The following is a 121,896-nucleotide window of genomic DNA, read 5'->3' on the forward strand; positions in this document are numbered from 1 at the left end:
TATCAGAGATTTAGAAAATAATTAAAGACATAATCTCTCTTTTATGTCAGAATCTCCTTTTCCCCAGACCTTCCTCTCTTCATCCCCCATTCTGCAAATTGGTTGGTTGCTATAGGAGTCTTGTTCTTTAAAAAAAGCTTGTCAAATTATGAACAGGAGGATAGACCTAATAATTATGGTGTAAGTTTGATGCATTAGTGGTCATTCCAGTCCCTCCTCCGTGAGGGAACCACTGCAGAAAATCTTCATTTCCTGGGGAGAAGAGTGGTACAGATCAAACTGACTGTGCCCTGAGACTGCAGGCTGCAGCAGCCCCTGGCTGCAAGGGCTCTCCAGAGAGGGCTTTGAAGAGGATTCCTGCAGTCAGTCATCAAACAAAGTTATTCTGCATGAAAGGAACATTACTCTATGTTGGGTGACAATTTTATTCAAATGTGTGATTTTTCAGAGGAAGACACGGGGACGTCCTGATGATCTTAGTCTCTCCTACCTCCTAATACTCTGGTAAAAGAAAGCCTTATGGCTCGGCTATCCAGTATCAACAAAGAATAATTCAAGTACATGTCCATCCAGTCCTTTGCCTCTTTGCCTGGAAGAGTGCCGCTTTTACTGAGATAGCTAGTGTTTGCAATGTGAATATGTTTTTCTGAGGTCTCAGTGAGACATGCCATTTTATGAGGCTTTGGTCACATGCAACTTGGAACTAGGACATAAGCCCATTTTGGGTTTCCTGGGTAGTGATGATCCGTGTACTGGATGGCACTACTGCACACTTGGTGCAAGTCATATGATAGATTCAGAGGAGCTACAGCAGTGTTAAGTGGCATCTGGCATCCTGATAGACCTTTGGTGCTTTGTTTTTGTATTATGTTACTGCACTACACTACTCGAAGTTAACCTTCTCAAGCAATAGGTTAACGGCATGTATATACTAGCCAGTAGTACACCTAAACTGGAAATTAGGAGAATGCTTCAAATCATTAAGACATTAAGTTCTTAAACAATCTATCCACCTGGAGAAATGGAGGTGGGAAAGGGTGGGAAATTCTGGGGTTTCCCAGAGGTGAAAAAGCCCAAATGATTTAACCACTAAGAAAACCAAGAGTGTATTTAATCCAGTAGGTGACCTGCAGGCTCAGGTCAGAAACATATCCAAGTGAAATCCACATTAGAAAAAGTGTTCTGCAGTAGAATGAAGGCCTAAGCAAAATTTCAAATGTGCTGAATCATGAAATCCTGACTATTTGACTGTCCAAGAGTTCATGTGGGATATTCGGTTTCCAAATCTTAGTTATTATTCTCTTGCCCTTCATATTAGTTTACTTATGGCTATGCCAGATTGAATGCACCCAGTCTGGTCTCATCATAACAACTAAATAGTTTTGTGCTTCCCTGAGAGTCTAGGTGGGAATCCCTTTCTGTAGGAATTAGACAAGGAGTCATGGCCAAATATTAAACCACAGAAATCAAATGAGTAGGAATATGTTTGGCTATATCATCTCTACTAAGATGATAGATGTGAACAGAACAAAAAACAAAACCAAAAATGTGTTTGGCTTGCCAGAAAACATTCTGAAAATTATTCTCTGTCACTGTCTGCACTAGTTTTGAGTATTATCATCTGTACTTGCACAGCGATGGAAGCAGAGCATGGAAGATCAATTTACCTAAGCTGAACAATAATTAGTATCAGATGGTGATCTCATTTTGGATACACACAGAGATTAGTTTTAGAAAGCCACGCATGTAAGTGATATGTCTGTCCTGGATTCAGCTGTAACAGTTATTTGTGTCCTTCTTAGTAGCTAATGCAGTGGCTTAAACCACAACAATGTCACAAAGGTAGGCTATATGGACAATAACAACAAATGCAATTAGGTGCCTGACAGCTAGTAGTATCACTGGCTTTTGGTTTGTGTATCATTTAGGAGTTGGGTAACTTCTTAACATCCATGAGTTTTCTCATGGCATTTGTAGGGAGACTGCAGAGAATATCAATTTGAGAAGCTATTTATTTCTGTAGAGAAAACAAAAAGAAAAAAATCAATCTTTAAAATATAAACCTAAAGTTCTGATTCCACCACACCCATGAATATATGTGTAACCTTAGGCTCAACATTCTTGCTATTGACATTTAGTTTAAGGATATTGCTTAAATCGGTCTTTTAATTACTTATTTTTTCCCCACAACTCTCATGTATCCTTACAGAAGTCTGATATGCCATAAACCAGATTTCCACTAAGTCAGTCAGTTATCTGCATAAAGACACTAATGAGCTATTGTGGTTTTGTGGTTTATTTGTTGTTGGGTTTTTTTGTTTGTTTGTTTGGGTTTTTTTCCAGAGGTTTTGCCCATATTCTTTCTCAAAATTAAGATCTAGCCAAGAAATTTCTAGATGTACATTTGAAGAAGAAAAGGGGGGTGGAAGGGCTTGCTAGTCATTCATCAGAGACAGACATATTTTCCTGAAAGCATTGAATTAGGTTTCTCCATTAAAAGTCCTTGATGACAGTTAAAGGAGAAGAAATACTTGTTGTTGTTGATAGCAATCCTAAATACTTTCTTTACAAGATTGTCTAACATTAAAAGGAGATGATTACTCATTTACATATAGGTGTGCACATTTACTTGAACGAGTTAATTCACCTTCAGTACAGGTGATTTTCAGTCTGGTTTGTGAGGACATTCCAAGTGAACGAGGGTTGAAAACACTGTTCATTTGATGAGCAATGCTGATTATTATAGGTAGTGGAAATTATTTTCATTTTAGTGTATGCACAGTGTGCTAGACTAAAATGTATGCAACTGTCATTTCTAAATTATAACTCCTCAGATAGGCTCAATGAAGTAAATTATTGGTCAGTACAGTCTCCACAGGCAAAGAAAGGGATGTAGAACAATAGAAAAATCCTGCTTTCTCAGATCAGATACTAGTCAGAATTTTGTAATTATAACTTACAGTTGTGATAACGTGCTTATAGCCTAGAGACAAACAAATTTGGGAAACAGAGATTTTTATCCGATTTACAGTCACTTAAACCAACTAAATACTGCAGATTGATCCCTCTACTTCAAGAACAGCAATATTGTTAGGAAATCAACCTGAGGCTTTCTGTTTAAAAGGAATGGGCGGCCTGGGGGCTGTTTGGTTGTTTGTTTTTGTGAATGATAACGTTTTCTTACCTTGAAATTGCTCCTTTTTTGGAAAGGAAACTGTTAAATCCTGAGTATATTCATTAGAAGCTCCTGGAGAACAAAATGCAGAGCTAAATGAAGCATGAATACCATCCAGAAATTGCTCCAAGGGTGTACTGTGAGCCATAGATTTTAAACAGGCTTTGCTGGTTTGGGTGAAACCCTTGTTTGGGGGTTTGTCTGGGTTTTGTTTTTTCAAGTGGAATTACATGAAGGCATGTAGTGGAGTAATGAAGCAAGGCATTTTAATGAATAGCTCACTGTATGGCTATTGATCATTATGACGATCAAAATTTTTATATAGACAATGATTTTGGGATGCAGAAATCACCAAAACTGCATGACCTGTCACTGTAAAGAGAAGAGAGTGTTTTCTGAGTTCATTCATACGGTCATGAACTCTGAAGGAATAATAATAATATTTAACATGTCAGGGTCATTCCATTACCAAAGTGCAGGCTGTAAATTATGGCTCTAAGGGACTTGGTCAGCTAAAAAGTAATGGTCAGGTGCTCCTGAGGAACTCATAAGGGTGATGTGCCTAAAGGCATCACTGAGGACAGAACCACAAACCTGTAACTGAGATATTTTGCAAGCTGCATCACGTACTGCCCCTGACTATTCTGTGTTCTCTCATTATTGTATCCAGTGCACAAAGGAAGGCAGTCTCTAGCAAGGCCCTGGCCTTGGCTCAGTGCTGCTCAGAGACTGTAGTCTTACTGCAACTGAAGGGAAGAGGAAGTGTAGACATCTTGAAAAGGTACAGCGAAAACTAGGAAAAGCCTTGATTTTTCTTCTCCTTAGGACCTGGAGAATGACTTCAAATGTTTTCAAAATTTTTAAATATATACCAGTTGTTTGTTTGTTTTTAATTTGAAATGAAGAGCAAGTTTAGGAGAAATCTGGTTTGGATCATTTATAATGTTTGACTTTTCCTAAATAAAAATGGTTTGTTGCGATTATAATCAACAAACAGTTACATTCCTTCAAATATTTTTATCAGAGAAGAAGATTGATTCTAACTGCAAGAGAAAACTCATATTCTGAAAGCGTCAAACCAGGCCTAAGAGTTAAAGGACAGGTCAGGTACAGAAGCAAAGATGCTGCCTGTGCCCTTACAGTTGAAAAACTATAAGAAAAACTTCTTGCACACTGTAGTAATTTAATCTGGTATTGACTAATGAACTGATTCCTAATTGACACTCTGCAGCTATCAAAAGGTACCTAGGGTCCCATGAACATTTCTAATAATGAAATATTAACTGAAGTGGGACACTTAATCTACTGTAAATGAAATCAGTGCCACTGCTGGTATGGACTCGAAAACTGGGTTTCATCCCTCTTCTGTTGATACAAGAGTGTTCTGTTTCACATGTGAGCTCATCATGGCTCATGTACGGTGTTTGCTCCAATTCATAATAGTTAACCATGGGGTTCTCTGCTCATGATCCTGAAAGCAATTTCCTGTCTTCCCTATTAGATAGATTCTGTGCCTGTGCTTGGGACACCTGAAAGATCAAGCCACATTCTAAGCATACATAAATAAATAAATAAAACCTGCCCTTTTTTTAACTGTCAGTGTAAAAGCACCCAGTACTCAGATTTCTTTGTGCTCAACACAGAGTGTAAAGAGAGATCATGTTTTAAGAAAATGTCTACAAAAAGCTATCTGTTGATGGGAGCCTCAATAAACATTTCTGTAGAACATACTGAGAAGGACATGTATTACTGTCTTCTTCCTAGGACTGAGGCTCTACCTTCTAGGATAGAACCTAGGAAACCTGGCGGCAGTTCTCTTCTGTGTGGGGGAGTTACACTGGGACTCAGCCGCCTAATTCAGTTCTCAAACTATGACTTGATTGTCTGAATGCGGGCACCTACTGACACTTTATGAGTTTGAAAGTATCCTAAAGCCATAGCTCTAGCCAGAACGATGCAGGTCTCCCACAAGTCCTTCATCTCATCTGTGATCCCTGAAGATTCTTGGCATGGCAAGGGCTGTCTCAAAACGCAGTAAGCACCTACACCTTGGCAACTAAATTGCATCCTCCATGCTCGATATATTTTCCCAAACATAGACATATAGATGTTCTCTACCCGATCTTCTGACACTGCTGCTGTTGCTCCAAAAAGATGGAGTTCTCACAAAGGTCCTGCATTGTATCTCCCAGGTCCTGCATCCATATCCTAGAGCATCTCAGTTGCAGTAGGTGTCTTTGGTTGAAATACAGACTGGAACCTTCCCGGTGGGATTCTGCTTATGAGTAGGACACGTAAATCAAGGTAGAGGTCTGCTGGAGGTGTTTAATCTCCCTTTTTAGTTACTGGGGAGCTACTTAATACAACTAGCAGAGTGATTCAATGCACTCCATAGGAGGTAGGTAGTAGCTGGTCATCTAAATTGTTCTTTATGATTCTCTGGCTGTGCTTTCCGTTGACTACAATTGGAGTTTAGACTCTTTCAGCACAAGTAGGCACATCAGTGTAGACAGATATCTTAAAATAAGGGCAAAACCTCTGCTGACAGATGAAAGCTTTAACCTTTAGGCCATAGGCTGCTCTGATTATTAGGGTAAACTAATATTGTGGTAAAAGATTTTAATCCCCCTGTTAGAAGCTGGCACATTTTACATAGAATCATAGAATCATAGAATAGTTAGGCTTGGAAAGGACCTTAAAATCTTCTAGTTCCAACCCCCTGCCATGCGCAGGGACACCTCACACTAAACCATGTCACCCAAGGCTTTGTCCAACTTGGCCTTGAACACTGCCAGGGACGGAGCATTCACAACTTCTTTGGGCAACCCATTCCAGTGCCTCACCCCCCTTAACAGTAAAGAATTTCCTCCTTATATCCAATCTAAACTTCCCTTGTTTAAGTTTTAACCCGTTAACCCTTGTCCTATCACTACAGTCTCTAATGAAGAGTCACTTCTCAGCATCCTTGCAGGCCCCCTTTCGATACTGGAAGGCTGCTATGAGGTCTCCACGCAGCCTTCTCTTCTCCAGGCTGAACAGCCCCAACTTTCTCAGCTTGTCATCATACGGGAGGTGCTCCAGTCCCCTGATCATCCTCGTGGCCCTCCTCTGGACTTGTTCCAATAGCTCCATGTCCTTTTTATATTAAGGACACCAAAATTGTACACAATACTCCAAGACAGGATAAATAAGAAATCATTGTAAATTGAGATATAGATAAGAAACTTGTACTTAAGCTCAAAGAGCAGTTCAGAAGGCTCTTGAGGTAAATAACTATCATATATTTCTACCTAAAAGGAAAAAACATTTTCAGTGTGTTTTTTGAAAGTGTTCCTTACTTTCGGGAAATGTAGATCAGTCTGCCACAGTTAAACAGAATTGCTAAGCAAGAAAACTAGAAGAGAGGTCAGAAACATTAAAATTAGGCAAGCAATGCAAAATACATTAAGTACTCACTTCTACAATCAGTACCTGTTAATTGCCCCTGCTGGTTTTTACATGGTGTTTCTGTCTGAAGAAGTAATTCAATTTTAATTGGACAACTTTGTTGTTGATGGTTTTGCTTGTTTATTTGTTTTAAGTTAGGCTGGAGATCCTTGTCAGCTGCTTTTAGGAGCAAAAGAGAAATGTTGCCTGCTTAACATCTGCTGTCAGATTATGTTGCCGCTGCTATCAGAGATGAATGCAGAAGACCAATTCAAGTTCCTGTCAGCTGTGATGCCTTTTGGACATGTTTCAATCAAGCAGCAGGCTTTTCTTTACACTTAAAGAATCATTAGAACAGCTAAAGTCTTAGGAAAAACACATTTTGATTGCAATTATAAACTAATGTCTAATTCATTTAAATTATCATGTATTAAGTAAATATTTGAACTACTTTGAGATCCATCACACATAATTGTAGCTCTATCTTGAGTTTAAATATTTTTCTCTCCTCTAAATTCTAATCAATAGAATGTAAAACATCTTTTAGAGTTAGTGCTGCAGCAATCTGATATGTCAGTGTATATCCACAGATTCCCACTAATGGTTATCATCTGATACTTTGCAAATTAACTATTGATGTTTCTCACATCTCACAGTGAACTTGGGAGAAGTTCATGATAAACCTGAACATACCTCAGACAATTCACTTCCACCTGATGTGTCAGCTAAGCTCAGATTCTCCTAACCCAATGTCCAGGAAAATCTTTAAGGTCCCCCTGTTTCCCTTATGCATAGCATAGGGAGTTGCAATGGGACTCTGTCTGAATTCTCTTCACATCAATTGTCACAACAACCTGAAATCCTTCACAGTGGTAAGTTAGGGTGACTCAAGCTTGATGATTGAGAAAAGGCTGCATGGGCTCCTGTGTGAATCACCTTTTTCCTATCCAAGAACTCGTCAACAACTACAGTTCTCTCATTTTCCACACAGAAAGAAACAAAATGTTATGACACCTATTCTAGTAATGTAATTACAACATTTGGTGTTCTCCCAAAGCCTCTATTCCTACAGCCAAGTGATTAGCTAAATATCTCAGTTTTCAGTCTCTTTGACAGAGGCTTCCAGGAGAACACTTGGAAATGTTATAGTATGTTACCCCAGCATGCTCATAAACCAAAGGAAAATAAAAGTAGTTAATAATGCTTCCTGATTTCTAAAGCTCACTGTTTAAGCCAGTCATATGTCTTCAGATGGTCTGTCTTGTGATACGGTTTCAGCTATACTGGTTTCAGCTCTAATGTTGATGTTGGTAACCACTTCCCACATCTGCGAAGGGAGTCCTCCTACTGCGGGATTTTTCTGGGATAAAAATCTGTTCTGCTGCCTCATTTGAAATCAATTAATCTTTTAAATTTGAAGTAGTCAACTGAAATTGTTTTCTGGTTCAGCAGTGTCCGCTGATCCCATCACAATGGTGTTGCCATGTTATTTTATTTTCAACTAATATCCAAAGTTTTTCATCAGACCTACTTCAAATGTCACTTACCAGGAAAGAATGAGAGAAAAGGAGATGTAGGGACTGGAACAGAGGGTGAGTAGCAACGGAACAACTGTGTTCAGATACAGAAAAGCAGCTGCAAAGAGGAAAGGAGTATTCTTTTCTCTGTGTCTAGGGGCAGAAAACAAAAATACATAATGAACTTACATGACAGTGCAAAGAAGAAGCAAGAAAGAAACAGTGAGCCTGGTGTAACATTGCCTGAAAATGCCATGAGGCAAGTTTAGGAACAGACTACCCCAATAACTCACAAGACTGACAGGCATTGGTGGTGTAGGACTGGGAGGCTGGAATATACACTCCTGAGACCCTTTCAGCCCTGTTTTTCTGTGGCAAGTGGGACATGTCCCAGGTGTGTTGGACTAAGAGCAAATGATATGGGTTCATGTGAGGGTTGTTCTAATTGACTAGGATCTCACATTTGGGAACCTGCTGTTTGAGAGCCTAGGCTAAAATTTCTGCATATATACAAAAACAAACCAAATTGTTTAAACACTGAACTGATTTTTGATGTTTTGCATTGTTGTATGGAGATCCAGTAAGAACTATTTATGTGTCCTGTGACGCAATGCCCAGGGCCACACTGGCTGAACAGAGGGGTCTGCAACTTCAATGGCTTTAGGTTGACTTTTTATTTGGCTGGGTCATGTTTTTTTGTTTAGGTTCAGCATCTTCATTCAGATCTTAAAATTTATGAACCTAAATCTGCATCACTGCCCCACAGACATTAAGCTCTTAAATCTGTACAACTCATTACAAAGAGCTAATGCTGGCATACATTTTCTTTGTTGATTTTTTTCTTATTCTAACCACTGTCTGTCCTTAAACTGTGATGAGTAAAACAGGGGCTGTTTTTCCTGGATAGTGAGGAAACATCTAGAATATCCCACCGAGAAATAGAGCATTTCTCTGCTGATTTCTTGAAGAAGATGGTTAAAGCAGCAAAATGAACAGGACTTCTTCTGGTGTAGGAGCACTCTCATTTTCTGAGAGCCATAACCCAGCAAACCTTCCACTCACTTCACATTTTGAAAAGACACATTATCTTGTTCTCGGCTCAGATTACTGGCTCTGAGGTCCCGCTGCAGCAGAGTGACTGGGTAGGTTGTAGGAAGAAGCCAAAATAAACTTCTAAGACTAACTCATTTGTAACCTTAACTATGAAAATCACTCTTCAGTAATGTTAAAAACAAAATCAGTGCCAGCGAGTGGAAAAGGAGAGGATAAATACTGTACATGCTGGAGAGCTACGTCTTTCTGCTCTGCTGACTCACAGTTTAAACATCATACAAGTCAGGTGACATTACCGCAGTGATAAACCTGATCTGTATCTACAGGAGAAGACTCCCGAGCCAACCCTTTTGTGAATACTGAGGAAATCATTGCCATATGTGAGTATTTTTTAGTTGTGCCTTCTCACAAAATACGTATTTTCCATTCTTCATTGAACTGCTTATCTAGACTAGAATTATGATAAACTTCTCAAATGGTTCGTTTTCCCAGGATTCATATGGAACAAATTAAAAGTAAGTTTCCATAACAAAAATTGCTTAGCAGTAGAGGTATGAGATCTCCCTCTCCTCTCAGACGAGGTTCACAGCCAGCCAGAGTGAATGGCCCCATTTGTGGCTTCCCGGCACTCAGCTGCACATTCCAGAGAGGCAGCCCCACTCTTCCATGAGCATGCACAAGGCCAGGCGCTGCCATTGACAGGCTTCAAACCACCACTGCAGTGTGGTGAATCCAGTAGGACTGCATATACTCACTTTTTCCATTCCTTTTAAGGTGGTTTACTCCTCAGTGAACAAGGGAATCTGGGTCTGACTGCCACTGAAGGATGGGGAAAGACATTTTCTTTATCTCTACAGGCCTATATCATCTTATAGTACTTGAGTACAAAGACTAGAGATAATATAATTGACTTCTAAGACAATTTTTGGCTAAAGAACATGGGGGTATGTACATAAATAGAAGTCCATTTGTGCTTCAACTTGGTGTCTATCTCATCCCAGCTAAGGCTGCCTGACATTTCTTTTTGTATAACCATGTTTTCATTTGAAGCTCAGAGAAACTTTCACAGATTTCACACTTGTCATCCCTCATGCTATTTTATTCTTTAGAAATTGCTGAGACCTTTTCAAAAACAAAAATCAGAAGAAAACAACCACTAAACAACATTTAAGAAAATGTAGTTGTATAGCTTTGGAACTCTGTGTTTTTCAGGAACCCTGTGTAGAGGAAGAGTGCATCTTTTGATAAGGATAAACCTTATTTATTCATTTTTATTCCTTGAGAAATACATCCACATCCTAAAAATGTACAAGTCTTTGACAAGTAGTAGTTTACACTTACTTCACAAAGACTTGCCAGAGTTTAATAGCTGAAATCTCCAGGCACTTTGTCTTCACTGAGCATGTCCCAGCTCCTTACAAGCTCTGTATGTGGCTGAATCATACCTGCTTCACAGCCACCGAAAAAGAAAGTTTAAAAAAGTATTTTGCAGCATAGGGCTATAGGAATCAAACCAAATTTCCTCTGTAATGGCTGTCTCCACGTATCTTGAGCTGAAGCAGTCCTGGGCACTGGATGTGGCACCAGGGAGCCAGTCTCTCTTGCAATCTCAGTCTAACAGCTGCTAAAATGGCATCAAAGATAATGGCATCAACCTCCTCTTGGACAATGAAAAGAGGTAGATCAAAGGCTGTCAAGAAAAGGAAGCATGGGGAAAATGATGGAAAAAGATGGATTTTGTGGGACTAAACCAGGGGAATCATAGAATCATGGAATTACAGATGGTTTGGGTTGGAAGGGACCTTTAAAGGTCATCTAGTCCAGCCCCCCCTGCAATGAGCAAAGACATCTTCAACTGCATTAGGCTGATCAAAGCCTGTCCAATCTGACCTTGAATGTTTCCAGGGAATGGGCATCTACCATCTCTCTGGGCAACCTGTTCCAGTGTTTCACCACTCTCATTATAAAAAATTTTCTTTCTTATATCAGGTCTGAATCTACCTCTTTTTGTTTTATAAACGTATCCTTTGTCTTATCACAGCAGGCACTACTAAAAAGTCTATCCTCAAGCTAGTCTGAGAAGAACCCAGCGAACTGGGAAACCTGGAAGAGGAATAGGGAGTAGAGCCTGGGAACTGCAAGAAGTGCCATAGGTCCAAGAAGTGGGCATGGTCATGCTGAGGGAAGAGATGGGATTCTGTGTGTGCAAGGAAACTGCACTCAGGAGCGCACAAGGAATGGACAGGGACTGAGTGCTAGTGCAGAGGAATAATGCTGATGAAAAGAAGTTTGAGGACTGACCAAGACTGACTGAAGATTTGGTGAGGGAAAGAAGTTTGGAGAAAGGAAAGAGTGAGAATAGGATAGGAATCCCCAAACGGAGCATACCTGGACTTTCTAAGATTTCTGTGGTGGTTGGTGAAAAGCTAGGCATAGGATTGGGATAGGATTGGAATGGGACTGAAACAAGAGCAGGCAGTCCAAGAGTTCTGCTTAAAGAGCAGAAAACATGAACTCAACCCTCCTCAGAGCTGCAAACTAAGCAAAGAATCTTTCAGCGCAGTCCTTACACTGACTACATGTCCCATGCCTTGCTAGTGTACATGTGAGAAATCTGCGGCACCTCTGTTACATCAAGCACCCAAGCTCTGCCTGATGCAGTACTGCTGATGAGCAATGAGGTATCTGCATGGGGCAGCACAAAGGAATTGCTGGGAAGAGGAGGTCAGCTTTGACCTGTTCAATGTGAACAAAATCCAATATTATTTAGCTCTCAAAACTGTGAAAAACATCACAGGATTGTTTAGCTAAATGGTCATCCATTGGCTGCAGTGCACAATTCTGTACCTTCACCTCTCCCAGGATGCTTCTGCCCTGTCCTGAGTGATTTTCAGGATCCAAGAGGGAGGTGCTACAGATCCTGTAAGGTAATTGCCAAGGTCCTGCAATGGTCGCTACTGGATAAAGTGTCTCAGCTCCCTGATCCCCTCACCAGAGCAAGGGCAGAGCAGGAAGGCCAGAAAGTGTTTGGTTGTAACAGGGAGATCTATGAAGGAACTGAAATCTATATCTGGGCAATAAGGAGACTAAACTGCAATTTCAACTTGATCATGATCGGAAATAACAACCCTGGTTTATATTATTTGCACAGTTCCTCATTAAACTTTGTGGCATAGGAAGGGATGAAATACAGTTCTCTTGAGTGATATTCATCTACCGAAGCCACCAGACAACCCACTTTCTCTCTGCTGTTCCTTGCCTCATTCACTTCATATCTTCCAACTTGTGCAACAAATGAGTCAGGGGACTTAACAGACAACAGATGCCTTCACAGCACAATTGTGACTCATACCCGTGGCAAAGTGGGAAAAATCATATGTGACTATTTAATTCAAGACTGTAACCTAAGAAAGTGAATGAAAAAACAGAAACAACATCAATTTTGGTATTTTGTTAATTTTTTTAATATTCATATCTGCAACCCTAGAAATGTTCTTTAAAGAGCTGTTAGATACTGGGTAGAATTTTTTGTTTAATTTGTATTTTCTATACAACCTAGCTTAGACTGCACCACATAGAATAAACTCTATAATCCTGGGGCAACAAGAGCACAGAAATTCAGTTGGATTTATCTTTTCTGATTCACTACAGTAAAAAAAATCTGGAAATGCTAATTTGTTGTAGTCTATCAGAAAAGATAGGCATATCAGACAGAAAATACTCAAAAGACCTAAATTCATTTGTACTTCAGTATGTACTTGAGCTGCTTGTGTTGGCTCTGTTTATACAATGGCATCTTTTTCTGACATGTGTTTTTACAGGAGTCCTACCCTTGTGGACTTTGGAGATCTGCAGTCTAGCCTGGTGGCAAATGTGATGCATAACCCACGGAACAGTTCTGATACTACAGACATTCAAATAGGGTAATTTTGTTATGCACAGAATACACACACATGTATACACCAGTTAAAATGCCCCAAATAAGTCACAAGTGTTCATTATCCATTCCACTGGGCTGCAAACATTTGCTACAGAAAATAATAATGCAAGAGATTCCCAGCAGAAAAGTTCTCTGCAGAGTGCATCACACCAAAGCTGGCACCCATGCAAGGGTTCATAGAACTGGCACATTCAGATCATATGAGTGCTCATTTTCATACACCTCTAATCCTCTTTTGGTTTTGTGGGTTATTATTTGACAGGGATTCTGCATTCTCATTATTTTCTCTTTCACATTCATGCTACTGTCCAGAGAGATGCAGAAGGTCTGTATAGCAATAGAATGTAATCTCAGCAAACATCTCCTTCTTGACTACAGGAAGGAAAATATACTCACTGGATTAGGTGATCTACAAAGATTTTTAAAGTATGGGTGACAAGGTTATAATTTCTAAGCAAATCCTTAAAATGTCTCTAATTTAGAGACTAACTCCCCATAGTAGCGTTGATTTTTCAAGTACTTTTAGTTACAGAAAATATTCCATAAAATAAGTATGGAACACATCAAAATACCGTGCCCTACATTATTTGGCTAAGCTTCTTGAAGCTTTTTGAACTGCTAGTTGCTGAAGAATTGGAGACAGGGAAAGGACTATACTGACAAAATCAGCCTCAGCATTAGCTGTAGTTTCCATCCTGTCCCTGACCTACTGAGACAGGGGCTGATTTGGATCCAAAGTCCAATCAGCCCCTTCATGAATACAGCCAAGAATATACCACAATAAGCAAGTGAGCCCTCTCAGACTATATGATTTTGTCCACTTTGTTTATGAAGGGGATGGAGGAGTTATTTCTACTGTTATTTATCCTAAATTAACTTGCTGGCTTTATATGTTCCTAGTAATAAACAGGGAGGAAAAGGAATTCATCTAGAAGACCATTCAAAGCAGAAAACTGACTCACATACTCTGAGGTGAGATCTGTATCACCCTTCATAGCAATGCTTGAGACAAAAGCACCTGATGCAATGATATAACCAGCAGGCTCAGACCTTGGAGAAGGCATATGAAATCTCTCGCCTGAGTTTCCCTGCCTGCAGAGCCTGCAAGCTCTCCCCAAACAAGGTGACACAGAGGCATGTACAGATTGGGCTCAATTGTCAGCTCACGCCCTGAGGTGTTTTGACAATACTAAGGGTGGCTTATGAGCATCTGAGTCAGGCTTCACCTCTGAGTCACCTTCTGGAAAGCTTTTCTTACCACTGTGAAGAAATGGAGGTTGAGACATTTCCCAAGTAAATCACACTTGACTTTGTGACTACACCCTCCCTTCCACTCACTCTTATTTACAAGTGCTTTAAGCACAGAAGTCAAGCCAGAGAAATTTAGATACAGATATCCTCGAGGCTGCTAAACAAAGTTTTAAACTTCTCCTCAAGTACCAATTAATGGGTCTTAAAACTCAAACATATTTTTTGGTCTATCATGCAGTGTTTTATTAACTCCAGCAAACTGCTTCATTTGCTATTAGTTGTTTAGTTTTGCTGGAAAGATGCATATATTGCCATAAGTATGATGCAGTTAAAAAAAAGGCCATCTTCTCATACATATTCTCTTCATTACAGAAAATGAAATAACAAGACAACATCAAGTCAAGAGCAGAAAGGGATTAGGATATAATTTCAATCAAATCTTCAGCATGCACTTCACTAACTCTTATATTTTCACTTTGTAGGCACACAGTGTGTAGTACACGACGTGCAAATGTCATCAATCTACAGTTTACATTCTTTCTAACCTGAATGGCTAATAAGTTTAACACATTTATTTTTCCATACAAATTAAGCCTGTCAGAATGACTCACATTTCTATATAAACGAAGTTCTAAACATATTTAAGGGGAAATTTAGCTGTCAAAGTCAGTTAGTTTGTTGAAGTAAGAGGAATCCCATGCTTCTTTGTAACCTTTCAGAAAACAGGGTATTTGGCAGATGCAGACCCATGCAAGATAAGTGATTTTCAAACTTGTTTGTGTATGTATATGTGTGTGAAAGAGAGCAATTACAGACTCTGGAGAGCAATTCTGGAGAAGTTGAAGTCATACTTCTTTGTCCTTTATTACCAGCTAGAGCCTTTCTATAAGTTGACTTAGTGAGGTCTGAGGAAGGTTTTGTATGTCCATTTCCCTCCACAATTATATAACTTGATATGCTGAAAGAAATCACTCTCCCTACAAATCTTGCTTTGCTGGTGTACTCGGTTATAACATTACTGCTTCTTGCACTTCAGGATCATCTTTCATTGTTACTTTCTGAAAAGTCTTATAAAAATATTGGCGCTCAGAATGATTTTTTTTCTGCAAAAAGACCTAGCAAAGCAAAAAATCTTGTAATCTAAACATGTCTGAAAGCCAAACAATTCTAGTTTATAATTTTTCCAGCCAAAAGGGGGAAAAATTAGAGCAATGTGGAAGTTCTCCATCAGTTTCATTGGCCAGCTAGCTAAGAACCTGATTTTCTATTTGAGTATTGTTTTAGTGTAAATATTATGAGCAGCTCCATAATAAGTCCCCTCCTCTTGCTGGTGGTGAAAGGAGTCCTTAGAAAGGTGAGGTGGTGTGCAGAGAATGCAGAGCAAGCTAGTTGTTTTTCCTGACATTAGTATACCCCATATCACATAAAGAGACATGGGGACACTTCCCATGACTCTGAGCTCACTGTTACCCATTCAGTCCCTTGTTTCCCTGTTCAGACCTGGAGGTCAACACACTGGATGAATTGTTGGCCAAAAGTGCACCAGTAAATGCCAGTATGTCTGTCTCTAAAGCAGAAGCCCATGCGAGACTAAAATTCACAGTTTGTACTCCCATTAGAAAGTCAGATTCCATCATTTGTTCATCATTTGAACAATAAATACAGAAGACCTGAAAAAGCCTTGGTGGTAAAAGCACTCAGCTGCAAGGAGGAGGATGTTGGTATAGGAAAGATGACATTACTGGAGAAGGCAGATAAATACTCCTGTATTTGGAGAAAGGGACAAATACCCTTGCTGATTTACAATGGGCAAGAGTATGCTTCATTCTGGAGGGGTTGACAAGGAGGGTCTCAAGCTCCTTCCTCCAAACTCCACTCCCGAACTAAGGTCATTAAAAAAAACTCCACATCTCTGAACTGAGGTCATTAAAAAAAAATTCCTGAGAAAAACAGGCAATCTGAAGTACCTAGCAAGTTTGGTCTGCTTTCTAAAGACAGGCTGCCCTCACGTCCAGGCTATATATATATAAGCTTTTTCCATTTACTGACTTTAGGAAGCTTACACATCCTCCTCAGGCAAGCTGGATCAAACAAAAGCAGTCGGAGCCTTTCCCTAGATGCCTAGAAAACTTAACCAGTGAAGGCACAGTTCTTGCTATGGGCCTTGTGATTTGCATTCTTGGTCTGTAAACACCAATATGCCATCTGAGACCTTCCTCAGCAGCTTGTAATCTTTTGTGGATTTCAGCCTTTTTTTAGCCCTTAATGCAAGATGTCTCAGCATGCAGCTGGAGCTTCTGGAGAATGGTAATCTTTGTCTTTTCCTTCTTGTTAACATCTCTGTCAAAGAACAGAAAGTTTTCGACAAAAAATTCTGTCACTTGAGGATCACTTGAGAAGATCACCTTTTAATCCCATTCAGGATTAAAGTTAGATGCAAGTTAATGGTGAAGCCAATTATCTAAATTGCTAATGATCAAAGGAAGTTTTAAAGTGCCACTGCGCATTTCATCTGTGGGCAGGTAATGCTGAATTCACCTACTACTGGAGTTCTTACATTTTTAATGGCACTCTCCACTTCCATTCAGAAGATGCAAAATTAGATGATGCCCTCAGATGGGCTGGCACAGTGCCCTTTTATAAGGATAATTTTCAGTTAAAATTGGAGGCTGCTTTCAAGCCCACTTTTCTTTAAACTCTATTTCTTCTAAGTGTTAATAAGACAGTACGGCATGAACAAAAGGCCATCAGAGATTGCCGGTACCTAATCAAAAGAAGAATTGCCTTTCCAAAAGATTATATTTTGCTCTTTTTTTAGGGGAAGGGAAAAGAATCAGCATCAATTGAACTGTTTCAGGTCAGGCCAGTCACCATGGCAACAAATTTTTCTGGTATGAGAAAGTATCACCTGGGAAGTGTGGTTAGCATAATAGCATCATGGATCATTTTCATATATTCACTTTAGATTTAGGCTTAAAGGAACTATGTCTTTTTCTTCTGAAAAGGACTGCAATATAATGCACAACATACAGATCATGGGTTCGAAAAAAAAGTGCATATCAAAGAAACAAGGCAAACTCAGCCAAATACAGGCCTTGAACATTTATGGCTGGAAGAAAGCCAAAATTAGCTACCTAATAACCTGTCCTAGATGCTTTTTTTCCCCATTGACTATAATCTAACAGTATTTTTCTGCTTTTCAGCTATAATTAGATGCTGAGATGCAGGATATTTCTGTGTCACAGAATATTAGCTTGAATAGTGACTATATTGAATTGTTTCATCTCTTGTCACATTAGATTGAGCTGTATTTAAAATATGCTGGGTTTGCTTTTAACAGTAAGGATAAATATGTAATTTAACTACACTTGGGGATTTTCAGTCTTTAATTCTCTTCACTTTTTCCCTTTCTGGAGGTAGGCATATAGCTTCTAACAGTGCTTAAAGAGACCTTCTTAATAATATGGTGGATTCTCAAGTCTTTCAGAGAATTTGTTCTGATGACAAGAAGTGCTGGATTCAGTGCAGATATTAAAGATCAAACCTGATGTGTGGCAGAAAGCCAGACACACCTCTAAATTGCAATAATAGTATTGAGGATTCTTCCTTTTCAGCTACACAAGCTAAATTCATGATCAGACCAAATTGGCCAGCTACGTCAACTTCACCAATTCAATCTAAATATTGCATTTCAGATTAAAGCAATTTACTGCAAATACATAAATACATATCTTATACTTTTTTATACACAGAAGTAAAGAAAACTTTTTCCCGGATACCATATTGTGAGAAAGGGTGAGCCAAATTCTGATCTCTCCATAATCCACGCAAGCCCTGAGCTGCCAAGTGAAAATTCTCCATATTTACTAGCTGGCAAAATGAGCTCAGGGTACAACTCAGGATGTTGCATGATGTAACGCTCACCCATACAGCTGTCTGGGGAGTTTCCTTATGGACCAGCGAAGAATCATTTGGTCCATGCAAGAATCATTGGGTGAAGTTCCTCTGTTCTTCATGAGGTCAGACTAGATAATCAGAGTGTGCCTTTTTGGACCTGAAATCTGTGAATCTATTAAATGAAAACAAATATTACAATTAATCAAACTGTTTTTCCTCTATTCTAACTCACAGGGCTGGTCCTAAAAAATAGACCTTTCAAGACATGGCTATTTTGACTGTTGTTTGATGCAGCCACTGCCAAAGTGGCTAAAGGAACAAGAGATGTCAACCTTTCAGCTTCATTTTTGCATTGGTTATGTACTGTAACTGGAATCCTGAAATCCTTAATGAGTCCTAGATTAGTTGAAGCTCAGATCAAGACCTTTGGAAGGTCTGAATAAGTAATTTCAGGGACTAGATGCAGTAAATGTTGTTAGACTGGTACTATGCAGCTGCAGTGGAGACATGTAAGTGTCTGTCAGTTGCAGCCTGCAACAGTAGGAAGCTGAGTAATAACTAAAGGCATACGTCACACATGTGGGCAGAGTTTACCTCCTAAAATGGAAACCCTGTTGCATCATTGTTGTGTAGGTGACTGAATTATTATAACTGTGTAAGTGTAAACAGGATACGTGTTTAAATATATGTATTTAAAAAAATGTAAAAATATATATTTTCACCTGAATCCTGCACTCATTATATATTTGGCATGGCTATAAGCCATGTCCGATGCATGCTGCAAAACCCGAGACTCATCTGAGGAAACACAGAGCACACAAAAATAGAGATGCTTCCATTGCACAGTAAAAATATGACATCTTAACAATCTTACCCAATGATTAAGCTATCCTGAAAATAACTATTCTCAGTCGTATACTAGTTGCTCAGTGTAATAGCTCTGCAAATAAAGAAATAAGAATTGTTAAATCCATCTGAGATACTGCGTAATTTGCCAACAGTTGAAATCACACAAAAATGTACAAGCTGCAAGATATACATATTTTTGTTATAAATTTCAGCTTCATTATCACATAAAGCCTTGGAAAACGGGAGTTTTGCTGTATGTCATGCAGGTTGTTTATTGTGATTGATACAAAGATCTGAGTAAAGATCTTTGCACTGAAGATAACCTTTTCAAAGAAATTTTCAGAGCCTATTTTTCAGGCAAGATATAAAGTGAAAATACATTCTTCCTCCTTTTTTTCCCCTCACACTTATAGATCTACCAGCCTGCACTATTTTGAATCACTATAATAGAGTAAGAGACTAGAAACTTTCAGTTATTCTGAGAAAAAGTAGAAAAAAGCAGTCATAAAGTCAATTGAATATGAAAAATATGCATTATTTCATGTTTAAATGTATTACAGTTAACTTTTGCTGCCATTCTTCAGGCATGTGCATTCCCAAACATGCTGGTAGAATATGACCCGACAACGCACTTGGGCGAGTTTGAAATGGCAACATCTCCTGTGATTGTCAAAACTAGGAATGACTGATATAGTCATTTCCTACCAGATTAAATAAAAACTTCTAATATGACTACCATCTAAATGAACATATTAGAGAAATTTTATATTTGCATTGAAGGGAGTTCATGTATTGCATCATATGATCTGTGAGAAAAGGCAATGTTTTGATGCCAAATGTAGCTATCTTGCTACAGTCTTTAGGATTGTCTGAGATATCCACATTGGGCTGGTGGAGATGACCTGCCTCTTCTGAAGATACAGCTGAAGGCCAGCTGGGTTAGTCTAGAGCATCTGCCACAGCACTAGTCATCAGTTTAGTCAGCTGACTTGAGCCTGAGATATCCAACATCGCACTGTATTAGCAGAGATCTACTCAATATGGTCACCGAAGAAAGCCTGGAGGATGACTCATGTGATTGTAGCTAAGCAGTCAAATGAATTCTGGGTTTCAGCAACTGCATTAATTACATCTCCACTGACTATAACAGGAGTCTAGATACCTAGTTCATGTGTAGATGGGTATACATGGAGTCTTAATCTTAAACAGATTCCCAACTGCAGGGTTCAATACAGCTGCCCAAAACATTTCATGTAGTTTCAGATGCTCAGGGCATCATTTGTGGCATCTGTTTTTTTAATAAAGGCAAAGGTCTATTCTATATTCTGCGTTACATTTGCCGTTGTGGGAATATTTCAGACATATCTAGGCATATCAGCTGGCACTAAGAACATAAATTCAGGCAATTGACATAAGTTCATAATGCCTTCCCTTCCTTCCATAATACCTTCAGCAACTGCTGACGCATTGCATATTGCGAATACAACATGCTTAGTCCTAATAAGGACTAAGTATGCAGAATTGGGCAATTAATTAACCAACCGCTATCCAGGCTGGCTGTTAGGAAAAACTCACTAAAGCCTTTAACAAACGGCAATCACCCTTCTTTTTGTTTCATCATCCATCTCCACACTCATTTAGTGGTATTTTAAATCTTTCTTGTCCATGACTGCATTGAGAAAATAGATTATCAGGGGCAACCAACCTCAGACTGCCCAGAAGAGGGTCAAATTAATAAGTGGGAGGGGGTGCTCCAAAATTGTCAAGGGCAATCAGAATTAATGCTTGAGAGGAAATAAAACCAAGCAGATAAAAACCAAGAAAATGGGACTTCCCTGAGGGATGACAAAAACACTTTGGAATAATGGCACAATTACTTAATTCTGAATTTCAGTGAAAATCATATAAAAGAACATAAAACACCCCTATTAGCACTAAACGAGCTCATCTTGATTAATGTTATTAAAACAATTGTCAAAGGGTTTAGTAATGATTAAGTCTTTTATCTCAGGTGATAAATTGTTAACATTCTAGCTACATTAGGATAAAGCATAAAAATAAAAGTTCATTTTAATTTTAATTTTTCTAATTTATTGTCTTCTTTCTTCATCCCTCAGTCAGACACAGCAACACATGCACATTTCCACCTTAATATTAGTAAGTGTTGCACAGAAAAAACATGCAATAAGGTTCCCACCATTTCAGCTGGGTACTTAGGTGTTTCAACATCTTCTTCCCACTAAATTTGGGCACTATTCAAAGCACCAAATTAGAATATTAATCTCTCTAACAACTCTTTAACAGTTAAAGGTGTGCGATAGGCTCAGCCACAGAGTCTGACCCACTGTCTGACTGTATGCGTCTCTGCACTGATCTATCTTAAACATCTTCGTCAAATGCCTACATTTAGGTGGATGAATCCCAGTCTTCAAATCCTGCATAGGTATGCAATTAGAGTAAGAACCAAAGTGCAGCTGAAGCAATTAAAAAGACCACTGTTGACTTCAGTGCTGACGGTACTGGCAATTGAGAAGCATGTTTGACAGTTTCCACATCCATTGCATGGTCCTGGCTTTTCCCTCTCAGGGTCCTCAGAAGAAGTATGGGTTTTGCCTGTGACACACACATCAAGGAGCCAGGACACAGTAGGCCTACACCACGCAAGAGCAAGCCATCTCAATGTGTGGAGAAGGTTTGTCCTCGCCCACCACCATTCCCACAGAATGCCAAGGACACAGCCATGGTGCTGCCTTCCTCTGCCAGTGCCAGTTATGGGCCATGGCAGAGAAAGGCATGCTTTCTTTCTAAGGTAGCTCTGTTGCCACTGTGGATCATAACAGCCAGGGAAACTTCAACAACGCTGTCTACAGGATATGAGATCTCACTCTCAAGTAGCTATAAATGCTCAGAACCTTTGTATAGAAGTGTTATTTGAGGAGGACAAAATGTGCAGGAAGTTTTTATTTGCATGGGTCAAACCTCAGAGTGAGAAAGAGAAAAATGTCTGAACTTCAGCAAGCGACGAAAGCCAGACAGCACATCACCTTCTTAGAACTTCAGAACTTACAATTTTTTTCCCTCATATGTGTATGTGCATGTGCTAAAACCCTTCCTTCCCTCCATCCCAATAAGTGTGCTTTGGTGTCACTCTCCTGATGATAGGTAAAAAAAGTTTTGCTGTTCTTCAGGTTCAAATGGTGGGGTGTGCATGTCAGAATTCCTTGAGAAGATCCTTACTTACTTTTCTGAAGCTCCTTTGACATGCCAGCAGGCATTTTTCTTCAGTCAAGGTTGAGAGCAAACTGTGACTCATGAGTACTCAAGCTGGGTTGCACTGACAATGATAGGAGGCTGCTTTTGCTTATCTTCTCTGTTGCAGGCTCTTCTGGCTGTATGAGGGCACACTGAGGTTTACCCTTGGACAGACATAAAAGGGAGATTTATGAGGCTTTCTTCTCCTGTGCAGTCAGATTAGCTGTAGTCCTTATCACTGAGATACTATACAAATATCTCTGTGAAAGCCCTTGGAGACAGGTGCAGACGGCACCATTGCCCTTCTTACTGCTCTCTGTGTACGTGGCATCTCCTCCTCAGAGGCACTGGGAGTATGGTGCCTGTGTGGCAAGGAGATCTGAGGATCTCCTATTCTCAGGTAGACACAACAGAGAGAGCTGAAGACAGCCTGTGAAAAGCAGACAAGTGCAGTTATAGCCACCAGCTGCAAACCCAGCATCTCACATGAGCCCATACAAACTCTGGTGAAGCTTACATGGCCACAGCTGGGCTGTTCTAACTGGTTATGGCACATCTCCATGGCCTTCTGTCACACTGAGACCTAGCTTCACACCACGCAGTGCCTCCAGCTCTTCATTCAAGGCCCTGTAGACATTAGTACTTCCTTGTGTTTTTCCCAGGGCAACTCACCATGGATGGATACAGCAATACACAGGATAAGGGTCATGCTAGCAGCTCCCTTTATTGACACTAAGAAATGCTGAAGTGGAGAGAAAAAGGTGGCTTCAGCCCTGTTAGGTCTCTTGGTCAGCCTGCTTCCCCATAGTGTTACCAAGTTCTTAGAGATGCTGATAAAGAGCTTACTTGATCTGAAGTGACCTTTGCTCAAAGGTTTCTGATGCTATCTGTGTACCTGTATATGGAACAGCTCTTGGTCTGTACAAAGGGAAGTGTTGAAGAAGCCTGAGCCTGTAAAAATGCAGACTGGAAAGTAATGCCAAGGGATTTCATGAAATGAAAATAAACCCAAACAAGTTTTAATTACTTTCTGTAACTAGAGTTAAACTTTTTTAAAAACTTACTCATGAGTTGTGCAAAACCTCTGGTTTTTCACTTCCTGACATTTCTCCAACAACTTGAAAGATCTGATGAATTCTCTGGAAATGTCTAAAGCATGGAATAAAGTGTTTTACAGATCTTTTTCTTTCATCCCACATTTTGCAATATGTAGCCATTACTGCAGAGCAGTTTGCAATGTGCTTGTCTTCACCAAAACTTCTGCAAAATGTCCTTATTTGTTAGTGGTGAAAAATCCCTTGATGTTTCAGTAGTTTCTCCATACGTGCCAATGAACTGGCAGCAATGTGTGCTTTCTTGCAGCTTTCTGGAGGATATATCCTACTCTAGTTTACACACTTTGACTCCTAAGGACTCACCTGGCCTCTGAATTTATTTCTGTCTGGCTCTAGCCTCCTACTGAACTCTACTTTCCTCTTTGTCACACAGCATTTACTTTCCATCTTGCGCCTCTCTCCCCATCCAGTTTCTTCTGGATGTTTTTATTCTATCCAGAATAAAGATTCCCAGTCCTGAAGGTGAGCCCTGTACAGCCCACAGGAGTCTGTCCAGCCACATCCGTAACAGCAAGTTAAGTAGAGCCAGGGCAGACGCACAGGCTCCCATCATCCGAACCGGAGAATGGTTGCAGCACTACCAGGAGCATTTCTGACATGGACCAGCCAGCATCCTCCAAAGAGTTCCTGGGCACAGCTAGGGATGTTGCAAAGTGCAGGGGCTGGACTAGACCAGGGACTATTCACCAGGCAGGTTAGATGCAGCCATCCTGTTCTGAAGGCAAAGACATTTTAACAGTACTGATGCTGTCAGACAGATTCAGGGACAGAGAACGAGACCTCAACACCTTTGCCCTCCTGCATGTGTACAAACAAAAGCAGGCATACTGAAGGCCATTTACCTGTCCTGGCTATTGAATGTGTCTTCATCCTTTAGAAGGACATGTGCTCACTTGTGAACATGCCCATAAACACTGTTTGCAAATGTTCAGGTTTTCCTGAACACTATTCATTCCCCATCCAGATACTCCCTATACCAACAAAGTGCCCTTCAGTGAGGATGGCTGGATTGTGCCAGGTCATTACTGGCACTCAGGTATTGGTAAATTCCCACTGAGAAGTAATGCTGAATTTGGATGTAGGTGATTTTCCCCAGTTAAAACAAGAAGGTCTGTGCTTTCTGTACGGGGTTAGGCATCATGAAAAAACAGAAGAGTCTCACCCAGTTGCACAAGCTCCGTGAACAATTAGTAACTCAGAGAGGAAAGAAATCATGAACTAAATCATAGGAAATGGCAAAGGAGCTGGAAAGATGACATCATAGTTTATTGGAATTATTTAAACATCTTAGACATATGGGGAAAGCTCAGTGGAGAACTCCATTGCTACATGCCAGTGAAAAGCAGCTTTTCATTCAGGATCAAGTCACATATCCTTCTGACTTCACACTGAAGTGCTTTACTCATCCTTTTATACATGGCAGCTAAATAAAGCCTGTCACAATTAGCTGCTCTGAAACAACCCTGGGTATCACATGATGATGCATATGCTTTAGCTGATGTGCATCCGGAGAGAAAGCTAACCAGAACCACAGGATATTTCAGACCTCGGGGGGAGGGAAGTGAGCAACTCTGCTGTGGAAAGTAGCTGGACGTTATCCAGCTACTCCAGGCCAGTTAGTCATGAATATCCTGCTTTGGCCACAGTGGGGTTGTGGAGGAAGCAGGCTCACAACAATTGGGAAGGTTTGTAACCACAGGAGTCGAATGAAGCCAAGAGGCTGCCAAGTGATGCAATTCGTGGGGAAGAAAAAAAAATAAAAAGAAGGTGGGGGGGGGAACCCCTCCTCAGCTCCTACACAGGAGCATTCATCATTCCCTGTGACCTTCCAGGAATGTGCTGACAGACACAAAGCGTTTTGTGTGACATTGTGCCAGTGAACTGGAATGACTGCGGCTCGCAGCATTGTTTCCTAACAGCAGGGCACCATCTCCTGGAGGCTGCAAAGTCCGGCCCGACGCTCCTAGAGCAGTGCGGGGCGGCCTGGATGGGGGGAACCAGGCACAAGCCTTTTGAAATCAATTTAGGATCCCCCCAAAAAATAATTCAGTGTTCAGACCTCATATTAAAACCAGCCGCTGCCTCAATTAGGCTCAGGCGCCTGAGAGCCCAAGAGGGGAGTCGAAAGGGAGGGGAAGGTTCTGTGCTGGGATGGGATGGAGCTGGGGAAGACCTCTCAAGGATGTGGTATCTGCAAGGGTGGCCCACAGAGATGATGAGCAGAGTTGTGCTGCTCATCAGCACCACACAGCCACTGCTGGACAGACAGAGAAGGAAATAAAGAGTGTCTGACAAACAGAACAAAGTATATTTCTTACCTTCACGGGGCTTTTCCTACAGGGATGAAGATACATCTGTGCATTTTTTGTCCCAAATGAGGATTGATTTGATCCTCCACCTTCAAGTTTGCTGCCTTTGCTGCTGCTATGGTACTTGCAGTGCTGGCAGCAGTAAACCAGTGTCTCCTGAAGTCACCAGAACCTGATACCAATTACTTCTTCTTACATAATTTCAGAGTGAAATGCACTTTTGGTTTAGGTTCATTTTATGAAGGGAAAGAAAAATGAGGCATATATACTGGACACAGGCATATGCGCTGACTCTTTCTGAAACTTATCAGAGAAATTGTTAGGACACCATTTCCCATTGATGTATCCATTAGGTCCCTTAGGCTGTCTTGGCTATACTATGCTTTATTTCTGCTTCCAGAGCTGTGCAGTGCTGTGTCCCCACCACTGTGGCATCAACAAAGAAAAACCCCAGTCCCCACAAGCCCACAGGAATGTCCCGCTCCCTGCTCATGAACACCTGCCAGGAAAAGGGGAAACCCAGACCTTTGGCATCCCACAGGGCTGCAGGGTGGGAAAGCAAAGGGAGAAGGAGGAGCACCCAATCAGGTCACCAGCTTGGCCAACAGCCACTTCACCAGCTTTTCACATGGGTGGAAAAGACTGCTGAAGGTACAGGGACGGGACAGGTGGGGTGGGGTGACTGAACTTTCCCTGGACTTTTATTGCAGGGAAACCCCTAGAGTGGTCCCAACAGGGCCGTACACCATCAAGACATAAGCAGTGATGTCCACAGCACTGACAGATACAAGCAGTCATGTAGCCAAGTAAATATGAAAACGTCTCCTGTGAGCTTCAGCCTACACCAAGCAGTTGAGCTTTTAGAGCTGTTTGCTAGGAACAGGAAAATTCAGTAATGCTACCAAAATCACTCTGCCAGTGCAGAAGGGGACATAGTTGGGGCAGCAGTCACCTTCCCTTCAGCTGTGCCTCTGATGAGGACTTTGCTGCCTGGGTGCAGCCAGTGGGGCTGTAGCAGCATGGTGTTTGCAGACACTGCTCTGCCATAGGTACCATGAACAGAAGCGTCCAGGCATCAGTGTATGCCTAGGAGTACAAGCTGCTCACCATCAGTTGACGGGTGGCTGGGCAGTCAGGTTTCCTTACCTGTCTATTACCTTTCCTGCAACGCTTCCAGCACATCACACCGTGCAAAGAGAGAGGGAGTAGAAGGAGTAGTGCAGTGCCACATGGCATTAGGCTGCCCTGAGCACCGTGGTGTCTGCCTTGCTGAGGTTTTCGGCTGCCAGCCTGGTAATTCAGAGGATGCAGGACAGCAGCAAAGTCTTGCTGCAGCTACAGGTGGTGCAGCCCTAACTGCTAAAAGGGTATGGCTACTCTCGGCCAGCCATTGTGCCTGAGCAGACCTGGGACTCGGCAGCCACGCAGTCAGGAGGAGAGGAGCCTGCCCAACAGAGGAATAGATGTGGGTAGTGAGGTCCTGGAGATCCTGGCCGCAGCTGGGGCTGCACACTGGGGGATTCCCATGGGTCTTGGTGGATTTCAATATGGCAGAATGGAATAGGCTCATCTGAACAAGAAGAAATAAAATACAGTTACAATAAAATGTACAAGGAGTTGCTATCTACACTATGTCCTTCACAGAGACAGTGGGTCACCTGGCCAAAGCCGCAGAGAGGACGCAGGCAGGGGATAAGAAGACAGAGACATGGAAGGTAGCCAGTACAGAAAGGAGAGCAGGATTTCAGTCCAGGCTCAGAGAGGTAGGATGTGGGGAAACAGTGGGAGGAAATAATAGATGTTACAACCCTCTAATAAAAGAGAGTAGAAGATGCCAAGATAAACTTATTCTTCTGTCCTTGCCTGGAGCTAAATTTTCAGGACCACCTGGGTGATGAAGTGATCAGTTAGAGATGTAGGATTCACAGCACTGTGTAGCACTGTCTCTGTAAAACTGGGTGCTCAGTGATGCCCAGTGTACTTTAAAGAATCTGAGTTTCTCGCTTCAAAACCAAACACACTGCTTCATTTCTTACATTCCAGCTGCAGCCCTCAGTCTCCCACCGCTGTCTCTGGCTGCATCACAAGGCTGTTCCCATGCCCCTCCTAACTTGCTTCTTGGCATACACTTCTGGGAACAGCCATCTGTGTGCCCTATGCATCTGGGAGTATGTGATCCTGGGCAAGCGCCTTATACCCTGTATGGCACGGATCAGACTTACTGGGAACAGTTCCCAGGGACTTCCTCAGTAATTGCCCAGTGGTCTCTTACAGTGTTTATTGGAAAATGGGGAGACAATCAAAGCAAACCTGTAGCGAAGCATAAAAAGATCAGATCTAATCTAAGCTGTGGGTAACAGCCTGGCTAGACAGGCTAAAAGCTTCCAGTTACAATTCATTTAAGAGACTAACTTCCTCCTATTCTGTGCCTGATGCAATAGCTGACTTTTATGAGATAATCAGCCAGAGCTCTCCAGCTATCTAAGGGAAGGCTTCACCTTCCAGCGAGCAATGAAATACTAAGCCCACCTGGTGCCAAATGGCATCATTTAACTGATGTTAGTTTGCACCAGGTGACATCAAAGATATGACTCGGTATCTGCAAACGCAATGTTAGTGAAAGGTAATACTAACATCCACTAAGTAACTGGGGGTTGTGGCAGCACAGCACCAGAAAGTCTATGAAATAAAGAGTACTGCCAGTCTGCTTGGGACGTTCATCCCCAGGTGTCCCAAGCCTTTTGTGCTTGCTACTACCTGTGAATCATTCCTGCCTATATACAGACAACAGAGCTGTGTCTACTGCTGCAAAACACAGACTGAGCTCCCACAGTCATTTCATTGATTTGTGCTGAAGGTCTAGAAAACTGACACAATGCTCTTTAAAAACAAGGTTATGGATGTTACAATTTATCAGACAAGCAGGGCTACCACGCTGTAGTAAAGAAATGAACACAACGTTTTCTTTATCATAAAATCAAAGGATATTGCACTCAATAATTGCCAATTCCTTTTTTCTCATTCCACACATATTAGGACATGGAAAATTGGGTATGGGGAGGCTTTTAAGGAGGAAATTGCATCTTAAATTTTTAAATATATTTCCATAACTTCCAAGCTTTTCAAGAGTTCCTGATGAATTAGAGGATCTTAGTCCTGAGAGCTGAATTTAAACAACCATAAAAGGACTTAAATTTCAGATGATGGGTGCTCAGCCATTCTGAAATTCAGGCATTATTACAATGTTTCCAGTTAGGCACCCAAAGTCATTAGTCACTTCTGAAAACCTTGGCATTGAGTAAAAGAGAAAATCTCCAACTGAGCTAACATCCTTCATGCACAGTCTCGTAAAACAAAGACTAGAAAAAAACGTCCTAAAGCCTCTGAGTGAGTCGACCTCATTCACTGTGACTGTGGTAAGCTGTAAATTATTTTTATTTAATAATAGCTAATACCTGGCTTTTATACAGCTGCTTTTTTTTTTTTTTAATCAGTGGGTTATAAATGTACTATAATCTTTAAATGCAGCATCGTGGAGCCATTAGCACAAGAATTTAGTCAGTGTAGACAGACCATCATAGCAAAAGAATCCAGCTAAACAAACTATACACCAAAGTATTTGCTGCTTAGAAGACAATGGGAAATTTTGAGCGGGCAAGAATTCTAATGCCTTTTTCACATATTATTCTTGAGAATGCATTTCTCAATCAGATCAAAGACAGTTGTGATATTATTTCTTTCTTTGGTTTCTTTTGGATCCTCCTCCACCAAGACAAAGGGAAGGAGGTTGTAATGCAGATCCCAGCATTGTTCTGCAGAGCAAAATGGCAGGGGTGGTGGTTGCAAGGTGTCACCCAGGACCACTTGCAAAGTGGTTTGTATAGGTGTTTACTCAGGGCTGTACCCAAAACAACCTCATGGACCATAAGGCACAGGAAATGATTCAACAACCAAGGGGCCAAAATCATCCTCAGCACCACTGCTCTCAGCCTGAGGCATTCAAATATCCTGGGGTGCTTACTGGGGCACCAGCAGTTTGGCTGCGAGAGCAGACTCACTCAGGGCATGACGCCAGCATTGTGTTCCTGCTGGCCAGGCTTGTTTTACCATGGAGCAACCTGCTGTCAGATGAGCTACCACGTGCCTGCATGGACCTGATCAAGCAGAGGAGCCATTTAGCAGATGGGTCTGGCTTTTCATATTCAACACTTTCAACCTTGCACGGCCAGCATGCACCAGCACTGGGCTGTGATACAGAAAAGCTGAAGCAATGGTGGCTGCCCAAGCAGGACTACATTTCATCCAGCACAGCAGGTCCATGACAGATCCATCACCTTGCAGCTTAGATAAACCCCAAACTGAGCTTAAGCTGTGCTGAGCAATACTTCCCTCACCACAACATTTTTGGTGCCTGGGGCCAAGTTTCCTAAACGCTCTTACATGGAGTTGAAAGCATGTGCAAAGCCAGGCTAGAGCTGCAAATGGAACCAGTCACCTGGCTCCTATATGAGGCCCTTATAAAGGTTACTTTATAAGTATTTCTGCAAGTGATGTTACACAGCTTTTCTGCACAAGCCCATTGCATCATTACTCCTAGCTAAAACAGGTTGCTGGACTGGGTAGGCTGAGGGTTGATTTAGGTAGGGCAGCTCCAGCAGTTTTCAAGGGGTTAATAAATAGAGTCCTTGTGAAACTTTTGCAGACAGCCTTGGTGCCACCAGCTGCTATCATTTTGTTTCTGCCACAACTCTACAGCCTCGCCTCCTGGCAACAGAGAAGCAGATGAGCATATAGGCAGGATCAGGCCTGATGCAACCCCATCTCATAGTCATCTGAAATAGAAACAGACCCTGACACTGACACGTAAAACAGGCAAGTCTTAAGGAAGGTAAGAATAAATCATTTAGGAAAAGAGCACAATTTGAAATGCAAGTGCACGTCTCCAGGAAAGGAGAGAGGAACGGATGCAAAAGAAGACAGAAATATGTAAAAGGCAATAATCCATCCAAAACACCAAAGCAAATGTGCTGGATAGATGCAGTCAATACAGTTTTCTGGATATTTTCTTCCTAACCCAATCTTAGAATTCTGTGGTTATGTGTTAGCTTCATATATTCATTTAGCAGTCAAACTGAGTCTCTGTCTCATTTTTACCTAGTTTTAGAAGATGGAGTTTCATTTGCTTTGCAAATAAGATTTTCTTTTAATGTAAAATGATTCCAGATAAAAAAAAAAGCAAGCCCACACCTGACAAATTGTCACATAAAATCTTTAAAATGCATTTTAAGGAGTTAATGACTACAATACATTTGTATAGCTCACCATTAAAATACTTTTTAATCCCTAAGTGCAAAATATGAAATAGTCATATATGACAAAATATTTCTCAAAAAAAAAGGAACATAAAAATTATTATCCCATTCCTGAAAATAGGCAATGGTTTTATTTGGCTATGTGCTTATACCTCTTGAATTTATTAAGTGTTTGCTTACCACTATGGAAGGTCATGCATGTGGTTATCACTAATACATAGATATCAGTTTCACAAGTAAATCAGCAGGTAGCTAGTTTAAACAGACAGCTGAAATCTTCTTTTTTTAAATTAAGAACTGCAATCAGAACATTATTTTCAGGCATGGTTGATGCTGTTACCTGCAGTATTCCCTGCTGGACACTCTCTCTCAAAAGGCAATGTTTAGAAATTCACATTAGCCAAAACTCCACTTCTGTGTTTGTCACAGGTACATTTTCGAAATGTTATCCCCGAGTCAACACTCATCTTGCTGTATTTTAATGAACGGTGTGAGCCCTTCTGATTGGCATAATAACCCATGTTTTCAAATCCAGCCAGAGCTAACATCATATATATCCCCTTTCACATGAGTACCTGGACAGCAGTGACCTGGACACCACACCACTGCCATTATTCAGTGGCTGTTGTAAGTACCCAGAGTTTCTGAAAGCCAGCCTGCATTTCATAGGTAGCTAAAAATACATAGACACAGGCTTGCTTATGAGCTAGAGCCCTTTAGCGTGCCCACCCTGCCCACATGCCAGTGGCCCCAGATATTTCATTTTCTTCCCTGCAGTAGGGCTTTGGAAGTGCTCTGATACAGAACTGCATCACTGTCACTTAGCAACCTTTGCTGTGTTCCCTAAATTCAGTGTTATATTGGGGAATTCATGTAAGTTCGGCATTTCTAACCAAATCAAAGGCTTTTGCTCTATCATGATATAATTAAAGTGTAATAATTAAAGTTTAAAATAAACCTGAGAGCTGTTTCTCAGTGATAGAAATAGAAACTAGTAAAAACTGAGCTCAGATTCTGCTGCCAGTTACTGAGATTGCATTTGTCTAATTTTTATCCTGCCTGCTTGCTGTGAGAGGACATTGCTAAGCTTGTCTTGCCTTGGAAATTGTCTTTACGAGAGCCTTCATCAAGTCTTAGCTACACTTATAGTTATGGTAAGAACAACTTTAGTGGGAGATGCGATTGTTTCCTGACATTTATATCAGTGTAACTTTTGCATTGGATGAATTTCAGCATTACGGTTCATTTCTCTTTTTAATGCAAATAATAATTATTATTGTCATGTGTACATGAGAAAATTTGAAGCAGCATAACTTGCTTATGAGAGGTTTGCTCAGATTCAACCATACACACATGGGTGATGCGGCAATATTTTTTTGCATACACCAAGCCAGGGGCTATTAAAAAATATGGCCCAGCAGCCCTGAATGGTTGAAAATGGCTGTAAATGCCTGCTCCTCTCCTGAGCAGACTGTGGGTGATGGCCACCCTTCTGCACCTCTTGACTTCCCTCCACCAGCAACCAGCCCACCCTTGGCTGCCTCTCCCTTGGCTGACAGTTTGGGGTGGGGAGGGAAACTGAGGCAAGGCTGCATGTGACTAGAGGCACTTTGTAATGTGCGTCAGGCAGTAGGAGAGCTTCAAGAGGACCATGTATGTGTACAAAGCAGGATGTTGGTGCTCAGGTGCATCAACAAGGGTCAGGATGCAGCTGGGACTAAAAGCCAAGAGCTGGCTAAGCCAGCTCTGTGGGTACAAGTCCTGCTAAACCCACCCCATAGGAGGGGTCCCCATCCCTGGCTGACAGCATCCCCCCGAGCAGCCCCGGGAGGCACAAACAGGAGACACAGGTGTGTCAGGCTCTCTGAGTGGTATTTTTCCCACAAGAGAGCATTAAAAGGGGAAAGGAGAAGCGGGCTCCTTCATGGCTGAGATTTGCTCTGCAAGGCTGCTCCTTGCCTGCCGCCTTCCTCCTATGTTGCAACACAGGAAATTTGCTTCTGCTAACACCTGGTGTTGTTTCAAACAGCCAGATGGTCCTAACCTCAGTCTCCAGTAATTGATGGTCTACTTGTCTAACCCTGTAACTATCTCTCACTTTAGACACAGATGCTGCATCTCTCTAAATACCGTTCCACATTAAAACATCCTACCTTCCTGTTTCACATATCAATCAATGCGGCAACTCTCACAGAAACCAGCTATGGCCTGTGTAAACCAGGAGACAGTGGGTGTAAGCAAGCAGAGATAAAATTATGCAGGCTTAAATTACAAACTGGATGCATGGCTGAAGGATTTAGACTTGCATTGCAAAATTACCTGGGACATAACCAGCAAGCAAACAAACATTATGCAGTGACCCCAAGAGCAGATCCCCTGCTTGGACTTAGCCCACAAAAACCAGGATGCCCTGGTATATACTACTCTCTTACAATAACTAACACCCATTTGGTGCCCCAGTTTCACATCATAGCATCTCATATGTGCTAACGGCTCATCTTCAGGGCATGGCTGGGACAGAGAACTGCCATCATCCCCATTTTGTGCTCAGAGAACTGAGGCACAAAGCACATTGAAGGATTCACCTCAGCCAACACAAGATGTCTGTGGCAGGGCATGGGCTGGATCCTGTTCCTGACTTGGGGCCAGGTTTTTGCTTCCCAATCAGTCCTTCCATCTCAGGCAGATGGTTTTGATCCTGTGATTTCCTTACTTGTAGTACGTCACTGCTCATATTCTCATCTGGATGTGGTTACAGCCATGCTCTCAAGTTCACTGATAGACACCAGGCATGTCACTAAAAGGTCTGCCCACAATTATATGACTAGTACTATAAGAACAAAGAGGTCAGGTATAGGACGGAGAGGACACAATAAAACAGAGGTTGCACATTCATGGGACATGGACAAAAGCATAAGGTCCTGCTTCCTTCAGAGCCCATTTAACTCACTAATGCAGAACAAAACTATCCTGGGAGTATTTGAGGGTTTGGGGTGAAGAATGAGGAGAAGCAAAGGAGAAGACAGGGAGCGTGACCTTGTGCTTTAGGCAGTAACAAACCAGTCGATCAGATCAGTCACCCATGAAACCACATCCTTGGTTTACAAGAATTTACTAGGCCCAAGGAAAATGGAAGTGATCCCATGCCAATGACATGTGCAGAGGAGCAGACCAGAGAGATAGAAGAAATGAGCCTTGCAGGAAGGTGTAACACTTGTGTGGGCTCTCAGGGTGGGCAGGGAGTGCTTTAGAAGGTAACAGGATGTCAATAGCTGAACTGCTCCCTAAGTCACTGTATTTCAATACAATTTGTTACCAACATAAAACAAACAGCTAACCCCTCCCATAAAAACTACTCCACCCCATCATACTTTAAGAAATAAAGACATTCCTCGTGTTCCTTCCATTCACACAGTACATGGATCAGAAATTAAGTCCACAATACAGGGCATTGCATTTTCACATGACATCTGTATCCCTCCAGGAGAGTAAGTATGGCAATATTGGGTGCCCCTCTTTCTTTCATCTCAGTACTTTCCCAGAAAAGCTGCTTCAGTTTCTAAGCCTCACAATTTTCCCTTCCAATTGTTGTCTCTGCCAGCTTAAACTTGACAGTTGAGATGTGTAACTGGAAAGTCACCTTTTTAACATGATCTGTGAATTCCTGCTTTCCCAATGTGTTTATTTTCTCTCAGGTATGATCTTCTGTGCACCCCCATTCCCACTTTGCCTCTGTACTAGCAGAGCTTTTAGATTTTTCCAGCTTTTTTTTTAAGAACTGCAGAGATCATCTCGTCCTCCCTAACATGCTTTAATACTGCACAGAGCTGAAAGCAGTTGAGCATCAGAGAGGGCCTCCTCTTGAGATCGAGGTGAACTACACAAGAACTGAAGCACCTTCTCAAGCCCATGAGATCTCAGCTCATCCCAAAACCTGTGGAAGGAGAGGCACCAATATCTTACCCAGCCAGCTTGGACACATGGTGGGAAAGGAGCTATGGCCTGGACCCACAACCCAGAGCCGGCTCTTCGCAGGTATAGCATGGACATGTCTGCAAATCAGCAGGGTGCAAACCCAGGCTGTGGCACACAACCAGCTATCCAGTATGCTGCCTCCATGGTCCCCAGCGTGGTCCTGGGCCAGGCCAGCCGGTGGCCCCCAGGCAATGCCCAAGCACAGTATGAGGGTCAGCAGAGGCCAGCGATTACCCCAACATGACAGGCAGGCAGCTGGACACTGGCCAAAGCATACCAGTTGGCAAGGGGGCCCTAGAACGGTCAGTTCCTGCCCTTCACTGGGCAGCGATTTATCTGTGCAGACATAGCCACTGAGCCTGAAATATAAATAGCTGTGTCTAGCAATGGGGAATGGAAACTGTCCTGGTCATTGGTTTTGATGTATTTATGGCTGCTTTTAACGTAAATCTCAGTTTTCAGGGCTAACGTTCCAAGCTTACCTTAACCCTCTCCTTCTGCCACGATATTTTTGGAAGTCAGAAACAAATACATTCACGCCTCGAACCTCTTTGCCTCCAGTATCCTAAAGGGATGAGAGGGACCAGGAATTAGATGGAAATCTGTAGCACTCACTACTCACCCTTCAGGTCACAGTTGGAGCTGTGCGTACCTGAGCAGCCAACCAGATGCTAATAGAGCTCTTCCTGCGTCAGTAAGATCAGAGAAAGGCCTCCACAGTTTAATTTTTGGATATTTATTGGCTACAAATCAAAGGGCCAACACATACTGAGATGTCAGGGAAAATGTCTTTTTTTTTTGCCTGTGTTAACAGCAATGTTCTAAGATAAAGCTGTTATTCTAAAACATGACCTATTTTCACTTTGCACTAGTCCTTTTAACTGTCCTGAATAGAAGGATGTTTATACAATTCTGCAAAGAAACGTGAACTGTTCTACTCCATTTACATTTCTTTGTTCCAAAATGTATTCCTCTTGTTGAGATTCCAGAAGACAAGGAAAGCAGACACAGCGGTTACTTTCCAATGTGAAACTTAAAACCACAATCTCCTGCTCAGAAAACACAGAATGAGTCACAGGAAGGGGCCACTTGCTTGCAAAACTCATTAAAAGCAAGGCAAGGCAAAATGGATTTCCTGTATCAATAAATAGATTGCTGGCAGTAGGCAGGACACTTGACAGTGCTGGAGGCTAAAAAACAGTCCAAGGATAACCATTAGAAAAGCCAGATCAATTCTTCAGCTCGGAAACGGTATCTCCTTGGTACACAGTTCCCTTGGCATTAGTTGGTTTATTCCAGCAAAGTGGTTCAGAATATGCATACATTTCAGTACAGGGAGGGGTGATTTAAGCACATATCTAAATAGGCTGATAAATTATGTCTATATTTATTTTCCAAAGCAAGCCTTATTGAAAGGATGGTACTATAGAGGCATATATCCTGCAGCTGAGAGCTTTGTTTCCCAGGTTCATGAAACAATAAAGAAGCCCTAGTCCTTACCTAAGCTTAAAATTTAGCCGTAATTGCAACTTTGTTTTGCTGTTAGCAGTACCTCTAGGACACTTGGGTATAGATTTCCTTTTGGTCAATGTTATCCTTTCACTTTGCAAATGAAACCAAAACGGCTTTCTCACCTCTCCTGTGCAAAGCAGACACATGGGAGACAAGGCAAGACCGCTTAAGAGGGAAAAGGCAGACCTCAGTGCTTGACCTGGTACTACCTAGGTACTGGAAACAAGAAGCTGTGTTTTAGCTCTTTTCTCTGTTTTATTCCCTTTCTCTAGTTCCTCTTAGAAATCCCATTTCTCATTTTGCTTTTATTTTTGTCCCTCACATCACAATGGCTGGAAAGGTCTTGATGAGGATCTCTGCCCCAAAGCATCCAGCAGCCCTAATTCCTCTACATCACTGCTGGGTTTTCTTTACAGCCAGCCTCCCATCTCCCATTTACAATTAGGCCTTTTTTCACGTATCTCCAACATGTTACAGAAATGAGGGGCTGCATTTTAGGACTACCTGAGGTTGTGGCTCTGTGTGTATAACCCCTTCACCACCATACATTGTTGGACTTTCATTAAAAGAAAAAAACAATGCTGAAACCAACCCCAAAACAGCCCCATACCAAGAACTCCCTCCAGGCTTCTCCCTTTCATGCATTCACAGAAGAGTTTAAAGTTGTATTAGTTATATTTTTAAGGCACCAGCTTTAGCACCAGCAGTCTTCTGCCTCTTGCAATGAACTGTCCTGAGGTACTTTATGGCATGTGCAATGTATATTGAATGAAAACTACTTATTTATAAAGAAAAATTTACTGTTGTATTTTGGGAATAATCCCCATGGTATCAAAAAAACCCCAACCCAAAATCTTTATGGTCTTTGCTCCCAAGGCAGCTTGCTCCCTCAGACTTTTCTACTTCTAGTGTTAATGGGCTATTCCAGGAGCAATTAATATGTCTGTATAAAGTTTGGTTTGCTGATGCAAAAACACCATTTCTCTGACTTTTAATTAAAAAGGCACCTTCATTTCAAAGCCTGTGTCTAGAGCTCCCAGTGTAAATGTTTATACAAGCCAGAGACATACAGAAAATAGTGGAGAAGCAGCGACTGCAGGCTGCCCAAATACGGCTGCTCTTATATTTTTAACACAGAACTTGAGCTGCCGCTGCGCCTTATCAACCCCAAACATCTCTGTTTTCATACCAGCTAACACAAGCCTTGCAGTATCACCACGCTGCAGTGTTTGCTCAGCAAACCCTGCAGAGGGAGCAAAAGGCAGCGCTGCGTTCTCAGGGCCAGGAGGGAAGGGTAATGAACCAGCAGAATGGGCAATGCCAAAGAGGAGGAGAAAGAAAAATAGAAAAGAAACACCCCACCAAACTATCGGGTCTCACTGCCATGAATGACAACACTCCCATTCAAAAGAGATGGCTACTTTGTCCTTAGGTCACACTAAGAATTAGACAAAAGGAAGATTCAAAACAGTTCTGGGCTGGGGTAGGATTCCAGACTGATCCAATTTGCTCCAGCTCCTGTCTGGCTGCTCTTGGCTCCGAGGTGCTGTTCCCATACCCCAGAACAGCCACAGCCCAGATCCTGGCCCTGGTTACCTCAATAAACTCTTTCCACTTGAAAAGGCTTTGGGTCAAATGCGGTAGCTGAACAGCAAAAGTTTTGCAAGTGCTGAAAGTAATACAGGCTAGCCCTGAGAAGCGGCAGGCAACTGAGACTGGAGCTAGAAAAGCCATGCTTTACAGAGTTTCAGCAGTTCTGCAAGAGCACTCTGCCATTACCAAAAGCATGCAGAAAAATAGAGAAGTCAGGGAAAAAATTATATTTGCCTTTATTAGAGTACATATTTCTACCCTTGTTGCATTCAGCAGATCAAAATGAGGTGTTAAAATGATTTTCATCATTGCAGTAGTGTATACATATATAAATACTATATATAAATAGGCTTTGAATAATCATGTCTACAAATAAAAAATACCCAATAACCTCTTTCTCCTCCCTCCCTAAATTACAGCAGCAAGATTTTATCTTCAACCTAGCTAATACAACAAGTACGGTATTCTTCCCCTCACATGACACAGCTGGAGCACTATGGTCATCAGCTTCAAGAAAATAAACATTACTCCTAACTGCTGCACATTCTAGTTTATGCGTATTGTATAAATAGAATATACTGTGATTTAATGTGTCTGTGTATTTATGTTAGCCAAATATTCTGTAACAGAAACCAGCATTACACTGCAAGCAAGGCTGAATTTTTTTTCTTTCACAGAAAGAGTAAGAATTTATTAAACCATCCCTTTTTCTTCTACATGAATTAATAAAACAGTTTAAATACCATGCATAAATTTGTTCCACTACCACATCAAAAGGTCTTATATTCTCTGAAAAAGCATGGTGATGTTTATAGCAAGCCAAAACTTTGATTTTCATGTCTTTTCCGTGAGCAGATTTTATAAACATTATAGAAACACGCACTCATTTCACTGTTCAGCTATATTTCAACTTTCAGATACAAAGGGGTGTACAGTATGTCAGAAGTAAAGCATTTAACCTCACAGAATCACAGAAATGTTGGTCAGAAGGGACCCCTGGAGGTCATCCAGTCCAACTTCATGCTTGAAGCAGATGATTGCCAACACTAGATCAAGTCAGCCGTAACTCTGTTTAACCAAGTCTTGAAAAACACCATGACAGAGATTCCACAGCGTCTCAGGGTTACTGTACGAGCACTCCACCGCGCCTGCAAGTCTGACTGAATTAAAATGACCACCCATTTGCACTGCCATGTGGTTTGGAATACTAACGGCAACAAACAACCCTGGATTAGTTATTTAGTAAGTTATAAATAAATACATCACAGGCTTTAATTGTGGAGAACTTTCACGGAGCATCTTTTCTGGTGGAAGCTACTATATAGGTACCTTAGGAAATCAGACGTTATCTGCCATAGAACTGACAGCCTCTCTCCAAAGAGAAGCGTTGGTTTTATTTTGCATAATGAATGGATTGAAATAGGCCTTCACTAAAACTGAATAGAAATATGATGCAGTTAATATATTCATCCACTTATTCAATCACTAATTACAAGTATTAGTGTGGCTATATTTAGAGATGCAACCAGTTTGGCAACCTGCAATCCCTACTGATTGTCTATCAGAATAATCCGTACCACATTTCTTCCATCTTTAAGATATTTGCATTTTCCTTAAACTTTCAAGAGGGCATAATCAAGTATGGGTTGTTAAACATGCATTTCTTCCTCTTCGTGTTTATCTAATCCTGGTAACTCCAAAGTGGTCATGCATCCTGCCTGAAGCAGCAACATTCGTGAGGAAAGGAAGACTTGGAGAGAGCTCACCACTGCACACTGCAGCTGTATACAGGATTGCACTTATATCCATTACTTTTGAAGGCACAGAGAAATCACAGATTGGCCCCTGACATCACAGATAAAGTGCAGCACTGAAAGATAGAAAACCCTTATTACAGAATTTCCATTGTTACCTACGTTGCTATCACTCTTGACATGCAAACCCAGAATTTGTTGAAACAGAACAAATGTGATACAGAGCAGCTGTTGCCAATCTTCTGGGTGCTAACCAACCACAATCACATCTTAAAATCTCTCCTGGACCATTCCGCCTTCCTATTATTAAACTCTTAACTGAAAACACTACAAAGCAGCTGCAAAACATATACCATAGCCTCACAGATGACAAGCTGGCAGAGACCACAGCCTGTGAACCACTGTTTAGCCATACTGAAATGTAACATAAAGTATCCCATGATGCCATTTTCAGTGTTTCAGACTTTTAAATATATTTTAAAAGGAAAAAAAGAAAGTTTTTTTACAGCTACAAGCACATTTGAGAGTCATTTGGCATATGGTCACTTGATGTTTACATTTTAAGTAAAGTACCGCATTGTGTAAAGGCAGACCATTTGGAAAACATTATCAACTGATCTGCAGTATTGCTTTTAGCATGCACAGTTAAAGTCTTAAGGCTGTCAAAAGCAGGTAGCAAAAAGAGTATCTACAGCTTGTGTCTGGTCAAACAAGGGGAAAAAAAAAAACCCACAAAAATATTTCCTTAGCTTAGAAGAGAGTAAATTGCACTGAAAGTATCCATTATTTATGATGTAAAACAAAAAATTCCATACAGTAAAAACCTGAGATGCATCATTCACCAGCATCAAATTTCACATTTTAGCCAAAATAATGTTTCGAATAAAACTATTCCATTTTGACAAAATCGTCAATGCTCTTGGCTCAGTAATGATCTTGAACCTCAGCACATTCTGCAAGATGACTCTACTGAAAATCAATGACTTCAGTAAAATCGACACTATGTACAGCAGCCTGTATCTTCCACTTGCACACTTACCTTAATCCCAATAGCTATTCTTGAAGCATGGTACTTCTCAAATTAAGAAAGACTGCCAGAATCCAGCTAACTTATTTAATTTGCTTTTTCTTTAGACTACACATGATTTATTTCCTCAGAAAAGTGTTACCATGTCAAAACAACAGGCTGGAATAAATCAATCAACACAGCTCAATTGGCTTTGATAGCTACACTGATTTACAACAGCTGAGGACCTAGTAATTAACTCAGACAAACAGCTGTTGGTCAAGTAAGGGGAAAGAGGAAGAATCACTTGCTCCTTCAGAGAAAGGAACTTTGACATATGGATTGTAATCCCAGTCCTTGTCACCAGATGATGTCAGGAATGGTGAACACCTTCAGCTCCCTTACTTGCAGGGGTTCTGATGAGATGGAAGATCACGTCAGTGTTGCACAGAGAAGATACAGAACCATGTTACAAACTTCTGGTATGTTTAACTGCAACTCCAACACCATTTTTATTTGACCTTAAATACTGAAACTGTATGGCACAATTTGAGAAGCTGGATGAAGAGCCAGAAACACAACTCCTGTTCCTAGTAAGACTCCCTCTTGTCATCTGGAAATGTGAAAAAATGCAGTTCTAAATTTGCTCACAGCAAAATAAATACAATGCTCACAACATCACAGATTCCAGCTGAACTGTCAACAGCAAAAGCCAAGTGATGGCCTTCCAATACAAGCTAACTCATTCTTTGAGCTGAGGCCAGCAGTTTGGAGATGCGGTTAAGTGGTTGTTGAAGGTGGATGCTCATCCGGAGTTTCAAAAGGCAGTGGAGGTTCTCTCCAGTAGGTGAACTGGCTGTAGGTATCAGAACAAGGGAAGTCTGAAGAATGGCTTCGTTTTAGCAATGGGAAAATGTGATCTACCACTTCACATAGTCTCACATAACTGGAAAATAAAAAAAAAGAATGCTGAACCATTTAAGATCTTTGAATATTCCCCAACCACTAAGGAATGGCTACTCTTACACGAACAAGTCTCCCTCCTCAAATGAAGAAAACTGAACTCAATTCACTGTCTAGTTTCCAGAGAGGATTCCCAGTTCTGATAAAAAAATCCATTCATTTCTTACCTAGTAAGAAACAGATACCCTTTTCCACCTAGATCACCTGCTAAACTATTCAAGCCCTATATCTTGCTCTATATCTTCCTTCTCCATTTACATCCAGCTTGGCTCAAGCAGCTCCCTGCTGAGTCAGTTATTTCTGGTTTATACATGTATGGCTCCACTTCAATTAAGGACACATTTAACATTACTAAAAACCATTTCTGTGTAGTGTTCCATTTAGTGTTAGGCACTACAGTGGATAAGCATTGTGCTAGAAGCCCTTAGCCCTATCTTTAGATTTTCAGGCCCTTCCAGATAGGAGCTTCACAACAAGGACATTTTGAAAAGACCATAAAAAGGTAGATAGTTTCAGGAAACTAGCTACCTAAAGGGGTCCTACAAGAAATCTGGAGGGGAAAATTTACAAGGACATGTAGTAACTGGACAAGGGGGAATAGCTTTAAGATGAAAGAGGGTAGATTTAGATTAGGTATTAAGAAAAATTCTTCACTAAGAGGGTGGGAAGGCACTGGAACAGGTTGCCCAGAGAAGTTGTGGATGCCCCATCCCTGGACATGTTTAAGGCCACCCTTGCCTATGGCAGGCAAGTTGGAACTAGATGATCTTTAGGGTCCCCTCCAACCCAAACTATTCTGTGATATGATTCTATGATTTTTATGCAGACTAAACTGTACACTGATAATTCCTTTACATGATTAAGGTAGATGGAATATATTAAATTACATTTTTTTTTGTCAGTGTTTCTGACAAAACTTTTTTTCTTTCAGTTAAACTGAAGGAAAGAGGAAAGTCTGTATAAAACTTTAATATTTTGTTTCTATCTAAGGAATCTGTTATTAATAAAATCAAATGCATCTTTGGTCAACTTGAGTCATAAATTAGTTAGCACATTAATTTAGTCAATAAGGTGTTAGGTATAAGAGATTACTTACGATGAGATGTTTGTCTTTGCATGCTCTTGTATAAGTTCTCCTTTGGGGTTAACTGTAAATATCCTGTTTAAAGAAACTCCCACCTGTTTGTATGAATAAACATCCTAAACAGAAAAGAAAAAATAAATCATGACTCTGCCTTTGCACAATAAGGTTTATTCTTGCTGGAATATATTACACAGAAGAACATATTTGCATAGTACTGGTACTAAATTTAGCTAGTTATTGCGTATGTGTAATTCTCCATTACGTTACAAAAGAGGTCAGTATAACAAATGCTCACAGAACAATTTGCAGCTAGGTAAGGAGTTTGCCAGTTCAGTTTAAACTATTGATCAAAACCATGTTCATTTTTTCAGTAACTTCTCTTGACACAGAAATAACATTCAATAAAAAAGTAACGATATTTAGCGTAAAAGCATTTGCACTTTCATTTTGCTTTCAGAGAATATATCATTTCCTGAGTGCATTGTACTGAGTATCTTGCAACAATGTACAGAGGTTAAAACATAACTGACACGTAAAACAGCGATTTGTGACCTTGTCCTTACAAACAAAAGGAAGTCATGACAACCGTGTCTACATTAAAACTCCTGGAAACATCTCTTGGCTCCTGAGTCTGGATTTGTGCCATGTATTGACACCATGTCAGAGCAAAGAGAAAAGAACAGAAATCAAGGAATACATGCCAAAATAGGAGCTGTGAGCCCCAGCAGGTAATGCAGATGCAACTCTGGGAAGTATAGTTAGAAGTAAGAAATGCTTCTAAGAAATTCAAATTGCTAAGGAAAGCAGTGAGTAAGTTGATCTGGTCTGAATAAAAGCTTGACAAAAGCAAATATGAAAATAACACCCAGAAGATCAGAGCAAAACCAAGCTTCCGTTTTCATCATCTAAAGCATGGTTTAAAAAGCTGAGGTGGTGGAAGACTGGAACGTTAATGAAGATACAAAGATTATTTTTATCTCTATAAAAACTGCTCCAGAAAAAAAAATAACTGAACAAAAGTTAACAGCAGTCATTTCAAGAATCCTGGAAGCCCATGCACTCGTTACACCAGTAATGTCCGTGAGTATTGAAATTTCACTCTCCACATGTGTCCCATTTCTCTGCACCAACTAAAGAACAATGTAACCAACTGGAGCCTTCTCTGGCTAATCATACTATGAAATACGAAGGATAAAGAACCATTCTCTCCCGATCTAATGGCATGGCCAGGACAGAGGCATACAGTTAATTGGGTTTAGCTTTCAGAGCAGAGTGGATACACTCAAACAGTATGTCAATGGTCCTTGGCCATAAACACTACAAAGGTGTTACCAGGTTTCTTGTTATTACACCACATATCAGTTTCAACAGGAAATATTACCTGACAATACAGAGCTGAAGTATTAAGTGCTCTGTGGAGCTCCTGGACACAAATAAGGGACCCATCTACCTAATGTAGTTAGCATCTAAACTTAGGTGTCCAATGAAACAGTAAACATCTGAAGAAGCAGATTTTCTATATATCTCCTTCTGAAAGCAGGTTGCTTTCAAAGATTTCCAGTGAATCAAAGCCTTTATCCTTCCTTAGGCACCTATAGTGAAATCTACACTAGTAAACTGAACAGTGAAAGTGCCCACTGTCAGACTTGAAAATCTCTTGACACTTCCACAATATTATGAAGATCTCTGTACAACTCCCTTCAAAAAAACCACCCAAACCCCATAACCAAAAAAACAACTCTCCACAACTCCACATACACACACACCCCAATATGGCTGTATCAAAAATCCACTGTGAAGAATCCGTGCCACAATCTAACACAGCAATCATATCCAGGAATTGCCTGGAAGACTGCTAGCTGCCTGTGTCAAAACAGCCTCTTGGATTATGCTAACAATTTATAAGAAGGGATAATCACATGCCAAGGTTGCTGCCTTTGCCCTAGCCCGTGAGACTTTCTTTTCTGTAGAAATAAAATAATTCTGAGGCTAAAACAGGACTAAGAAAAGCCTATAGCCTAATTATACAGCCTGCAAATGGCCAAAGGAGATCTGTCTTCCCCTCTCCATGCGAAACATTTCACTTTCTATGCAAAGTAAAACCTTTTGATTTCAGTAGAACATGCAAGTTCTTTTGAGCATACTTAAGAGTCTGAAGTGTAAGTCCAACCAACACGCATCTGAAAGATGTTCTGTCTGTCCACATGTATCTGACACTATCAGTATGGATTAAAATGAGATCAGTGTTTTCAGACAAGCTTAACTGCTAACTAAACATAATGTAGTCACTTTACTGCTCTTCCATCTCTGGTTGCATCCTCCATTGCAAGATTTTTAAGGAAGAACCTTGGTATTTTCCTTCATGCAGAGCCTAATAAAATATCTCAACTCCCATTTAAAGCTTCTAGCTTCAACAGAACCATGAAATAACAGCAACCTTTCTGTTCTTTGCAATAGAAATAAATTCAGGTATTACTTACAGCAGGTCTGTTTCCAAAAGCAGCATAAAAGGGTTCTGTGTTAGGATAAAACAAATTTTTGATGTCTGTCAAACACTGAACTTTAAATTTTTCTGGCTTCTTTTCTATAACCTCCCTGAAATGATAGAAAAAGGGAGGCTCAATAAGTACACATGAAATACAGCACAAACCATTTTATTTTCTTTATTAAATGTTTCCACCAAGCTAGATACTCCTGAAGAGTCCCCACCCTTCTCCAATGAATCTTGATTTGGAAATTATAGTGTCTGCAAAGACAAAAGAGCATTTCCAAGCTTATGCAATGGGCACAGTAAATAAATCCTCTGAAACAAGGGAACTTCTATTTAAACCTTTGTTGTAAAGATGACTGCTGAGCAAGGATGGTTGATTACAGAGCTGCTAAATAAAGCCTTATGAAACAAATTGTCATCAAGTAAACTGCTTCCTGAGAACTGCAGAATGATTCATAGATTTTATTAGCCTTCACTGGATTGCCATTACCATATGTGCTAGAAGCTCATCTGCCTGTTAAGACACTTCTGCAGTCAGGGTCCTCCACCACTGCTAATTAACAAGTTATGGAATAACTGAATCTTCTATTTCTCTTCAGTTGCTCCTTACAGAATGTAGAATTCATTAATGAATAGAGGAGTTCTCATCTCTGGGCAAAAGCCCTTCCACAACAGCTTCTCTTGGCAAGGAAACTGAACAGGTGGCAGAGTCTGGAGTTCCCATAACATAGGAAGATGCCAGCATGACACAAAAGCGCTTAAGCAGCTTAGAATCCCACTTCCTAGCACCAACACATATGTCAAGGAAGATGTGAATAGTGCAGAAGCTTCATAGGAGTAGAACAGGCCTTTGGAACAGCAGTTCCATGTATAAATCAAAGTTTGAGAATGTGAGAAAAAGGAACAAGACCATCTTTTCTCAGTCTCACATACAGCTGATCTCAGAGTCTCAAAACCACAATAATTAAATCTATGGATAACAATGAAATCATTTATTGTCCAGACATCACAGCAGCTACAATACTGTATACCAAAAAATGGGTTTTCTTTAGTCTAACCAAGATACCACGACGTGTATCACTTTAATGTATTTCTAGATACAAGGAGCATAACAGTAACTACCCTGCATTTATTATTTAATCAGTCTAAGCAGCATACTGTAATACCTCCAGTCTCTTATATTTAGAACATGACTGGTAAGACAGTCTGTAGCATGTCACTCAATCAGGAGAACACCTGAACAACCTTCCATTAAAAATTCTAATGAAATATATCCTGTCACAGCAGCTTTTAACAGCTGAAAATATTTTCAGTAATCACTTGACATTCTTCACTGAATTAGGAAGAAGGTACGTTATTCATAACCTGTGCTATTATTATTCACTTGTTAAAGTTCCACACCTAGAAAGACAGATATTGTCCACACAGTGCAGTCAGGAGAGTAAAAAGTTCCTTTCATTTTCACATGAATTTCTTCAAAAATTACCAATATTCTTCCACAAAACAATATTTATGCCAACTGGAACACCTTACAAGTCAAGAGTGAATGTTATTAAAACGTTCGCGTTTTCCCCATAGGTAAATATTAACGCACCATGTTAAACACATGAAGTCAACAGGCAGTACCTATTGACAAACAGTGAACACAGATGTATATTAAGACATGTCTTAAGAGATAAACTAAACTGAATTGTGGTCTTTACCAAACAAAATTTCTTCTTTATTACATTTTGCACAAATATGTAAGAAAAAAAAACCCACTATGACTGATTTTAAGCACTATTTAAAAATAAATAAATAAATAAGCAAATAAAAAAGCTGAGAATTCAACCTTTCCTTCTGCACGAAAGCAAAACTGCATTACCTGTGAAGAGCTGAGAATAAGCTGCTTGGGCTCAGCAACACTGGCCCCTGAGGCAGAACAGTTCCTCGTTCATTGACCCAGTGCAAGTAACCTCGGGTCATGCCTGCCATTCCAATAGCACGTGCTGAGCAATACAAAAACTTATATCCATTTCTGTGAACAGAAATAAAAGAAAAAATTACTATAAAAATAAGGCATGTGTTTAGACATTAATTATTTTGTTGGTTTGTTTTTGAATGAATCAAATCATGACTGTTTAATGGACTTACATTTAACCTAGACTTTTTTAAAAGGAATAAAACCATTTATGCCAGAGACTTGGATAATTAAAATCCATCTAGCACTACTGCAGTTAGTGATTTACACCTAAAGAGGGCCCATTTATCTCTGGTCTTCTAACTGCTATGGCTTCTTATGGTTTTCTATTCAGCCCTACACTGTGGAACTATACTCCTTAGAATTAACCGAAATGACATCCACTAAGAGAAAAACACTTGGGATAAAGCAGATATTGTTATCTTAGCCTTTGCTGGATTAACAGGGTATATTCCTGCATCTTGGGCCTCTACTAAAAACAGACTAGCTTATGTGCAGCAGTAATGTATTTCTTCAAGTCAGAACAAACCTGAACTTCAAAACACAGTATAAGAAGAAAACTTCAACTTGACACTGAAAGAAAAGTTTCAGCAGAAGCCACAGGTTACTCTTGGCTCTGTCCATGACAGACCAGAGTCCAGTGATGTTAGTTCAACTTAACAGCAATTTACTCTGCAAGTTGTATAATGAAATTATTGTTCTAAAATAAATACTGCATTTAGTGCACACATGGTCATTACATTTAAGTATTGAACACTTATACAGTGTCCAGCTGTAACATCTAAACACTACATAATTAATTTGGTAATCTGAAAAACATGACTCAAATCTATTTTTTTCCCCTGTGTTTATGATCACCAAAGCCCTATCAAACTATAATGCTGGCAGGCACAGAAATAATAACTGCAATAAAAAATACTAACATTTTCACCAAGTGCAATGCAGAGGTTACACACATAACTAAATACAGCTCAGCATGTGAATTCCCAGATTGTCCTGTCTTTTTTATGACCATGTGTGTCTATATAGAATAAAAGCACAGACAAGTGTCTCTGGTATAATTTAGATTCCATCATGCATAATTTATAATTCATCATCCATGTAAAACAGAAAGCAATAAATGAACCTTAGCATAACCCTAGCACACAGGACAAAACAGATTAACTATGAGGACAGTTCTGATGTGTACTAGAGGCTCTTCAAGCATTTATGGTAATTTGACTATAACAGCTGAATTTAATGTAAGAAAAGAAAACCAACTTTATTTTCTGTGTAAAGCAGAAATATCAACCTGAACAGACAGCAGTCATTAATCCTCCTTGTACAAGCTAAAATCAGATAGTTCATCTGATCCCATTTAGACATCAATTAATTTCTCTCCTCATTTCCTTTTTTCTCTCAATTGCTAATTGAAAAACTCACCATACTATGTCTTCAGTCCTCCAGAATACACAATGGCTTGACTACATTGCAAAATGTATCCAGAGAAACAACAGTACACCTGTACTCTTGCACTAGCCTTGCTCACCTAGAAGCATTCCCACACGTCATCCCAGAGTTGGTACAGTCTTAACAATTTTTCTCCTGTTCATATTCATCCACAAGATTTTTTTTTTAATATGCCATTCCAGGATGCTCTCCTTGTTAATAACATTAATTGACCTAAAGCACAGCTGATCTACTGTTACCCAGTATTTCTTCAATAGCTAATGGAAAAAACAAAAGGTATGTATTACTGTGGACCAAAAGGTACCAGTCAATTACAGGGCTATAACACAGCAGCTCACACTGGTGTTGCCAGGTGAAAGCATGTTCCTCAGGCTCTTCACAGCACATCTTACTGACTTTCAATTCCTTTAAACTGCACTTTAAGCAATGTTTACTAATCACTCTCAAAATTAACCGATGACACTAAGACTGATCCTTTCTAACTTTGCAAATTAACAATGGAATAACAACAAATATTTGTGTACAGAAATTACAAAATAAATTGTATAATCATTATAAGTAAACATCACCATCAATGTCTTTGAAGCTCATCATTATTTATATAACAAATAAAATAAGAATGTAAGCAGTGATTATCCAAAATAGGCCTGTTTCTACTCAAGATAAGGCATTGTGTTGTGCTTCAAGGATGAGATTTATCTTGCTTGACAAGAAGCCTAATGTTTAGACAGCTCAAGCCTAAACTGTTTCACTAAGCTCCCTTTCGATGCACTGGAAAGAAAGGGAACTCCCCCACAAGGATTCATTCCATTTATTTTAGATTCCACCCCTGCATGACTCCAGGTAAGCCAAGTTTGGCAAGAACTCCACCTTCAGTGGTCCTAGGCTAAACAGCCCTTATGCATTTTGCAAATCGCCTCAACAAGGAGAGAAGGGAAGCTGTATGAGCATCTTAAATATTAATGCTTCTGCAACTCACAGTTCACAAAAACGTTGCACTTGATGAAACTGCATTGCAGTCTTTGGAACTAACTGTAGCTATCTGTTTGGGATGGTTGGAAGATCAGTCACTTCTCATTGATAGGGGGATTTTGATATCACAAAGCAAGTTCTGCTCTGGATATCATACAGCAGATGTTTACACTGTGTAAGCATCACTGAAGTGATGAGATACTGATGAAATTGTCACTCTTACAGGTTAAGGGAAACCTACAGAAATTTTCTCTTTTATGTGCAAATGAATAAACACAAGTCACAGATGCATGGATGGATTTACTGAATACTCACTGGCTCACTTTATGATACAACTTCGCAATCCCTTGGTGTGTCCAGTCTTTGCCAAGAGTTGGCAAAATATGACCTAAAGTATCTGACCTGAATAAAGGAAAAACAATATAACTGAACTGAAAAAAAAAAAAAAACACCCAAACAAAGTACTTTTAATAACAACAGTCAAGGTTAATTCAAACCCCACTAACTTATCTGTCTAATGGCAAAGGAAGATACAGTTTTCTGTAAGGTACTGATTGTGATTAGATGATTTTACTGCCCTTACTTTTGAGATAAACTGACATGCCTATCCTTGACCATACTGTTTTAATTATTTTTGTGCCCCAAGATTTGCCATCATGGATGAAACTCGTGACCCACAAGTTAATATGGAAGTTGCAGCATATAGGCTACCAATCACACCTGCGTGGTACCAAGTGCCAGTACCAAGCCTACTTTTTGAGGTTTACATTAAATGTTTTTAAATAAACCAAATCTACACAGGATGGATTTGCAATGGTATTGTAACATGAAGTGATTAAGAAGCCAGTGTACTTCATATGATGCAGCAAAAAATTTTTGATTCTGCATAAAGTCCTCCAATACTAGTGTAAATACTATCATAAAACACCAAAACATCAAAAAATATGTGACAAATAATGGGCACATGACACACATCTTTATTAAATTAAGAATTCAGCTAATGATTCTTGCACTGTTTGAAAGCCAAATCAAGAAAAAACCAAACACACACCCAACACACAAACACAAGAATACAATGATTCTGTGACTCAAAATTCTGTTACTTTTTCAGTTAGTCCAAAGAAAAACTTGTCCTTGTAGATAAAGCCTCTCCCTGTTCATGAACTCACCGTGTGATTGTTCCATCAATGTCAGAAATAACAATTTTATCATCCCAATTCCACAGGTAAATGGTGCCTTCGCAGCGGCAAGTGCCTTGATACTGTGTTGTAACACTAAAGGTCACATCATTGGGACCATTCTTAAGCTTTAAACTTTTCTGCAAGACATTATCAGCAAGATAATCAACAAACAAACTGAGTATGTGAAACTGACACAGTGCAAACACAAAGCCACAAATGATCACTGAATTCTTGGTCACACTGAATCTCACTGCTTTCAGCAGAGCCACTGTCTTAATGACAGCAGAGGTTTCCCCGGTGTAGTGTACATTAGGTACCGATTTACAGAGCAGAACAAAAACAAAAATTCTGTTTCACAGTCAGGGCTATTATTAAAACAAAAAAAAAAAAAAAACAACCAATTAACAAATTACAGATTAGGGACTATCTATGCGGGGTTTCCGTTCTGAGATATGGACGCATATGCAGAGAGAAATGGGTGTAACAAGGAGTTCCATAAACCCTAATTTAGAGTGTTTATATGGGGACTTGTGTCCTACAACATCACATCTCTTTCCTACAGTAACCCATCACTTACACCATATGACTCATCACCCTTCTGACTCCACCAAATACCCTTAACTCTCCCACTTCACTGCCCTTCCCTCCCACTGTCTCCTGTGCCACTTAGTGGCAAGAGACAACTGATTTTATTCTATTTGTGGACCTAAATACTCATTTTCATAAAGCCTGCAGAAGTTTAATACTTCAAATGTCTCTTTTTTTCTTATATTTCACTGCAATTTTTCTATCAGTTAAAAATGAAAAGGAGGTGGAAATGCAGGACAAATGATGAGTAACTGATGAGTCTCAACCACTGTTTCATTAAGAACTAATATAAAACTAATTTTAGCTACAGGTAATTTCTGTGAGGTTTCCAAACCTGAAAATAATCAGTATATTTGTATAACCCTTGTTTTCTGTTTGCTACAGAAAATTACCAACACATCCTATCTGCCTTTTGGGATAAATTCTGCACTTCTTACAAACTATTCAGGCAGTGAGCAATGGGTTGTTTAATACTGTACACCTTGTGTGGGTTTCCTTCAGAAAATTAATTGCCTGTAGACAAGACGACAGAAAATATTTCCCTCAAGTAGCCCATTTTTCCAAATCAAATTGGAATGTGCAGAACACAAAACTGTAAGAGTTTTGTCACCATTAGTCAAAACACCTCTGTCACAGAGGAAGAGAACTGGCTCCAAAGAAATTAATAGCCTGTTCTCATAGTAAATTCACAAGCAGCTCTTTCAGAAGTTACTAACAGAAAAACGTACTTATGTAAAATGTGACTGCCTCCCTGTGAAAGAAGTGAAAGGAAAGGAGAGAAGGAAAAAAGAAAAAAGAGGCCTCTGGGTTAACATAATATATATTATACATAATACAAAAAGGACATAGTTCCAGTACACTTGTTACATGACAAATTTAGACATGCTTTAGAATTTTGACATTTTTCTAAATGTGATCCCATGTCTCCTAATCTGTGAACCACAGGACTTGCTGCAAGGTACAACACTGATGCTTATATTGAAGAAGAGAGGGGAAAATGGTATTTTTTTAAATATAACAAGAGAGAAAATTAAATGCAAGACATATAAGCTAATTAAGCTTTGCAAACCTGAGTAAAAGTATTGTTCATGTTGTATTAGAAATGACATTTCAGGACAAGGATGTAAATTAACTCACAAGCTGGTCAGAAGTGAGTCGAAGCGTTTTTTTGTAACTGATTCCAGACAATGACAGATAACTTGAGCTGGTTTGTAATGATCCGAGATTTTGTTTGGCAGCTCTAGGGTCTTCATCGCTTGAAGAAGATTCATCTTTTATTCTGGAACATTGCACACACAGAAAATGATGTTATGTCAGTAAATGCATCTCCGTATCCATTAAAAATGCATTAACAGTGAGTCACCAAGTCAGCCATTGATTCTCTGCTCCTAAGTACTGTCTCACAGGAGGTCATTCACATCATGGCTTTAAATATATCAATGAAGTGCTGAATTCCCATTCACACATATTCCCCATTATTCATACTTGGACTGTACTAGCCATTCACTTGTCTATAAGCTAGTTTCCATTGTTCAAATTTTAGAGATGTAGGTTAATGTGCCATATTGACTCAAAAATCTCATAGTGGTACAAAAAAAAAAAAATAAACCAAAACATAATACCCATTTGATACTGTAACTGCAAAAAATCCTCAGTTTCAAAAGGAGGAGTTCACTATGCTGGCCTTCTCTCTCCCCCCAGAGAATTTAGCAATTCATTAAAAAAATAAAGGCGATTGAAATTTGGTTACAAATTCCTTCTTTCAATGAGCAACTTTAGATCACTGGATTATTCTTTTCCAGGATTTGCAGGATTATCCCATTCAGGATATGATGATGAAAAGTCACAAAACCTGAGCTCCTTTACACAATTCTGTTTAAATACACATCAATATCATTTATTTTTTTTTCTACTACAACCATTTTTTTCAGAAATTTTTTAAGGACATTTTTCTTCAGAGTGAAAGTTTTCCTACAAAAACAAATCTATCACTTTAGGCAGAAGGTAAAACATCCTTTCAGGTCCTGCAAATCTCATCTTTAAAACAATTAGCGTTTAGCCTCTTTCACACCTGGATGTTGTTAGATGTTACAAAGTCTTGATCCAATATCAAGGTACTGCATGCCATGACAAGCAATACTTAAAAGCCTGTCATATCCTTTGTAACATCAGGTCTCAAAAGCTTTACCTACATATCACATTTTGCTTGCAAGCAATAAATTCTTAATGTCAGATTTCTAAGGCCAGTTAAAGTTTAAACAAAGAACACCAATTACAGAATCTACTGAGCTTGAAGTCTTAATCCTACTTTAAAGTTTATCTTTAAACAACCACGTAAGAAACAGACCTAAAAGACACATGTCATCCTTAAAATGAAAATCAGTCTTTCTGATTTATTCCATGGCACTCTCAAACTCAGAGAGGCAAATGAGATAACAGCTAGCCTGCTACAGAATGAGGAATCCTCCTTCCAGCACATTCACCTGGACTGCAACTGCTGACCTTCAAGAAGAATGACAGCTAATGCTTTTTTGTTCTGTAAAAGTGATACCTGAACTTCATTAGCATAAAGCATATTTGAATATGGCCCTTTTCAGCTCTAAGTGCAGACGGCATCTATATGGCATGTATTTACAGCAAGATCTGCATGCATCGAGAAAGGGCAAGGTAGGAGAGTGGTCCCTGGCAAACTCATCCCTCTGAAGCAAGTTAAAGCTCATCTTACAGAACCCTCCTGAAGGGGAGATTCTGGCTATACAGTATGACTAATTTGGAGAATGCGACAGAAGGGACTTCTGTAATCCTTGAAAGAAGCAATAGAAAGCATTAATATTGCCTTTGAAAAAGCCTCTTCAAAGACTTAGGTCCCTGAACTTCCAAAGATTGCAGAAACAAATGAAATCGTCAGGCCATAAAAATATCAGAAATCTTAGAAACTGAAACCCGACAGCTGCATGGGGTTGTCTATGATGCTCCCTTGAAATCCCTAGAGAGATACATACAGATCTGGCGAACTGCTCCAATAACTGTTTGTTTTCAAGGGATTGGAATTTGTGTCACAGAGCTGCCAGCCAAACCACAGAAATGCTAGGGAACACTCACAAGGTCTGAAACCCTGCCATGGGTAGAGCTTTTCTATCTGCACTTATCTGGTGCATTGAGTAACAAATTAAATGTATTTCATTGACACAGAATTTCTTTGTTCAAATAAATTGTTTATTTTTAAACAGAAACTCCTGCACATTTCAAGTACAGATACTTTCGGGGGTACCTGTTTGCCATGCTCAACTGTGAAGAGTCTTCTCCTGTAAGTCCACTCTCACTCATACCTTGCTCTGGCTTTGTTTCCTGTAAAAATACCAGCATGAGAAGCTGTCAATTTTCTTTTAGGGAGAGAGCATGTGTTTTTAGAAAAATGCTTGAAAACCAAGTTCTGTCTTGTACAGGCCTGCTAAAAATCAACAGCATGTTTGTTTCTTTGCTTGTAAGCAAAGAAAACTTCATGGGTTTCTTAAAAAAAAAAAAAAAAAGCTGCACAAAGAACTAAAAATTGCAAATATTAAAATCAGAAGAAGAATTACGATTTAGTTTTGTGTGGAATTAGTACAGAAATACCAGATTATAGATTTAGTATTACTGAAGTTCTGGTATCAATCCTCTAATTACACAGTTCATGCACCTGAAATACTTAGATTTCATCTGAAAAAGCAACATATGACTCTGTAGAAGAAAAAAAAAAAACCTAACTTTCACAGAATCATTAAAATTTTTAACGTAAGAAAACTTTCCAAGCTGATTTTATACTGAGTAGATGCTAAATTCTACCAATTTCATCTCACTAGATTTTTAAACAGTGATTTTTAAACACACAAACACCGCCACCACCACCACCCCTTTCCATTTTATAGCTGACACTGCTCAACAGATAACCAAATACTTCCATTAAGAGAGAAATTCTAAAAACTTCAGTGAACTATCAAAACTAAAATCTCATGCTCTGAAGCCCATACCCACAGATCAGTACAATGGTTATTTCACGCAAGGCTAAAAAGTTCAACTGAGGCATAATCATAAAAACATATTAGATGTCATTTTCTCCCCTCAAGTACTAATGCTTTACTAGTATAAATTAATATGAAGAGGTTTCATTAGCCAACTTTAAAGATTAAATATGTCTAGACAGGAGATCAATATTTCATATAAAACTTTGGGTTTTTTCCACTGTTCTTTAATGTTCATCCATGGCTTTAAGACCACAAACTTTTAATGCTCAGAAAAAGAAATTTAAAAAGACTTTTGTTAGTTTTCCATCTTAGGTTTTGCTGAATTTTACAGCTTACTACTCATAAGTATGTCTGTTCTTCAGCTATCTAAAGAAACCTCCAGAAGGGCAGATAATCTGCATGAAAACATTAAATGAGCAGCACCAGTCTTGGATTCTAGGTTCCAAACACATATTTAATCCATTAGATAATACTGCCTCAAGTTTGTGTAATGAAAATAAATGCAGAACCAAAGTACTGCAGACAGATGTCTCAAGCAGGGTCTGACAAAACTTTCTGAAGTCAAAAGAAGTCAGACTTTAGACCTTGCTTAAACATCTTTTAATATGTGTATCCTCAGTCAAACTGAATATTGAGTTATTCTCAGAAGCAAAGTTCTGAGGGATGAATATAGAGGTATCCAGCTTTCCCACTGCAACCAGAAGGAAACTGCTTGCTTCTTAAACTTACCTCTTTAATAGCACTGTTCCTCCCTCGCCATGAAAACCACCACCTTCCACCTTTCTTGGGCATCTTGTCCCTCATTATAGATTCCACAGTGGCCTGTGATAAATGGATGGTAACATAAAAAAAAAACCAAAACAAAGGACAACCTGATATATGCAAATGAAAGTGTCAAACACACAATTTTAACTGATAATAAATAGAAGAGAAATAAACATACTGTCTGTGGACCATAAATTCTACTAAAGCAAAATCTAATGGTGTCCAGAGCTGCTCTGAAGTAACTTAAGCATGAATACTTATGGTATTTTTAAAAGGAAAATGAAAAAGAGATAAAAAATCAAAGAAGAAAAAAAGCATAAGTAGATATTAGTATAATGTCTAGAATGAAGAGCCTACTGTTTTAAAGTTGAAGTTACTTAGTTCAAATTATATAAAAAAAATTAAAAAAAGAAAAATGTCACTTCCCAAAAGAGTTCTCAAGCAAAACAGTAACAAACCGACAAGCAAGAGTTTTTTTAAAAATAGCTAGAGTTCATATTTAATCATCAGTTTAGAAATAAGCAAAAAGTTACTAGCTTTTATGAGTTCAGTATGATGCTATGAATTTGACTGACAATGCTAGAACTGTTTTCTTTTTAAACCCTGGCTACTTTTCTTTGGTTATATCTACTACACCTCAGTAAAGAAAAGGGGTTTTTGTCTTTCAACAAACATAATGACTGGAGCTTTATGCACTGTAACAAGGAGAGCTGAATTCTTTCACTCAGAGAGCAAGCAAAAGACAAAAGGGTAAAATACTACAGTGAATGGGAAAATATTATACCACAGTAAAGGTGGCCACAGTGTTTGGTATGCCTTAAAAATAGCTTAGCCACTGTAAGGAACAATGCATCCCTTCTCTCACTTTTTCCATGGGAAATGACAGAGGAATCAATGTGAGCAAATAACTTGAAAACTTTTCAAACAAAATAAGAAAAGTAAGGAGCAGATGGAGCAACTGAGAACGGAATGCCACTGCTGAGAACAATGGCTACAATTTAAAAATGTCCTTAAACATATGGACAACTTCAAGCACATGTCCTATTGACTTTTAGTGAGATAATTCACATGCTTATAATTAGGGATTCAAATGTATTAAGAACGAGTGACGGTTTTTTGCAAAGTTTTCAACCACTTCCTAAAGCCTGTTTTGATAAAGTATCTTAGTACTCAGTTCCATTATTACAGCAAATAAAAACTGTAAGTAACAAGTTATTAAGAAAACCAGTAAGATGACTGGTAGCATAAATTAGGAATTTCAGTTTCAGAGGCACAGTTCAGTCAACTAAACCTTCCCAATTATACAGACTGATCTAACTACATATACTGGCTAGTCCACTGAATTCAAATTGCACTCTCTAGAAAATTATCAGCCTTCAGCATATAAGTTGATTATGTAAAAAAAAATGAACACACTGAATTTCACACTCATAGACTTCTTAACTGATAACTTACATGAATGATGGCGTAACCGTAACACTGTTGAAAGAACTACCATTTCCCTTAATGGAAAAATATTTCATTTCCATTCTTTCAATTTTATCCTAGGCAAAACCCAAAACATCTAGCATGGGCATCAGTGTTTAATTAAAAATGCAGTTACTTTGCATTATCTTTATGAGATCTCACAGGCACCTATCAAGGTCTGTGGAAATGCCCAACAAATACAGACCAGGATAACCATACACCTTCTGTGGGCATTTGAGTTCCATGGATGAATTCCACCTTTGACAAGTATTTGCATATTAGAATATTTGCAGTAAAGCATGAAATATGTGGCTCTAACATCTGTGAAATTCAAGCCAGGTTTACCACATGCTTGGGACATCCAGGATCAGTTTATTTTATATTGGGATGCTACAGTGCAGCTATACATGCATACATATGTGATGTGGCACTAAGAAAGAACACAGTGGTAGAGAGTATTCTCAGCTTGAAGAAATTTTTATCCCACATTCATCTCAACAGAGATAGTATTTGAATTCACATGTATTAAACCCAAAGACATGTGAAGTACTGGAAATGGTAGGAGAGTTTGAGTCCCAAACATCATTTAATCCACTGCTACCCAGGATATAAAATAGTACCAATGATGATACTACTTAGTAGTATTGCAGTGTGCCTTTCTGTCCTAAGCATCTATGTGGCACCAGGTCCCATGGAACTGAATTAAGTTAATGAATGCATTTAAGACAAGCCAAGACATATAACTACCACATAGTCATAGCTATCTGCCACTACCTACCTAGTTTGTTTATGAACAATCAACTGAAAAATAGAAAACTAGCAAGCTACAGGCCTTCTTGACCTAGTATTTAAAGCTTATTCACTGAGGTTAAAATTTCTAGCCTCTATTTTTATTTGATAATATATGCTCTATACAGATAAAATGGAAAGCAGTCATCAGGTATTCAGCTACAGCAAACATGAACATGGGTCAATAAAATTTCTGTTTATAATCCATATTAATGAAGGAAAACAGGAAGTTTTCCTTATTTAAAATATTTGTAAAGTTCTTAACCAAGCAAATAAATGCTAATCACAGATCAAATTGAGTCCTGCTTATTCAGCCCCTAGCATAAAACTAGATGAATGGTTGCGTGTGGATAAGTATTACTGATGTATAGATCCTCTTGTGCAACAACCCTCTTCCCTGCCTTAATAAATGGCAGAATATCATAAGTCATCCTCTGATCAACCTTCATTTTCAATCTCACCTTTGGCAAAGGTTTCTGGAATGCCTGCATTGCCAGCAGAAGGGGACCGGCTGTTGTCCAGTTGTAGTACCTGGGCATGCAAGAGAGACAATTACTGCACTTTGTAATCCCAAGATTCCAATTCACAATCTACTTAGTATTTATCATCTGGCAGGTGCCACGGTTTAAGCCCAGCCATCTTAATACTGCACCAGTAATAGCAGACCCACCTCATTCCACATTACGTTCACAGGTATTTACGACATACACATTTCAAGGTAGGCAAGAAAAGCTATGTCCTGATGTAGACAGGGTATTTTTCATACATTCCTTATGGCCTTATTATATTTACTTTCACATGAGCCACTTTTTTTTTTTTTTTACAACTGTTTACACTGTTTTTCCATCAAGGAGCTACATAAATGTTAGGGGCTTTAGTCCGTATGTCAAACTTTTGCTATTATGTGCTGAACATGGGTCAACTTTTACAGGCAGCAGGACAGACAAAATACTGTTTAGAGAAGATGAAGCTCACATGACATCCAGAGAATGAGACAGTCATATCCTCATTAAGTACTCCTCTCTCTTCCCCAGTACATCAATAGGCAGGTAAACACTACCATCAAAGTCACAGAACTATGTCAAGGAAGCTGTAAGTGACTTGCCTCAGACCACAGAGAGAGTCAGGTATAAGGCTGTAACATACCTGCAATACAAACTATCCCATAAGGATGTACCAGGCATGTCAGATTTGTGTGAGTGATGTCTATGACTAAGGGTAGCCTCACCTCTAAGTGCAACAAAATGCCATGATCTCTCCTCTACTCTGTAACATTGTATGCCAGATGCAGGGAGTTCCCAAGTTAAAACATCATGCAAAAAGCTGCACCTAGCATAGACTGTAGTGCTGCACTGCTGCCAGCAGTATAAACATATGAAGTAATCTCTTAGCCTTGTAGAAATAGAAGTCTTATACTTGGTGGGTGAAGTTTGACAAGCAATACCTTCATAGAGACACATTAGCAAAATATTCAGTATATGCAAACTGCTAGGTAAAGAGTGCTTGCAAGACTGCCATATCCCTGTAAATATTAATTACTCAAACTGGCTCAGGGCAAGCCTTAGGAAGTTCACATCCTATTTCATTTTTTACTCTGCCAGTTGAGTGTGAACACCATTAATATTTAATACTAGCTTCTTTAAATTCAAATTGTATCAACTAGCTATAACAGGTCATCTGAAACTGCTCTTTACTTTCAAGGAGGAAAGGTAGCTAGCAGGGCCTGAATTCTTTGGAGAGTTGACTCTTTCAGGATGAGTCTAAGCTATGAACATTCAAAGCCTATTTTTCAGCTACAGTTCAATTTCTCTAACACACTGAAATGCCACAGAAGTATTTTTGCTACAACAGTACTATTTTTTTTTTCTTGAAATACACTTACTTATTTCCAATTTTAACCACAAGGTTAGGGTCATCAATGATAGCAGGATTGTCCACAAACTGCTGGTATGTTACTGCATGTTCTAAGAATTCTTCTGTGGGGAGAAAAAACTGCATTTGTAAAGCATGCATTTATTATGTCTGGGATGGCCAACCTAAATATCTTCGCACCTCTCAGACAAGCAGGGTTTACAATTCTGGGTCAACCCTTCATTACAAGGGTGCCGAGCTTAGCAGTGGAAGTGCTAATATAGAAGCAAAGTATTCAGAGACTCAAGCTCAGAAGATGCTGAGTATTTCTTTGTCTGCTGGGTGTCTTTCCTGTTCAAAATACAAGCTAAGAGAAAGCTCAGGGATAGAACTGTGAGGGAGGAAAATCAGGCTTCTACAAGGCAAGGAAGTATTTTATCATGTATTTCACTGATCCTCTGTCCAGGTTAGGAGAAGGAACTGACAGGCTCAAAGCATATGCAAACCCACAGCCAGAAACTTAATCTTATCACTTCTAAGGCCTACAGCAAAGTGAAAATGTTTGAGCATACCCCTTCCACTGGCTGTGGCTCCTTTCACAATGTCTATGTAATTTACAAGTGATGCAGTAACAATTCAACTCCAGTAAATAATAGTATATTTGAAATACTTTACAATTGGCTTCTAAACAGCAATCAGTGCAGCATCAGGCTTGTATGATTTTTATGATGTCATAACTACAGAAAACACAAGTCTTAACACATTTATGCTCACATTATGCAGCTGGAAGTTTAAGGCACAGAGCAGTGTAAATGATTTATCTAAGAGCTACATATAATATTTGAGGTAGAGCAGGTACTCAGCTTAAAAGTTTCCAACTCCTCCTTCTAGTGTTCCCATTTATAGACCACCTTTTTCCATTCCTGACACCAACAGCTGTGACTTCCTAACTATATACTGTACCAAGCAGAAAAGATACCATTAATACTATCATGATACAAACCTTAGTACTATCACGAAATTAAAAACAAAACAAAACAAAAACAAACACAAAACCCAATGCAATAAAATACTTAAGAAATTTAGTATGTAGTGAATTACTAAAAATTACTAAAAATCATCATTCCTATATAAGTCCACTATTTTAAATATGAAACATTCTAGGTATCTAATCATTACAGGGACAGCATTTCTCCTCGCAACACATTCCTGAATACAACCACAGGAGGGCACTGCTTCTTCAGTCTAGGACGCTAAAGCTTGGCTGCCAGCACATGCCTATGTAACAATGTCATTCTGTACCTTTGGTTATTTCTCTGTTATCAGTAAGGCCTCCGCAGAGAGAAATTGCAATGGAAGGTAAATCTCGAATTCCGTCTGAGGTGCTTTCAGCTCCACTGTCTACACCTGAGCTACCACCAGATTGTGGAGATTGGCTGGCAGATCGCAGCCCTGTGTCACTCGTGTTCCTGCACTGGACATTATCCCCACTGGAAAAGAAAAATCAGGAATTCAATTTTCACGTATTCATTCCCAAATTCATTCCCTTCAGCAAGCACCTTTTACATCTGACACACAGTTGGGGGAAGGGGGGGAAGGGGGAAAGAGGAAGAACCTAAAGAAATTTGCTTGGTTTTACCATAAAAGTAGTATAGGCCTCATGTGCCCTCAAACATTAGATTGCTTCTTCTTACTTGTCCAGACTAAGCATGTATAATTATAGCTTCACATATGTACAAGAGACAGGAAAAATAAGGCAATAAACTGTAAGATCTTAGTAGACTATATAATGCTTGCTACTATAAGCAGAGTTTATACTAGAACTATTCCCACCCAGGCACAAGAATAAACCTATTAGTTTATTATTTTATTTATATTAATTATACAAACTGATAGCTAAATCCAAAACAAAAGATGCATCTGCTTGTGTATTTATGTCATGTATATACAAATAAAATACTCTGCATATAAACTACTAGGATAAAAAAAACTGAGAAACAATAAATCATTGTACCCACTTAAAAACTGCAGATAGATGAGATCATTATTACAAAGTGCAGGCTCATCAAATTCTGCTTTCCACTCCAGATTTATATGAATACATTTGAAAAAGGAACTTTCAATCCAACTTTTTTCTCCATATTACTATCTTCCTCAATTTTATTAAAGTGCTAATATCACAACAGCTGAGTTTAAGCAAGCAAGAGTGAAAAATAAAATATGCAAGCTACTTCAGTTGCTCCTCAATGACTTTTAGTGAAATGACTGGAGTATGATGTGGAAAGAGGACTATAAATGTTATAAGAGGCTCTAATAAAGATCAGAACAAGTTGGAAATTATTTTATTTTCAGGGTGCAATACTTGCATAAACAGATCTGTTATGCACCTTCCAAAAATTATTTTGTAACATTCATATTTATAGGTGATCACCCACTGTATAATAACGCTAAAGCAGTAATTTGGTGCTAATACTATTAATAGTAAAGTATGTTCCTCATGGTAATAAGGAAGGACATGGGGATAAATATATCCCAAGGCCAATTGTTCTCCCAGGGCATGTGAGTAACACTCAGAAACATCAGTGTATATCACGTAACAATCCACAATCAACATATTATGCTTAACTGATCAAAATAGAAAATCAGTTTCAAGCACACTTTTCAGGCTCAAATGCAGAACCTTTCAAAAACTCTAATATTCTTCTCTGCAGAGTTTTATTTCCCTTCTGCCTTCATGTCTACTTGGACTTTTGTCCTGGGTTCAGCACGAATTACCTGAACGAGTTACCTGACTGGGTTTAAACCACGACAACTTTGAAAAAAGGTCTTATCTGGTGGGCAATGAACCTGGAAGGTGACAAGAGTTCTTTAAACAGTCAAAATATAAGCAAAGGACTTATACTTCTTGGGGAAATAAAGTGCAGCAACTTCTGGATCCATGTCGGTGAGGTCATCTAAATAGACACCATCAGCACCAAGATGCCGGCTTCGTTTGTCTGTAAGGGACAGCACATATAAGACTATTAATGATCATTTTCTTAACAACAAGCCAGAACTGTTATTACTGTTTAACTATTCATTTTAAGATTGAGAAACCAAACAAATTATAACAGTTTGTGAACTATATGGTACTGCAAAAAATTTCAAAACAAGTTGCTCATATACATTGTTTGGATTTTGTCCAACATACATATTTTTTTTCTTTTTTATAACAGCGGACAAGTTCTGAGATATGCTGAAGCCTCTCTGTCCAAGGCAAAACAAGTGGGAATTAGAAGTCAGGGTCACTGTAGGAAAGCAGCAAAGGAAAAGTATTTGCATAGGCCTATTACCACAGTAAGGCAATCAGAGCCTTTAGTCTTCGAGAACTAATCTTCAATGCCCTCTTGCAAAGGGAAATAACACAACAGACTATACTATAGTCACTAATACACTGTAACTGGCTTGTTATGGAGACAACTCACAGTTTAGCACATACATCTGATGTGTGTGTACATGCACCACTGTAAGGGACAAGACAACCCTCCCGTGTCTTTAATTAGTACCAACAGACAGTCATTGCTGTCCTCTTGTGGCTGGTTCATCTAGACAAGTAACTGTTGTAAGGCCAAAACCTAACTTGGAATTCATTCTAAAACCCATGACTTCTCCCTGTCCCAGTTACCAACATCAAACATCAGCAAAGAAATCAGAAAAAGAAGTTATGTAAAGGCCAAACAGCAGAGTAACATTGTAATTTTTTTATCGTCAAAGATAGTGAAACACATGGGGAAGTGGTTAAGAAACCTGTATGTCTACTGATTAAAATCAGCTACATAAACCAAGCTTAAATAGGCTTTACATAATTACAGAATTATCAGAGCTCTAAAACACAACATCTGTAAGTAAATAAATTTCATGTGAGGATTGTAACACTTATTATACAATAGCATGGATATAAAGCCCAGAAATTAAGAAGTAGGAAAGCAGACAGAGTTATATTTCACAAATTCAGAACAGAACATGCACCACAAAGAACTGAAATTGCTCATGTAAAACGAAAGCACCTTATTCTGTGGCAAATCTGCGGTTTGTACAAAGGACACACTACCACTCTGTACCAGAGCACAGAGGTTCCACAATTTCCAGAAACGCATAACAACTCAGAAAGTAGTCAGAGCAGGTGAACCAGCTCTCCAGTTTGCTTGTACCAAAACCTGAAAACTCTGAATCAGTGTGGATGAATTTGGAACAAGTTTTGTAAGTCTTGCTCATGTGCACAGAGCTGCCAAAAATCCCAAACCAAGAAGAATCTTGTGCCTTACTACATGGCTCCTGTGAAAAGAAGGCTGCACAGCTCAGGTTTGGAAGTTTACAGTTTTCCAGATGTGAAAGTGCCTTCAGGGCACAGATTAATTTAAATGGCAATGAAATACTTTATCACCATGAAATTTAAAGATTAAATCATACATATAAAAGTGAAGAATCAAGACCTTTACCTTTTTTTCTGGATGGAGAATCTGTCTTGCCAGCTGGTTGGGTTGAGCAAGCTGTAGCTTGTTTTATTTCCTCATTGGCAGGCAATGGTTGTACAGCTGCTCCTGGAGACTCTGTCTCTGGCTTATTTGTCTCAGCTGGTAAGGGCTCACTTTCAGCAGCAGTTGCTGCATCTGCTTGTCTAAGAGCAGGTAGAGGAGACTCAGTCTTAAACTCCTCTATAGGAGAACTCTGGATGACCCGAAAGTGAGTGCTTTCAGAGGGATTTACATCCACCACACTGGGTTCCTTTGCTTTGAGCAGAGGACTGGCCTGTGAGGAAAAACAAAGACTGCTATAAAGAAAAGCTATTAAATGCAACAGCCAGAGTTTAATCTGTTCTGATCACTTCAGCGAGATCAGATTCTCAAGGTAAGCAACTACAGCAGAAAGCTACCACTGAGGTGGAGACTACAGTGTACAAAATGCCTCTCTGCTGTGTATTTGCTACTCAAAATTCATCTGTATCTTGGGGCCAAGAAAGACTTGCTCTGCAATGTGCTTTACTGTCCTCATTTCCCACTCACCTGCCTGGGAGCATATCATAGCTCCTACCCTGCCCTCCTTCCTGCAGAAATCCTAGCTTTTCTCCAGAAGGTAACCCTGACAAGCATAAGAAGGAAGTGCAGACTGCAGTTCATACACAATCAGGATGCTCCCAGGGACCAGACACTGTCATTCATCTATAGCCCAGATTCAGACTTTAAGATCACTTCACAGGAACAATTCCAAATCTTCTCTCAGTGTGGGACAGGAGGAGTTCTTACAGTGGAAAGCTGAACCCCGACAGCAGCAGCTGTATAGCTGCTATAATGTTCACATGATAGCAAACAAACTCTTACACAAATATTAAGACTGTCCAAAGCATAACTCTCAATTCAGGTAAGGTCAGATCAATTCTGAATAGATTGGCTAGGGACATAGGCAGGGACTGCAGAGGGAAAAGCTTCCAAGAGTAAGATTTGCTATACACACTAGGCTGTGTGACTAGGATAAAAACGAAACGCCTAAATCTAATAACAGGAAACCCTAAATTATAGACTGGAAATGCCAATTTGAAATTCCTGCCTGGACCTGTGCACTTGAATTAGTTCTCTACTTACAGAAAATAGCTCCCAATTTTCTAACATACATGAGGAGGAGAATAACACAGAGGTGATGAAGCAGCTCATCTATGGCCTACTAAAGAAGAGGCCAGAGGTTTTCTGAAGGAATTAAGAATTCTGGATTTCCATCCCTTCTTTTGTCACTAGCTAACAACAGTGAATTAAAGATAAATATAATAGCACCATTATACTTCTGGTGGCACCACCAGAATGCAGTCTTCTTTCTGAAGAGGATACCCACTTCCCCGGCCTACAAAGCAGCAATTTTGTTTCTTTATACTGTTCCTGACCCCAGCACTCCTACAGGCCTTTCTGCAGAGAAGCCAGCTTTGAGGAGAAGAGGCCAAATCCTGCACCATCCCTGCCCCGTAGCTGCAGTATGCTACTGACCTTTGTTTCTCATACCCTGAGGCAGGCATAACCCCTAAGTCACCCCTTTCATCTATGAAAGCTCTGACTCCACAGCTGTCATATGGAGCTGGTCAATACCTGACTGACCTGCAGTGTACACAGCTACACATGGCTACTGCACAACATGGGAGACAATGCTGCTGGCACACTGCAGATCCTGCCACCTAACTGAGCCAAATGGCTTCAGGGAGAAGACAGGCACCAAGCCAGTCAGCTGAGCCAAAAGAACAGCATGCCTGGGCATGCACTGACACAGAACTGTAAGTGTTTCTGGATGCTTATGTACTGAAAACAACCAATTTCAATTTTTGTGAATCACACTGCTAACACCAAGCACTAATTTCTATCTAAGATCATTTATGAATTTCAGTGATTTACCAAAGGACATTTGTTTTGATTTTATATGTTATTTAAGCTTCTAATTTTTACAAGATTAGGTCTCAGAGTCATTTTTTACCATGTATCATGGGTATTGATAACATACCCAGCAGAGGGTACTTTCCTGTACCTCCTAAGGAGCAAGATGCAATTCTCTTTCTTATATAAAACATGACAGTTTTCGGTAAAAACAGGATCCACTCCCTCTTTAGTAGTCTGCAACAGAATAAGTCCATGTGCCCAAGAGATGCTAGCCGGAATTAAATTACATTGGATACCTTTGCAGCTTGGGGTAGCTCTCCCCATGCCCAGTGCATGTGGGGATTATTCTTCAGCCCACTTCTGTCCATAGGTTTACTGACTAATTCTGAGTCACTTTTAGGAGTAGGAGGGCGTGAACCTGATGGGCTGAAGAAAACCAAACAAAAAATATTACAAAACCAAAAGTAACCACAACACATTAAGCACTTTCCAAACTGATATCCCCAACACAAAGCACTGGAGATCTAAATAGCCATTAGCCAACTTAAGCGTGAAAGCATGGAAAGACAGTTTAAACAGTTCAGGATCCTCTCAGACTGGCATTCAGAGGTCTCATCCATTTTTTATTAAGTGCTGTCACAGAAGCAGGATTTGAGAAGCTGAAAGAGATAAGACAGGACCACTGGACTTGAACATTTCAGGAGGGTTTTGTGTGGAAAAAAGTACAGGGATGGTACCAGCAGCAGCAGATGAATAGATGTTAGTACTGTTATAATGGATGGGAAGTGCAGAAATTACTCGCATCAGCAAGACATTTTAACCTGATTAAGTAATAAATTAGTCTAACGAATCCAGCTGATTACTTCTTTCTACTAAACTGCTCAGTTCTAGCCTTGGATGTAGGTTTATAGAGAAACCTCTAGAGCAGCAGAGCTGTACAAAGAATTTGAGTTCTTCCAGTTCAAAAAAGTTTAACTGTTTGCTTTGCTGACTACATAATAAAAAATATTTAATAATCAGTAAATTATTAGTTTGTAGCATATATGTAATGTAGTAAAGTCAACAATGTGACAGCAAGTCACATTTTTCCTTTTGTCCTTGAATTAGTGAATCATTATTTATATATAATATTCTGATTATCTATTCTGCCTTTAATGCCATATGTGTGTATGTAAATACAAGGCAGAGTTTTGCCCTGAGGGCCCTGAAGAAGTTTCTGGCTGCGAAAGGCTGTCCAATGGTCCATGCACATGTCTGCTTTATTGGTTCTGAGTATATACAGCCACAAGTAAGTTAGGATTAAGGTAGGCATCTAACTGCCAAAATACTACCCACTGTCCCAAAACAAAGCAGAAAAAATGCCACTGTCTGCTGAACTTTTGACACAAACACAATGGTGCCATCTTAATTCTCATTCTACAGATATTACTTTTCTATACAATAAAAAGTGAGGATTTAGTAGTAACAAACTGTTAGACCTTTAGAATTCTTTTCAGTTGATTTCTCCTTGTCGATTAATGTATAAATGTGAATACAACCTCAGGGTTGACTAGAATTATCATTGCAATGTCATCTTGATCTGAAGGCCCACAAGCAAATCAGACTGCAAACATGCAGCCAAAGGCAAACAGGGATAAATTATTTTGTATATAAAAACATTACAGCATTTTCATTCCTTATATCATCCAGGACATAAAACTAAATTTTCTATGCCATCAACAAACGTTAATACAGGGTTGGTGGCCTCCTAATAGGAGCTGTAAGGGAATTACAGAGAAATACTTTTACTTTTTTCTTCATAAGCCACATTGTTGTTTAACACTCCATACCTACTCTCTCTAACTTACACCTTTCTAGAACACCAACAGTAATCTCTATAGTTTATGGACACAGGTAGCCAGTTATGTCTACTACAGTCCTGTTTGTATTCTTCCTGTTTGTAAAGTTCTGCTTACATATGTAATGCCAGATGTCACCTCCTTCGCCTACACTGGGACTATTTTGGCTGCTGTTCACTTCATACCATTGCCATCAAAGTAAAATAAGACTGAAGACTAATAAATCTCACAACGCCATTCCTTTCATTGCATTTTTAAACTCAATTAGGTCAAATTGAATCCCAAGTTAATGTTATACTTGCACTAGGGGTCAGAAAGTCTGAACACCAAGACTGTGCATGATTTGTAATCCAGTGAGAGTATCCTGCAAATGCATCTGTGGATCAGACTAAAAATGGGCTTTCTATTCCTTACACCAGCAACATGTTTGTCTTGGACTGAACTATGTCTTGCAATTCCCCTGTCCTTAAATTGGCCACTGATTGCTGTGATAATTCCAGATTAAAAGAGAGCCACCCTTCCTGTCCACAATGCACAAGAAGGCAAACTTCAGTTCAATCATTCAGATCAGCATATCTGATTCACATCCCATAAATGCTGAATATTCATGTCACAGTCCTATGTATTCCTTAACCACTATGATTGCAATTAATGTAATCCAATGTCAAGAATACAGAACTTGACCTGTAGTTGGCAGTTCTGCAACAGGAAACCATGCTGATCTTTGCAGTGTTTCCCACTGAAAGCTAAGAGAGTCCTGAGAAAGCAGCAGTGTGAACTGAGAAAAAGTCCTGTCCTGACTGAGGCCAAATAAACTGGGAAAAGATAGAAGGAAAGAAACTTATCTCATGTACATGTCACAACAGCTGAGAACCTCTGAAGCTCCTTTGAGGTGGCCATAGTACGGCTTCCTGTTTCACATCAAGAAGAACAGTTGCAGACACAGAGAGGACCTTACTCAGGCAAATTACTACAGCACTTCAGCTGTGTATCTAGACTGCAGGACAGTGAACACTACAGCAAAGTTCATGGAGCCACCCAGAGCAAATCACTGCTCCATCCCTGTGCACTTGCCCTACACTGCCATGAAAAACACTAAGGAGAACAGTCTTGAATGTCCCAGGATCTCACCTTGATTGGTAATGCAACATTATCAATCAGGTAATGGTCAGGTTAAAGAGGGCAGATCCAGAAGCTGGGAAAAACCTCAAGAGCATCAGTTTGATGCAGCCTTACACACCTAGTATGGCATTTCTGCTGAGATAAGCAAAGAACAATTTAGCCTGATATATTACTCAAAGCTTCCCGAGCATTAATGGAGAATTGTACAGGTCATATTCAGGCACCTACTTTAAATTTTTCAACTGAGTTGCTGTGATTTCTGTCAACTCACTTAATGGAGAAAAAGGGCCTGGCTGCAGAACCTTGAAATATCTCAAATTTAAGATATCATCACAAGTGTCTGCATCCACTTACAGCTCTGTAGAAGAGAATCTACAGTCAGAGGAATCCTGCACTACAGCAAAGTAGTATGCCTTATCTATTGTGTCATCTTTACTCTGATACTCCCCCCCTTCAAAGTCCTCCCCTCCCCCACACCAGGGAACAAAGGAAGAGAAGTTCTCTTCTGGTACTGGGCTTCTCCCACTCCAAGTTCTGTACTCCTTACCGCTCACTTAATCTCCAGTCCTTGTTCTGCTTTTACTTTTGCAACCTATGCACAAGCAAACAAGTCAGGAAAGCCATGGAATAAAAACGTCCTTAAAATATACACTGACTGTAAAAAGCCACATAGAAATGCCAGTCTTCACAGGAATGTAAGTTCTCACTAGCTAAATTCTTCCCTTTTTCTTCTTTTTAATCATCTTCATCAACTTCAATTTTAATCCGTTTTCATTGGCCTGATTTTATATTGGCCATCCTCAACAGATGATTCATCAAGGTAATTTACCTCCAGTCAATGCCCTCAAGGAAGCAAGCAGAGGAAGTGGCTTTCAGTGTCTCTTTCAAGGTGCCTGGGTTAGCAATAAGCACAGTCAGAAGTTCAATGAAGTTCACATACTATTAATGTGTTAAAAGGATTTAAAAAGGAAAAGAGGAAGGACAACTGTTCTACCTGTCTGGAGGAGAAAAGTGAGAAGATTGTTGAGGACAGGAGTTAGATAGGCCTCCGTCTGCTGGAACAGTGAGAAGAGAGGTTTGCCCTGTGCAATCTATAGGCTTACTGGACAGCACAGCATGTTGGTACAAAGGAAAACAGGGTGTCATTATTCATGAGTGCTGATTAACACTTAGCTCTTTATGCATGAATGCTGAATTTACATCTAGAGCTTTCAAAATCCAGAATATTGCACTCTAAAAACAAACAGAACATACAGTTCAAAAAGGCATCAAAGGGGCAGGGTATTGACATATGCTGTCACCAAACTGGTGAAGTTAATCATAATAAGCTTTATAGTCAGTGAAGAAAGTTTCTTCCAGAATGCAGTTCAAAACATTTCAATTAAGCTCTTGCTCTGATTACATTGCCCCTCAAATACACAGACAGTATAATGAAATTAGGCTTCTTAGAATAATGTCTTGTAAATATTGCTCCACTCCAGTAGTCTGCATGGAGGATGTGGAGCACATGTGCGCAGGAGCACACAAACACACAGATTTCAGTGCACATTAGGCAAAAAATTGTCTCCTTCTGACAGTGTTCCGCAGACACAAGAAAGTCAGTCCAAACTGATCTGTTCTGACATCAAAGGTATACACAAGCACATAAATACACATACAGGAAAGAATAAGCATATTTCTGTATGTGTTTTTTTCACACAGTAAGTATTACTTGGGTAATATGTAGAGCCCTGGGTGACATGGTTTAGTGGGAGGTGTCCCTGCCCATGGCAGGGGGGTTGGAACTAGATGATCTTAAGGTCCTTTCCAACCCTAACAATTCTGTGATTCTATGATTACATGTCTATTTAACTGTGCAATTCAATAAATTAGCTTTGAAAAGGACACAAAAAGCTCATGCTCATTTAAGTAAATCTTATTTTTATACATCAACTCCAATCTTGAAAGTTCTTAAAAGGATTACACCCAAAGTACTATAGATTTATATACAGACACCCACTGAAGTCCTTACAAGGTGTGTGCATTAGGCAAAGATTCAGATTTCACAAAATATTCATCCTCTCTATAGTATTTCTACAAAAACAGCGACATTAACAGATAGAAACATTCTTCAGAATTTATGGGCCTGCATTTGTACATATGCATTTATTGAACCAAGGACAACGCTAACCCAAAGTTTTTGAACACTACCTGATTTCAAATATAGAAACCATTCATCTAGTAGTTGACATTTACCATGTTTGATACCTACATTTTTAGTAAGACTTCGTATAGCACTAGCCTATAAGACGTTAATGGAAAGAGGAAGATTATTTAGAACTGTACTAACAGAAAAAGTACCTTTGAAGAGGTGACCATTCTCCATCTGAATGAGGGTAAGATGAAGACTGAGAAAACATAGAAGCTGCAGGAGCCTTCATGTCAGATACATCATCAACACACACATCTGGAACAGGGATTCTAGGTATAGGGAAAGACGTGACATTTAACACCCATACTTAATAACTGAGCTGTCACATACTTCAGACAACAAAAAACCCCTACTGTAGAGAAGAATCAGTATAACCTGAACTAAAAGGATATAGAGAAATATTATCTGATTGACACCTTTTAGTTCACAGCATGATGGAGGATTGTTCTTATGTTTTCTATGTAATTTTTGTTATTTTTGTTACTATCATTCCTAATGGCTTTCTAGCCTAAAGCTTTTTCTTATAGACACATGCTCATCAGCCATGCGTACCGACTTAAAGAGAAATTACTGTTGGAAGGCATGGAATGGAACATTAACCCAGCATCAGGTTTCCATTACATAGCTCAGTTCCGCTGCTATACCGTGAATTGTCCAATGGTTCTTTTTCCTCCTCTGAGCTAATCTCTATGGGAAACATGTCTTCATCTTCCGATGTGTCTCCATTGTCTTCTCTTTTTAAGCTGTCTATTTTATGGGTAGACTTTCTCCTCTTCTTCCTCCGTTTTTTCACATTGCTACAGACTGGAGATGTTTCAGTAGAAAGCTGGGATCCATGGCCTTGGGGTGGTACTTGTGAGGATGCACTGGTGTCCAGGTTTCTTATCCTGTCTATGGAGTTCCTCTTCAGCTGAGCTTCCATTAAAGCAGTTCCCTCAGACATAATGGGAGATGTGGAGAGATGATGAGGAATTACCTCCTGAGGAAGAAAAAATCCAAACCATGCAACATATTAGTTCCTCCACCAGTCATAAATATGGTTCTAAAATATATAGACAATTGTCAAAATCTAAGTGATTTATTCCACAGAAAAGTAACAAAGATTAGACACCTGGATGCTCAGTATGATCCTATAGCGTATGGAAGTTGTTCCACAGATGCATCTCCTTAGACAAGCCAGGAACAATACTTGTAATAAAGAGGATCCTCTGAGCATCTCATATTGGCCACATTATGGCATGAATTTTTATCCACCTGATGCTACATACAGAGCAGAAACAAAAATCCTAATTTATAATCTGAATATTTTGTAAAAGCTAATTCTTCACAACTCAGATAACAGTCAGTAGTCGATTTTGTTCGGGAAGCTAGGGACCAGGTTAGGAAAGCTAAGGCCCAGTTACAATTAAACTTGGCTAGGGATGTCAAAAATAACAGGAAGGGATTCTACAGGTACGTAGCAAATAACAGACAGACTAGAGACAACGTGGGCCCTGTCTGGAAGCTCTCGGGAGAAGTGGCTACCCTGGATTTGGAGAAGACTGAGGTTCTGAATGACTTCTTTGCCTTGGTCTTCATTGGCAAAGGCTCTGACTGCACCACCCAAGTCTTGGAAGGCAGATGCAGGGACTATGAGAATGAAGACCTTGCACCCACTGTAGGAGAGGAAGTGGTTCGAGACCATCTTAAAAATCTGAACGTGCACAAGTCCATGGGTCCTGATGAGATCCATCCACGGGTCCTGAAGGAGCTGGCAAATGAAGTTGCGAAGCCGCTGGCCATCATATTTGAGAAATCATGGCAGTCAGGTGAAGTTCCCGATGACTGGAAACAGGGAAATATAACCCCCATTTTCAAGAAGGGGAAAACGGATGACCCTGGGAATTACAGACCAGTCAGTCTCACCTCTGTGCCTGGCAAAATCTTGGAGCAGATTCTCCTGGATGGCATGCTAAGGCACATGAAAATCAACAAGGTGCTTGGTGACAGCCAGCATGGCTTCACTAAGGGGAAATCCTGACTGACCAATTTGGTGGCCTTCTATGATGGGGCTACAGAACTGATGGACAGGGGTAGAGCAGTTGATGTCATCTACCTGGACTTGTGCAAAGCGTTCAACACTGTCCCACGCGACATCCTTGTCTCTACATTGGAGAGACATCAATTTGATGGATGGACCACTCAGTGGATAAAGAACTGGCTGGATGGCCGCATGCAAAGAGCTGTGGTCAATGGCTCAATGTCCGGCTGGAGACCAGTAACGAGTGGGGTCCCTCAGGGATCGGTGCTGGGACCGGTCTTGTTTAATATCTTCGTCGCTGACGTGGACAGTGGGATTGAGTGCGCCCTCAGCAAGTTTGCTGATGACACCAAGCTGTGTGGTTCAGTTGATACACTGGAGGGAAGGAATGCCATCCAGAGGGACCCTGACATGCTTGTGAGGTGGGCTGATGCCAACCTCATGAAGTTTAACCATGCCAAGTGCAGGGTCTTACACCTGGGTCGGAGCAATCCCAGGCACAGCTACAGGTTGGGCAAAGAAGAGATTCAGAGCAGCCCTGCAGAGAAGGACTTGGGGGTGTTGGTTGATGAGAAAATGAACATGAGCCGGCAGTGTGAGCTCGCAGCCCAAAAAGCCAACCGTATCCTGGGCTGCATCAAAAGGAGCGTGACCAGCAGGTCGACAGAGGTGATCCTGCCCCTCTACTCTGCTCTTGTGAGACCTCATCTGCAGTATTGTGTGCAGTTCTGATGAACTCAACATAAAAAGGACATGGAACTGTTGGAACAAGTCCAGAGAAGGGCCACAAGGATGATCAGGGGACTGGAGCACCTCCCGTATGAAGACAGGCTGAGGAAGTTGGGGCTGTTCAGCCTGGAGAAGAGAAGGCTGCGTGGAGACCTCATAGCAGCCTGCCGGTATCTGAAGGGAGCCTATAGGGATGCCGGGGAGGGACTCTTCATTAGGGACTGTAGTGATAGGACAAGGGGTAACGGGTTAAAACTTAAACAGGGGAAGTTTAGATTGGATATAAGGAGGAAATTCTTTCCTGTTCGGGTGGTGAGGCACTGGAATGGGTTGCCCAGGGAGGTTGTGAATGCTCCAACCCTGGCAGTGTTCAAGACCAGGTTGGACGAGGCCTTGGGTGATATGATTTAGCATAAGGTGTCCCTGCCCACAGCAGGGGGGTTGGAACTAGATGATCTTAAGGTCCTTTCCAACCCTAATTATTCTATGATTCTATGATAGGGCAGTTTATAACTGGGTCACACTCTTAGTCATATATATATACATCTCTAGATACTCAAGAAAAACTTTAGCAATTTTCAGTCACCAAATAACCGCTTAACAGAGATTTAAACCTAAAGATATAGAAATTAATACTGCACATGCACACAGTTCTCACTTAAAACTTAAAACTACTGTAGCATTCAATGTGGAATTTGAAAACTCATTCCACTATGGATGGTGACAAAATTTGTTGGGGATCTCTGATAAGAAATAGCTGTAAAAAGCTTTTCTTATGACATATGGTCACACTAATTTTGAGTAGCCCACAACTTATATGGACTGAAATTTAATCACACAACTCAACAGTACGCATTCTCACAAATATAATTCCACATGAACATGTCTTTGGTGAGTATCAAAATTACTGTGTGCACAGATGTTTACAGGGCGTGTGTACTTCTACTGACATTCTGCCCAGTGTTTATGTTCAAAGTAGAGATTTCTACAAAAAACAGGTCATTGACATATAAATCTCCATTGTACACACCTCTGAAGCATGTGAACAATGTACACGTTACTTCTGCTCACACAGTGGCATGCACATAAACTGTTACTTATTTTTCAGTTATGCGATTACCTTCTTTAGATTTTTCCAAATCTCAGCAACCCAAAAAACTGCACAGTGTTGAATTTCCACAACAGAAAACTGTCCAGAAACTTTGAAACTACACTATGGGTAGAAGTGTATTTTCAACAAAAATTCCTAAATTCAAAAGTGACTCTGAAGATCAGGCATTGAGTTTTTGACAACTTTAAATTAGTTTTGACTCTTACCTGGTTGTTATCCATCTCCTGCACAAAAAAAGCCTCACCATTGTCTCCTAGTTTCATGTGCAAGTCTACAGCTTCTCCATTAATTTCTATGTCAACCTGGAAGAAAATAAATACGTTCTCATATGAAAAGAAAGTTATTTTAGATACACAGATCCCGTTCAGCTATCCTACCACTGTCACTGGGCAAATGCTTCTCAGGGAAGTGTAGGAAACCTTATAATAAGCAAAATAGTGAACCTCTCTCTTTCTTTTCTCACCACTTCACAGGGTCATCAATTGTCAAAACGTTGCCTTACTCATTCAGCTCACTGCTGTCTTGTTCCTCTACTCAGGAAAGTTTATAGTCTGAATGCTTCATCCACCACACGAGTCTTTTTGCTTTTTTAATTCAAAGCTTAACGTTGAATTGTGTAAGAAGTACTTCCACATGCAAATTCTTAATATGCTGTCTCTTGAATTCATTAAACAGGCTTCTCTTCGCACCATGAAAAGCACAAGTAAGAAAAATTGTCCTACATTCTCGACACAATTAATGCATCTGTTTCTTCCATGCATTTATCTCACCACTATACAGCCCCAACTATTTCCACTTCTTCTCAGGAGGATCTCCCTCTTTGCCCATAATTGTTCTTGCCATCAACTCCATTTTCACTCAAGTTTGTTGTTTGGTGGTTTGGTTTTTTTGAGGCTTGGAAATATCTATATTAATGTTATATTTCAGGACACAGCAGATTACTGACACAGTAACATTTTCAACTTTTACCCATCCTAAATATTGGACTTCCTTTCTGATTTATGTAAGATTTGAACAATGTCCATGATGACATTAGGACTTTCCACTGAACAACTAAACTACATTCTAGACTATATGTAGTTACAGATTATTTCCCAAAATAATCTGCCATGCATCACTCACTGGCAACTTCACATCTGACATCATATTGCCAGGTTATTCAGAGTGGTTACATTTATCTCAAGGTCCGTGCTGCTTTATCTAGTTTCAATTAACCTCAACATTCTGTTACCTGAAAATACTACTTCATTATTACCCCCTTTTTTGTAACTATTATTGAACATGTTAAACAAAGGGGTCTTAATACACAGTCACTAATGAGATCTAGTATAGGGCCAAATCAGCACATTCAAAATTTTGCTTTTTGAAAATAAAACTTACAAATGTCATTCTTGCTTTGTTTTTACAATAGTCAAAGTCTTACAAATTATGCTATGAAATGGAAAAATCAGTAACAACCATTTTAATTGAACTGTGCCTCAACCTGGCCACTTTATAAAGAGTGTCTAAAGAAAACCTTGACTAGCACACCACAGAACATTCAGTAACTTTCATGCCATTAGGGACAACCCACAGGCAGAAAGTATGAAAATTCTCCATTTTCTTACCACTTTCTCCCTAGAACGTAGAACTCCCATTTTGCCAAAGCGAACATGGAAAGGAGAACACTGAAGATTTCCATCTGGCTGACATACAACAATTACATCTATACATCCCGACAATGTGGCTGGGTTTAGTCCTTTATAAAGCTCCTTCACAGTTACAAACACTTGCCCTGCTAACTGTCCAACGTAATTCATGGTTTGGACCTGCAAAGCAAAAGATAGAATAAGTAAGATTTTAATCCTTACTCTATATTTTAGAGAGATTTGATAGATGGAAATCCCAGCAGTTGGATATTCTTCTGTTTCACAAATTAACAAGTACACATAGAATCAGGATTTCCCCCCTAATTTATTTACAGCTGATGCGTGTTTGGAGAGAGCTATTCAAAGACAAAAGCAAAAGAGACCTTGCAAGTAAGAGAATTGTAACAGCTTTCAAAAAGTTCATAAAAATCAGTTACATTCAAAACCACTGTCAGACTTTTAGACTGTGCAGCTCATAATTGCTTCCAATTGTCTCTGAAAAGCACTGCTTCCAAAATAACATCTCCTCCTACCATTTATTTTGCCATCAACAACAAATTTACTTTTCTTATGTACTTCTACAGGCTTTTAAGAGCAGGGCAAGTGAATGGGTTTTATCAGATCTAATTTTCCACTACACTCAAGTCAAAGACTATTCTCCCACTTTACAGGGATTTCTCCTGTTAAAAGACTATTATAATGTATACACACAATAGATACACATTAAGGTTTGACAAGCAACCTTCAACCCAGAGCAGCTGAACTTTAGAGTGCTTCCCAATGAAACTTTACTGTTCTTGTTTTTTAAACCAACCTTTTAGTAACAGCAGGTTTATTGAAAATAAGGCATATGCTGATGGTTGAAGTGATTGGCTTTATCTTCTCTGCTCTTTGATTTAATTAGCATTTAGTTTCCTGATTCTGCACATCCTGTTTATGATCCGTTAATACACTGAGCCCCCTAGGTGAGACAGCATGCATATTTAGACATACTTGAAAGTTAAAAAGTCTTTTAAGGGCTTTCAAAATTCAAATTAATTTAAGCAGATACTTTCCCAAATAGTACATATTTTAAGGACTTCAAGTGTTTATTGTTCTCATTATATTTCCAATACCTCTTGAAGATTCTAAGATACTGATTTCAGCATTTTGCACTCAGTATACAGCATATACCTCACATACAAGTTCCTTGCTAGGCTGTACTACATTACCTGGACATCAATAAAAGAGACACTTGCAGGGAAGGCAACACTAAAACTCCCATTGATGGTGATGAGAACAGAACTGAGCTCAGAGTCTGAGAGACAGTCACCACACTGAGTTGTGTGGCATGTGTTAACCAGCATCATTTGCTACAATAGGGACTCTCTTTCAGCTGAGTTCTCTCATAAACAACAAAAATGCTGTAAATCTCAAATGCTGCAAAAATAGCTCAAAATTTTCACTGTGATTTACACTTAAAAACAAAAAACTATTAAAAAAAAACCACAACAGTGAAAGCATTACAGTAAAAAGTTCTAAAGTTAGGAAATGCTATAATTAAGGCTGGTCTCTTCATGCATAGCTGTTCTAATTAATTAATGATCACCTGTGGTTTTTCTTTTTCCAAAAGGATGTACTGAAACTTCGCTTTCTTCTCTAATTCTATTCCAATACACAGGTACCAGAACACAAACAATGCTCTGAGGAAGATTTATTTATGTTCTTTTGAGGTTTATGATAATCATCACTACATTGCCCCTGAAAAGCAATTATGGTTTCCCTATCTGACAACTGGGAAGATGAATCACAAAAAGACTAAGACTAAAACTAGGCACTAAGTTTGGAAACCAAAGAAACCTTTTTGAAGTATTTAGCATACAAGATGTTGTGGTTTAACACCAGCTGGTGACTAGGCCCCACACAGCTGCTCGCTTGCTCCCCTGGCCCCCAGTGGAATGGGGGAGAGAACTGGAAGGGTAAAAGTGAGAAAACTCTTGGGTAAGGATAAAGACAGTTTAATAGGACAGGAAAGGAACAAAATAATAATAATGATAAAACAGAATATACAAAAGAAGTGATACACAATGCAACTGCTCACAGCTTGCTGACCAATGCCCAGCCTGTTCTCGAGAAGCAGCTCCCGGTCAGCTTTCCCCCCAGTTTATATACTGACCATAACACCATATGGTATGAAACATCCCTTGGGTCAGCTGGGGTCAGCTGTCCTGGCTGTATCCCCTCCTAATTTCTTGTGCCCTCTCCAGCCTTCTAGCTGGCAAGATGTGAGAAGCTGAAAAGTCCTTTACTTAGTACAAACACTACTTAACAATTAAAAACATCAGTGTGTTATCACCATTATTCTCAGACTAAAGCCAAAAACCAGCACTGTTCCAGATACTAGGCAGAAACCTAACTCTGTTCCAGGCAAAACCGAGAGAGATGTTAACGAATGAAAGAATAATCCCTAAATACTGTTTGGAGAAGCGTTTCTGCACAGCCTTCAATACAGGCATCTAGAAAGTGCCACCCACTGGAAAGTCAACACATGAAAACTTTATGGCAGAAAAAACAATTATATTAAGTTCTCCAGCATTCAATTAGTATTAGCACTTCTGGGCCTCTATTATACATTAGAAACATGCCTTCCTGAATGCAAATCTAGTGGTAAACTCTTTCATAGGGAACTGCACTTGAAACACGTGCCACACCCTATGCTGTGTCACAGAACATCAGCCCTCCTGCACTCCTGCTCCTATGTTTGCCTGTCCTTACAGTGAAAATTTTCTTCCCAACACCTAATCTGAAATTCCCATGTTGCAACTTGTGCCTGTTGCCTCTTGTCCTACCACTGTGTGCCTCACAAATTCTGACTCTGTTTCCTCCATACTCCACAACAGGTAACTGAATACCCTCAAGACTGAACAAAACTAGCTCCCCCAGCCTCCACTCATAAGCCATAAGCTCTTAGCCCCCTAATTATCTTGGTGGACATCATGTGAACTCTTCAAAAAGCTGGCACCAAACATGCACGGAACTAAGTTCAGAAGTAAGCCTCCAGGGTGACAGATGAAAACAAACTTTTAAAATTATCCTTTTGCTTTGGAAAAATACTTCCCTTTCTACTGGGGATTTTTCTAACCCAAAGCACAGTAAGACAATACATTTCTCATTGAGCTAAGATTAAGCTGAAAGACAGCTACAATCAGAATTACATGGTGTAGTTAGCCAAGGTTAATGCTTGGTCTGCTGAAGCAACAAAATTTCTAGGTGTGAAACAGCCAGAACTTCCTTGGTGGGGAAGCAGTTGCTGAGATCATACATACACCCCACTGTTCAGGAGAGTTAAGGGCAAACAATCCAAACAGGAGCATTCACAATCTTAACAAGTTACACCATCCATCAGATCTTCTGAACTCCTAAACAGAGAATTTTGCAACTACTCTTGTCACAAGAAATCTTAGCCACACAGCCTGCTCTGTCTTAGGTCACAGAGATTATTTTTAAACTTGTGAATTAAAAGTTAGACACCATCTTCAGGCTCTGAGGCCAACTGGCACAGCACAGCTTGCTCCCATACAGTGAAAATCCTTTATCCCTTAAAAAGAAAGTGACATATTCAAGCTGTCGGCTGGTGACAGACACTCCTTTCAAGATGGGCTGAACCTGCCCTGTGCAATAAAATCACTGTGGAATTAAAAGACTAAAAGACTGATCACATATCTAATCACATGACGAATCATGGCAGTCAGGTAAAGTTCCTGACAGCTAGAAAAAAGGAAATATAACCCCCACTTTCAGGAAAGGGAAAATGGATGACCCAGGGAACTACACACCAGTAAGTCTCACCTCTGTGCCTGGCAAAATCTTGGAGCAGATTCTCCTGGAAGGCATGCTAAGGCACATGAAAAACAACAAGGTGCTTGGTGACAGCCAGCATGGCTTCACTAAGGGGAAATCCTGACTGACCAATTTGGTGGCCTTCTATGATGGGGCTACAGAACTGATGGACAGGGGTAGAGCAGCTGATGTCATCTAGCTGGACTTGTGCAAAGTGTTCAACACTGTCCCACACAACATCCTTGTCTCTAAATTGGAGAGACATCAATTTGATGGATGGACCACTCAGTGGATAAAGAACTGGCTGGATGGCCACACACAAAGAGTTGTGGTCAATGGCTCAATGTCCAGCTGGAGACCAGTAACGAGTGGTGACCCTCAGGGGTCGGTGTTGGGACCGGTCTTGTTCAACATCTTTGTCGGTGACATGGACAGTGGGATTGAGTGTGCCCTCAGCAAGTTTGCCAATGACACCAAGCTGTGTGGTTCCGTTGACAGGCTGGAGGAAAGGAATGCCATCCAGAGGGACCTCGACATGCTTGTGAGGTGGGCTGATGTCAACCTTACGAAGTTTAACCATGCCAAGTGCAAGTTCTTATACCTGGGTCGGGGCAATCCCAGGCACAGCTACAGGTTGGGCAGATTCAGAGCAGCCCTGCAGAGAAGGACTTAGGGGTATTGATTGACAAAGAACGTAACATGAGCTGGCTTCAGTGTGAGCTTGCAGCCCAAAAAGCCAAGCGTATCCTGGGCTGCATCAAAAGGAGCATGACCACCAGGTCGAAGGAGGTGATCCTGCCCCTCTACTCTGCTCTCGTGAGACCTCACCTGGAGTATTGTGTGCAGTTCTGCTGTCCTCAACATAAAAAGGACATGGAACTGTTGGAACAAGTCCAGAGAAGGGCCACGAGGATGATCAGGGGACTGGAGCACCTCCCGTATGAAGACAGGCTGAGAAAGTTGGGGCTGTTCAGCCTGGAGAAGAGAAGCCTTCCAGTATCTGAAGGGGGCCTGCAAGGTTTTTGGGGAGGGTCTCTTCATTAGGGACTGTAGTGACAGGACAAGGAGTAAACAGGGGAAGTTTAGATTGGATATAAGGAGGAAATTCTTTACTGTTAGGGGGGTGAGGCACTGGAATGGGTTGCCCAAGGAAGTTGTGAATGCTCCATCCCTGGCCGTGTTCAAGGCCGGGCTGGACAGAGCTTTGGGTGACACAGTTTAGCGTGAGGTGTCCCTGCCCATGGCAGGGGGGTTGGAACTAGATGACCTTAAGGTCCTTTCCAACCTTAACTGTCCTATGAGTCTATGAGTCTATATACTCCACTTCCTGAGGAAACTAAAGATGGTTTTATATTTCAAATATAGGGAACAAAAGACACTGTAGTTAAAACAGGGGAGAGTTCACAAACTGGACTCTGATGGATGTAGGCCCTTTATCCTAACTTTTATAAATTCCAACTAAAGCTGAGGTTGTTTAGAGTTTGAGGTTTGTAAGCTTACACTCCGAACCTAAAGTCAGTCCATTCTATGCCAGTACTCCAGGAAATCAACATTCTTCAAACCGCAGAGAGACTGCATGTGATTTTGCATGTGGCAGTTTATTCCAGCCACTCCAAGAAGTCTTTCACTTACTAACCAGGCAGCAGCAACTTCAGCAGTAAATATGAGTTTACGTCACAGGTTAAACACTCAGTGCCTGCCTGCTAATTATACTGAATTTAGTGAAAGTCTTGTTCACATACCATGCTCGTAGACATAGCATATAGTATTTTTTGCTGCTGGGAAAATTCAGAACTCTTTTGATCTAAGCTTGCAGCAAACAGGAACAGTCTGTACTGCTCCTGTCAGGATTTTCAAATGGCTTGACTTCTTTCCTTTGCTAGGAGACACTCCACAGCTTTACTTTATGCATCTATAATGAAATTAAAAGTATTTTCTAGTGCAATTTTTACCTTCAAATTAAGTAGCAGCACCTGCCAGGAGCCTCAGAAAATTTCCAACTCCTCTGATTGTTAGAGACAGCAGTCATTTTTCAGAATTGATCATCTCATAGAAAAGTTTAAATGAAATAACAAATGAAAACTAAATAAATTAATTAATAAATAAATAATACATGAAAAATTGATAGTTAGGTGTTCCCACTACTTAACTGATTTATTAACTTAGCAAAGATTGACTTGACAAAGTTAATTCTTTGTAGTCCCGCTCTACTGGATACCACAGTAATATCAAATGCTCTGTCATATAGATAATCCACATCTTTCATACAGGTACACCAGACTATGTCCTAATTCCAGTGAAAAAGGTAGCAATTATACCCTTCATGGCCCATTTTTTTACTGCCCAACTCCCTACTTATCTACAAGATTCCCACACAGTCTCGGGCAAGTTACTAAGGCTTAGATTTCAGAGGATGTATCATTCCCATTGATTTCAGGCAGGGTCTATCACTGTGGCTACAGCTCAACTGCAGCGTGCCAAGCTCATCAGAGTAAGACACAGACAAGCAAGCTCCTTGCATATTCTTTTTTTCTGGGAAAGGAAACCTGGCCATGTGACCTGGAATCATAGGCAGACATGACCCTGATTTGGACAGTTTGTTGAGGCAGAACTCCAGAGCATTCTGCTGAGCAGCGTGACTGCGGCTGATCTGTAAATAGGAGGGTAAACTATGTCTAAACCTAAGTATGCTCCATCCGTGGCGGTGTTCAAGGCCAGGCTGGACAGAGACATGGTTTAGTGGGAGGTGTCCCTGCCCATGGCAGGGGAGTTGGAACTGAATGATCTTAAAGTCCTTTCCAACCCTAACTATTCTATTATTCTATGACCATGTTTTTGCCAGACTTCCACACAGTCACAGTGGCATGTGACAGACACATTCCTGGAGGTGATTTGACAATACATCTGGCCAATCAGGAGATAAGTAGAATTCACTTGTACATCCCAGATCAGAAAGGAACATGCAGCATGTGGGTGGCTCAACACCAGAGTTAAGAGTATTTTGCTTCCTGCCAGCCAAATCTTCAGAAATACTTTCAGGCTGGGATTATTCTGGGCTTAATTCTATTAGGAACTATTTGACTCCTATTCCAAGTTAGCCAAGGCCAGTGCCAAAAACTGTGACTTCTTAAAATGGCCAGTGAGCCATATGGATCAAATGTCAAACTTATCTTCCAAGCTGCCAGTCCCTCCCAGAACTCACTCACTCACACTTACTCACAGATATGGACTTTGACCATGAGATGACTATTCACTTGGTTCTGGTATTGGACTGCCTTTTAAATAGTTGAAACATTACCTGGTCCAACACTTCATAAAGTCCCTGTATTCTGCCTGTTACAGATGGAGTATTTTCTTGAAAGCAGCTGAAAGCAAAAACTCAATCTGAAGACTCAAAACCTGCATGTAATGAATCTTCATGTTCAAACAGAGGACTAGCCTTCAGTCCCACAGTCAAGGTATTGGACTGACACTGAAAAGAGACCAAGAGAATTATTTCATGGCCAGCTAGAGTGTACAACCATGGTCCCTCTACCAACCTCCCAACCATATATTTCCAGCTCTCCCCAGTCTTGCCCTGGTGTCAGAAGTGAAAACTAATACCACTAAAGCCATACAAAAATAATTTCCAGCTGGATCAACGGGATGATCTGACTCACCACATACCCACACAATTGTTAGTATCAACTAAAGAGAGAAGCTGAGAAAGAGTCAGCACAGACAGCTGAGAAAGAGGCATCACGGACATCTCTTCTGGTATTTCAGGCAATCTTGAAATCATGGCTCAAGACTTGTCTCTGACATTCTCAAAGGTGTCCTGGGGAACCCAAGACACATTCCCAGATATGTCCTTCCACACTTCCCTTGATCTCTCTGTGCCTTAGCTTCCCAACTGTACAGCGCTCTCCTCCTCACAGAGACACTTGGAGGGAATGTACACAGGGGCTGACACCCCTTCAGACCACTGCTGCATAAACAGCATCAAACTTTACAACAAACTGAAAAGTACAAATTGAAAAGTACAAACTGATGTCTGAAATTGAAAAACATTTGAATTAAGTGGAGAATATATGGTAGATCATGTACTGTGCTGCCCTATGCTACTGTTATGATGTCAGAGAAAACATAAATTATAGTGGAAGCACAGCTATTGCTCTATGCTGATACCTCATGTGACTTGGCAAACTTGCCTTCACTGGGATCAGAAAGCAAATTTGTTTATTAAGCTGTAACTTTATATTTTCTCCATTCTCACAGTGTAAAGTAAGCTCTTACTGTACTGCAACTGGTTTTTATATTTGCTGTGTGTTACGTGTGTTCACAGATAAACAAATGTGTGCACCTGCACATCCTCAGGTACGGAAAAGGGCCAAAGACTAAAACTTGCTTATCTGCCTTACAAACAGAACCCACCAAGTCTGGTAAGCAGATATTATCAGGTAGTCTATATTCCACACTAGTGAACTGGGGCTGTCAGAAAAGCAGAAACTATCTAAAGCAACCAGAAGCTATTTTCATGGCTTTATGCCATGCATAATGATGTTGAGTCTTTCCCGTATTATCTCCTTCACTGTCTCCCTGCTTTTTCTTCAGTTCTTTTCCTAGAATTAGGTTCATTTTACAGTAATATAAGTATATCCATCTGACTTCTAACTAGGCTGTGTATGCTAAACATTTGCCTGCATTTGTTCCCTAAGGCAGCAGACACATTGAAAAAGCCACACAGAAAATAAAATAAATCACTGTAAAACATCCTCCAGACCATGAAACAAAACAGAGGTCAATAGATCTGTTGAGGTCAAAGACTACATCTGCAACAACAATGCTGAGATCCTGTTGTTAGTACAGGCCACTACACGGATTCCTTTTTTTGACAGAGATAACACAAATATTGCACAGTTCTGTCTTCTCCACACTCTCCAGAAGATACATTCTCTTTTACTTTCTTTTCTTGAAGGTAGAGGAGATAGTCTAATCAAAATAAAAACAGATGTTTAAGAGAATCCCATAAAAGAAACCCAAATTAACTAAAAGCTTTGTTTAGCATTGAGCAATTGCCCTACTGCCAGCCAGGCTTTGTTATGCCATTAAATCCCTCTGGTCTACTACCACTTTCATTACCATCTGAGAAAGGCGAAGCAGTGGTACTCATGCAGCAACTTGCATAAGCAGCTGTCAGCCAAAGGGAGGCAAAATACCACCTCTAACATACAAAGGGGAAACAGCGCTCGGAGAGTCACTGGACTTCACCATCTCACACAGTTCGGCAGGCGAAGGGACCCCTCACGGACACTACCTACAGCTGCCCAGCGCTCGGTACCTCCCTCGGACGATAAACCAGGAAAGCATCAGATTTCTCCTCCAACAACCTACAAAAAGCACTGTCAACCCCAGATGAACCCGTCAGCTCCAGAGCTCACTCTCACTCCCAAAAGCCAGCCTCCTCGGCAAGGATAAAGCAGGTGCTGGGGACAGGCCCCGCAGCCCAGCCACGGCCGGCGGGATGCCCATGGACCCGCTTCCTCCAGCGGCTCAGCGCCCGGCGGGGCAAGCCTGGCTTTCGCTCAGCTCAGCGCCAGGGAGCAATCAGAGTGCGGGAGGAAGGGCCGCCCTCTCCCCGCACGCACCGGCGGCACCCACCTCTGCCTCTCCCCGCTTCAAGCAAGTCCTGCTCGCCGTCGCCTTCCCGTTCGCCGTCCGCCGCGGCGACGGGGACTCACCCGGCCGCCCGGTGGTGCCGCCCCGGAGGAGGGACCGCAGCGCCCGGCGGGGCTGGAAGCAGAGGGCGGTCGCTGCCTGATCCACCTCCCGCCGGGGTAAGGCAGTGGTGGTGAAGAGCGCGGCGGGCAGACGGGAGTACCGTAGCTCCCCGGGGGCCGGTCGGCCCCAGCCTACCGACGGCCGAGGGGGGCGGGCAGCGCCGCCGCCACCACCTCCCCGCGTACCACCGGGGCAGGCAGCCGGTTGGGCCCCGCGCGGCGGCGGTTGGTCGGCGCGGCCTTGCGGCGCTGCAACGCTGAGTCAGCGCGGGAGGCGGTGCGCTGAGGTGATCCGAGGGCGGCGGCCCTGTCGTCCCGAGGGGCCGCGGCGCCTCTGACGGGGCCCCTTCAGGAGCTGGCGGAGCCGTTGCGCTGCCCGCCGGTGTGCCCTGGCCGGCGGGGAGGTCTGGCAGCTCGGGATGGTCTGTTTGTTTATTTAAACCATTACTTCACTCTTGAAATGATGATCACAGAAGGCATTTTTATCAGCTTATTTAGTCCATGTCAAAGAAGGCGTCTTCACTCAGGTTTGTAGATGGGACAACCAGAGAGTAGCGAAGGGAATTGTTCAGCCCAGACTCATGGGCAAGGTCCTTGGGAAGCACCAACAGAAGCTGGGGTTCTTCCAACCACAGCACTCACAGCCACAGGAGCCACTTCCTTTGCTATATGTACAGACATGAATTAAAGCAATGTTTAAATTTAAATCTGTTTTTCCACCAGATAGTGGTTCCCTTCCATTTAATCGTATTGTAACCTTTTGCACTGAGCACCTTACACAACTCAATAAGGAAGTGGATGTCTGTGATAAAAATTGATAAATCTTCCAGGCTTTTCCAAGTCTGTGTACAGAAGATGGGAGAAGATGGTGTGAAATGCAAAACAAAGGAGCAGGAAACAGAGTAACACTTCAAGAGGACAAAGAACATTCACAAAAAAGGATCTAAGCTCATTATCTGACAAAGAGCCTGCTAATTGTGGGCTTAGAAACAAGTTTTTCAGAGCTTTACTTCATGCATGTACATATTCCAGTTCCTAAAAGGTATAGGTAGCTGAAACCTGGGAAGAGTTCCTTGTTGAGCAATTAGCACTTAAGCCTTCTGTTTTCAGTTAACTTTCCAGTTACATTGTAAAACAATCTCTCTTGTTAGACTATTCATTAGGGACTGTAGTTAACAGACAAGGGGTAACAGGTTAAAACTTAAACAGGGGAAGTTCAGATTGGATATAAGGAAGAAATTATTTTCCTGAGGCGCTGGAATGGGTTGCCCAGGGAAGCTGTGAATGCTCCATCCCTGGTGGTGTTCAAGGGCAGGTTGGACAGAGCCTTGGGTGACATAGTTTAGTGTGAGGTGTCCCTGCCCATGGCAGGGGGGTTGGAACTAGATGACCTTAAGGTCCTTTCCAACCCTAACAATTCTATGATTCTAATCTCAGTGCAGTCACCTCTAGGTCATCATTCAGTTGTAATTCTTCAAAGTATTTTTTCTCTGACACGTTTGCTCCTGTAGGACTCCATGTTTGCTCATCTTTGTACAACACACAACTACGACAGCACTGCTGGGTGATGGCCCTTGGTGCTCACATACTCGAATCTCTGCTTCATGTTCTCCTTCATCCCCAGTTGCACCGCTACACTAATGAGTTCACCTCAGTTTTAGAACAGAAGAGTCAGTGAAAACAGTTTCTGCTTGGGCTCAACAAACAAGATGTTTACTTAATTCCAAGGAGAAAACAATATGCGACTGAGCTCAGAAGTATCTGCAGTTTCATTTCTCAGACATATCGTACCTAATCCCTTGCCAGGGGACAGTCAGTAGGCGATGAGACGTGCTGGTAAATAACCCCATCCCTGGTGTAAATACAGGCTGTGTCTGTGCTGGCTGTGGATCCTGACCAGTGCTTTGCCTGCCATATTCATGTGGAAAGGTATCCTGTATTGTGTTCCCTCCAAGGGGGTGGTATTCTTCAGCCATCAACATCCAGGACTACTCTAACCTGTTGTCCCACTATGGTCTTTCACTACTATACTAGAAAAAAAACATGATTGTAAAATACTGAATCAAAACCACTGTCTTTCCACAGCCTCAGCCACACTTTCCCTTCTCTGCTTCCAGATATCCAGAAGCTAGAGCCTCAGCTTTGAAGTACAGTATTTATCATGTCCAACCATCTGCTGATTGGTGTAGAATAACCCACAGCATAATGCTCTACATATTTAATTGTTCCATGTGCAAGGTCATGCTTTCTTAAGGAGCAACATAAATACTGCTGTGATACACACAGGATCTTGTGGAAAGTGCCAAATGCACTTTCAGTTTACATCAGCAGTAAGCTTTCGTTAACAGCAGGACACCTTCTTCATCCTTCTGTGCTTTTGCACTCTGTTCTTATTGATGGTGTGACCATGATGCAGGACAGTTGTGGTTTACCCAGCTGGTAACGCAGAACCACACAGCCATTTGCTCACTCTCCTTCTCCCCTCCTCCGGGCAGAATGGGGAGGAGAATTGAAAGAATGTAAACTCTACAGGTTGAGATAAGAGCAGTCCAGTAATTAAAGTATAATAATAATAATCATAATGGAAATAGCAAGGGGAGAGAATATAAAACTAAAAAGGGAAAGAAAAAAATAAATGATGCACAATGCAATTGCTCACCACCCGCTGACCAATACCCAACTGGACTCAAGCAGTGAGCTGCCCTTCTGGGTTACTCCCTCCCAGTTTATATACTGGGCATGACGTATTGTAGTATGGAATACCCCTTTGGCTAGTTTGCATCAGGTGTCCTGTCTCTGCTTCCTCCCAGTTTCTTGTGTCCCTCCTCACTGGTGGAGCATGAGACTGCAAAGTCCTTGATCAGGGTAAGCATCACTTAGGAAGAACTAAAACATTGGTGAGTTATCAGCATTGTTCTCAGACTAAAGCTGCAACACAGCACTTCACCAGCTACAAGGAAGGAGAAAAATAACTGTTACAGCTGAACCTAGGACAGCAGATTCTTCTCTGGAACAACCTGTGCCAACTGATTCTGAAATCCTTGCTTGTGTTGCACTCCAGCTCATAGCTATTCTCACCAGTTAAATCTCTAGAAAGGACCAAGCACTAGCACATCTTCCATACCATCCATGCCTTAGCATGGTCATGGCTGTGGTTTTAGCTCAGCCCAGTGCAGAGTTTGGTGAATACTATGGTCAGGAACAGTTCCTAAAAAGTAATTGGAATTACCAAAAAACCTAAATGGCCGAGGGAGTACAGTCAGGAGGCATGCTGTGCCCTTGCAAAAGAACCGTCCTTGGCAGTGTCATTCCAAAACAAACTCAGGAATAATGAAGTTCTAAATTATTATCATTTTGTTTCTGTAACATTTCCACCTTAACAGGTTTCTTTCTGGAGGTGTTGCATTGAGCAACATGTTTGTTTCCCAAGGTTTGAATTAAAACTGTCCACAAACTTTCGAAGGACCCACTCATGAAAGTTTTAATTTCCAATACTTTGCTGGATTGTTTATACCCATCCATTATTGCCTAACTCTTGATTCCTGTCCCAAAGAGCCTATAGTTTACGTATTCACTCTGTTTGTAAGGTTCTGGCACAGTGCAGTTCTAGCCTATGATCTGGGCTCATAGTTAATATGAAAATGCAAGTAAGAAGAAAGTTGAGCTATGTAGTCTTCTGTGAATTAATAAAATCAGGTTTAAAAAAGAAAATCTACAAGCACAGAAAAGTTTAGTAAAACTCAAGAACAGATTCCTAGAGACCATTGCATAAGTTCATGCAGGGAAAGAAAAAGGCTTTTCATTCTAGCTTGGGACACTAGATTTTCCTGGCATGTATGTACCAGTGAGCAAAATAACCACTTACTTAAATGAAAAAATTAATAATTTAATACATTATCAGTAGTGTCTGTCATTTTCCCCACTAAAACTGGAATTCATGTTCAGGAGCATAGTACCTGGGTTATAAATGCATGCAACTGGTAACGCATGTATACTGTGCATGTAATGATGATTCAGTAAATAGAAAAGTTGAGCTTTTAGCCTTTAATTTATGATGAACTCATAAGCAAAGATGGCTCTGGAGTCTGGTGTTGACATCCTCTATATTAGCATTAAACTCAGATTAGCTCAGACAATATACATCAAGAGTTGATCTAGTTTTATTCCAGTGTAAACATCAGAAAGTACTTGGACGCTGTATGGTCACCTAATTAACTGTTCCACCCTCTTAACAAAGAAATAGTTTTCCTAACATAAATAGGTAATTTTATACAGTACCTACAGTTGCTTGTGATAATCTACTGAATTCTCTGTCCAGTTCACATTATTTTTTCCTTTTTCTTTTCCCTTTTTTCATTTTGCCCTTCATTTGAAGGCACAAGAGTGCTGGTTATTGCAGCATGTAAATCCTGGAATTTAATCTGCCTCTTAGTGCTTAATTTGAGAACTTTTTTTCTTAGATGTGTATGTAGATGGTATTTAGCTACAGAGATTTGTAAAATGTTTGGCTACCCTTGACTTCAACTTGTTATTTTGATCTGTCCTGCTGGGTTTGCTTTATCTCTATTGCCGGGATTGACTGTCCCTGCTGTTTCCGTGTCAGGTGCTTGAAGATCTGAGCAGTAAACAACTTCCTTTGAAAAGAGAAAGAATGCCACCCTTGTCCAATATAAAGCCATATAAGACAGACTTTATTCTATATGAAATCATCTTGCTTTTTGGCAGTGTATTCAATCTGCAACATTCAGGCAGATGCTTCTGGCTTGAACCAGCTGTCAAGTCTGCCCTGCCTGAGCTCCTCACACTTTGCCAACTTCAGCTTTTGGATTTTGCTTTCCACATGGTCACATTTCCCAATGTCATCAGAAGTACTATAAAGTTTAACTCATTAATGATGCAGGGGAGTGACAGATGAAAAGGGAAACTGAGATGATTATTGTGTCAAATGATCAAATGCAGGATTGTAATTTTCCAGGAACTCTTATAGCTGGAGTTAAAGGCAGAGCAGGAGACACCCATCATGTACCAAAACACTCACCTGTGACGATATCACCCTTATCAGTTTTCATGCCATCAGGGCTTGCATTGCATAACCAAACTTGATTTTGAACCAGGTACTTTTGGACTTGGTTGTGTGACAGACACATTGTTCCCCCCCATCATTAAAATACAATCCCCAAAAGAGGATTTGTAGCTGACAGACTACCCGACAAGTGGCTGTCTTTTTTTTCCTTCTCGGAATATAACCAGTCTTGATGATGAAGGTTCTCAAAAGAACCTTTCTTTTTCCTCTAAATCCATATCCAGGCTTGCAAAACCATGAAAACCTCAATGCTTCCTTTATATCCTAGCAGCTCTTTCCAGAGTCAAAACTCAGTTCTCTGCTACAAAATACTTACTGAGAAACAGAGGCATCTGTTGACTCCTATGAGTAAAACATGGCCAAAGCAAGAGTGTAGGAATATTTAAGTTACAAACAAGAGAGGCTAAATATATAAACCCAGCTGGAGGCCCAGTTGTACCAGTCCAATCTCATCAGAATGTAATTTAGCTCCAGATCTGTAAATAACCAAGGCTGAGCTCCCTAAATATAATCTTAGAAAGCTTAGAAAACCTTGAGACCTGATAAAGCGAAACAACCACAGTGTATGAGATTAAGGATATAACAGTGAAATCATTACCATGTTCTTTCTTTGGCCAAAAGCCAGAATTCCTGTGTAGGCATCTTCACACACAGACCTGTACTCTGCTCAGGCAAAATAGATAGCGGTGTTTAAAATGCACACACATACAAGAAATGAGATACCATACGCAACTCCATAGGAAACCCCTCAGTGCTGTTTTGTACTGAAATGCTTTCCAGCACAAAAGCTAGCTTTTAATCAGTCCAGTAAATCTATGCATTTGCCCAGAACACTGTTTTCACAGCACAGCAAATCAAAAGCACAATCATCAGTATTATTTGTTTAGAACAAAATAGTGCAAAACACGCTTTGAGAACTTCAAAGCTGTTCTACTTCCAAGGGTATAATCTTTTCTTTACTGCCTTGCAGCTCTTGAAAACTAAATCCTGAAGTGGAACATAAATTTGGAAACCAGCTCCTTCTGCTGAGAAGATTGTTGCTTTCCTCTCAGCCTCATGTCTGCAATTTCTGCATCAGACTGCCTACCAAGATTGAATTACCTTTGCAAACAGGTTCTGAAGGCTATTGCTTGGGGATTATAAAGTGGCATATCTTGATTAGCCCACTGTATTGTTACCTCTTTACTATGCAAACTAGTACCTCTTTCTTGTAGGTAACAAAGATACAATAGCTATAGCAAAGTTAAGATAATAGTGAGATAAAGAGATATTTTGTGTAAAGCTTTTCCTTATGGTAAACTACGCATGAAATGCTAATAGAGCTCAGCTTGAAGTTTATTCTGTAACTCCACTGTGAGCGTGAAGTGTCCAAAATCAGTTTTATAATAAAATTAACAATATTTGGGGCTTCTCACTGTGACAGAAAAAATTGTTACTTGTGTGCAGACCATAGTATTGAAGTGGTTGTTCTGTGTGTGGATCCTGGTGAATGAAGGGGCGCTCTGTCTCTTGCTTATACTTACAAGAAGCAACAAGTTTACTTGGCTTTGAAGTCAGAAGATTCTGCACTATCTCAGGTACTGCCATTAGTTCAGGCTGTCATATAAACTGGATGATAGGAGGGCATGTGTAAGCTTTGCCTGAAACTCTCCTTCTTCAGCCCTATCTTATTTGTTTTGCTGGGGAAAAAAAAGCCAGCCACTTGGTACTCTTTGGGTTGTTAGTTTTTTTTTTTCCACTCTCACTGAGACTCAGCATTTTGGAATATTCAAAGTGGTAGAATGTAACTAGGTTAGGGCATTTTTTGAAATGTCTCTCTGTATGATGGAAAAGGGCACTTTTTCACTTTTCCCAATGCAGCAGGTGTGGATCCTGTGCCTCCACTTAAACGGTGCCCGCTTTCCCTCCTTTCTGTAATGGCGAGGCAGGTGTAAGGGTGCAAGAGCTTTGTCTGTTCAAGAGCTTTGGCGCTCAGGTCTTCCCGCACTGTGGTGTTATTCCTTCTTGTGTGCTGAGCTGTAAGGACATGTATTTCAGATCTCTCTGATCTTCAACCTCTAGATTCAATATCGGGTGATTCAGGGAGAGAGATGAGATACTGTGGCAGGATGACCTTTCTGAGAGGCATTTTCTTTGCAATTTCATTATTGGGGATTTTAGTGATGGCAGCTTATACCAAGGACTGTGCGTTTTTTTGAGTTACAGTCATCCTTTGAATGCTTGTGGTAATAATTTCTTCAGCAAAAATTTGAGCCACATGGAACAATGATGATATTTTAAAAAAACATTAAAAATATATTTGGCTTAAATTTATATTAAAAAATAAATTATATTTTAAAACATATTTGGCTTAAGCAAATGATCTTTTCAGTCTTGCTTGCTGTCAGAGCTGACTTAATCTTACTGTTGTGGGCTGATTTGTTCTCAGAAATGCATTGTTACTTATAAAGTTCCTGATCAAGATTGTGTCAAAATGTTAGAAATGAGCTGAGGCACAGAATTAGATCCTGCACATGCATTTATAGGACATTAAATTCTCTAATTACGTACATCAAGCCTGGGCAATTAATCAGTAAATAAGGTTGTTTACTGTAGTCTTTCTCTTATCTAAGCAGTTCATTTCCTGGGTTTATGCCAAGATATAAAACTCTCACTGGTTCCTCTCAGTCAGGTATGTTAAAGCAGGAACATTGTCATTTATTTCAGCTTTGTACTCACTATTTTTTTCTACATATTCTGTGAGGATATGCATATCCATGTGACATTATCTGAGGAACTGGCTTCATTTTTATTATTTCGACATCCAGAGTGTTAATATAGTTAATACATGTGATTGGCGTTACAAACTCATGAAAATAGTACTTTATTTCAGTTTCATGTTCAAAATTCCATGAGTAGGAGAAGTGTCCCTTTTAACTCAGTAGTAAATCCTTCCCTCAAAATATTCTTAGTATAAAAATTAGTGTAGTCTCTGAGGAAGTGTTATAGCACTACAATCCCTGATCATAGTGATGAATGTTATTTTAGACCTTCAGCTAAACAGCATTTAAACTCCATCAATCTAAAATAATTATTTGGAAAACTTAACGTAGGCTTGCTGTGACAGTGTGTATCAGCCAATCTGGGGTTAGAAAATGAAGTATATAATAGGGAACTAGAGCGTGTGGATTGACAGGAAGGATTGCCTTTTTCTGATTTTTGCTGTTGTGCTGAAAGCTGAGCAAAAGTTAGCATTTTATCCTAATGGACAGCATCAGGATTCAAATATTAATATCTGAATTTCATGAAATTATATTTCATGATTCTGAAGTATGAGAGTCGTGAAGAATAAAATGCACAAAAGGTTTTGCAGGTGATACTTGTATGAAAAGGGTCTTATTGTGGCTATGTAATCTGACTGCAAATGATTTTGTATTTGAATGGCAGTTGGGAGGCAATGATCCATTATAAGGGAATCTAATTCAGTGTTGAACAGAGAAAGTTGAAACAATTATAGTTAGTCCAGTATAAAAATATTGTAAATGAATGTGTAATGAATTCTGACTGCGCTGTGTCATTCTCTAGATCTTGCCCTTATATAAAACCCAGTGAGCGTCACCTCTGTGTCCATGTATTTCTGTTCACAATTTGAAAGAAGCTTCTTACAAGCACATACACATACATATGTAAACTTTTTCAAAAAATTGGAAGTTTCAGAGTTATTTTGAGAAGCTGGCACTCAAGAAGTAGCACACTGTGGAAATCATTTATCCCTGTTCCATAAATTTGGCAGAGGTAGTTCTTAAAACATTTCTGGGTAGAAAGCCTTTGTGCTGGTGCTCTGTATGCATTACATATCCCCTTATGCAAATAATCTGAGAATTCATCAGAGACTCATTCCTGCTACCCTTGTTACAGTTTACTGTGCAGTTTATCTACTGCAGACAAATCTAGATACCAAGAGCAGTCTCTCAAACTTCGCAGCTTCTACCAACAACAGCAACATGAGCTTGTTATACTATTATTCGCATGTCAGTGACATTGTGTTCAGCATATCATGCACAAAGAGAATTCCCATCCTAGTGAGCTTAGAGTCTGAAAAGTATCAGGCCTGATGCTCACTTCACACAAAGCAACATAATCCCATTCAAGCGAGTGAGCTCTGCATTACACAAGCAAAGGGTCTTGCTCATTGTTTCAAACAGGTGGAATTTGTTTTTAAATAGCAAGACTAGGCACAGGCAAGCAGCTAGTACCTTATATCAAGCTGTGCTATAGTACAAGAAGAGACAAAAGGCCTGGTCAGAAAATACAGAAAACAATTCCAGTTAATAGAATAAAAAACAGTCATACCCACTCAGAGTTCAGGTAGCTCAGAGTCATGTCAAGGTACATGTCTGCTTCTGATTGGAACTCTTCAGACACCCTGTTTTTCCCCTGCTCACCCCCACACTGCAATTTGGGCACAAAGAAGCCTCCCTGTGTAGTCATCCCGGTGATACCAGCTGCCCCTCCCCAGCAGCCCGAGGTGATGGTCCAGCTTATTCACCCTGCATGTTTTGCATATTGATTGCATGGGGTTGGGATCAGGCTTATTGCTCATCAGCCTTTCCAGGTCAGATGTAATTTGTTCAGCTTCCTATGGAAGATTCAGTTTGATAGGGTTTTCTCACTTTCTGTTTCATACTGCTGCATACCTGCACAGACATAGGCACAGAAAGTGCAAACACATCCCTTGTCTGCAATATCTTTGGGACTTTTTTATTGCTAATGATTTGCTAATTTTCCATTATCTGTCTTCTGTGCAGCACATTTTAAATACAGCACATCCACATTACAAAATTCTTCCTCCTCCTCTTCTTCATGTGTTTCTGTACTACATTATGAGAAATCTAGGACAAACAATGTAACAATACATAAAAGTGAATTTAAAATTTTGCCCAAATAAACCATAAACTTAAAATTCTTCTTAAAGTATAATCTTACTGCAAGAACGCATTATCCTCAGTTCTGTCAAAGTTACAGTACAAGTTCACCTGGCACGTTATGGTTACCCAGGAGATGTTCTGGTGAAGTTCAGAATCTCACCTGAATGCAGACCCGAATGTTCCCAAAGTTTGAAAGGAAAGACCACATCTGTGGCACTGCTTTACATGTGTTTAGTCTTCAGATTTTATGCTGTGCTTTGCTAACAGGAATTCCTTCCCTGTCTATTTTACTGGCATTTTGAATTCCCAGGTAACTTTCTGTCTGCATAGCTTAGCTACTGAATTGAATGTTCAAACCCAACCCCTGCCAAGAGCGATCAACCTCACCTTCATTTCAGACTGCTTCTTTGCCTTATCCACCTGTTCAGTTTGTGTGACATTTTAGTACAAAACTCATCGTAAAGGTTAGCTCCTTTTGTAAAAGTTGACATACCTTTGTGGAAGTCTTAACCTACATCTGCCAGACCCAAATCGAAAAGCTGTCAAGCTCTACCAGCCAGCTAGCACACCAAGGAGCTACAGATTCCCGGATCAGGATGGTTCCTCTGTAAAGCGTAGAATATATCCTATACCGCACTGTGTAGGTTGCATGGAAACACCTGAGTGGGATCTATGTGAGACAGCAGTATAGCAATGTTAACACTGTACTCCCCCCAGACTAATACATCTCCTGTGAAACTTACACATAGCTGTACAAATGACTGCAATAGTTCAGCTAAGCAGATGTGTCTACATGGCTTTAATTGGTGCTGCGTAGAAGTGTTTTGGTTCTAGCTGTGATTTCAAACATGCCAGCCACTAAATATTCTGCCCACCATCACCAGAGTAGGTCACTCTGAGGAACAGTCCAGAATCACTTAGGAAATGATCAGCTTGTTTCTTGGATCTGCCTCTTTTCCCTCCTTTACCAATTGTTCAGCAGTCGTAGTTCTATAAATGGGGTGGGAAGTGCTGTTCTCCCTTTCTCATTGCTTTTCCTGAGAGGTTCTTCTGTCCAGTTCGTGGCTGTGTCCCAAGACCACCAACTCACAGATGTGTTCTCTGCCTTCCAGGAGAGCAGCAGTATGGGTTTCTGGGCACACATTCACTGGAAGGGATATGTCTTGCATCTCACATGTGCCACAGGTTTGCTGATTCTGTGCTTATTGCCCAGGTCAGGTGTCAAATTTCTATATTTTTAGTCTGTTTCCAATCTTATCATGCTAGTACCAGCCACATGTGAGGGCAACCAGTTCCACAGAGCCACCCAGCCTTTCACAGGAGTAGTAATACCACAGTGGACATATAGTAAGACACGATGCAAAAAGTGACACTTGGAGATGCTGTGCTGTGTACCAGAAGGTGGACAAGAATTAGCCACTCCTTTACCCTGTTTTCCCAAAGACCACCCAAGCTTCAAGCTAGGACTGCTCTAGGGCACTGGAGTTAAAAAGCAAATGAACAATTAAATTCCTACATTTAGATTGCGAGTCCAGACATTTCGAATCCAACCGGGATCTTTCATCAATGGAATCTGAAAGAAACAAAGAATAATGAGGAATAAAATAGTTAATTAACTACTCACAGAAGTTAATGCATCCAGGCCTCAATTTAGGTCCTTGGAATCCAGGTGCTCTAGTGAATACCTCTCCTTTGATTCCTTTGTGATTCCCTTGCGCCATCCTCACTTTTCATCTGTACTGAGATGTTCTCGATTCTCTCTTTCTCAGGGGTTATGCAATCCTCTGCTAGTAGGATCTGATTCATTAGTGAGAGAGCTTGGAAGCAGGGGATCCCTGTGAGACCTGAGGAAGCGTGGACCACAACAAAGAAGACCTCTAATAACCAATAGGACAAGAAAAGGAATTCTGTGGGACAGGAAGAGCACATTTCAGGCCCTCTGAAGCAACTTGGAGTTCAGGGGCTGGCAGCACAGGAGACTTAACCAAATAGCTATACTTACAGAGCTGAGGTGGCACACAATTACTGTGACAACCTCTTCCTGAATACACAGAAGTAGGAGTGAGTAGTATCTTCTTCATTTTTAAAGAAGACACAGTTGCAAAATATATTAAAGAAAAAATTAACACCTAGTAAAAAGATAAACTTCCAGTGATGCTGGAGGTGATGGGATTCATGCTTAAAATAAACAAAAAGGTTACTGAAGAGAACTTCTGTACTGCATTTTGTATTATTTTTTTTTTATTCTGTAATGAAATTTTATACTGAAAAGATTAATTCTACAGGATTGATACCATGATATGAACAAATGATTTAAAAGATTTCCCTTTGGTCTTTAGACAAATTAAAATTCAAATGTGGCCCCGGTTTGCTGGTGGTGTGTGTTCTGAAAACATTCAGTTTCCCTCATATTCAAATCTCATTTTTCAAGCACAAATGTTCAACAATAAAAGCTAACAAAGTCATTATACTTTCTATCATTCTCAAGTTATATGACACCCAGAATGCTCTGCGTAATCAATCCTACTGAGCAAACTGAAAAAGCATGAAATGATCCCTTTTCTGAACTTTGCTTCATTTAAATACCGCTAATGAACAATAACAAATAAGGAGAAATCAGAAATAGAAAAACAAGCATTACAGAAACAAATTCACCAGTTCTGGTAGGCACAGTTCTTAAGGGCTCTGCTAATGTTCATTACACTCACACACTCTGTTATAAGTAGAATGACATTTTGCGTGGGTGATGTGAAATGTAAGTTTGGGCTGGCACTATCACAAGAAGACGGTAGAGGTCTAGCACGTAGGTCTTCTCTGTGCATGATAATACCTTGTACTTGAGCATTCCATTAGGGTTTGCACCACACTATTCAAACACAAATTACTGAGTCTGTCAACAACTTCATGGGCTAGGAGGTATTATTAATTAAATTTTTCAAATGAAGAAACTAAGATACACCCTGATTAAATGACCTACTCTGCATTACAAAGGAAGTTAGCATCTGAATTAGAAACAGATCTCTTTCCATATGGCCCATTGTTTTTTAACAACAACTCTATCCTTTCTATGCAGAACAAAAATACTGGCATTATTACACCAATTAAATGAACAGAAATAGCCTTGCAGGCTAAATTATTCACTGAAATACAGATGTGTGTTGAATACAAATGCTGGATTTAATAGAATTACATTTTCCTATTGCATGTGCCTGTTTGGGTTTAACAGGTACTTTGCTGCTTTGTTGACCAAGATGGTGGCTTGAAAATACCATAGCAGCTGACTGTTCAGTGATAACACTAAATATTTTAGAACATGAAATAGCACAGTTTCATCCCATTTTACACAGACTGATATGTAGGTATCTGTGTACGACTTTAGTCTTTGTCACATCTTTAATTCTAGGAGCACTTCCACCTCCCAGGGAGAAGTGCCAGCCCTGTCCATGTCTTGACCATATAAGAAGGAAACCCAGATGTGCCAGTTGGATGCAGTATTTGGGGAACAACTGGGTTCATTCCCTGGAAAGTGCCAGCCCCACAGTTCAGCTGTGGCCTCTGGATTTCCTAAAGGAAATAATCTGTGCAAAACAAGAACCAGTTAGGGCACCAGTCTGGCACCTGTGCACACTACTAGGTCCAGAATAGTTGCATTGAGGATGGGCTGGAAGGAGCAGCTGTGAGGGCAGCAGTACACTAGGAAGTGCTGCTTTCTTACTCACAACATCAGGGACCTGTTGGGAGAGTGGATCAAGGGTTTTTTGAATTAATTCATCCCTTCTTCCTCTTTCCCCAGACTTTGCATTCCACCCAACTAGAAAACAGCTCAGATGAGTAGAGTTCTTTTCAAGTATCTACGTTCTTGAAAGGACTAGACTGACCCTCCCTCCTTGTCCTTCTCCTTTTTCCCTCCCTCCCTCCCTCCCCCCCTTTCTTCTTTTCTCCCTCCTTTTCTTCTTCCCTCCCTCACTCCCTCTGTCCATCCCTTCTTTCTGTTTTTCTCCTCCTTTCTCTCTTCCTTCACTTTTGTTTCCTCTTTCTCTCACTCTCCTTTCTTTCTTAAAAACAAAGTTCCTTGATGAAATAAATAAATAAATAAATTTCAGAAACACAATTATAGGAACTGCCACAGGAAAATGTTATGTTTCATTAGCAGAGAAGTCAACAGTGTGTTGCAATAGAGTTGGTAATTGTACAATAGTGCTGCTGTCTGTGCAATCAGTTCCTCTGAAAAAAACAGTGATTGGAGACAGTCCTGTAAAACATTCTTTGTGTACTGCTGTAACAACCACGCGACTCTCCAGGATCCCTGCCAGCAGTCTAAAAGTACAGTTGATGTTGCTATTAAGCATTTGATCTTTAGAGTTGTGTGATCGCATTTGAAAAACAGCCCTAAGGAGCTTTCATTCAGTGTGCAATTAATGGAAAATTTTAGTGTTTATTGAATGATATTTTGTCCATTGTTTAGTGTGACTGTTACAAATTGATTGTCTGCCTTTTCTATTTAGTAAGCTTGGAAATGCAAACTGACATGAGTAAAAATTAATTTGAAGTAGACATGGTGTGTCAAATCTGTTTTTCAGCCATGCCAGTCTGTGGTCACCCTGCTGACCTTAGAGAACAAAGCTATTGTAGGGAAAAGATACCTTGTACTTAAGCTGGTGAAACAGGACACAAGAAAACTAAACAAAATGAAGGCAGAGGCGGAGGCACTGGGACACGCTGGTCTGTGCCCTGACACTGGAAGAATAGTGCTTGGCATGGCTGCAGCCCCAGCCAGCTAGCAGCTCCCAGTTTGGGAATGAGCACAGAGCATTTCCAACAGGCATCTGAATGGGGCCAACTGTTTTTGAGGTTGAAGGTGCTTAATAGCATGGAGGTGACTAGATCACACCAGGTAGCATCAAAGCCAAAGGATGGGCACTGTCACTGTTCAGTTCACTGGCACCAGTCTACCCAGCAGATCCAGATATCCTCTGCGCTACCTGAGTTTTTCTCCTTCCAGGAGTGTGTACATGTCACAAGTCCTGTTGCTCAGTTCTCCTGATGTCTAGCATTAATATTTCATAAGAAAATTGTAACTTGTGGTGCAATGCAGTATTTGCCTTTTGACCCCAAAAGAGAGGCTTTATGACCCTGTTTTGCCTGCTCTGGCAGCATTAAGCCAAGCTGTACTTTTCCCAGCTAAATATTTTTAGAATTTAGAGAATTTAGATGTTTAAGAATTAAGAGATTTCTTATTTGATAGAAGATGGAGTAAAACAAGAGAAATTACGGATACAGCATGATACATGCAGGAGAACAGATTAGTTTATACTTCATACTCTCACTAGAGTGAAAAATATATAATAATATTGCAAGGGAAAAATGAAAAGGTTGTAAGTGTAATCCATGTCTCCTTGGAAGAGATACTGAGATGCAGTGAGCATGAAATGTCACAGGAGACATTTAGGCATTAGGAAAACTTTACAATATGAGGAGTAGGCAAGCTCTGATGGGGCTTGCCAGAAGAGGCTGAGATCTTTCAGAGCAGGCTGAACAAGCATTTGTCAGAAATGTTTTAATTATAGCTGAATTTGCCGGTAGGCATAGAAATGGACCAGATGATCTCTCTGTCTCTTCTAGCCTTGTAGTCCATTATTCTGACAAAGTGACACAGCAGGATGAGGCTGCATTTTCAGGGGCAGCTTCCTAGCAGTGAAATCTCACAGTGGAAAGAAATCAGAAACTGGTGGCAAAAAACCCTGTTACATGAAATACTTTGAATGTGACTAAGAAAACATTGCAGAAACAAGTTGAAATGAAGGATGGCAGAGTAGCCAAGGACAGGGTTGGGTGACCTAGGAGGCTCTTCTGTCTCAAACTTCCGACTCAGTCTCACAACATCACCTGACTGCTGTTTAACTCATCACACTGATGCAACAGATGTTGTCAACAAAATTACTCATTTGTGAATTACTCAGCTAATTTAAATCTGGTTCCTACAGCAATCATGCCATTTAATGGAGTTAAGTACATGCTGCATGTGTTCTTCATTGCTGCTAATACCAAATAGAGACATCCTATTTCTTGCCTTAAGGAGCATCTGATTTTACAAAACAATTGTATGACCCACCTCTGGTGCCCGGAGGTGACTTATATGTTCTCTGCAGAGCAGCTGATCTGCTCTTCTGCAGAGACCCAGAGCCAGTACCTTTGATGAGAGGATACTATCTCCACTACAGAGTATCTTTTAAGCCACAAGGGGGAAAGAAGGCCAGCTTCTTTTAAGATAAGATGACAATCCTAAACTCAGCACATGACCAAATTATCTTTCTAAATGACCTAAAACATTTCCTAGTATCTGGAGTAGTCAGGTTTGACTGATAAGTAAGACATTAAGTTTTCCCGGAGAGGTGTAACTAGAATCAGGTGGAGCTTGGGATATCAGTGAATAACGTCAAAGAAATGTAACTATAGAGAGCTCTTGTCAGAAATTGCTTCAGGGACAATGTGGGAGCCGGGACAGCTCCTGCAGCATGAGTGCAATGCTGAATAGTTTATAATAACCCAGCTTCTAAACAAACAAACAAAAAAAAGTGACAGCATTTCTGCCAAAAATCCATGGCATTTCTGTCTTAGAGCTCCAGCCTTTTTGCAAAGCAGTGGGAGAACTTTTGGACTGCTGTGATGTGCAGCAGAGCCCAGGCACAGTGGTTTGCTAACCACAGCTGAAAGTGAGTTTGAGTAAAGGTAAAAATAAGGACTGGAGGTGAAATGCTACATGCAGTTAAATTACTTAGACAAGCACCTCACTATGTCCCAGCTCTGGATTAACACAAAAGACTCCAGTGTTGGCTTTTGAAATACACCTGTCCAGCCTGGTGCCTTATACCAGGTCTGAATTCTTTCTGGTGAGCTCCTCCCATTTCTTAACCTCACGTTAGTTACTCACAGCAAAAATTATCAGCTGTTTATCTAAAACCTGATGACACATCTGCTGACAGCTGATAAAGGCCTTTCCTCATGCCCACCAAACCATTCAGCTCAAGGAACGTGTTTGACAGCTGCCTCCCCAGGCTGACGTGATGGCCCCACTGCCACGCCTGCTGATTGCTTTTGGCGGATAATTTAATGACTGCAGTTAACACCGCACCTGGGAATGTGCCTCTTAGGAGCTGCCCTAGGCTACCAAAAGCTGTTTAATGAGGTGATGTTTCCACATCACCCGATCATCACACCCTCCCTCATGGCATCAGCCTTTCAAGACCTTGAGGCCTGTCAGCCCTCTCCTTCACAGGATGGCTTCACTATCAGGCCTGGAAAGGGGAACTGCTGGCTGCAGCTCTCCTCCAGACCACTGAGGAAGCCCATGCGTGTCTTTCATCAAAGTAGGATTAAAATGACTGCCTCCTCCTCACAGGCAGGGGTAGAAGGCTGGCAGATAGTGGAAGTGCACGACTGTGGTATCTGCACCCTACATGCCTTTGCACCTTGGGTTTAGCCTGGTGGGAAGCTTTGGGTCATCCAGACCCTCATTGTTAATGCACAAGGCAAAACTGTTCAGAGCTAGATCCAACAGAGTATGAGATTTGCACCCATGAAGAATCTGGAAACTTTTGGGTTTCCATGATAGAGAACAGACCAAGCTGATGCCTGACCTGACACTCATTCTGAGACACCACATACATGCTTAGTCAGGTACGCAGAGGACCCTCAGGAAGAAAAGAAGTCAGGAGTTATTAAGAAGCTTTTGGCTTAGTTTAGACATACTCCGGTCAAACAGGTACTGCAGCAGAGCTTATACCCAGAGCAGGTTTTTTTACAGGCTTGAGAAACTGGGTTTGTGACACACACTGGATTGCCAGGCTCCACAGCACCCAGAAGTACGCAGGAATAAAAGCTGCTATAACTGTTGTGTTGCTGCCTGCTCTTTAAGTAACACCAGGCACAGTCTGTGTGTGTTTTCACTTCCTAATAAACTTTGACATAGGTCCCATACAAATACCTTACAGAGCTTGTCAGGATCTTTAAGAAAAGAGCATTCCCTGATCCCATTCGCTTTCTGTGAAAATCTCAGCAATGTGTTTCAGGAGTGAGGACAGGGTTAGGAAGAGGAAGGGCACAAAACCTTGTGGTATACCCTGAAAAGCTGTACAAGCTTTTTGTGTTGTGAATTGAGCCCTTTGTCTGTTTGCCTAATGCAGCTGCCCCTGTAGCATGGCATAAATGTCACAGCAGCAAGTAGGAGGTAGTGGTCACATCTGAGGCTGACCTTTAAAAATCAGCTGGGCTTCTTTATTCTTTCTGTTCACCCACTTTGTTTGCTTGTAGACTTTTAATTTGAGGTCATTCCTGTGGGTATCATAGCTATTTTGGGCTGCAGGTGATGCTTCCCATCTCCCTGCTCATTGATTTGTGGAAAGCCCCTCATTAGAATACAATTTATTCAAAGATTAAATTTTGCCACAGAGGCAAGTTGCTTCAAGTCAGTACTGATATCTAAGTGCTAACATGTAAGCTACCATCCAGAGTCAGCAAGAATACCAACAGAGTAATGTGCACAACAGGTTTTAAGAAATGGCTTCATGGCAGGTTTGGAAGAGTGATAATAACCCTGTATTAGTGTTCATTTAATTAAAATATACATTTTATTTATACATTTTTTCCACTTTCTCTGGCCATCTGGGAAAAAGAAGTACAGGTAGGCTTGCTGTTTTTTCAGACCTTTCATGAAATCAAATCTTGAAGCCTCACGTGCATTACTAACTGCAGAAAAAAAAATATCATTGCCTTATATGTAGTCTTCATCTTTTTTTTAAAAAGTGATTTGCTAGCCACAGCCTTTTAGGGAGTAAGAGAAGGTCATTTTGTGGAACAGGGGTGTGGTTGTAATATGGCGAGGACAGAACTTGTGTCCCAAGATCAGATTTCTGGAGTGGAAGCAACAGGAGAGGGAAAACAGTCCTGTATCTGAAGGATGGGTCAGGAAGTTTGGAAACTTCCATTGTGGCCTGCACTGTCATGGGCTTTCCGTGCTCTGCTGCACAATCCAGCTTACCTCCCTTTGCTTCTGTTTCTTTTTTAAATATAAAATAGAGAAAACAGCATCGACCTCAGCCTACTGTTATGAAACTGGATTTCTCAATGTTCACAAAGGTTCTGAATGTCAGTACCCAAGGCTTGCATGTGGTAAAGACTACGTGTGTGTAAAAGTAAACACAAGTTCATAAATAGACTTTGGAAACACTTCCCTACTGGCTTTTATCCAGGATGTCAGAAAATAAGGAGGAGGGGGAAACTAAGTGTGCCTTTCATTGCACGTGATTTGTTTTCCTCACTAACACTACACACTGTTCAGGACTGTTTCTAGGAAGAAGGCAGTCATAAAAACCGATCAGAATGTGCTACAGCTTTGCAGACTAGTAGATAAACAGTATGTGCAGAACAAGGGGATTTTTTTTGCCTCAAATTCTTAGGCAGAAGCGTGTCAAAATGCAGCGGGTCAGGAACATATAATTCCTGCAATGTAAGTTTAGTATTGCCCTTATAGGAAGCTTTAAAAGTCTTTAGAAATATTTTAAAACATGTTAATAATCCCTTGGCCTTAACTGGGCTTTAACTAATACTAAAATAATTGCACTGGCTTTGAAATTCTTCCACCATGTGACAGCATCATACTTTCAGAGGTCTCATGCCTCTCCTCCTGCTTCCCTCAGTTTTTTGCCTAAACCAGGCTCAGTAGCCTGGCACCTATCACTCTCTTTTGCTAAATGCCATATAGTTTTTCTCCAGGAAGTGCAATGCTATGGATGAAGCTTTACAGATCCCCAACTATACAGCGTGCAGTTTAGATCATCAGCAGTTGCTCCACATGGAGCTGCTGACCCAAGAATACAGAAGCAGGTTAACTACAAGTGTTTTATTTTACACTCCTGAAGATGCCATTGATGCTAGGCTGGTGGTGAAGCAGCACTGTATTGATACAGCAACAACCAACTGCCCTTAGGAATGCTTTGGGACTTTATTTACTGATTTTTTAGTTTAAGAACAATATGGAGAGACAGGTCTCAAGACCCACACCATAAACCTCTCCCAGTATCCAGCAACATGGCTGAGGACATCAGAGATCCATCTCTCTCATTAGAGAATCCTGACTGGTGTTTGTTACCTACACAGGGCTGTATCTCCTCAGAAGTTAAATCAAAGGAACATTTGAAGTTCTATTTTGTGAATCATTTATTGAGTACACTGGACTTTGAAGGTACTCCTACATTCAGCTGGATGAAGGATTACTGCCCTGTGAAAAACGAGCACCTGATACCTCAAGACTGGCTGGCACCATTTTTTGAATTAACTTCACAGATGAGGAAGTCAGCAAAAAGTGACAAGAGAGAATCTTTTCATGGTAGCAGGCCTCCACATAGTTACATGTTTTCATTATAAAATGCCCATAATGTGATCCTATGTGAACAGATTCCTGCAGAGAGTAAGCACATAGGTGTCCCTGTTTTTGTTTTCCTTGAGGTGGCAACACCTTTTCACCCAGGTCACAGTTTTCATTATGTAGCATCAGTTGAGTTAAAAGATGCCTGTTTTAGTTTGTTAGTGTTATTGAGATAGCATTAGATTTGGAGTCACCCTTGTATATAATGCAAAGATGTTTAACATAACCCTCCTACATGCAGCCTAGATAAACCTATCTGACTTTAAGGACAGAGAATATCCCTCCTGTCTTCAAGGCCACTTTTTTAAGGTACGATCAGATCCTGGATCTCCCCTTTTACGTTAGACATCCATAACAAAGATGATTCCATCTTGATGATGGTTATGACTGGATTCCCTTTCTAATCAACAGGAAGCTTAGCATTGCTAGAGCATGATCCATCTGTGCACTAAGACTCTCATTTTAACTGCTGTTTGCTGGCCTTCAGCAGTGCATAGAAGCTTTAACTGTGACCCACTTTGCCACACGCAAAACAGGGGACAGGGACAAAACAAAAAGTAGTGCCAGGGTCTCTCTCTTATGCAATCCTCCCTAATTTAGAAAAGTGACAAATTTCCAAATATTAGCATTCCAAATATTAGCATATTGCTTGCTGCTTGTCACCAGCTTTATTAATATAATAAGGTACAGGACGTCATTAATGCAGGCAGCGTAGAATGAGCTGAAAAGTTTGCTTGATGTGTACGGCAGGGTGAGGAACATACTGCCCAGCAGCTACAAGGTCAGCACGTGGTCAGGAGGTGTGTCTGCTGCAGCACTCCTGATGTCCTGGTTTCAGGAATGCTTGTCTGGGGACTTACGAAGGCCTTTACAAAGCAGAAAATAAACCACTGCTGTTACCGAGCAAATAAGGCCACCGTTTTTCAATAGCTGTGAAGTGGCACAAGACAGTTAAAGAACCATGTGTAAATGTCGTGCAGATTCCTAGCGAGTGGCATCTTCCTCAACCTTAGCAGAAGCCTAAGCGAGCTTACAGTTCCCTCTGTAGGCGGCGGAGAGGCAGGGACAATTTCAAGGACGGATTTACTCCAATAGGATTCTTGTCTTTAGGTTGTAGAAATGAATCCCTCTCTGAGTTCAAACGAGCCCTGTCTTTCCACTGAACACAAATGTAGTAAAAAAACTTGCAACATCCTATTTTGCTCCCACCAACGTAGGTGGAGACAAAATCAGTCCATGGGAAAGCAGGAGGTTGGAGCCACAGGGAACCTGTGGGAATCCCTGAAGCGGCTGGGATTGAGGCTTCTTCACCAGATGCCGTGTGAGAAAGGGCTAGAGGCTGATGCCTCTGGCCTTTGGCAGTCCTCCTCAGTTGAGGGTGAAGGCTCCCTCCAGCTCCTGCCAAGAGCTAAGGGAAAGCATTGCTGAGCTGGATGCAGCCCAGCTCTTGCAAACATCTTATAGGGGTGTTCTGTGAAAGGACAACCTTTTACCCTTTAGCTAGTGCCACCATCCCTCTGGATCTGTTGCCACTCACTCCCCAACTCTGCTTCACTCTTGCCATCTCTTCCCATCCTTTCTTCCAAACCTGGCTCCATCACCATCACCACAGGCTGTCCTGCTAATAGTCCTTTCATACTTACAGGCAACAGAAAAAGTGCCCAGTCCATGCAAAAGCTAAATATCTGGGTTTTGCAATAGGCACTGGGTTAATACTTAGTACAGAACTTTTTCATAGTGCTTCATTTGTCAGAGAAACTGCCCTCTCCTACCCACCTGCCCAGAATAGGACACTTGACCATTGCCTCTCCTGTTGCATTAACCTGTCACCCATTAGGCACATACTGCCTGCAGGAAATTAGACACCTCCTTTGGTTTTCTTCTTGCAGTCATTAAGTGTTGGTACAGTATGTCTGCCAAATCCCTGTTAATAAACTACCTTTTGTCTGTGGCAGAGTTATGCTAAGATAAAATGCCATTCCGTTTCAATTATCCATCTTCTTTGTGTTTCACAGGTCTGAACAGAGCTTTCTTTTCTGAACCATTTCCTGATCTACTGAGATTTGTGCAATGCTTACAAGAGGAGAAAGAATACAAAAATCAGTGATCTAGTCACATAAATAAGAGTTTCAGGAAACTGTTTATTCTCAGCTATACTATTAGGGCCTGACTAGACACAACTCAATAGTAGAGTTTCAGTAGGTTTGAAAGGAGGAGGGGAATGAGGGTGGTGGGAAGAAAGAGAGAGAGAATATTCATTTTGAGCAACACATAAACTCTATGACACAGTTTATATCCAAATGTGTTGCTACAGAAATGTTCTGTGGCCATCTTCAAGGGCTCCCTCTTTACAAGTGTAATACTGGAAAAGAGGGGAGCAGAAGGGGCAGTTGAAATGAAAAACAAAGCAAGCTTCCTTCTTCCATCATTTCAACTCCCTTCACTTAATGTTACTTTTTACATAGGAGGGGGGAAAATATTACTGTGTTTATTATCTGTTTATTAAATGTATTACCTGTCTTACACACAGTATAGCCTCTATGAATCACAAAGTATATTACAGAAAATGTTATTAGCATAATCCCCTTTTAACAGATGGAGCAACTGACAAAGTTGCATTGGGTTATTGAAACTCATGCAGCAGCACAAGGGAAAATAGCTTTGTCATCCTGTCTCAGACCAGCTCTGCACTGATTAGGCCAAGTGCTACAGTTCATTTCTCAATCTTAGCCGAGAGTCAGGTCTTACATGACTTATGATTTAGTTTTGGTCTCTATTGCACCAACATAAAATTTCCAGGAGAAAGGATTTATGAATACCCAAACTTTTTAACTGTATTGCTTTAAATTAGCTCAGTTGCAATGACTGTTGCATTTCCACTGACCTTCCAAAAATACAAGGGCTCGGACAGTGAATCCAATTAGCTGAAGATATAAAGATAAGACATTTAAATACCTATGAGAAAACTCTCCTTCAAATCTAATCTGCTTTGTTTCAAATTAGGCTAATACAAATTAAGGAAGCTGTTGTTCTTCAAGAGAGCTTTCATATTGATGTTTCTTGCCTCTCCTGGAGCTTTCTGACAGAGGCTCCAGGTAGGACCGTTCTCCCTGGCTGTGATGTAGAGCACACTTTTCACATCTTGCTCTGCCCAGAATGGTCCAAGGGCTACTGCATGAGCTATCTCTCTTTTAATTTTTTCAAAGGCTTGTCATTGCTCAGGGACCCATTGGAAATCATTCTTCCTGGTCACAGAAGTGATCGGTTTTCCTTGCAACTGATGTACCTCACGTACCTCGAAGGGCTGAGGTAGCTTTTCCATCCCACTACCTTATGTCCTTTTTGTGGTCAAAAAGGTGAAACTTTAGTGTGGTGTATACCCACTGTATCCTCTCTCTTGAGCAGAACTGTTGACCTGAGGTACTAATCCTTACAGGTGGTGAGTAGGATCTATTCTCTTTGAGCTGGACCAGTTTCTCCACAGGCAAGTTGCAAGCCCATAGGAGGAAAGATACATGTACTGTCAGGACTGGCCAACCAATTCATCCACCATTTGTTTCTCTCCATCTTCCCAGCTCATCACTGCCAGTGAGTTAGCATACAACAATGTGTGTTCTGTCTGCCACATGGGTTGTGTAAACTTGATTTCATTTGGGTCTTTGGATAACTGCATGTTGCCCGTGTCATCACAAATCACCTCCAGCATAGCTAATTCCCTCAAGTACTGGACACCTCTGTCTATGCTGGTCCACTTGCCTGAGTGACATATAAAGTCTTTTTTTTTTTTTGAAGGGATACCTTTCCTTCATGCCTGACTGGAGTCACCTCCAGAGTCTGGTGGCTTGTGCCCCTTTTCAAATCCTTTGTCAGTACTTCCTTCCAAGAGCGATCCCAGCTGCTTGGCTTCCTTACCCTCTAATGCCAGGCTACTGGCCCCATTATCCCAGATACTGGCCAGGCCCCAGCCCATTGCAGTGATTTGTGCCTCTCTGGGATTCCCAGGACGACAGCACACTTCTTCCAAGTATTTTACTGTTTTTCTGGATTCTGCATTTGTTCAGGAGTGAAGTTCCAAAACACCAGAAGTGTCCATTGGCCTTGGTACTTGCCCATACTGCCCCACACACCCTGCCACTCCTAACTATCTAACCTCAGTGCAGAACTCTGGGTACTATTCTTAAATAGTTGTTTAACCTTAAACAAGACCTGGAACACATTCAGAAGACATAGCAATAGGAACATACTGGTTTGAACATCCCAAGGATATCCAGAATTCTAAAGAGCTATTGTAATTAGCCTGGAAGAATGGGAAGATGAAAGGGGGTGTCTCCCCCATGGATTGGGTCTCCAAAAGGTGAAAGGTATAATTATTAATAGTTTCCAATAGATGGCTCCCAAAGTACAGAGATGATGGCAGTGCTGAGTACAAATACCAGATTACTTTCATGACCAGGAATTCTATCATATCATAAGTCCCAGTGTTACAAAGTACAACATGATAACCTTAGCCTGTTTCCCATGGGCGATAAGCAGCACAACAGGGAACACATACTGCAAGTGGTGGTACACAATGCAAACCTGAGAACAAGCGGTGCCAGCTCTGAGAGCAAATAAATCAACATTGTAAGCAGCGACTATTAAACTAATGTAATGAATGCTTATAACAAATTTGGTCTGTCATTAGCTCAACCCGTCGTGCTCCAAAAAGGACTGCTGTCATTTAAACCCAGCTGGCAACTCAGTACCACAGAGTCGCTGGCTCACTCTGCCCCCTTCAGTGTGATGGGGGAGAGGATCGGAAGAGAAAAAGTGCAAAAACTGGTGGGTTGAGATAAAGACAGTTTAATAGGACAGAAAATGAATAAATTAATAATAATAATGATAACAGAATTATTAGAATATACAGAAGAAGTGATGCGCAATGCAACTGCTCACCGCTCACTGACCAATGCTCAGCCTGTTCCTCAGCAGTGGCCCCCAGCCATCTTTTTCCCCAGTTTTATATATAGCATGACACCATGTGGTATGGAATATCCCCAGGGTCAGCTGGGGTCAGCTGTCCTGACTGTATTGCCTTCCAGTTTTTTGTGCCTTCCTAGCCTTCTGGCTGGCAAGGCATGAGAAGCTGAAAAGCCCTTCACTTAGTAAAAACACTGTTTAGCAACAACCAAAACATCAGTGTGTTATCAACATTATTCTCATCCTACATCCAAAATAACACAGCACTGTACCAGATACTAGGAAGAAAACTAACTCTATCCCTGCCGAAACCAGGACACCACTGAAGATGTGTTTAACTCAAAAAACTCAAAGCAAAAGCAGAGTGGAAATGCTCAGACATTTACGATGAAAGGAGATCCCTGAACTCTAGACATGTCTCTGGAATATTTACTGGGATGGAGATCCCACAAAGCCCTGACTTAACCTCTGCCTCATATTTCTCTGTCGTCAAGTGTCCAAGAAATCATGAGTCCACAAGAGCTTAAAATACTTAGGAAAAGATAGGGCAATCAATCATGATTTCCAATTTTTAAAGGAAAATTAATGATTTTATTAGTAAAACTATGCAGAACTCATAATTGCTTGTGTAAGTTAAAATTTACCTTGAGATGCTTGATGACATATTATTTACTTTTTAAAAGGTCATCTCCATCCTGTAGCAGATTGCTATATGGAAGGTGTTAGCATCAAAGCTGTACTATGTGCAGAGGGTGAGCAAAGAGGATGGTGCAGCATACCCCAGCAGAATACAGATAAAACTCTCCTGAGATGTAAAACATCAATGTAAAAGTAAGTAAATGGAAAATTTTCATACTGGTGAGTAGGTATACAAAATAGCTGGATGAAAGCTTACATCCAGATTAACTGACCTTTTTTTTTCAGGGGATACATCCAGTTTAATTGACCATGCTTACTGCAAGCTGTTAATTATCACATTGCCTCATTTCTAACAAGAGGAAGAGAAATACCAGGAATCAGCCATAAATAACGTGTGTGACCACTGGAGGTCACTTTTGGTTTAGAAATCCTCAACTTTAAAAGTTTTGGCAGCAACGCAACTGCAAAAGCAGAAAGGAGAACAACTGGGACTTGCAGCTCCCTCTTGAAAATTCATTTATTTCATTTTAGGATATTCTAGCAAATTATCTTCATGAAACAGCTATTCTCACTAATTTTTTTTTTTCCATATTACAGATTTCTGCAATGTGGTTATTTTGGCCTGAAAGACAGTAATATTAATAAATCAGTGAATTGAAACAACTATGGGAGTAGGTTAGAATGAAAAAGAACATATTTTCTGTCTTTGTGGCTATGCAGACACAATACTGGCTCTGCATTTGAAAGAAGAATATATTAAAACTATTCACCTGATCCACGGATCAGGTATCTTAGCTCAACAGCTGCAAAGAAAAGCAGCGTTTGTACACACATTGTTTTCTAGACTAACCCTGCAACATCTTATTCCTTCAAAGGGTCAACCTTAGATGATTGATACAATTGAATTCAGAGGGAGAGTGTGTCTGAATAAAAAGATTTTTTTTAGATTGGCTGCCAATGTTCAGCCTCTTTGTGTTTTTTTCTTGTTTGCTCCGGACCTCATGAAAGGGGGGGTGCTTCCTCATGAAAGAGGACTGCTTCCTCATGAAAGAGGACTGCTTCATGGCCTCTCTTGCTTGGGAGCAGCCATACAATCCCTTGGCCCCTTACATTCCCCATCTCTGTTGGGGACAATTTGCTCATCCATTATAGCAGTTCATTTCAGCAGTGATGCCCCCAAACCAGCATTACTTCAAGAGGCACTGGAATGGGTTGCCCAAGGAAGTTGTGAATGCTCCATCCCTGGCATTGTCCAAGGCCAGGTTGAACAGAGCCTTGGGTGACATGGTTTAGTGTGAGGTGTCCCTACCCATAGGAGGGGGGTTGGAACTCAATGATCTTACCGTCATTCACAACCCTAACTATTCTATGATTCCATGATTCTAAGATCAGACAAAGGCCTTTGCAAAATTCGTAAGACAAAACTGAAAAAAAGGAAGAGAGAGCAAGAAAATATAGAAATCACATAAGTCTATCAAGCATTTTCTGCTTGGCCTTTCTGAAGGGAGGATGGAGAATTTATTGTGAATGGGCATGCCTATTACCAGGTAACAGTGCTTTTAATAGAGTGCCTGCTGTGGTAAATGATTGCTTTTTTGTGCTGTGGTCTGTGGTTTTGATGATGAGCTTCCTGAGAGACTGTAAAGATAAAAATCACAACTTGCCACTTGCTGAAGATTTAAAGAGCTATAACTTCTAAGTTATACTACTAAGGGATAAACAGGCTTTTGACTCCTGCCCCTGAGTGCCATGGCAGTCCCACAGAATCTAAATTGCTGAAACCTAAATGAAGTTCATGCACAAGCACATAAATTTATTGCCAGTAAAGCAGGGCCTCAGGCTCCCACTGGACACGATGAAGGAGGCTCTGAAAAGCTGACCAGAGACTCTCCTCTGCTGTCAGTTTTGTAGGGAAGCCATCCTAATACAGCAATGATGGCCAGTGGCACAGGCATACAGAGAGCTCAAGGTTGGTGGTACCAAAAGGGAGAAAATTAATTCTGAGCATGATCGTGGGGTCACTTCTCCTGCCTCATTTCCAGTCCCATGTCGGATGAGCTTTGGTTCTATTGTATAGTGAATTTAAACTGGGAGCAGGAGGACTTAAGCTGTAAGGCAGCATGCCTTGTCAGGATGGACATATACAAGGCTTTGCCTTAAACATGCATTTCTCCCTGCTTTGTTATTTCACAAGCAAGCCAGCTTTGACTTCTGCTCCCACAGTAAATTCCATGTCCATCTCTAGACCTTAATATATTCAGCTATTTGCAATTTCTTAATTATTTCTAGATCTGTAAGAGCAATGATATCTACAAGACCATTTGCTCCTATTTCCTAAACATTCTTCCCCATATATATAATTTTGATTAAAGCAGGAGACAGCATTTCCTGAACTGTTTTACCATGAATGCTCTTCTCCAATGATTTGCACAGCTTGTGCTCATTGTGCCATTGGGTGTATATTCTGGGCTGATAACACAATGGTCTCTTTTTGTGCACACCCCATTATGGCATCCATGGCCTGTGTGATGGCAGTGGGAAATGCTCAGCTGATGACCCCCTAGCCCCCGTCTGCTTGTTGATTTGGAGTACAAGCTTCTTATGTAAGTGCCAGACTTCTGCTGCTTTTCAGGAAGTTTTTCTTATCTCCCAGACAGGGAACTTTAAGTGGGAAAAAGGTTTTAACTTTTCCCATCACTGGTAACAGCTTGATAATTTTTTTAATGCAGATGTCTGAAAAGTGGGGATCAGGAAACAAATATGTACCACTGTTTTCAAAAATCTCGAATTTTAAGGCAGCCTTGGTTCTTGGAGATCTGTTTGTGCTTTCTGCCTTTTTGGAGTGGGTTCTTCTTATGTGCTCCACTTTTAGGAGTGTTTTGCACTTGCAGCTCAGATCTCAGTGTAAGTTTTGCTTAGCTGCTGAAGCTCGCCCCTGGGCTGACCAGTCCTTAGGCTGTGGCCTTGATGTGGTGCAAACTCCTGCTCCAGGTGAGAATTAGCTGTCATAGGCCACTACAAGGAGTATGAGAGTTGGAAATAGGGAGTTAACACTGTTCACATTTATGGCAGCATAAGATAAATAAGTGTTATCAAAGCATTACTCATCGCGCAAAGAAAGGTTATCATGCAAAGACTGTAGGTGACAGGAACTGGGGTGCAAAGCAGCTGATAGCCTTGACACTATTTGCCTACTACTTACTGTCCTCACAGCCTCTTGTCCTCATGAACCAAGCTGAACTTCAAAATCTATATAAAGACAGGGCAGACTCTCTGAGACCTGATCTCCAGAAACAGGATTGCTGACCTACAGCAATCTGCTCTAAATAAATGCAAAAGGACTTGGATCTCCAGTCAGCTCCCCACATAGCTCTGGGAGCTCCAGCGAGCCACAGAGAAGGGTCTGGGTTCAATTTACTGTTTGGTTTTTAGTGGGTGGGAAGGCATTACACATGCCTGATGCTAAAGGAAAGTAGATCTGGAGTGAATACCTTTGAGACTTATTTATCCTTGCAAAAACACCCTTCATCGCTGAAGTGTCAGTCCTCTGAAATGAGAGCAAGGGGCTACAACGAAAGCAGCACCTGCTGCTCCCCGGGCTGCAGCTGATGACCTGCTGTGCATGGCAGGATAGGGCCACTGGGGGAAAGAAGCTCCTACCCCTGAAAAGCCTGAGTTATGCTCAGCAGATGGTTACAAGAAGGCCCACCAAAATAAAACAGAACAAGAGCACGCACCATGGACCCTGTCCATAGGGGAGTAGTTGAATCCTTGTTTCTGAAGTGGTACAGATCAGCTGCAAGTTGGAAAGCCAGGGGTGAAATCAGGCCCCATGTGAGAGATCCTTCAGTGGGACAATCCTAGAGCTCAGACCATTTCTGTCTGTGGGGACAGCTGGGAACAGTCTTGCTGTCAGAGTAGCTGGGGACATCCTTGCTGTAAAGTGCAGCAAAGAGGTGACCACAGACACAGGTAAATGGGCTCTGATCCCCAGCTGGTCTGAGCTGGCACAGCATCTGTCCCTAGCCTGCTTTTTCAGATTTACACAGGATAACACTTTCTTGCAGTAGAAGTTTCACAATGAGAGACAGTCAGATGTTTTTAGCTTTCCAAAGAAACCAATGCTAATATAATTGTTACCCCCAGTGGAATTTGGTAAATCCAGGAGCCCTGGAGAAATGACAGTGTTTTATCAATGACCCAGTGGTTTGTCCTGGGACTGGACAGAGATTGATAGAAACTTGTCCCTGAGAAGCCATCAAATCCCTCTCCTATGGCAGCATCAACTGCAGCTGTGGCACTGGCAGCAGATGGCAACTTAATTGCATCTTTTAATTTCCAAGTGGCATCTCCCAGAGGATCTCAAAATATGATATAAACTTCAGGTTAAATTAACCTAAAGAAGTTGTGGGGAGCAGTGAAATGAAGTTTCAAGTGTGCCCATTTACTTTGGGTACCCAGTACAAGCAGGTCAGGGGGGATTTTCACAGATGCTCAGCCCTCATGGAACAGGTGGAATTTGCAGAAATTCCTCTAAACATGAAGGTCTTGAGCTGGGATCTCAGAGCAGAATAATAAGCAGAAACATTGTAAAATAAAAACTGAGTTTTGCCTTGGGCCATTTGGGAAGTTTGTATTTGATTCAGGAATTTGCATAGATCTACTTGTGCCTGCTATGCTTCGACAGGCCCAGTCCTGCTCTAAAATTTGATGATAATGAGGATGGCTGAGTTCTTTCAGTGTCTGTCCTAGTAGTTTCTGTAATTCAGTGTGAACAGTGTTGACGGCACCTGTTAGCTAAGATACACAGCACACTGTATTTCGTTAGTTCTAGGGTAAAAAAAAGAAGCAATCTCTTATTGAAAGAAAAGCTACCATATGGAGAGCTTGGAGATGTATTAGTATAGTCTCTTTTCTCCATTGTGGGCTGGGTATTTTTTTTTGCTAAATATGTTAGTGGTTTTCAATGCCCTCTACAAAGTGTCACTTAGAAAGTCCTCCCACGGCTTGACTAATGGGGCTGCTGGAAGGACACAGCAGGCAGGCAGCAATGACCAAGAATAGGAGGGGACAAGTCAAGCCAGGCACGGTGTCTGCACCCAATAGTTCCATCACCCTGCTGAGTACAATTGCTGTTTGCCCTAGGCTGAGGGAGCATAAATGTTCTCCACGCATGGCGCAACAGAGGCTGTTTTGGGCAAGATTTGTTTGGAAGGGAAGTTGCACAGCCACCCTTGAACCCCTCCACTCCAGCTGGTGGCTCTCCATGCAAACCAGCAACCATACAGCCTGATGCGGCTCCTGCTGAGCAGCCTCACACTATCTCTCACTGGCAAGACAGCTGCCGAACCCAGAGCACAGGGATTTCAAGCACATAGAACCATAGAATCATAGAATCACAGAATCAGCTAGGCTGGAAAAGGCCCTTAAGATCATCAAGAGCGCAGAATTGCCAAGTCCACCCCTAAACCATATCACTAAGTGCCTCATCTACACAGGTTTTGAAACTTTCCAGGGGTGGTGATTCCACCACTGCCCTGAGCAGCCTGTTCCAATGCCTGAGCACCTTCTCAGTGAAGAAATTGTAACGTAACAGTCAATCTAAACCTCCCCTGACACATCTTGAGGCCATTACCTCTTGTCGTATTGCTTGTTACTTGGGAAAAGAGACCAAACCCCACCTCACTACAAGCTCCTTTCAGGTAGTTGTAGAGGGCAATAAGGTCCCCCCTGAGCCTTCTCTTCTCCAGACTGAACAACCCAAATAAAAGAAAGAGAACGCGGGCATTCTGTAAAACAAAAACATACAGCTAAACTGGGAAAACAGTCAAAAAGCTGGAATCCAAACTGACTAATCACTGGAATAAAGAGCCTTCTTCTGTGTCCTCCATGACAGAATTCATATGCCATCGCTTTGCCAATGACTGGTCAAAAGTGGACAAGAAACTGGACTTTCTTTTAGTTCTTAAGTTATGAAGGTTCTTAAGGTATTTTTTTTCTTGCTGCTTAATTTGTGGAGTTACTGTAAAGCTGTCTTCCTAAGAATCTTTCTGTTTCAAGTCTAAGGGCACTTGTCTTTAAGTTCTAGTAGCACCATTGCCACCAGTGTTCTCTCAGTGGTGCATAATTTATTTGTTATTTTTTATTTATTCCTACTTTGAAAGGGATGGAAATGTATAATCTCATTTATATCCTTAGGGAAAGAAAATGTCTACATGAAATCATATTTGTGTGGTCCTCTTGCAATATCATGGTAAATCAGAGGGTGTTTTGAAGTCTAGATGCTTAAAAAAACAAATTCTTTTTTTCTGGAAGTATATAATTTTTTTAATTACATGCTACATTTCAAAGCCCAGAGCTCTTCTGTTTATCTCTGTGTACCTAGGGAATCGTTTATCCAAGGAGCTCTCTATTATGAGCTTTTAATACTGTCTAATATATGTATTTGGTCATCCTCTCCCAGGACCACAATTTTCTCTGCGCTTTACAATGTACAGACATGCAGAAGCACTTCAGAAAATCTATGGAGGCAAATGGTGCTTTATTTCTGAAGTCCTTAGCAGAAGCACAGTCAGCAGCTCCTGAAGGCCAATAGCAACTGTATCAAGTCATCTTTAGTACATCTATTTCTATCAGAAATCCAATATGCTTCTTATGCTGAATTAATACTGTTTAGTTATCTTGTAATGAAACTTACACATTTGTTGCAGAACAGATTGTTCCATGGAACACCGAGATCCATACTTTCCCTTGACAGTTTAGAAGTGTTACATGTGAAGGAAATTCACAGAGAGAAACTTAAGCTGAAGTACACATCATACAACTGTAATAGTCAAAATATTGTGTAGGACATCTTGACTTTTAATAAAACTGATAGCCAGAAATCCTCTGACCTTAGAAGGGTTTTTTTTTTGTGTTTTTTTGTTTGTTTGTTTTTAATACATCCCCATCTTCTCTGTTAATAATCAAGAATTTGAGTTATATTGTATGTAGTTTAGATGTTCCTTAGCACTCTAACCATCAGCTACCTATTCAGTACATATCTCTTCACACGCAGCCTCCATTCTGCTCAGTCTGTAGGGGATTTTCAGTGGAAATAAAAGTTGCCACTTACATTTGATTAAGAAATCAACATCTATAAATTATCTTCCTACTCATCAAAAAATAGATATTCACCAACACAGGGATATTGTTGCCTGTCAGGAAACCTGTGTCCTGATGGTGAGAACAACTGGCACTCCTTTTCATCCTCCCTGCGTGTTCCTCTAATGATGAGAATTTTAAGTCCACATTCCTATCATCAGCTAAACCAATTTATTCTATGTCTTTTATCTTCAAAATGCAACTGTCTCTGATAACTCCATGGGTACCTACAGGAAATATCAGTTCAACACCTACACACACATTCATGCCTGACCACAAATACTTAGAAACCTTTCTGAGCGAGTGCCTTTTCTTTTTCCATCAGAAAACCTGACTGGCCCACATCCTCTCTAGCAGCATTAAGTATCTTAAGATCATAAAGATCTTAAAACACAGGACCATGCAGCTACTGTCAGTGGACCATCAGTGCAGACTGTCTTTCATTATCTTACTAAAGAAATGAGGGCAAGACATTTCTGTAATTTGGAATAGGGTTCTCGCTGTCTTTTATTGTAATGCAGAACTCCAGAGAAAACATTTACGCTACTTCATTTACATTTATTTTACATCATTTTCCCTCCATTATACCTAGAAGTTATCTTTCAACAGTGCTGCTTTACACAGCCAATGAGACAGCAAAGCATCAGCCAGGTTTTCTTGCAGCACCCAAATTACACAACAGAAGCAAAAGATGGTTTTCCCCTTCCCATTTTTTTTTTTAATGTCCACAGTTAGAACTAGAACAGACAATCTAACCATTAATAAAACACAAACTTCAACAGGAGAGTAGAAAACCTGATGAGGCTCAGCTCTATCTAGGCTCCACGACATAGCTTGTTACGTTTTTTCTAGAACTGTGCTATTTATGCAGCCTTAGGGCTTAATCTCTTACCCAAGACCAAGGGGAGCCAATGGGGGTCTCTGGCTGGTCTTCCTCCTCAGATGACATCCTGAGCTGATAATTTTTCCCTGTTCTTTGTAGGTTCTACTGAAACCACTCTTGGTTTCAGCCATATACAAAAATGCTCCTTCAAGTTTTAACTGTTGACAACGAAGCTCCAGTGATCGTGTTTGCCTGCTAATTTTACCTGCTGAAGTTCTTGGAAGCACAGTCACGGCAAGAAACCTGAGCTCAGGAAACCAGAGCACACTTTCCTGGCAACTGACTCCTCAAGTATTCTAATGAAATTATAAGGTTCAGTGAACAATTAGAGCCTGGAAAACACAATTTCACTTCCAAACGGTCAGAATCCTTACTTTCGTATGAAATTTTAGGGTAGGACAATTTGCCGAATTATAAATTCTGTGAATAGAATATAAGGAATTTTCAGTGCCATGATTTTATTACCATCATTAATCATGTTTTGTATGGCATTTAATGGTTTATTTTGTTTTCAAGACAACTTCTTAATGTCAAAATCTAGTTCTGCTTTTCTGTACAGCTGCACAACTGTACAACTGTAACATGCATATGCAGGCGGAACAGCTTTTCTGTTCTGTGCAATCAAGTTTGGAAGAGGGATGTTTTCTTTTCCATTTGTCCTTTTTGCTTTTCTGTTTCTGTTTGGTTTGGTACCAGAGTGCAGGATCCAGTTATTATAGACCTCACCCTACATGACTTCAGACAAACTTG

The 121,896-nt window shown here is 40.6% G+C and overlaps 1 protein-coding gene across 4 annotated transcripts; it reads right to left on the minus strand.

Moving 5' to 3' along the window:
• Positions 1–40,695: 40,695 nt before the first annotated feature.
• LPIN1 (lipin 1) lies at positions 40,696–121,306 on the minus strand. Of its 4 annotated transcripts, none has more exons than XM_057431774.1 (22): positions 121,156–121,306; positions 98,616–98,672; positions 77,511–77,711; positions 76,110–76,205; positions 72,688–73,022; positions 72,193–72,312; positions 70,847–70,954; positions 67,189–67,318; positions 64,979–65,288; positions 63,403–63,496; positions 61,803–61,990; positions 60,532–60,625; positions 59,111–59,180; positions 56,358–56,450; positions 54,896–54,972; positions 52,762–52,903; positions 51,025–51,173; positions 50,171–50,257; positions 47,339–47,491; positions 45,464–45,578; positions 42,996–43,099; positions 40,696–41,882 (listed from the first exon to the last, which is right to left on the minus strand). In XM_057431774.1, exons 1-22 carry the CDS (start codon positions 121,210–121,212, stop codon positions 41,717–41,719), a joined length of 2,946 nt encoding a protein of 981 aa, XP_057287757.1. In that variant the 5' UTR covers positions 121,213–121,306; the 3' UTR covers positions 40,696–41,716. The 4 variants fall into 4 exon arrangements, with proteins under 4 accessions (XP_057287757.1, XP_057287758.1, XP_057287759.1 ...); XM_057431775.1 differs by lacking the exons at positions 98,616–98,672; positions 121,156–121,306 and adding exons at positions 83,093–83,262; positions 84,649–84,841; XM_057431776.1 differs by lacking the exon at positions 70,847–70,954 and having other exon boundaries at positions 121,156–121,304.
• Between the last annotated feature and the right edge of the window lie 590 nt (positions 121,307–121,896).

Source organism: Pezoporus wallicus, unplaced genomic scaffold, assembly GCF_028554395.1.
Source record: "Pezoporus wallicus isolate ANWC-B61680 ecotype Strahan unplaced genomic scaffold, APGP_CSIRO_Pwel_v1 contig_161, whole genome shotgun sequence".
Taxonomy (NCBI): Eukaryota; Metazoa; Chordata; class Aves; order Psittaciformes; family Psittacidae; genus Pezoporus; species Pezoporus wallicus.

What these genes read in the sequence shown, in the direction of transcription:
- LPIN1 (XM_057431774.1), bottom strand. Translation starts at nt 121,212, where the DNA reads ATGTCATCTGAGGAGGAAGACCAGCCAGAGACCCCCATTGGCTCCCCT. An exon ending in TTGTATCATAAAGTGAGCCA is followed by an intron (nt 47,492 to 50,170) that starts GTGAGTATTCAG and finishes TTCTGTTCACAG; the next exon opens with AAATGGATATAAGTTTTTGT. An exon ending in GCAAAGACAAACATCTCATC is followed by an intron (nt 41,883 to 42,995) that starts GTAAGTAATCTC and finishes TTTATTTTCCAG; the next exon opens with TTATGTGAGACTATGTGAAG.